The 144179-nt window shown below is 42.9% G+C and overlaps 3 protein-coding genes and 2 long non-coding RNA genes across 10 annotated transcripts; 2 read left to right on the top strand and 3 right to left on the bottom strand.

Annotated features, from left to right (window-relative positions):
• Positions 1–32569: 32569 nt before the first annotated feature.
• LOC146719193 (uncharacterized) lies at positions 32570–34955 on the bottom strand. 4 transcript variants are annotated; one of them, XR_014920233.1, is made up of 4 exons: positions 34639–34955; positions 33769–33923; positions 33266–33355; positions 32570–33177 (listed from the first exon to the last, which is right to left on the bottom strand). It is a non-coding gene; the product is annotated as an uncharacterized LOC146719193 (long non-coding RNA). The 4 variants fall into 4 exon arrangements; XR_014920237.1 differs by having other exon boundaries at positions 33867–33923; XR_014920231.1 differs by having other exon boundaries at positions 33266–33923.
• A 374-nt stretch (positions 34956–35329) lies between these two features.
• Positions 35330–38248, bottom strand: cartl (cocaine- and amphetamine-regulated transcript-like). 2 transcript variants are annotated; one of them, XM_085454870.1, is made up of 3 exons: positions 37606–38233; positions 36219–36296; positions 35330–35637 (listed from the first exon to the last, which is right to left on the bottom strand). In XM_085454870.1, the coding sequence occupies exons 1-3, from the start codon at positions 37861–37863 to the stop codon at positions 35530–35532; spliced, it is 444 nt and encodes a 147-aa protein (XP_085310996.1). In that variant the 5' UTR covers positions 37864–38233; the 3' UTR covers positions 35330–35529. The 2 variants fall into 2 exon arrangements, with proteins under 2 accessions (XP_085310996.1, XP_085311074.1); XM_085454948.1 differs by lacking the exon at positions 36219–36296 and having other exon boundaries at positions 37606–38248.
• A 683-nt stretch (positions 38249–38931) lies between these two features.
• Positions 38932–54780, bottom strand: LOC146719191 (uncharacterized). The gene is made up of 3 exons (XR_014921155.1): positions 54665–54780; positions 53677–53903; positions 38932–39413 (listed from the first exon to the last, which is right to left on the bottom strand). It is a non-coding gene; the product is annotated as an uncharacterized LOC146719191 (long non-coding RNA).
• Positions 44826–88456, top strand: iqgap1 (IQ motif containing GTPase activating protein 1). The gene is made up of 37 exons (XM_085461270.1): positions 44826–45118; positions 46186–46288; positions 65270–65426; positions 65525–65602; positions 68025–68101; positions 69029–69096; positions 69692–69805; positions 70306–70484; positions 70785–70872; positions 70960–71117; positions 71198–71282; positions 71354–71517; positions 72313–72473; positions 72579–72703; positions 73654–73817; positions 77091–77181; positions 77254–77421; positions 78076–78218; positions 78302–78472; positions 78569–78652; positions 78733–78804; positions 79091–79160; positions 79239–79603; positions 79845–80008; positions 80091–80315; positions 80469–80609; positions 80692–80776; positions 81706–81938; positions 82051–82183; positions 82331–82433; positions 84431–84566; positions 84658–84745; positions 85120–85329; positions 85408–85574; positions 86535–86657; positions 86769–86877; positions 86971–88456. Exons 1-37 carry the CDS (start codon positions 45073–45075, stop codon positions 87082–87084), a joined length of 4962 nt encoding a protein of 1653 aa, XP_085317396.1. The 5' UTR covers positions 44826–45072; the 3' UTR covers positions 87085–88456.
• A 2424-nt stretch (positions 88457–90880) lies between these two features.
• Positions 90881–137462, top strand: crtc3 (CREB regulated transcription coactivator 3). Of its 2 annotated transcripts, XM_085461252.1 has the most exons (15): positions 90881–91478; positions 98204–98314; positions 102799–102930; positions 106953–107011; positions 116587–116649; positions 120534–120637; positions 126095–126133; positions 126212–126297; positions 127603–127652; positions 128352–128572; positions 131175–131410; positions 131692–131856; positions 133519–133602; positions 133935–134142; positions 135024–137462. In XM_085461252.1, the coding sequence occupies exons 1-15, from the start codon at positions 91347–91349 to the stop codon at positions 135227–135229; spliced, it is 1896 nt and encodes a 631-aa protein (XP_085317378.1). In that variant the 5' UTR covers positions 90881–91346; the 3' UTR covers positions 135230–137462. The 2 variants fall into 2 exon arrangements, with proteins under 2 accessions (XP_085317378.1, XP_085317384.1); XM_085461258.1 differs by lacking the exon at positions 116587–116649.
• Positions 137463–144179: the final 6717 nt, after the last annotated feature.

The following is a 144179-nucleotide window of genomic DNA, read 5'->3' as shown; positions in this document are numbered from 1 at the left end:
TAAAAGATCTAAAGTCCCCTGAGTATAGAGCTGAAGTTATATTTGAGCAGAGCAGATATACTTTGATTGGACAAAAGTGCTCCTCATTGTTCAGTAATGTCAGGAAACTTGTAAAATGTGCTGACATTCACTTCTGGAGTCACTTAATAAAAACACTTCCTCAGCACAGACTTAGCTAAGCTCAGTTTTCTCCTCATGCTTTCAGCTTGTTCCTCCTCCTGAGTGGTTCAATGGCAGCTGTTTCATTCATCACGTTACGTCAGAGAGGGGAAAGTTGGGCCTGTGCTCACTCAGTCACTGCCATTTAAAGCTGTAACCAACCACACAGTGACATCAATGTGGCAAAGGTCAGTGATTTCTGTCCTTGTGCAGACACTGAAAACATAATTGGTTTAAGGAACTCAGTAATCCTGGAAAGGGTCAAAATGAATATATTATCACCTGCTGGGTGATAATCAGCTACGGGAGGGATGCAGCACACGTTTCTATGGTTTCTATGGTTTATGATACTACTTGCAAGAAACATATAACTTTCACTCATAGTCACTTTGCTGACTTGCAAAATATGGTATCTCCCAGATCTGGACAATGACACAATGATTGAGGTGCAGACCTTCAGAAACAAGAACAAAACAAAAGTATTGCATTAACTGTTTAAGAAAAGCCATTTTTATACATGGTGCTCATTTTTGAAGCTTAAAAGTAACTGGGCGATCGATTGGCCCGGCCTGTTACCTCATTAATCTAGAGTTCATTCCAAATTTGAAACTTGCATTTGGGAGATGTTTAACTCTCAATATGAACTCCAAAGAGATGCTGACGTAACATTAGATTAGATTGAAAACCCAAAAATAAATCATCGGAGAGATGGCACACACTTCTGTTCAGTTTTATTTATACAACAACATTCAGCTCTTTATACTATAACACAGCTAGGGGTGGGTTTGAAAAATTATTATTTCCCAATTCAAATCGATTTTAGTTTGAGTAACGTGATATCAATTCATTATTCCTGAATCGATTTGTTTTGCCAGAAACGCCAGAATATCAGGTAACAGTTCACAAAACTATTTCAACAACCGCCAAACAGCTAAAACAGCAACGATTAAAGAGCAGATCAACGGAAAAAGACGTAAACACCTACACGGACACGCCGTCGTCGCCGACAGCTCACAGATCCTGATGCTGCAGGTTTCGTCACTCTCTGACCAAAATTCACTGAACCAGCAGCAAAACAAGATCCAAACTTCATGCTTGATAAACATTGTCATGAATTTACCAGTTTACCATCTCAAATCTCTGTATTATTCACTTGTTTATTATCTATTATCTATTGTCTATTATAATGTCAATGCAGCATCAGGTAAGGTTCATATGTTGATTCGTGGTTTTATTCAGTTTTTTAATTACTGCAGAATATTTTTAATGTTATCTGCTATACGAAGCCAGGAGAGGAAAATCTGCTTCAAGTTTTTCTGTTTTATATCTTTAGTTACTTTGACACACCTGCTGTGATGCTGAGAGAGAACTGTGACGATACCCTGCCCTAAATACAGAAGAGGAAACCTCAACATTCATATGACCCCCTATGAGCAAGCACTTTGGTGACAGTGGGAAGGAAAAACTCCCTTTTAACTGGCAGTAGATCAGAGGAATAGGGAAGGATGTGTCTGTGTGTTTCAGTTTGGTTTAGCTGTAGGCCTGAGAGTGTGTGATTGTGTAGCAGGAGAGGAATTTATGGACACTGGGGGTCTGCCTGTCATAAAAGGAGACAGGAAGCTACAGTTGGGGATGCTGATGCTGATGCTTGTCCCTGAATGTAATAAAAGCTCATAATTGTCATAACTTAGAAGTAGGTTTGCAGGAGACTCTCCACATGCTTAGCTGTAAGAGTAAGACAACAAGAGGCCAGTGGGTGTAGAGTGGGGGTCTCAGTGCTTGTAATCTGTTAACTATGTTTTGTAGAGGAATTTGGTGTAGCTTGGATGAGGGGAGATTGACTTTTATGACCAACAGGAAGTCACATATACAGACACGCACATTCATTCACGTACACACACACACACACACACACACACACACGCACACACACACACACACACACACACAGGTATGCTGAAACTGTATGCTTAGTAAATGAAATGTTTAATCAAATGCCACTGCGCACACACAGGCACTCACGATGGGGTTGCTTCTATAAAACTGGTGGAAACAAACAAAGAAGTGGAGCTCTGCAGAGGGCCTTGCACGTCTCCCCTTCTAGAAGGTGCATGCGTAACTGAAGATGGTTTTGTGAAATGACTGCTGAGCTTGGTGTCGTCTCTGGAGGCCTGAGGAATAAAAAAGAACCGGGGTGAAACTGCTTTACCTAACACCTCTCTGAGTATACTCTAGGAGGAGAATATTCTAGGACTTTTGAAAACTTTAGGAGAGGGCAAATCAACAGTCTGTTAAATGCTTAAAGAAAATACACTGGCCAGCTCAGAAAGACCCAAAGGCCTGAAAGATCAGAGACAAAGTGGATAATTACAGAATTCTTTCTGTGCTAAAGCATATAGTTACGCCAGGGAGCCAGGTGTATCGCTGTCTACAACCCAGAGACGCCTTCATGTTTTAAACCTTCAGTACACAAGGTTTAAAACAAGGTGCACACCACTGATGATACTGACGAACAAGAAGGAAAGGTCAGACTGCACAAAACATCCAAAATAACACACAGTTCTGGAAAAATTCTCTGCACAGATGAAACTAAGATTGACTTGCACCACAATAATAGGAAGAGAAAAGTTAGCAGTTTTTATTAATGATGTGATCAATTCTGCTATATTCTATGTTCAGATTCAGCCAAGTGCTACAAAATTGCTCAGACAGCACGGCGCAAACGGATAACGACCCAGAGTATACTGCCAAAGCAAAGAGTCTCAAGGCAAAGACATGAGATATTCTTCAGGGAAAGTTACCTGATCTCAACCCCAACAGAGCTTCTCAGTTACTGAGAACAAAACTAAAGGCTGAGAGACGCATAAGCACTCACACTACACCCATTGTACACTCAGTGTTACTTTTTTCATGATGTGCTGGTCCACTGAAGCTGATAATGGTAGCAGTGTGAAAATGGTAGCACTGTGGTGAAAAGCAATATAATCACTATACATGACTGTAATGCATTATACATATAATATATTATATTAAACAAAATTCTATGTAAAGGATAGGACTAAGCTAAATGAAAGGGCTGCAGCCTCTAACTGTGAGAGCATGGTCAGGCTCCAAAATGAGACCAAAGTTAGACAAATGGTAAAACAGAGAGTGTAAGATAAACAGGGATGAGTTAATGTTACAATTAGAAGGGCAACAAGTTCAATTGTGGCAGGTAAGTGTTATGTAATGAGCGAGTATAGATATTAATCTAATACACGTGGGCAGAATTTAAACTGTGCATGCAGCTTAAGTAATGCCACGCAGAAGAGAATGAAAATATTAAAGTGGGATTAAGGTAAATTTAGACTTTGCACAGCCTGTGGTTAAAAAGACAGCAAAGAAAGCTTCTCCTCGTCTCAGTTCTGCCTGCAGAGGCGTTTGCCTGAATGCAGCCAGTAGAAAAGTATATGGCTCGGGTGAAACGTGTCAGCAGTGATCTGTTTCGCCCCAGGCCTGCATCATTGGGTGTAGATGACCTGCAGGTCTGTCTAATGAGCTGTTATATGCAACCCCGACAAGTACAGTAGCATTAAAGAATGTTTAGTGTATGGCATTAAAGAGTGAATTTCCTCAGTTGCTGAGGTGGTTGCTTTCTGCAGTGGAGATGTGAATAGTTCAGGCCAGGGCCTCAAAAATATACACATGAAGATATTTGGAACTGCTGACTCATCCCACAAAAGGCCAGTGGAGCCTGAGTGGGATGGAGTTAGATTCTGAGCTGATTTTGTCTTATCCACAATAATCTCCTTGGATCCACAGAAATGACACCTTCACGTTTTTTCAGGTGGGCAGAGTCATCCTCATTAGAGACCAAGGCTACCACCGCTGAGTCATCGGCAAATTTTACACTGGTACTGGAGCTGTGCAGGAGCAGCACTATTAACGATGCTGCAAGCATCATCACCTGGTGTCCCCACCTGTGGAGTGCAAGTCCATGACACAGTCACAGAGGAAGAGGCACAATTTCAGACCCCTCAGCTTGGTGCACAGGCAAAAGGAACTACAGTAGTGAAGACTTTAATGACAGTATAGCTGCAGAAGGAGAGAGTTGCATAAATGTCCCTACAATGTTCACATCAGAAATAGTAGAATGAAAGACTGTAGCAATGAAACCAAGTGGATTTCAGTTAGCCTTCAGTTTTCTTCCAAACTACAGGTTGCTTATAGTCCCCAGCCTGCTGCAGCAGAGGGCAGCAGAGCTTCCTTCCTGTTAAAAGGGAGTTTTTCCTTCCCACCCTCATCAAGTCCTTGCTTGTACGGGGCTGTGTAATCACTGGATTTTCTCTTGATTCTTTGTCTTTGTTCATGTTGTTTAATATTACAGGGTCACCTTGAGGCAACAGTTTATGTGAATTGGTGCTGTAAATAAAAATTGGTGCGACAGGACAGAAAAACCAGTTAATGCAGTAACTCTGCAGTATTTCAAATGCTAGTACTAAAGTTTTCTATGCTGCTAATTTTTGCTGCATTGCTAATTTCTTCGATCTTCCAATGATAATCAAATTTCTGCTCTCTCTACACTGCCTCGGGCACCAGTATCAACGCCCATATAGATTATGGGAATTATTCTTAACCCTGTCATGCATGAATTATGGCAAAATCCATCAGGATTTTTTTATTCATCTTGAAAAAAAAGATTTTTGAACTTTATTTTTTAAACATGTATTTTTCAAATAGTTTTTACATGTCCACTTAGGTGGACAACATCCCCTTTGGAGTAGGTGGCAGGTATGGAGGGACACATCAGTGTCCAATGTAGTGATTTATGTGCAAGTACACCATCAACACTGACACAAGAACCTTTGAACAGCTGCCCACTGTAGTGACCACGGCGTGTGAAAGGGTTAAAAGACTCAAATTAAATATATTATGTGTACAAACGCAGACATCTACATATACATGCGTGTTGTTGATATGTAAGCGTACGTCATTGTTTATAAATAAGTGTTTTTGGTGCAGTGGCTCTCTGCAGTGGGGTGACTGGAATGTGTGGTCATGCATATCTATAGATATGATGGACAGTGATAGTGCCTGTAACTGATTACTTGGTCTTACACAATAAACGTGTAGCTTGTAAAAAAGAACAACTAGTATACTCATTTCTAATATTAATTTCTTTGGTGTTTATGAACAGGTGTTTTTGCCGTCTATATACAGTGACACAGTGAAGATAAAAAGAACAACACGATGAATTTAAAGTTGTGTCTGTGTTTTAATTCATGCCCAGAAGTTCAAAGACAACCTGAACTTGCAAAGAAATATGAGTGCTGATCTACAATAATCATGTTTGGTGTCACCACATAAACCCATGTAAGTAACATTACCCATACTGTTGGTTTCATCTTTTTCATTTAACACTTAAGTGCAAACACAGCTGTTGAATTCACTCTGCAGGGGGAGAGACGATGCACATATCAGACTGATCACCTGCCTCGTCCCTGAGCTGATAGAGTGGCAGAGCTGAGGTTTTGGTTCAGCAGAACTAGTTTGACCAAAGGGGAAACGAGCAGCCATCCAAAACTGCAGCACGAAGACAGACGGACAAGAGCAAGCACGTCCCTAAAGAGCAAAACCCAAAAATCGCTTCTAGTCAAGTCTGGACTGTTTAGAGATTCTTGCCACTTCCAAGTATGGATTTCAAAACCGACTTATACGTGCTTTTCTGTCACAGCTCGGTTTAATAAATAAAGCCTGGAAGTCTGACCTCAGAACCAGAGCTGTGGTCTCACCCCATCCTGAACAAATGAATGTTAAAACTGAGGTTTGTTTAGGTTAGACGTAGTCACAGTGAAGATGTTACGGAAACGTCTGACATCCCTTCAAATGAAAGGACACCATTCTTCATAGTCACATTTGTGTGTGGACACACCTTCATACCTCAAATCCAAATAAACTTGCTCGGTGTGAAATCGGTGAATGGTTCAAATTAGGTTCAACTCTCAAAAACCTGTCACCTTTTCTGTTTGAATGCTCTTTCAGTGATGATGCAGAAACAACACAGACACTGCAGAGGGAACGTTTGAACACATTTAGTATTAATAGGCATTTCCTGTTCATATTAAATAAATCCAGCTTCACCTGTTATTCAGGCTCCTGGCATCAAAGTCAATGTTCAATAAACCAATCAGTGCAGGGTGGTCAGGTTGTATCTGTTACACATGTGTTGTGAGGAAATAGTCAGCGCTTCTTTATTTACGAGCCAATAAAACATTTCTATTCTCTTCCCATTTCTACACCACTTCATAAAAAAGGAAAAAACTGTCCAACAAGCTCCTAAAACTAATTAGAGTTCCTAAATAATTAATCCTGGAGTGCAAAGTAGCTGTTATTAGAGCTGTTGTAATGACTCACATTAGTCACCCAGGTTTTCTTTGTTTGCTGATGGACCAGTGTAATGTCTTTCTGCTTGACAATCAAACCAGAGTAATGTGCCAGCGGGAAAAATTACTTCAGGATCAAGAGGTCAGAAGTGACCATCTTTAATCTCCTGTTGTCCACTGATAAGGGAGTCGTGCCAGACTCGCTCCCATACGTCAAAATGAAACCTTTATATGAAGAAACGAAAGCACAGTTATTATTCAGCCGGCTGGAAGTGATGATTAATGCTTCATATGAGGAATTATTACAAAAAACACACCAGCTTTACATCACTCCTGATATTAGAAATGCTGAGATTGACATTTCGTAATGTCAAAGCAGCGACTTCTTTACTTTTAAAAACATGCCACTTTTCTTTTTAAGTAGTTTTCATAACTGCCGGGACCTTCACAGGTCATTATAAAAGCTTTGGCACTTCCTTTGGCATATTCACATATATAATTACAGTTCCAGTTACAATTGTGAAAATTGGCTGCATAACGTACAAGATGACCATATAAGGTTTTTCAGAGTTCACACTTTGATTCATTCTTACTTTTTGAGACGCAGCTGAGTGGAGGTGTGAGCATCTGGCTTAAAACAGGACATATTAGCTGCATTTAACCTTCAGTTACTCTTTATATAGTTAGGTAGGAGTCAGGCCATGTTTCTTTTTAGCTGAAAAACATTACACCAGGTAACCTGCAGTGTTGAAAACTTGTTTCCCGACTATGTTTGCTACCCTACAATCCGTCCTGCTCTGTAGTAAAATCAGCTACATTTGACCGTCCTGTTGCTCCCATTGACATTTATACAGACTATTTAAAATCTAAAACTTAACATTGTCCGTAGCCTGCTGCTGTTACCACTGTCCTGTTTGAAATGGAAAGAGAGAAGCTGGTTATTTTGTCATATGTGCCAATATGATACCCAGAAGCAACATTCAGGTAAAAGTGTAAGAACAAATGATCTGTCAACAAAGGATAATGTTGGATCAGTGTTTCAATATTTATATCTTTTATTAGATGTACATGTGGTTGGGTTATTTGCCTTTTGGTTGAAAGTACACTGAGAGAGGACTTTTTTTTTTACTAGTGATCTTAATAATATTTTTTTTCACATTAATGTAATTTTTTCATCTAATTGAATACAATCTATTTGTGTATTATTGTCAGTCCAAAGAGGGAAAGAGGTATGGGGGGGACGTGAGGAGAGAGTACAAGGTCAGGAAGAACCAGGTATGAAAACAGACAGGGACACCTGGCTGAGAAGGACCATGGGTCAAAGCAGACTCCAGCACCTGGCTGTGATGTCAGTTGAGAGAGTTGAGCACCAAAAGTGACAGATTTGCCAACTTCAAGGTGAGGCAACATAGGTTAAAATAAAATGAAAAAATCTGCAGAGTCATAGTAGCATCTGCAGTAAAGATCTTTTCATACATTGTACCATTGGCGACATTGCTTCCATTTTTATACATTTTTTTATCAATATTTTGTACATTTGTACATTTCAAGGACTCTATTTTTGGAGTGTATTTTTATGTATCTGTATTATATTATACATACACTTTAAAAGTGAATCTCTGTCCAAAAAATGCACTCAGTTTACTTTTTGCTCACTGTGAGCATCATTTTCATCATCAGTTTGTTTGTTTTTTTTATTCCAATCCATTCTTCTTCTGCAGCATTTAAATAACCTTTATCAGATTTGATGGTTTTGTTACAGACTTTTAAAAAGTGTTTTGCTTTTCTTTCACAAATGTGGGATTAAATTGTGTTAAAATGTACAAAACAATGATGTCATGTTTTGTGATGAGGACCCAGGCACAGAGAGACTTGATGAATTTAAGAATCTTTTGATTTAATAAAGAAATTTGCAGACTTGCACAGAGACGGTAAAATTATGATGACTGATAATGGAGATGAAGACAACAGACGATGAGGACAGGGAGGAACAGGGGTTTAAATGCACCAAGGAGACAGTCAGAGAGAACTCGGGAGACATTTAAGGATGCAGGGACTGACAGAGACGGGGAAGAAGTCTCATCTTGAAGTTTATCTTGCCTGGCTGGGCAGCTCTCTGGGTGCTCAGCACCCCCAAAGCTCTGATCCTAGAATCGCCCCTGCTTTCAGTTATATCACATGCACTTCATCTGCAGATGACGTCTGTCCAACTATTCTAGATGTTCACATTTTCAATCCTTTAAGATGGCTGAGACATCCTGTGTTCATTGTGAGACAGTGCACCTGCACCACGGGGATAATGACTCTGTACTGTGTTACAAAAGTGACAAATGAATTTTAAAAAGCTGCCCTTTGTTCCATTCTCTGTCAGTGAGCCCACACTGCTTCAGTAATAGAAAGCATGTAAAGCTTTTTTATAGCACTGTGAACGAGTATTTGCCCCCTTCCTGATTTCTTTCTTTTCTTTTCTTTTCTTTTTTTTTTGCAATTTTGTCATATTTTCTGACCATCAAATTAAAAGATTAAAGAAAAAGTGTGGTTAATCAATGCTAATTTATCATTTCAAAGGGGGTATTTTGCATTTATTCAGGTTATCTTTGTCTACTATTACCATTTGTTTGATGATCTGAAAAATGCAAATGTGAAAAAAAGTGTAATCCAACCCTTTCTAAAATAAAGAGCAGTCACAAAGTCCTTTACAAAGGGATCAGTAAGAAGCAGCCTATGTCAGAGACAAAACACAAACACTACAAACACTGTCTGTGTTGAAGCTGCTTTTTAAAAGTGTGAACACGTTTTGGAACTAATGTGCAGAAGGCACAATCCACAACCGACGGTGAACCTTAAGAAAGCCCCTGTTTGAGGACCTGAAACCCAGAGATGGAGCAGTTGAGTAATGCAGGAGGGGCCCTCACCTCGTAAGGCCGTACAAGTAAGAACCCTGATGTGTCAAGATTTATGAGTGAGTTGAAAGACTTACAGCAGCAGTATGAACAGACTGGAGGTGACTAACATGTGCTTTACTCATACAAGAAAACAATAATCCAGTATCTCCAGTTCACTTTTTGAAACAACAGTCTTGTTTAGCAATATTTCATGTGCACAACGGTGTCATTTTAAATACACATCTAAACTAAGAAACAGAACTTTTCAGAAGAAAATGTTTGCTGACAATGAGCCATGATCCCTGATCGACAGGGTGAATGGGAAAACTGACACCCAGTAAAACCAGTGTCTTCTAGCACCAGTAAAACTACTCTTCAGGGCTTTGTTAAATAAATCTGAGAGTTTTTTCATTGTAGTAAAAAGATTCATGTGATGGAGTTGCAGCAGATGGCCCCGCCCCTCCCGGAGCCTGGTTCTGCTGGAGGTTTCTTCCTGTTAAAAGGGAGTTTTTCCTTCACACGGTCGCCAAGTACTTGCTCATGGAGGGTAGTCTGATTTGTGGGGTTTCTCACTAGGGCAGTTACTTTATGATATAAAGCACTTTGATTGCTGTTGTGATTTGATGTAATATAAACCAAACTGAATTCAAGTAAAGTGTCTGGAAACTGAAACACCGAGCCACTGCTGATAACCACTGCAATCCAAATATGCTTCCATCCATACAAAAGCATGTCACGTTCCTGGGTCTGTTGACCCAGCGTTTTGAGTTTTAGTTTATTTTGATGTTTATGGTTTATTTTTTAGTTCATTAGGTTATCTAAGCTCATTTGTTTATTTAGATTCCCCTTGTGTCTTCTACCCCTGTGTTTTAGTCTCCCTTTTCCCCTTAAATGTTCAAGCTGCATGTCTTTCACTTCCCCTAATCACCCTTGTGTGTATTTAGTCTGTGTGTTTCTGTTCATTCTTTGTCAGGTCGTCTGTTGTTCATGCCAAGGTTTTCATGTCATGTTTCATGTCTAGGTTTTTCTTGTTGTTTATTTTGCTCTTCCAGTTTAGGTTGATGTTGACAGTTTACTTCAGTTTGCCTTGCCCTTTCTTTGTACCTTTTTTTTTTTTACCAGCCTTATTAAACGGCTCGCTTTTTGTTAACATTCAAGTTCTGTTCCCTGTTCCTTGGAGTCTGCGTTTTGGGTCCTTTTTTTTCTATTCATACAGTCTGCCTCCCCCAGACTGTGACAAAGCAGGCACTGAGTGCTGAGCCGATGCAGGATTTCTTCTAAACAAACACAGCAACACCAGATTTAAGTGACTGACACATGTTCACACAGAGAGCAGAGCCTAATTAGTGAAATCAGCTGCTGCACTGATGTGACAGTCCTGGAGTGTGGTTTCAAACATTTGTTCAGAGTCCTGCTGGTTCTCTCTCTGCTTTCAGCCACATGACCCAGTCTGATTAGAGGGGAAATGATGGACATTTGTTAAGAAACAGCACCATCTCCTGGTCTCTGGAAAAGCTTTAAAGGACAATTCCTAGTTGTTGTGGCCATTTGTAGCAAGCGGTTGCATCCTTCTAGCAGCTGTTTCATTGACAAAATAAAACTGCGGAGATTTTGATCTTTATAGCTCAAACAGGAGGGTGCATCTACGGCTCTGGTAGAGGAAAGCCATTCACTTTAGAAACAGTCTGCTTATGAAAACAACTGCTCCATGATCAAAACTTGACCTCTCTATAAGATCGTTGTACCAGTATCTTTCTAGTATTGCCATTCCCCATTAAGAGTTTAGGCAAGTTAAATTAGCATCATCGCTTTGGATGCTAAAAAGAGAGACTCATTCAAAATGCTGTAGGCTTACTGTATCCACACATGTGTCCTCACTTCCTGGGTCTGACTCCATCATTTCTCTTTGAAAGTGAAACAACTGTTTGATCTCACTAACTTCTTCAGTACTTTGGTTATCCTACATCACTTGAAGCCAGTGAATGTACTGGTATGTGTCACCACTCATCCTAGACCTGAAGCTAGTAATAAGGAACAGCAAGTGACTGTAGTGATGGAGCCAAACAGACTACAACAGGAGAGAGAGAGATGATCTGTGTTTGTCCCAACTGAAGGTTCTCGTTGCATTTTCTCTCCTCTACCTCCTTCACCTCCACATTTCAACAGGACCAGTGTTCATCATTCCAGAAAACTCCTCAGTGGTCCTGCTCTTTATCATATCCACTCCATCATCATCATTTCAGTATGATGTGTAACAAAGTAACAAAGTGGTCCTATCACCTCAGGCTTCTTAAATGATTCTTATTTTTTTCCTCATTGTTCACTTTGTGTCAAATTAATGATTGAAGTAGCTGTTGATGGCCTGTGCCACACAGTGATCCGTGTTATTTGCCAGATAATTGCAGTAAAACAAAACAAGTCCCCAACAGCTCAAATCCTGTCATGAGGTCCACTTTAGTGGGTCGGATTACCAGAAGCAACGCCTAGCAAAGAGCTCCCAGCTACAGTGGCCTGTGCTGCTACACTTGTTAGTCAAGGTAGTCATTCCCTTATCTTAAAGCATTAACAGAAGGGTGAATTATATAAAAACATCACCCGTAAACTTGTTATGAAGGCAGAAATTAAACTAGGAGACTAAAAGGGTCTTTTTATAAGGCTGTAAACATGTTACGTCCAAGATGGTCTGATACGGAGACCTTTCATTTTTACAGTATTTTGTCATTTTACTTTACTGTGTGTGTGTGTGTGTGTGTGTGTGTGTGTGTGTGTGTGTGTGTGTGTGTGTTCCTGTCTAGCTATCTTTGTGAGGACCGAAATCTGCATTCTACTATACTTGTGAGAACCAACAGTCACTTGTGAGGACAGACGCACCGGTCCTCACAAGTTTGAAGGCCTTTTTGAGGCTCAAAATGTGGTTTTAGTGTCAGGGTTACAATTATGGGGCTAGGGAAACCATTATGTCAATGAAGATAGCTGATAACTAAGATAGCTGAACAGGCGTGTGTGTAAATGGACTGATGGACAGCGCTTTTCTACTCTCCCGGAGTGCTCAAAGCACTCTATACAACATGCCTCATTCACCCAATCACACCCACTCATGCAAGCACTTCTACACGCAAGTGCTAATCTACATTCACACACAGTCACACTCCAATGAACGCATCGGAGGGCAAGTTGGAGTTGCCCAAGGACACTTGACATGCAGACTGGGGAAGCCTAGGATCAAACCACCAACCTTCCGATCAGTAGCTGATCTGCTCTACCACCTGAGCTGTTTTTATGATCCTTCGGCAAAGAGTCAACACAGCCATTTCTCTTGGGCCTGCGACTTTATTCTCTCAGGTAATCAGGTCCAGAAGAATCTCATTAACATCTGGTCTATGCAGTGATGTTGGTGCCAGACACAGATTGTGTTCCATTTCCCTGCAGGTTATTGGTAATCCAATAAAATTATCTGCAATCAGACCAGTGCTCCTGGGAACTGGGGAGTAATTGCATTTTCTTTCTTGTTCACGACTCTGATGTTTTATGTGTCTGTCCATAAAACACACTCAAGCAAAAAGATCGAAAATGAAAATGAAGGTTGGACGCCCAGAGGTATAATTGAATAACATCTCATTCTGATGGATTTCCATTTATGTTACTGTGGTAGCACAACGGAAAGTATGGCGGCCAGTTTTGGGGTTTTGCCCACAGAGCTGCATGATGGATCATTTTCATAAACCTCACAGCAAAACGAATGTGAATAGAAACAGATTAATAACAGAAGAAGTCAAAACTGCTGTGTTTCTCATGTTGAGAGTAATTAAACCGCATTTTATAATCGTGTTTATTAGATTGTTATATAAGTGACATATTTTATTTCATATTTTTAGACTTAAAATCACACACATCGGTGCCAAATAGCCCACAGCTGTCCTGAGGATGAGATGCTTCCCTTTCGTCTGCACTCAGTGTCGGTCAGTTCACATTATATTAAACTGGTAAAAATGGGAATAAACTCTGTGGGATTCATTTGGCATTCACACTTATTAGTGTGCACTTCTAACACTAACAGCTGTGCTGCTGCTCTTCTCTTCAGTGCTTGAGTCCATCCTACGTCTCTTGCACCACATTTGCAAATATTTCTCAAAGAAACCACTCTGCATTATTTTGAGTGACTTTCTATACCAGGTGCAGTCATAAGGTTTGAGAAAACCACCCATAAAGAAAAAAAAAAACCCAAACCCAGTCCTGATTGAACTTCAATTATCCCCTTCAGGGAGGGCATGTCCTTCCATCACTGCTGCCGTTTTCCCTTGAAGACCGTGGAGATCCCATCTAACATCTTTGTGTTATGTTTACACATACCTGTGGGGTGGGCTCTCTGATGGGGTAAGAGATTAGTGGAATCAAAACATCCGTGGACTTAGAGGCTTACCTCAGCTGTGCAAAGCAGCAGTGCAGTACTGCACATAGATGCAAGATGGGACGCATGCAGCTGGCTGAGATAGCGTTCAGGTACCCCTCCATGTGTCATGACTTAGAAAAATAGCATCAGTTAAGGAGCTGTTGAGTGATCAATCGACAAGAAGCAGAACTGTAAAAATGACTCTGCACACATACACATCTTATATTTTCATTTCATACTATTAGTCACTGCAGCCCACACAGTGGGTGCATATATGACAGATAAAACTGTGGGACAGAGGGAGTTTTCACTCTCTGGAAGATATGCAGTCTTTACTAAACTCTGGAGTTTACAAGGTGGCAGCCACTGGAGCTGAAACTAGTAAACATGGAGGTGCTACAGTTCCCCGAGTGGCCAGTGAGTCTGCTTCCAGATGTCAAAAACTTCCTCCGGGATGAAGACTTTTCAGTGACATATTATTGCTTGTAGACTTCTGATTGGCCAGCATTACTGTTTGCTGAGGGATGCATCACCACCTATTGCTATGGTGACCTCTTGACATGATTTTATTTATTTATTTTGCATTTTCATGTGAATTTGCAAAAGATCCTTGTGTGTTAAGCACATTATCAAAATACTGTATGTCTCTCCATTATGTGTAAACATTCACGATCATCCATGTGTGTGAATCAGAGTCCAGACTCCCCATCAGTCATCAGGTAATACTGAACGAGTCTTTTCACTGAGGAGGAACCTCGTACTATTCTATGCTTCTGTCTGGATTTGTGCCTGGCCCACTGTGACATCAGAGCACTGGTGCATCACTAATCCTGTCCAAACACTGAGTGCAGACAGGACCTTATAGCTCAGTGTAATTAAATCACTCCACTAATTGAAAATGAAAGAAACTCTAAAGAGTCGTGAATCAAGTTTTTCACCTGCCTCTACAGTTCCCTTCAATCCTACAGAGCTACTGTCTTTATAAGAAACTTTGTTTTGATGTAATGACCAAAAACTTTTGTATTTTTTTCACTTTTGCTGCTCATTAACCACATTTATTTCCACAACAGGTGTCAGAAAAGCTCCCCTAAGCCCAGTGTGCACTGCCTGCTCAGCATCAGATGGCAGACAAAGTTAGCAGCTAACTGGTGAAGACAGAGGATTAAAAACACAAAGATATTTCCCCGGGGAGTTTGTGTAGAGTGAAGCAGTATTTGCTTTACATGTGTCACATGGCCAAATACACAGCTACAAATGAAGGCTGCTATCCGACTGTTGTTAGTAATCACTTTACAAGCTGGTAACACGTACTTGTCTGGTTCCACTTGTTTCCCTTCTCACATGTGGTCGGAAAAATCCACTATAGCTATGGTAACATATAAAAGTATATCGCCAACGTGCTGGAATTGTCATCCATCCATTTCCATCCATTCGCTTATCCTTTTCAGGGTCGCGGGGGGCGCTGGAGCCTATCCCAGCTGTCATAGGGCGAGAGGCGGGGTACACCCTGGACAGGTCGCCAGTCTGTCGCAGGGCCAACACACAGGGACAGACAACCATTCGCGCTCACATTCACTCACACATTCACACCTAGTGACAATTTGGATTATCCAATTAACCTATCCCCACAAGCTGCATGTCTTTGGACAGTGGGAGAAAGCTGGAGTACCCAGAGGGAACCCACGCAAACACGGGGAGAACATGCAAACTCCACACAGAAAGACCCCGGCCTGATGGTGGAATTGAACGCAGGACCTTCTTGCTGTGCGGCAACAGTGCTAACTACCATGCCGCCGTGCTGCCATAGGCTTACAGCACCAGGTATTCCCAGGCAGTCTCCCATCCAAGTACTAACCAAAAAGCGCTTTACAATGCCACTATTCATTCACTCTCACATTCATACACTGGTGGAGGCAAGCTACAGTTGTAGCTACAGCTGCCCTGGGGTAGACTGACAGAAGCGAGGCTGCCATATCGCACCATCGGCCCCTCTGGCCAACAATAGTAGGCGGTAGGGTAAAGTGTCTTGCCCAAGGACACAACAACCAGGACAGAGAGCCCAGGGATTGAACCAGCAACCTTCCGGTTACAGATGCGCTTCCCAACCCCCTGAGCCACATTCACCCCATATGAAAAGTTTCCGTTTTCAGCATTAACCACAATTTTAGTTTAAAAAAAAAAATGTCTGTATATAAAACAGTAATAATTTTGAATGAGCCTCTACTTTTTCTACATAGAAAAGGACTGAAAAAAATGAGAAAATTAGACTTTTTAAAAATGAATAGCTGTAGGTGTTAATTTAATGATAAAACTGACATGTGGTTTTATGTTACTGTAATAAATACTTGCTAAGCATTACAGATATACCTTCATTTTGTAGAAGGCCTTGACTCGGCTGGTATGCATGAGTTTGCAGATCATTGTTGGATTTATCAAATGTGTAACCAACTGTGAGTGTGAAGACAGCCTGAAAGGCAAAAAAACAAAAAAGTAAAAAAACCCATAATAGGGGGAAATCAGCTGGTGATTTATCTTATAGAAGGGTTATGACTAACAGCTGAGCCCCGTCTGTCTTCTGGACAGTCACTGAATGACACTTAAACTGCTCTCATCTCAGACAGGATCCTGGATTTGAAGCTGTAAACTGAAGGGCTGCTGGCTGTTGAATGTTGTGAGTGCACAGGTTGGAGGTTAAAAGAGAAAAACTAATTCTGAAGTAAGGTGGATAAAGTAGTATGGAGTGTCTCCATCAGGGAGAGACTGGTGAATGGAACAGACTTTGATGGGCATTAAAAAAAATAGGTGAAAAAAAAAAAACATGAGATAATCAAGAAGATGAAGAAAGTAGAAAGTAGAAATGCTGGGAGACATAGGCAGACAGCAGAAAGAGAGGTCACAAAAGCTTAGAGTGAGTCCTGTGTAAGGCTGCACACTAAGGAAGGAGAAAAGGAGGTATCAACAGGCTGGACAGACAGATTGAGCGGGTAAGGAATAGGTGAGGGTGGTAAAGGTCAGCGATGGAAGTCAAGAAGACTTAATCGCTGCCAAAGGTACTTTACCTGTCACAGTGACTGTGTGGCTGGCAGAGGTTGGACCCAAACACAGGACTCAGAAACTCAAGGAATGAACTCATTGGTCTTTTTATTAAACTAAAATAAAATACAAAATAACAAAACCAGGAAAATCAAACCTTTGCATCTACAAGGAAAAGGTACTTTGAGGGAGAACACATGGAATATGTGTGTGTGTGTGTGTGTGTGTGTGTATATATATATATATGTGTGTATATATATATATATATATATATATATATATATATATATATATATATATATATATATATATATTCCAGATACAGACGGACAAAATGGTGGTGGCTAACCAACCGGACATAGTGGTGGTAGACAAACAGAAGAAGACGGCCGTAGTGATCGATGTAGCGGTTCCGAATGACAGCAATATCAGGAAGAAGGAACACGAGAAGCTGGAGAAATACCAAGGGCTCAGAGAAGAGCTCGAGAGGATGTGGAGGGTGAAGGTAACGGTGGTCCCCGTGGTAATCGGAGCACTAGGTGCGGTGACTCCCAAGCTAGGCGAGTGGCTCCAGCAGATCCCGGGAACAACATCGGAGATCTCTGTCCAGAAGAGCGCAGTCCTGGGAACAGCTAAGATACTGCGCAGGACCCTCAAGCTCCCAGGCCTCTGGTAGAGGACCCGAGCTTGAAGGATAAACCGCCCGCAGGGGCGTGCTGGGTGTTTATATATATATATATATATATATATATATATATATATATATATACATATATATACATACATACATACATCCATCTTCATCCGCTTTATCCGAGGCCGGGTCGCGGGGGCAGCAGCCTAAGCAAAGAGGCCCAGACCTCCCTCTCCCCAGCCACCTCCTCCAGCTCATCCGGGGGAATACCAAGGCGTTCCCAGGCCAGCCGAGAGATATAATCTCTCCAGCGTGTCCTGGGTCTGCCCCGGGGCCTCCTCCCGGTGGGACATGCCTGGAACACCGCGCCCAGGGGGCCTCCTTGTCAGATGCCCGAACCACCTCAGCTGGCTCCTTTCGATGTGGAGCAGCAGCGGCTCTACTCTGAGCCCCTCCCGGATGGCCGAACTTCTCACCCTATCTCTAAGGGAGAGGCCAGCCAACCTTCAGAGGAAGCTCATTTCTGCCGCTTATATCCGCGATCTCGTTCTTTCGGTCACTACCCACAGCTCGTGGCCATAGGTGAGGGTAGGGACGTAGATCGACCGGTAAATTGAGAGCTTCGCTTTTACACTCAGCTCCCTCTTCACCACGACGGACCGGTGCAGCGTCCGCATTACTGCAGCTGCAGCCCCAATCCGTCTGTCGATCTCCGGCTCCCTTCTCCCATCACTCGCGAACAAGACCCCGAGATACTTGAACTCCTCCACTTGGGGCAGGAACTCATCCCCGACCCGGAGTGGGCACTCCACCCTTTTCCGGCTGAGAACCATGGCCTCAGATTTGGAGGTGCTGATCCTCATTCCCGCTGCTTCACACTCGGCTGCGAACCGTTCCAGTGCGAGCTGGAGGCCCTCACCCGATGAAGCCAACAGAACCACATCATCCGCAAAAATCAGAGATGAGATTCTGAGGCCACCAAAGCGAAAGCCCTCCGCCACTTGGCTGCGCCTAGAAATCCTGTCCATAAAAATTATGAACAGAACCGGAGACAAAGGGCAGCCCTGGCGGAGCCCATCACCCACCGGGAACGAGTCCGACTCATTGCCGGCAATGCGAACCAAACTCTTGCAACGGTTGTATAGGGATCGAATGGCCCGTAGCAATGGGCCAGACACCCCATACTCCCGCAACACCTCCCACAGGACACCCCGAGGGACACGGTCGAATGCCTTCTCCAAGTCCACAAAACACATGTAGACTGGTTGGGCAAACTCCCATGCACCCTCAAGTATCCTCGAGAGGATAAAGAGCTGGTCCAGTGTTCCGCGACCAGGACGAAAACCGCATTGTTCCTCCTGTATCCGAGGTTCGACTAACGGATGAACTCTCCTTTCCAGCACCCTGGCATAGACTTTCCCAGGGAGGCTGAGGAGTGTGATCCCCCTGTAGTTGGAACACACCCTCCAGTCCCCCTTCTTAAAGATGGGGACCACCACCCCGGTCTGCCAGTCCAAGGGTACTGCCCCTGATCTCCACGCAACATTGCAGAGGCGTGTCAACCAGGACAGCCCTACAACGTCCAGAGCCTTCAGGAACTCGGGGCGGACCTCATCAACACCAGGGGCTCTGCCACCAAGGAGTTGTTTAACTGCCTCAGTGACCTCGCCCCCGGAAATTGGCGGGTCATTCCCCTCATCCCCAGACTCTGCTTCCTCCTCGGAAGACGTGTCAGTGGGATTAAGGAGGTCCTCGAAGTATTCCTTCCACCGCCTGACAATTTTCTCAGTCGACGTCAGCAGCGCTCCGCCAGCACTATACACAGTGCAGGTAGAGCACCGCTTTCCCCTTCTGAGACGCCTGACGGTTTGCCAGAATCTCTTCGAGGCAGTCCGAAAGTCTTTTTCCATGGCCTCTCCGAACTCCTCCCACACCCGAGTTTTTGCTTCAGCCACTGCCCGAGCCGCATTCTGCTTGGCCTGTCGATACTACCTCCGGAGTCCCACAGGCTAACCAAGCCAGATAGGACTCCTTCTTCAGCCTGGTGGCTCCCTTCACCTCTGGTGTCCACCATTTGGTTCGGGGATTACCACCACGGCAGGCACCAACCACCTTGCGGCCGCAGCTCAATGCAGCAGCTTCGGCAATGGAGACGCTGAACATGGTCCATTCGGACTCAATGTCCCCAGTCTCCCTCGGAATGCTGTTGAAGCTCTGCCGGAGGTGTGCATTGAAGATCTCGCGGACTGGGGCCTCTGCTAGACATTCCCAGCACACCCTCACTACACGTTTAGGTGCACCAGGTCTGTCCAGCGTCCTCCCCCGCCACCTGATCCAACTCACCACCAGGTGGTGATCAGTTGACAGCTCAGCCCCTCTCTTTACCCGAGTGTCCAGAACATATGGTCGCAGGTCTGGTGATATGATTACAAAATCGATCAGCCTAGAGCGTCCTGGCGCCACGTGCACTTATGGACACTCTTATGTTCGAACAGGGTGTTCGTTATGGCCAAACTGTGATTAGCACAGAAGTCCAATAACAAAGCACCGCTCGGGTTCAGATCAGGGAGGCCGTTCCTCCCAATCACGCCCCTCCAGGTCTCGCTGTCGTTACCCACGTGAGCATTGAAGTCTCCCAGCAGGACAACAGAGTCTCCAGGTGGAGCACCTTCCAGCACCCCGCCCAGGGACTCTAAGAAGGCTGGGTACTCTGAATTGCCACTCGGCGCATAAGCGCAGATGACAGTCAGGACCCGTTCCCCGACCCTAAGGCGCAGGGAACAAACCCTCTCGTCCACCGGGAAAAACCCCAACGTACCGGCAGCAAGGGGATATTAGAATACCCACCCCAGCCCGCCGCCTCTCACCAGAGGCAACTCCAGACTGAGACAGAGTCCAGCCCCTCTCCAGGAGACTGGTTCCAGAGCCCAAGCCATGCGTAGAGGTGAGCCCGACTATATCTAGCCGGTACCTCTCAACCTCACACACTAACTCAGGCTCCTTCCCCACCAGAGAGGTGACATTCCATGTCCCTATTGCCAGTCTTGGCAGCCGGGGGTCAGTCCGCCAGGGCCTATATATATATATATGTATATATATATATATATATATATATATATATATATATATATATATATATATATATATATATATATATATATATATACACATATATATATGCTGTCTGTGTTGAGCGCTCAGTGAATCTGCGTTCGACTACTCCGCCTAGGCTGCACTGTCGAGCGCAGATCCACTGAGTGCTCCACACAGACAGCATAGTCAGAAGGAAGAGCGCAGGGCACCTCCCCCACCCTCATTCAGATCTGGCGTTTGGAATTATTTTGGTTTTCATGTGACGTATGACCCTGAAGGTAAGCGAGTCATGGACTAAAGTAAAACAGTATGTTGGATGTGCCATGCAATGCTCAATTACATGGGTGGGAACTAGTGTGTTAGCGCAGTTAGCTCGTTAACGTGTTGGCCGTCTAGCCCCATGCACGGGGCGATCGGCGGTAGCTCGTTAACGGAGATTTGCCGTGTTGTGGCGTTAAGGTCATTTCAACGAGATTAACCTGAAAGCACTAGTGGGAACACAACGAATATGACTGCACATTTACGCCGCCATCATCCTAGTGCAAAGACAAGTGGAAGCAGAAAAAAAAACAAGCAAGCATGCTACTAACTTTAGCCGAGTCATTTAGACAGCTGTTAGCACATGATTCTCCTTATGCTGCTGAGAATATAGCCCAGAAGAAGCGGATAGTATAGCTTTTATTTTGGAAAGAGGCATTTCTCTGTAATAAACTCTCTTTTCCAAAGATGAGTGATTCCTCAATCAGATACAGGGCTCGCAATATCGCTAGCCCAACGTCCTGGAGCTAGCGATTTTTTTCAGTCGGGCTACCAAAATCTATCTCTTCCCTGCCCGTCGGGCTATTGTAGGAAGGAAAAATATATGTCAATGCTTTTGCATTCTTTCGGAAATGTAGCTGGGTAATTATGTCATTGGCATCGGTGAGCCACTGTCAATATGTGACATATTGAAATCGCGTTTGAATTTGCGCTTGTTTTTTTGCTTTCACTTTGCAATCGTGCGAACTGTGTATAGAGGGCGACAGCACTGATCTGTGAGTGATGATAATTTGTGCACCAATTCCTCTGACATCGTCTTATCAATCGTTAGCTTACTGTGCAAACATGACAAGTGAAATCTCCCGCAGCAAGCTTAAACATGTGAGAGGTTGATCGCGCAGAGAATCGCTGAGCTTATGTGAGTGTGTGTGTAAAAGCAGCAGGATTTATATTTGACTACGATGACCTGGATGACTGAGAACCTTCACAGACAGATATATATTTTAGTTCTGCTGAGCCAAATAAGACAGGTCAGGGTGAAGAAGTGACAGCCAAAGAAAAGCTTACCACAAAACGGAGAAGTTATGACAAATCAGACTATAAGGCAAAAAGAAAGTGCAGCTTTATGGTTTCATGGACAAAATAATTTCTGTGGCTACAATATGACGAGCTAAATAACCAGGGCTGCACATAAGTGGTCCGCAGGTGCGCATTCGCTGTCAAAATAAAAAACACGCACAAGGGTTAGGGTTAAATTTAAAAACTGTACTTTTGAGTTAAAATATATATTTATAATTTTAATAAATGACAAATTAAAAATGCATGAACATTTTTTTTGTATCAAAAAAATATCGAACTGTGAATTTTGTGTATCGTTGCACCCCTAATATATATATATATATATATATATATAATGTTCTTCCTCTACACCCCCCCCCCCCCCCCCCCCCAATTTTTGCACATGTCGAGGAGCGTGTCAGGCTACATTTCACTGTGTGTTATACTTGTATAACTATGCATGTGACAAATAATAAAGAACCTTGAACCTTGACTCCTTGCCGTAGCATTTATGTTGTACCTCGTCAATCTCTAGCTGTGAGAGCAGTCCCTTCTTTCGAATGTTGGAACACTGAGCTACTAGTTGTTTCGCCGTTATTGTGGATGTTGGGTATCGAAGAATCCATAGAAGAATCATCCTATTCATGTAGCCCCTTCCGCCGGGGTTACTTGCGTAGTAGAATTCCAACAACGCCCTGTTTTCGTCTCTTGCCCACCGATGCCTTCTTGTTCCAGTAGCCCACTTCTCGTCAGGGTGCCCTGGTTCCTCATCACCTGACGCGGACCACACACACACACACACACACACACATATATATATGTATATATTAGGGGTGCAACGATACACAAAATTCACGGTTCGGTTCGGTTCGGTTCGATACTTTGGTGTCACGGTTCGATATTTTTTCGATACAAAAAAAATGTTCATGCATTTTTAATTTGTCATTTATTAAAATTATAAATATATATTTTAACTCAAAAGTAAATTTAACCCTAACCCTTGTGCGTGTTTTTTATTTTGACAGCGAATGCGCACCTGCGGACCACTTATGTGCAGCCCTGGTTATTTAGCTCGTCATATTGCAGCCACAGAAATTATTTTGTCCATGAAACCATAAAGCTGCACTTTCTTTTTGCCTTATAGTCTGATTTGTCATAACTTCTCCGTTTTGTGGTAAGCTTTTCTTTGGCTGTCACTTCTTCACCCTGACCTGTCTTATTTGGCTCAGCAGAACTAAAATATATATCTGTCTGTGAAGGTTCTCAGTCATCCAGGTCATCGTAGTCAAATATAAATCCTGCTGCTTTTACACACGCACTCACATAAGCTCAGCGATTCTCTGCGCGATCAACCTCTCACATGTTTAAGCTTGCTGCGGGAGATTTCACTTGTCATGTTTGCACAGTAAGCTAACGATTGATAAGACGATGTCAGAGGAATTGGTGCACAAATTATCATCACTCACAGATCAGTGCTGTCGCCCTCTATACACAGTTCGCACGATTGCAAAGTGAAAGCAAAAAAACAAGCGCAAATTCAAACGCGATTTCAATATGTCACATATTGACAGTGGCTCACCGATGCCAATGACATAATTACCCAGCTACATTTCCGAAAGAATGCAAAAGCATTGACATATATTTTTCCTTCCTACAATAGCCCGACGGGCAGGGAAGAGATAGATTTTGGTAGCCCGACTGAAAAAAATCGCTAGCTCCAGGACGTTGGGCTAGCGATATTGCGAGCCCTGTATCTGATTGAGGAATCACTCATCTTTGGAAAAGAGAGTTTATTACAGAGAAATGCCTCTTTCCAAAATAAAAGCTATACTATCCGCTTCTTCTGGGCTATATTCTCAGCAGCATATTAAACAGCTGTCTAAATGACTCGGCTAAAGTTAGTAGCATGCTTGCTTGTTTTTTTTTCTGCTTCCACTTGTCTTTGCACTAGGATGATGTCGGCGTAAATGTGCAGTCATATTCGTTGTGTTCCCACTAGTGCTTTCAGGTTAATCTCGTTGAAATGACCTTAACGCCACAACACGGCAAATCTCCGTTAACGAGCTACCGCCGATCGCCCCGTGCATGGGGCTAGACGGCCAACACGTTAACGAGCTAACTGCGCTAACACACTAGTTCCCACCCATGTAATTGAGCATTGCATGGCACATCCAACATACTGTTTTACTTTAGTCCATGACTCGCTTACCTTCAGGGTCATACGTCACATGAAAACCAAAATAATTCCAAACGCCAGATCTGAATGAGGGTGGGGGAGGTGCCCTGCGCTCTTCCTTCTGACGATGCTGTCTGTGTGGAGCACTCAGTGGATCTGCGCTCGACAGTGCAGCCTAGGCGGAGTAGTCGAACGCAGATTCACTGAGCGCTCAACACAGACAGCATCGTCAGAAGGAAAGTTGATAAAATAAATTACAAATGTTGTATTGTTCGATACATATGCGTACCGAACCGAAAGCACTGTATCGAACGGTTCAATATCGAAACGAATATCGTTGCACCCCTAATATATATATATATATATATATATATATATATATATATATATATATATATATATATATACATATATATATATATATATATATTGTTACGACCCAGTGATGTGTGTGTTGTGTTATGCTTCCCACGGGGGGGATGGCTGTGGGTATCTTTCCCCTTTTTCTCTCCTAGGAGGTGGAAACCTGGGCGTGGCTGCTGGGTATCCGGGTGGAGTCTCTGCCTGTCCTGTGTGGATCCTGTGTGGATAATTGATGGACCACCTCCGGTACTTAAGGACTTAACGACAGCCACCTGGAAGCCCTCCCCGAGCCTCCACCACTCGACCAAGAACCTGTGTGATGATCTATGTTAGTGCAGTGTAGAGTTTTGAGTGTATATCTGGTTGGGATGTCTACTTGGTTGTAAATAGTGTAAATAGTATATCTGGGTGGGATGGCTATTATGTTGTAAATAATTGTAAATAGATTGTCAAGTAGTGATCACGGGTTGGTTCACCTGATATATCACTGTCACTGCCGCAGCCTAGTAGGCGTGAGAAGCCGTTTTCTTTTGTTGAGCAAGTTTTCTCCTGTTTTTCGTTAGATAGTTAGGTAAGTGACTTGTCTTTTGTTTTGGCTTCTTTTTATTTTGGTGTAGGGAAGAGTAGGGATTGTTTTATAGGGAGTTTTGTTTATTGTTTTGGCATTGCTCACTGCCGATGAAAATAAATGGCTGCTTAAATACTTGAAAAAGGTGTCGTTGTTGGGGTTTTTGCGTGGGTGGGAAGTGAGTGGGGCAAACTATTTGTTACGTTTATTTACTTGCCGGGACCAGAACGTAACAATATATATATATATATATATATATATATATATATACACATATAGTATATACACTGGGTGAATGTGCAGTAGTAGCAGCAAGCAGGTGAATTCTGTACATTAATATGAATAGATATCTGACTATTTTACAGGATAGACAATATAAACATATTTAAAATTAAAGGAATTGAAATGTACATTGTGCCTTGGTTTAGTGTCTGGAAGAGTCCTGTCTCAGTCAATTATAGATGATGTGATGATGTGAGAGGGCGGGTGTGTGTGTTTAGGGCACGGATGGCTTGGGGATAGAAGCTCCTCTTGAGTCTCTCTGTCCTTGCCCGGAAGATGCGGAACCTTCTACCAGATTACAGAAGTTGGAACAGTTTGTTGCCTGGATGGGACGGGTCCTTCAGTATCTGCGCTGCTCTAGTCCGGCATCTCCTGGTGTAGGTGTCCTGAAGCGGGGGGAGAGCAATCCTGCAGCAGCGTTCTGCTGTACGGATCACTCTCTGGAGAGCTTTTTGGTCCTTCACACAGCTGTTCCCAAACCACGATGTCATGTTCTGTGTGAGGATGCTCTCCACAGCGCCTGTATAGAAAATCCTGAGGATCTTTGGAGAGACCCTGAACTTCCTCAGTTGTCGTAGGTGATACAGGCGCTGCCTAGCCTTTTTGGTCTGGACCTGAATGTGGGCAGCCCATGTCAGGTCTGAGGAGATGTGGACACCAAGATACTTGAAGGACTGCACCCTCTCCACTGGAGCTCCATTGATGATAATGGGCTTGTAGTCTCTGTGCTGACCCCTTCTGAAGTCCACCACCAGCTCCTTGGTCTTGCTGACGTTCAGCTGGAGGTGGTTGTCCTGGCACCACGATGCCAGATTCTTCACTTCATCCATGTAGGCCGCCTCATCGTTGTTGGAGATGGCACCCAACACCACTGTGTCGTCAGCAAACTTCACAATGGTGTTGGAGCCATGGGTGGCCACACAGTCTGAAGTGTAGAGGGAGTAGAGCAGTGGCGAGAGGACACATCCCTGAGGTGCTCCTGTGTTGATGGTGATGCTGTTGGAGAAGCACCTGCCCACCCTCACCAGAGTTCTGCCAGTGAGGAAGTCCAACACCCATGCACACAGACGGCTAGTCAGGACGCCAGGTCAGGGAGGAGATATCATCACCCCCACCCGAGATTGGCTACATAGCCCCAAGTGCGATAGGAGAAGGATCGTTGAGTGCGAGAGGAACTGACCTGAAAAATAGGATCATGGCCAAGCTTGACGCGGACCACACACACACACACACACACACACACACACACACACACACACACACACACACACACACACATATATACATATTTACCCTCAGAAGGTCTGCTAGATGATGTTAATGCAGCACTACGGACAATACCTACAACCACGATTACCGACACTAACAAGCTGATCTACAATACGGCAGCAGTGATCAGTGAGATGCTTGGCTACAAGTTGAACAGCCACAAGGGGCAGTACCCTCCATGGAGAAGGAGGCTAGAGGGCAAGATCAAAGTAGCACGGATATATCTGTATATGTATATATGTAAATATATATATATGTATATATATATATTTACATATATATGTATATATATATGTAAATATATATATATACATATATATGTAAATATATATAGGCGCTCGTGTATAGCGCCTAAATACGTTTATGTATATATATGTTTTCTATATTTTAAATGAAGCTTTTATTGAGTGTTTTTTTGTAAATCCCTTTTCCATTTGAACTATTTATGAATGGATTAATAGCTCATTTAGAAACATTTATACTTCCTAATTTTTGCTGACAATCCAGTGTTTAAATAATAAATTGCTTCATTAGTGTATAAATAAGTATTAGACATCAAAACTTAATTTATGAATGAATATAAAGTGAATAATTGTTTCACAATTAATAATTCATTCTTAAAATACTTTATGTTAATGTGCGTGACTCTCCATATGTACCGCGCACGTCATGCATCAACGTACTTTGTGTGTAACTGGGACACACCAGCCGCTTTAACAAAAGCCCATTATGTTATACAGTGGGCCTGATAATGGCCTGAGGTAACTCTGAGGTAATGTTAGATACTGATAACATTACGTAGGTCAAAAACTTACATCATCACGAGCACTGCTCCATGTGATCCAGTGATCACTGATCCTGATCCTGATCCTGATTCTGATCCTGATCCTGATCCTGATCCTGATGGGCTCAGTGAGCACTGTGGTATTTAAGGCTGCCCTGGATTATTATAGCTAATGCAGGGATGTTGTGTATTTCATCTGACAATCTAATCTACACAAATGTAGCCAGTGATCATTAATCATGTAATTCAGATTAAAGTCAGCATGAACACATTTGCTCATTTCTTGCAGGCAGATGCATCTCTTCTGCTCTGTGGCTGCCATTGCTGTAAATGTATGAATTATAACATGAATAAAACTTTCTAAAAAAAGAAAAGCCAAGTCATCTACATAACATTTTGCAGTTGTTCGTTTGTCCCAGATCTAAAAGCACACGCAGCGATGATGTGTTTCTTACAGACTAAAGACTTTCAACATCACAGACAAAGAATAATAGTGACTTTTATTTCTTTTTATGTTTCATGTGAGTCATTGTAGCAGTTAGTTTATTATCTTTGAATCACGCCATCTAGTCGGGAACGGATCACATTACCTGGGTGGGGAGTGGAAACAACAGCTTTCTGTCTGCTGTAAAACAGCTCTCTCTATTGTGCTTCACAACTGTACAAAAAAAGAGCTTTTTTCATCAAGTTGGCACCACTTTAAGAGAACCCAGGGGAGTCATGAGGCTGGAAGAAACCAGGACAGAGTGAATGTGGTGTAACAGATTTAATGCTGGAAAAAAAACCTTATTTGAAACATCACTGGGGTTGTGACGACAGCAGCCACTGTCCCAGTACAGTCCAGCACACAATAATTTTGGGCAATAGGACACAGATATATAGATTCCTTATCAGGCAGGATGTTGCTTTAATAAGAACTTTAACAATATTTCCAGGTGCTGAAGAGTATAAGGGCACCACAGAGAGCGATGTGAAGTCTGAAAACTACAAACTAAAACAGTGTGTGAAACTGTGAGCTTTCCAGACCTTTTTAGTCCTCCTGCAGGCCAGATTACTACTCCGAGGCTACATTAGGCCCTGCTACTGGTAACGGTGGGCTGTTAGCAGAAGAGAGGGCCTCCTCCGCAGTGATGTCAGAGACATGATACAGTCATACAGAATATCATCACTTCAACTAAACATGGTTCTACAATCTACTGAATCGTGGGGTGTTCTTGGTTTTTCACAGACCCCTGTGAAAACATTTACGTGGCTTACATTTTAAGTCAGTGTGGAAGTACCAAAACATGTGGTTCCTCTAATGAGACTTCAGGCTAATTTTAAAAGGCAGTGCATCTCCCATGTTACATGTTAAAATTCACAGGTAAGGTTGCCTTATTGGGGACACATGGTACACACTGTTTGCAATAATTAAAAACAGAAGCTTTTCATCCACTGTTGATTGACTTGTTTTTTAATGCAGGTTAAATTTCTTCAGCCGTTGGACAGGGGACGCATTACAGGGCTGTTTGTCTGCTATCTCTTCAACAGAAGCAGAGAAAGCCAAAGAACTTTAAATGAGCTCCTCGGTCTTTCATGGCGGATTAGGAGGATGAATGAAAAGCATGTATCTGTTGGCTGCAGGCCACATGTTTGCAGCATTACTGTACATATCTTTGACGCAGCTGGACAGTGTGCTTTTATTTGTCACAGTTTGTGACTAAATACAGCCAAATATTATGAACACACTACATTTGTTCCAAGCTGTGGTTAAATGTGTCACGCAGCAGGGTGCACAGGCTCTGGAAAGAGCAAGAATAAAAGTTTAGGAAAGGGCAGTTATAAATAAGCATTTATAAATGATGAGCCGTCACGCTGATTTGTTTTTCTTTGGTCTGTTTCCACTTTGGGCTTAATAAGCATGTTGCACTTGGCTCCAGCCCAAGCAGCATCAGCCAGCAGAGGGTCTCCATCAACCTTTAAAGCCACAGTCCTGCAGGAGTCCAGTGCAGGAGCTGTTTAATGGCTCCTGCACTGGAGGGTTAAAAACAAAACATGAAGACAACTGCTTGTAGAAGTTATGTGACACACCCTGTAATACACTGCAGAAATATTCCGCTTCAAATTCTGACTTATTTTATAAATGAATATCTACCAAACAGTATATTAACAATATAATAATAACAATGATCCAGATAGACTGTGTGGAAGAGGCTTCCCCTCGTCAGGAACACAAGTTGTCCTTGTGTCTGCAGCACTATGGGGGGTTTAAGCCTTTTAACTCTTAAAAAAGTAATCGTTGTACCCAATCACTGCAGCTCACAGGCGGAGCCAGTGAAGGGTAAAAGGCTGTACACGGTGTGGACGTTGTGTCAGGCCACATCTCTTACTGAGTCCAGACATTTTCAGTCTCATTGCCACAGGTATCAACTCCAGCTTGTAGCCATGCAGCCGTTGCCAACATGTTTCAAAGAATGTGTTTTTGAATTCTGGCATGGTCCTGTAAGACGGTGCCACCAGTTTGTGAAATTTAGATGTTTCACAGTCGTTTAGGAGCAGCTTAGCCAAGAAGTGACTGATCATATAAAATTATAGAGTTTTGTTGCAGAGGTGTATAGTGCATACAAGTTGCCAACGCTCTGCTGACTCACTAACTGCAGATTTCCAAACACAAAAAGTGTGTGCCTCGAACATCATAGCAGGGTTTCCATTGCCAAACAACTCCTGTAGGTGTAATGTGTAGTTATCTACACAGTGTACTTGGGTGGTGATGCTAATAGAGCAAAAACAAGAGTGAATATTGGGTTTAAAGTAATCATCTGCATTGAAATATGATTCCAGATGATTGATGGTGTTGTTGTGATTCTGCTGGAAATAATGAACATCTTCACTATCATTCTCATTGTCATTGTATATTACAGTTTGTGTTTGTGTGTTTATAGACTTTTTTTTTTTTTTACTGATTTAAGTGCTCATTTTCAATTCCCATGAATATTCCCAGAAATATATAAAAACAACAACAAAAGAGCTCTGAGTCAATGGTAACTGCACAGTATGTCGTGCCTGTTATAAGCTGTGGTTACTTAGAAATGGCAGTGTGTGCTACCAACTTTATTCTGGCAACAGTTCGTCTTTTAATCGTCTTCTTTGTTACACGAAGTTAAAACACCTTTAACACACCTGACACTAATGTGAGTCTAAGTTGTATTCTGTTTACATTATACATGCTTCCCTTAGGCAGCATCATTAGAAGACATAGCATAAATTTTCACTGCTATGCAGATGACACCCAGCTCTATCTATCTATGAAGCCAGATAACACACACCAATTAGTTAAACTGCAGGAATGTCTTAAAGACATAAAGACCTGGATGGCCGCTAACTTTCTGCTTCTTAATTCAGATCAAACTGAGGTTATTGTACTCGGCCCCGAAAATCTTAGAAATATGGTATCTAACCAGATTCTTACTCTGGATGGCATTACCTTGGCCTCCAGTAACACTGTGAGGAACCTTGGAGTCATTTTTGACCAGGACATGTCCTTCAATGCACATATTAAACAAATATTCAAAGGAGCTTGCAAAGAAAAGCGTCTGGACTTCTTTAAGTTACTTGAAGACGTTTCACCTCTCATCCGAGAAGTTTCTTCAGTTCTAAGGTCAAATGGTGGAGAGTTCCAGATATAAACCTAGTGGGAGTATCCCCCCACAGAAGGACAAAAGGACCCCCTGATGATCCTCTAATCGCCTGAGCCAACGTGTCGAACTCGGCGTGGGTCCCAATCAGTCAGAGTTTCGGGTGAGTTTATTGTGAAACCTGGCCCCACCTTATCATGCGAATTCCTGAGGTCAGATGGCCCAGGATGTGAGTGGGCGTTAAGGCGTCTGGGAAGGGATCTCAAAACTGGATTATAGATGGCAGAGAGTTGGTGTCGTAAACCCCCGCCTCTGTTCAAAGATGGTCGCTCACAGTGGACATAGATGGCTTCTTTCACTCCTCTTTCAAACCATCTGTCCTCTCTGTCCAAAATGTGAACATTGGCATCCTTGAAAGGGAGAGAGCAGATTTCTCCTGTATTGGCTTCCCTTCATTGGCTCCCTGTTAAATCCAGAATTCAAAATCCTGCTCCTCACATACAAGGTCTTAAATAATCAGGCCCCATCTTATCTTAATGACCTTGTAGTACCATATCACCCTATTAGAGCACTTCGCTCTCGCTCTGCAGGCCTACTTGTTGTTCCTAGAGTATTTAAAAGTAGAATGGGAGGCAGAGCCTTCAGTTTTCAGGCCCCTCTTCTGTGGAACCAGCTTCCAGTTTGGATTCAGGAGACAGACACTATCTCTACTTTCAAGATTAGGCTTCAAACTTTCCTTTTTGCTAAAGCATATAGTTAGGGCTGGACCAGGTGACCCTGAATCCTCCCTTAATTATGCTGCAATAGACGTAGGCTGCCGGGGATTCCCATGATGCATTGAGTTTTTCCTTTCCAGTCACCTTTCTCCCTCACTATGTATTAATATACCTCTCTGCATTGAATCATATCTGTTATTAACCTCTGTCTCTCTTCCACAGCATGTCTTTATCCTGTCTCTACTTCTCTCACCCCAACCGGTCGCAGCAGATGGCCCCGCCCCTCCCTGAGCCTGGTTCTGCTGGAGGTTTCTTCCTGTTAAAAGGGAGTTTTTCCTTCCCACTGTCACCAAAGTGCTTGCTCATATAGGGGGTCATATGATTGTTGGGTTTTTCTCTGTATCTATTATTATAGGATATACTGTACAATATAAAGCGCCTTGGGGCGACTGTTGTTGTGATTTGACGCTATATAAATAAAACTGAATTGAATTGAAGTTTCTACATAAACAAATAAACCAGCGTGTCAGTACATTATACTTTTAAGGCTTTTCCCAAGTTTGAAACCTCCTACACTCTAAAAAATATTTTGTTGCCTCAACTTAAAAAAGTAAGGTAACAATTTCCACTCAGCTTTTTAAGTTACAAATTTTGCATATTATTAAGTAAATTCAGCAAGTAATTTTTAGGTTTGGCTAACTCAACTTGTTTAACAAACCAACATGATTTACCTTGACCTCCACAAGCATAATTAAGTTTATTCAACCTAATATTAATTTAAAATTTCTGGTAAAATTAAGTTGAGAAATTACATTAGTTGAGTTACACCAACGAACTTTTTTACATATATCCTACTCACAATTATCCATGCCAATTAGTTTAGGTTTCTATAGCTTTTCTAAAATCATACAAAGCCATTTCACTTATTCCAATTGATTATTTTATTACAAAACATTTTCAAAGTAATACACTTCTGTGTCAATACAACATAAATGAAACATTACAGCAGCCCTTTAATTATAAATGACTAAGAAAAAAAAAAAGTACTTCATGTACATTAACTTAAATTGGTATCAACTTGTTCAACTTGTCGCAGAATCAAGGAAATGACAAAAGATTTTAATGTTCAACAACGGAACAATCCAAAGCTAAGATTATATGTATTACAAACTTTTCTCAAAACTACACTCATCTAGGACTGCATACAAAAACGTAAGAGGCACATCGGAATACTACAGTCCAATTCACATTCGTTTCATGACAGAAGTTTGCACTTAACAGACATTACCCGTGGACTGGTTTAAGCCCATCAAGTTCCAGAAATACCTCTAGAGTGTTCTTTACTTGTTTTGGTAGCTCAGATTGAGAGTGTATATAAGCCCCATCATTAAGGCACACGCTCTGGGCACATCAAGGTCTTCCAGGACTGCTGTTCCTTCAATCACAATTTTAGCGACAGCTTTGAGAGACACTGCTGCACGTCTGGTGACTACAATCTTTACCACTTCTTCTGGGAACTGTTGTTCACCATCCTGGCAAGTAGGTAGTTTAAATGGAAACATGTCAGCATTTTATGTGCCATTTAAAAATAAAACACAAAAGAATGCGAGATTCACCTACCAGCTGTTCTCTGAAGAGATCCTCTTCCTTCTCTTTCAGATACACCTTCAGGCAACGGATTGCGACCTCTCTCTTCATTTCCACTGAACTCTGGAGAATAAAAAAAGCAAAACAAAACTTAAACTTACAGTTTATTAGGTGAAAAGTCAAAACTATTACATTTATGTGACTTGCATTGTGCCAAATATTGATTTTAAATATGTTTTTAAAAGAAATAAAGTTTTAATCTTTGTAACTTCAATTTAAACTGTTACACACTGGCCTGCTTTAAATGCCCACTTTGCTAGCAATAGGATAAAGTGAGTAAAAGTAAATGTAACCTAAATTTCATCAACAGCACAATTGCGCTTTTGATGAATAGGACCTGAATCAGAGGATGACATGAACTATAACTGTAACTGTAACAACTAATTCATCAATACACCTGCGAGGTACATTACATATACTTTCCAGTTTCAGTAGTAGGTGGGCTAAATGTTTCTCAATTAAATTAGGCAATTCACCAATTTCTTCATCCTCTTCATTTGCTACATCTTCACACAATGGATTTTCATTATGTTCCTCAAGAGGATCATCTCCTGCATTCAAACGACTGACACACCTCTGTATCAGCTCAGGCTTGAAGTCATCCAATGAGTGAGGAGTGTGTTTTCGGTTCCTATGGGAAGCATATGTTCAAATGAGCAGTTACAATCCCAGTACAGGCAAGGCATAAACAGTCCACCATGGCTATATTCTTTTAAACTAGTTAAATACCACTGTGGACATGCCACAATCCCACACTTTACATTATGCTTACAATTACAGAAAGCAAATGCAAGTCGTATGCACGCGCGCACGCGCACACACACACACACAATATTGTTTTTTGGGTTTTTTTTGCTAGGTCAACCAACTTTAACCTCAGGCAGAATTCCCAGTCGAGCTTAGAACATCAACACAATTGATAGAAATACTTTTAGTCAGGGATAAATTCACCACATTTTACTCTGTCAGTAATTAGTTACCTCACCCGAGACCATCATGTGGAAACACGAATTTACTCTGACACCATGATAAAAATGCAGGCAGCTACTGACCGGTTAATTTGAACATATACGGGTTCAAATTGAACATGCTCTGCTGTCGGCATGGTCTATCAGCTAACCAAATGTACCCTGACAAGTGACATGTTTTAATTGTATCTGTACTCTTTTATTTGTGAGGAACGTTTGCTAGCTAAAAGAAACGGCTAGCTAAACTTAAAAAAACAACAACAACTCTACTCTGCTAAATTACGATTAAAACCATCAAATTTCAGTTTTTTTTAAATATGACATTTTAAAGTGTACAAATATAACTTGTAATTCATCTATTTAGAATTCAGTACTTACTTAACTCACCGAACACAGTCGAGGGCAAACACACCTCTTCTCCCACGAAGCCACAAGAATCCAGAAACTGTTGCGCACGATACGAACATATGCTACGGGGTTGCCCTCGTCTGTCTGAATGGTCTCAATTCAAACAGGAAGGATGTTGAAACTCATTTTTACATGTTACACAAACTTAATATTTTCTGTTGTTGATTGATGACAAAAGTATTTTATTCAATATACTCAAACATTTAAGTTAAGGAGCTGTTTTTTAATTTTTGTGTTGCACTGACTTCTAACATTGATTATTCAACTCACTGAAACGTGTACATGTAGACAACTTACTTTTTTTTTAGCAGAAAAATGCTTTTTTGGTAAGTTCTACCGACAAACACAACGAATATTTTTTAGAGTGTATTTACGTATGCATTCTCCACTGGCCCGAAAGGCCTCTGAAACCAGAATAAATGTGTATCGTTACTGGACACACTCCAGCTACATTGAAGAGCTTGAATTTGCACAGTGCTGTCCTTCCAGCTGAGCAAACTTCCTGTGTAGTGTAATGGCTGCAGTGCCAATAAAAACGAATCCAAACAAGCTTTATACAACATGTTCTCATCTCCAATATAAAAACACACAGTAACCTGAATGACAAAGGGCGAGCGACACGGACCAAGAAATAACAAAAAAAAACAAATTATATGTTGACGTGTTTATTGAAGATGAAACATTTACATTAAACACAACATATTCAGTACTGTCAGCAGTACAAAATCCATGCTTATCCTCAGGCGACAACTGTTTAACAACAGCTATGACTATAAATGAAAGGGTTGGTTTATGGGAGCTGTGCTGAAGGATGTGTTTGGCATAGCAGAGGTGACAAATTAAAGGAGAGCCCTGGGCGGTTTAGATGCACTTGAGGAGGTAGGAGTTGCAGTTGGCTCCTCTTCCACAGTCGCAGAGCTTCCCGATGCGAGGCCCGTACTTCATGGCACACCGGTTCCTCAACCCGCACTGAGGGGAGCAGGAAGACACAGACTTGTTACTCTGAGCGAGTTTACTTATTTATCTTTGAATGTGGAAACAGCTGCAAAAAGAACTATGAGCTTTCACATCTGTCAGGGAGGATATTTATTTTTTATTCTGTTATTTGCGCACAAAAACTTCATTACTTTGCGAACAGTTATTCAATTTATTTAACAGAAAGAAGAAGATGAATCATTCTTCAGCGCTGTAATTAAATGCCATCCATTACCTCCAGCTGGGCCTGTAGGAAACAGGCTGACTTATTTTGTGTGAGGAGACAGGAGGATTGAAAGCTGTTTGCAGCTTTCCAGTTTCCCTCTCTCAGCTAATTGGAGTTGGGCAGCAGCCTTGATTAGTCTGTAATTGCACTGAATGAAAGAGTGTTGTTGGCATTCCCTTGTTATCTTTTAATTACTGGCAGGTATATTTTCCATACGCTTTAATTAAGCAGCAGTGGAGTGATGTACGCAGTACATATTAATGACTCGTCTTACAAGCCGAGACTAAATGACGTCCTTAGAGCCACGGTGCATTAATGTTAAAACCGGGGGGGGGGGGAGTGACGTTACCAGTGGGATGCTTCCTCTTTTCTCAGGGGAGGAGACTTGATTATGGTTTCTGCCCAGGAGCACGTCCAGTGCCTCTAGCTGCTCAGCACAGAACAACAGAAAAAGTTTGATTTAAATAACATTCATCCACTTTTTGATACTTTTGCACATTTATTCGTGCTCAAACTTTTTAATGAAGCCAGAAGATACACAATAAAAACAAAAGTGTCAAACTAACTGTGATAGAGTGTTAACGCTACACTATGAGCTGTGTTACCCTTTCAGTCAGTTTCACTCAGGTTAGAGTTAAATGTTAAACGTGTTAGCATTTGTAACACTGCACTGTCAGCGTTATTCATGTTAATAACACAATTATGTTACAGAGTTACTACTAAGACTACAGTGAGATAATTTTTTGATACTGTAACTTTATTCCAGCAAACTAAAACATGTCCAGGTTCATTTGAATCATATGAATCATGAATTTATGAGTTTATATGTTTGCAGTTGGAAAAAAAATTAGACACATGACAAAGGATACAAATGCAATTAAATAGAAAGAACGCAATTTACTAAATTTCAACTGAACTCTCTGAAAAGCTGTTCAGCTTTTATAATAAAGCTTTTGTTTATTATGCTTATCATGCCATATGCTAAATGGCAAAACGTTCATAACTAACCACAGCAACAACTTATGATGATAAACAGGCAAAACAGACAAAAGTGACCATTATAATCACCTCTCAGTTTGACGTTATTTACAGCGTGACTATTAATATAACGAGCCGTTGTGCAGTACATGTGTTGATAATTTAATGTAACTTTTTTTTTCTTTCTATTAAAAAAATACTTCATCATTATTCACGGATCAAAGAAAAACATGGTTCTAATTATTGACAACGTGAGCCATCATTTTGGCCACCAGAAACCACCGAGGGTCAAGTAAATCACACTTAAGTTTCACGAAAAAAAAAACAAAAAAAAAAAAAAAACTGTGACGTGCAGCTGCATCCCCACTGAAACCCAAAGACATACAGCAGACAGAAAAGCAGCTGATGTGACAGTTAACAGTTGCTGTCATAGGAAATCCGGGAATATTGCATAAGTCTGCAAACTTTTACTTCTGTTTATTCTGATTGTGTTTAAGCAGCGTGGAAGTGAGAGAATCGCATGCAAATGAAATGCGCTTTATTTGGATCCTACGTGTTTATGTTGATTTGAGTATTTGTGCCTCACAAACAGTTTATACCTCACATGTAGTTTACAGCATCCGTCCAGAATTCTGAGTTTGTACTCAAAACGATATTTTCTTTTCTTAGTTATTTGGCGTCTCTCAGCTTTATCATTAAACTGCTCCCTCCCTCACTGTGGCCTTCCTCCATAAACTCACAGCTCTGCAGATACTCACCAGGTCTCTGTCTACAGCTGCTTCTTGTTTCTTCTCTCCAAAGTCTTCTGCGGAGACTTCCCGTGATGCCTGGCCGTGGCACAGGACGGACAGCAGGCCGACGAGCAGCAGCCCGCGGAGCATCCCGGAGCTATCCATGGTGCTGGTGGCGGTGAAGCGGGAGGGCGGAGGTCCCAGTGGGAGGCAGCAGATTAGAGGCTGAGGAGCACAGTGTCGCAGCAGGTCTACAGGTGACTCTCCCTCCACCCTCCGGACCATGTCCCCTCTTATACCGGTTCACACAGCCCCGCCCGGGAGGCCGCTGCGAGACTACCATACCGGAAAATACTGAAGGGGAGGGGGGGCAGAAGCACGAGAAGCCCACTCTCCTCCCTCTTTTGGTTAGACCACGAGGAACTCACACATCATGTGTAAACACACACACACGTTTAAATGTCTAGAAACCTCATCCCTCCAGCATCATCCCTGATTACCTGCTTACTTCATTTCCTGTGTGATAAAGGAAGGAGGGATTTTCATTCTGAACGTCTTTGCCCATCAAAATAACTTTTACTGTTGTAGCACCGCCATGTATCACAACGAAGTTATCATTTAGTCACATCAAATTACATCCTGAATAAAATATTCATATTTTAAATATTTATTTTCATATGAATTGTGTTGTAGGGCAGGTACTTATATATAAATATATATTTTAGATTACATCAGAAAACATCACACACAGTTGAGAGAATTACCTTCAACACCACTGTGTGTAAAACTGCCACTTCTGCATTCTTACTTCAAGTCTAACAAACACAAGTAAGAAATTCTTCCTCGGTAAGAAGAGCAGAAGCGTTTTCATGGAGCTGTGGCCTGAAACGGCCCTGGATCAAACTGTTATGGCTGGATTATTTCTCCTTAACTCTTTAGGCAGAGGTGAGCAGTGTTACAGTTTATATCCCTGCTTCCACCCTGCAGAGGCCCTCAGTCTCCTCCCAGTCACCTGTCTGACACACCCACTCCACCTTATCCCAGTTTCTCTACCTGCACCTCACTCATCATTCCTTTGTTTCCTGTAAACTCACCTCTCACCCTTTCAAACATGTTTAGTCGCCTGTCTACCAACCTGACTGCCACCCAGCAAGATCATCTTTTAAATAATAATTTGCGGAGTGCATCAGAGCAGTGACAGTACAAGAAGCAATACAGGCCAAAAGATCCATAACTGTTAGAGGCTGAGAAGCAGAAGCAAAAATGAGAGCCTGTGTGTGTGTGTGTGTGTGTGTGTGTGTGTGTGTGTGTGTGTGTGTGTGTGTGTGTGTGTGTGTGTGTGTGTGTGAGAGAGAGAGAGAGAGAGGTTTGGGGTCAATACTATTGAGCGTTTATTTTACATTACACTGACAAAACAAAGACTGGCTCTCTGTACTGATGATACAAGTCGGTGAGAATTACAACCCCACAAATAGCTGCAAGTCATCCTGCTGCAGATGTGACAGCCTGTTAACTGTGAATACTGTAAATGAAGCCATTACTCAGGCTGTTGGCCCCACAGGAAAGATGTGCCCCTGCAGAGTGTAGAACAACACCGATCAGACCCAAACCTTCAGCCCATTGATTTACATTTCTGCTGAGTGTGTGTGTGAGTAGAGAAACAGCTCATCCAGTGTCAGGGGGGCCTTATTGGAGCTCTGCGTCTTTTAGTAAATAGAGCTGTGTAGGTTACAACCTTAGGGCACGGTGATGCCTTACAGCAACAAGGACCTGGGTTTGAATCCACCATCTGACCCAGCACCACCCGGGACTGGCTCCAGCCGCTTTCCTACACCCTGAATGGGATAAGTGGAAAAGAAGGGATCAATTGGAGGAATATTATTTTTTGAGTGCACCATTATTACTAGTTTATTCATGTCCCACCCCCCTTTTTTTTGGGGGGGGGGGGGGGGGCATAATAAAAGCTTGTTGGAACGTTTGGCTGCCTTTTTAAAAAGTTGCTTCAACTCTAAACAAACAAGCTTTTTTATCCATGCTTTGATTTTTCCAGGCCCCCTTTTCCAAAGAAACTTGTCATTGCTGTCCTGGCTGATTTTGGAGAACGAAGACAAACTTGACAGTGATTTCCACGTGTGTTTAAATAAGTATCAGGAATATTTAAGTGTTTCTACAAGGAGGATGACACAAAAGCTATATTTTTGAAGTGTATTTGGCCACAGTCTTAACAAAAATTGTACCATAATGGTTGTTTTCAAGAGACATTTTGACACGTCACAGCAGGACCTGATAACACTGACAGTGGGTATAATAGTGATATTAATCAGGTGTGGGGAAGCTGTATTTATGAAATTCTTTTTTTTTTTAATTTTTTTTTATTAACATTTTAGAATCACTATACAATACCATCAACTTCAGCTATCTTTCAGTACATATATATTTTTCTTTTTTTCTATATTTAAACAACTAAAATATCCATACAATAAGAAGAAAAGAAAAAGAAGAAAAGAAAAAGAAGCAAAACAGGAAACAACAAACAACATAAATAAAAAATACATAAGGAAAACGAAAAAGAAAAATAAATAAATAAATATAGGGAGTGTTTTTGTTTCCATTAATGTAACTAATATTTCCTCTAGTCTTCTAGTAGTTAACAAAGTCAAAATCTAAAGCAAAAGCAAAAACTGCCCTGCGTTTTCTAATGTAGTCCATCCATTTCTTCCATCGTGATACAAACAGGTCCCTCTTGTAGTTCACATCTGCTGTCATTTTCTCCATTCTGTAAATGTCCAATGTGATGTTCATCCACATGTTCATAGTTGGGCTCTCTGAAGAAAGCCATTTTTTGTGATGGCTTTTTTGCCAGCTGCCAGTAAAATATTAAACAAGTATTTATCGTTCTTTGTCCATCCTTCTGGCATAAGTCCAAAAAATAGAGTTTTACTTTCCAAAGGTAAATATCTTCCAAATGTCTCTTGTATTGCTGCATGTATTCCCTTCCAATAAGTTTTAATAACATGACAGTCCCAGAAAATATGATAGTGATTGCATTTGTATTTCCACAATTTCTCCAGCAAGAGGGAGGGTTACCTTCATAGTGAGATTTTTGGTGAGGTGTAATAAAATATCTTATCAGGCATTTCCACCCAAATTCCCTCCAGCTCTGTGAACTGCTACATTTCCATTGATATGCCCATATTGTTGTCCATTCTTCCTCCTTTATCTCCATTCCTCCCTCCATTTCCCATTTTGTTTTGATATACAAGGTTGAGTGTAATTTCATATTTGTTAATCCTTTATAGAGGTCACCTATAATACCTCTATTTTTATTTGAACTATATGCCCTTTTAAATACGTCTAGCAGCTGTTTACTTAATTCAGCCTTAGCTTTTATCGTTTTATTGACAAAATGCCTCATCTGTAGATATCTATAAAAATCCTGTGTTTCTAATGAATATTTATCTTTCATTTTATCAAAACTAATTAGTCTCCCTTCCTCCATTACCATACATAAAGCTGTTAATCCTTTATATGTCCAATCTTTGAATCTGGTGTCCAATTTATTTGGAGCAAAATGTGTGTCATATGCACACCACTTAAGAACTGCTATATCCTCTTCTAGTTTATATTCTTTTATTACTGTTTCCCAAATTTTAAAAGTCAACTTGATCCATGGATTTTCAATAGTTTTTATTAAATTTTGCAAGCTTCTGTCTGCTATAATAGCTTGTATGGGGATGGAAGTCAGACCCTCCTCAATGGCTTTCCATTGAGCATCGTATGAAGGATTACACCAGCATATCATAGGCCTTAATTGTGCTGCCCAATAATATTCCCTAAGAGAAGGTAAGCCCCACCTCCCTTTTCCTTTGTTAAGTTGTAGGGTTTTAAATCTAATTCGGGGCCTAAAGGCATAAAAGAAAAACAACACAGGACATATTGGAGGAAATTAGGAAAACAAGAAATGAAATAAATGATTTGACCACATATGAAATTTAAAAAAATTAATGTTTCTTAAACAAAGGTATTATGAGGGAGGATCAAAAGCAATGAATGTATTAGCCTGGAAACTAAAAAAGAAAATAGCAGATAATACAGTCGCACAAAATCAAACATCCAGTGACAAAACTAATAAAAAATAAACCAATAGAAGTTCAGAGTGCATTTGAAACATTTTATAAGACTCTTTATGCTAATAACACAGAGAGTAGTATAGTTGAAATTAACAGTTTTTTAGCTTCTCTTGATTTACCAGTACTGAATGAAGAACAGAATAAAACTTTGATTGAAGATATAACAGAAAAGGAACTAAGAATAGCAATAAGTAAAGTTAAAATAAATAAATCTCCAGGATCAGATGGATATACGTCAGAATGGTACAAGGAGCTAAAAGAAGAATTAATACCAGTGATGCTTCTAACAATGAATTGGGTCCTAAAGAAGGCTCAAGTACCTTCTAGCTGGAAAGAAGCGATTATCTCTGCCATCCCAAAAGAAAATAAGGAAAAATTAGAATGTGCGTCATATAGACCAATATCTGTTCTTAATACAGATTACAAGCTGTTTACATCTATCATGACTAGACGACTAGAAAATTTCTTACCTAATCTAATTCATAATGATCAAACAGGTTTTATCCGAGAGCGCCAAATACAAGATAATGTACGACGGACATTACAAAGTATTAATCATATTCAAAAGAATGAAATAGAAGCAATGGTAATCAGTATCGATGCAGAAAAAGCATTCGATTCAGTCAATTGGAACTTTCTTTACCGAGTCTTGCATAGATTTGGCTTTCACGAAAATATAATTAAGACAATACAGGCACTTTATGATAACCCTACGGCAAGGATTAAAATTAATGGCTACCTATGGCTGTGCGTGCTCACCATTATTATTTGCGTTATATCTGGAACCATTGGCTCAATATATAAGACAAAATAAAGAAGTAGAAGGTATTAATATCCATGAAAAGGAGCATAAATTAGCCTGCTATGCAGATGATAGTTTAATATTTTTGGGTCAACCATCAAATTCTTTACCTAAATTAATGCAATCATTTGAATACTTTGGTCGACTATCTGGATATAGGGTTAATATGAGTAAAACACAATTGCTTAAGTACAATTATATTCCATCAGAAGAAATTAAAAATAAGTATCAATTAGCATGGCAAACAGAGTACTTTAAATATCTAGGAGTCATAATACCGAAGGATCTTACAGAACTATTAGAACGAAATTATTTACCAATACAAAAAAAAATTAAGGAAGATATAGCGAGATGGAATCTAATTCCATATTTAAGTTTATATTCGAGAATAGACTCAATTAAAATTAATATTCTTCCTAAATTATTATATTTATTCCAAACATTACCAATAGAAATTAACCAGAAACAGTTTAATGAATTGGATAAAATTTTGTCAAGATACATATGGCAAGGAAAATTTATGAAATTCTTAATTCAGCATGAATATAAATATCTGTTGTTTGTTGTTTGTTATCATTATTATCGTCCACATAACAGAATCTATTCCTAACGGCGTCGACGACATGCTTCAGTGTATCACAATAATACATTTTAAATACAATTTTATGAAATATTTTAGAAAAAAAATGTAAATGGTTTAACGATAAAGCTTTCATCCTTCTAAAGAAGACTGTGTGTTTGCATCGATTCCTACAAGCTGAGTCCAACTTGTGTCTGCTTTTCACCATCGTTTGATTGGAACTGTAACTCAACAAAAGCTCTGAGCTCCAGCGAGTCGTGTGTGTGTGCACCATGGGCCTCGTTTTTCAGTGAATGTATCGGCCACCGAAACTCAAAAGTCTGCTGCTGACAGCGGCCTCTCAGGGGACGCTTACTGCACTGCTGGAAAACCCCTTTAAATTTAGTAACAGAGAAAAATGAGTCAGCAGCTGACCTTGTAGTTATGCACAAAGAAGGAATTATAAGAAGGCTTGTTGTTCTGTGGTTTATTAATAAGAGTTATCGCTCTGCTCTGCACTAACGTAACACTTCTATCATGTCTGCTCACAATGACATTTAACTAAAATTGCTCACATAAGAAGATCTTTACTTTAAGTGCCAGCTTGCGACTGATAAGTGGACTTGAATTTCCATAGAAACAGTATAACTGCAAGTTTGTTTGTTTGTTTGTTTTTTGTTTGTTTTTTAAATCTGATAACTGTTTTAGCCAATTAGCCTGTGAGACTTTATACAAACATGTATTTTATCTTATTATATAGATAGGTAGATATGGTGGTTAGCACTGTTGCCTCACAGTAAAAAGATCCTGGTTTGAACCGTCCAGAGTCTTTTTACGTCTTTGCACATTTTAAAATCCAAACTTATTAAAACGTGACTATTATGGATCAAGCTACCCAGAAGTATTTCAGTCATTAAAATCATCTCCCCTGCAACATTAAAGTAACACACATATATAAATATATTTTAGAGTGCCTCACAATTACCACATGTTTGCACTCAAACCAAGGGTCCAAATACTTTGTGAAACAATGTGAATTCAAAGGAATGTTTAAACTCGTGTGCAGTGCCACAGACGCACTCCTGCAGCCTGATAATAAAGTATTTATAACATTATACATACATAAAAAGAACAAATACATTTGTCACAAACCTAATATTTCACTGTGGTTTTTCCCTTTTGGTGAAAGACAGAAAAAGATTCTAGCGGTTGTGCACATTCGCCAACCATTTTTATCATTGTCATTCTGATTGTATTTGGTATGTTATTCTAGTTTATCTTATTTTATTCTATTGGGGGGGTTTTCTTAATTTTTGCTGCTCTTAACTTTGCACTGTCCACTTTCTGCTGTGAACAAACAAATTTCCCACGTGTGGCACTAATAAAGGTTTATCTTATCTTATTGTGTCTATTACTCCAGCTTTCTACTGTAAATACATCGTTATCCCAGTAACTGAAAGTCACAGCATCCTTTCCCCCCCCCAGTGTTTGTTGCAGATGAACACTTGGGTCAAATCCGCATTAACACATGCTGACTTATATGTACTGCCCATGATTACAGGTTGGACGGGAAGGTTCTTGGAAAATGCAACATTTTGTCATGTCATTGCGATTTCCCCGGTCCCCTGGGGTCCCCGGACCTCCGCTTGGGAACCTCCCTGCACTATCCCGCCTTCGAGTGGACGGCAGGGGGCGCTGCGCCTGCAGCTTGGCCGGCCCCAGGCTGCTAAACCGTGTTTCCTGAAACGCATACTTCAGGATTATGAAGAACACACCCAGTGACATCAGTGAGGTTTGAAGAAGAAGAAGAAAAAAAAGCTCGCAACTCAAACTGTGCAGAGGAGGAACAAGAGGGCCGAAAGGTCCTGTGCGCTTTTCTTTCGGCTCTTTCTCGGCGTGTTGCTCTTTTCAAAGTTCTGTTGAGTTTGGGACTGAAGTTGCGCTTCAACTTTTCTTCGTGACTGCAGTGGAGCGCAGAGAGTCGCGTTTCTCGACAGAGGAGGATGTCAACTTCAGAGGAGGGAGACGGGCCCCGGCCCAGATATGGCTGTAAGTTATGCGCTTTCCCCCCGTGCTCACCTTGAGATGCCAGGCAGGAAGGCTTCCTTTAACCGCACACAGCCCCGGACCACAGTGGCCACTGCGCTCACGCAAGACTCCTCCAAAAGTCCCGAAACAGACGTTGTATGTTAGTAGAAAGCGCTCACGGCGAGCTTGGCTCTTTATTTCTGACGGCATGATACAGCCTAATCATGACTTCCGCGTTTTAATAGCAAGGCATCGTAGAGCGGGGAAGCAGTTTCCCCGACTTTTTCCTTCTTAAATGCCGCTTTACGTCCAAGTTAGTTCGTACGTGGACGTGGGATGGGGACTGGACCTGGTGGAAACGGGACAGACGGCGATAGTCCAAAGTTTTGCGTCCTCGCACACATGAAGCGAACAGCTACCAACTTAACAACCACCGCCCATAAACTCAGACCTTTTGAGGCAACGTGTGGTGATTGCACTGTGACACTTTATCCACGCAGTGTGGAAAATGTGAAGTGGTTTGCTTAGCCGATGGTATGTCATTTATGAGTGGATACCAAACCTGGTTCCAAACAGGAGGCCGTTTCTGAAGTCTTAGCCCCGTATGTTCAGTTTCTGCTGAAAGCTGTTTTACCTGCTGAGGTGGTCCCTCCCCTCCTCTCGTCCCCATCCCCCTCCCATCATTATGTGGGAAAAACCCCACGGCTGTAGGGACTCATGCTTTGTGCAGGCCTCTGTGTAATCTCACGGGGAATCGCCCTGTGACTTCCTCTGCATTGTGTGGGTTACTGTTTGCCATCTCCACACACATGCATTCCCTAAAGTTACACGCACCTGTGTTCATGTGTGAAGCACAGATGACTTACAAACACGCTGGCTTTATGGAGAAAGTTAGAGGCCACACTGCTGGTTGGAAAGATTTCCATAGTTATGCAAGCAAAACAAAAATTGATGAGGTGAACATTGTGTAAACGCTGTTTGTGAATAGCCACACTGTGAGGCTCTTTGTGCAGCAACACAGCCATAGTTTCTTATTTCCCATGTATTCCTGCTGTTTCAAAAGCATTCCTTGTGTTTCCTGCCTCCAGCTGTACTGGATGGCGTGGAGCGGCTCACAGCCGAGGAGATGGATGAGCGGCGCCAGCAGAACATGGCCTATGAGTACCTGTGCCACCTGGAGGAAGCCAAAAGGTAAGAAAGTCACTTCATCTGCAAGTCAGCTGAGCCTGCAGAGGCAGCAGGGTTCATGAGTAAGAGCTGTGAGTCAGCTCGCAATGAGCCCCTGCACCTAGTGTCAGATTATATACACAGAGAATTATGTAGAAAACTACCAGTTTCCAAAAAGCTACAGAAAACAGACCAGAGACGACTCATAAGAAGGTCAAAGTGATCGGCCTTGTTGCCTTTTTTTTTCTTTTTAAAGAATGTATGTCCAGTCTGAACTTGTTGCCAGTAAAGCTGGGCTGAAGCAACAAAAACACCCGGGACAGCATCCCAGCATCCCAGACTGGATTCAAAATCAGCGTCCAGAGTCTTTCAGGGCAGGGAGCTCGTCACCTCTCTGGGAAATGCTGTGATAGTGAAGGTCAAATGATCTGTGACACATGACATCACGGCTGTAAGCATTGCTGCACGGCTGTGATGTTCAGGCCTTCAGACAATTCTACATGTAAAAAAAGAAAAGGTGTTAATCATTTGTTGGGCTGAAGACCACTTGTGAAAGCCACTTTCGCTGAACACAGTTCATCACTGTGTTCAACGAGCTCAAACCATGAAAACCATCCAGAAACAGTCTGTGGGTCCCATCCCCATTTAAATGGACTGAGGCAGAATATCAGACTGTCCTGTAATCTAACAACAAATATCAGAGAGGCTCAAACACTTTGTGTCAGTCACAGACTGAGGGGGACGGCCCGGGTTGTTATAGTTTAAATGCCAGCGTCCACGATAGTATCAGGGTACATTAGTGCATGTGGCACGGGTGAAGTGCTTATCTGTGAAGCCACTGATGACACATTAGGATACATACGAGGGTTATGTGTGTCTTTTAGGAAAGGCCATGATTGTTTCAGTGACACTGTGTCAACCCACAGTCTGTACATATTAAAGCAAGCCCGGCTCTGAAGTGAAAGAGTCTGGGTCGCCCACTGAAAACATTCAGCTCAATTTAAAACGAAGAATATTAGAACCAAACTGAGTTTAGTCGCTCTCGGTCCCCAAAACCCAGAGAATGTGGTTAAATGTTGCAACACAGTGAGAAAAATCCCGCCTGTCGTCCAAATGACTGAAAAGTGTTTCTGGCTTTAAAGAAAGGGAGAAAATGTCTTATCTGCGGCAGAACTCGTTCATGGCTTGTACGGCGGTGTCATCGTTTTCATTTCTGGCTAATCTGCCATCTGTTAACGCTTTATCGCTCACGACAGGCAGGCTGCACTTATTTAGTAATTTTGGCTCAAGATGTTTGAGGAGTTATGGTAATGTGAAGCATGCACGGGAAAATCTGAATAGCCAGAGCAAGTCACTGATTTGGTTCCTAATTCAACTGTATGTCTGCCCTCATGTAACCTGTGAGTATGAGATGTAACATTTGCTAGAAAGAAAGCAGGAGTCTATTTATTGACTGAAGCGTATCACAGCTTGACTGTTGCGTGCAGCGGAGACGTGTCATCGTTTAATCTCAACCTGTGCTGAAGTTACAGTTTGGAGAGAACAAGCAGCTTGGAAGTGACGTCTCTGAATGGCGGTGGTTTTGGTGACAGCGCGTCGCAATCCAATGTGATCCTTTCAGTGACTCTTTGATCTGACGGGTAAAACGTTTAGCTTTGGAGAACACTTGCTTTTTCTTAGGTGGATGTCATGTGTGGTGCTCCACTCAGTGACCAGCGTTGAAATGTTGGAAGAAGTTCTAATGATCTGTATGCTAACAAGCCCTACTTTCAAACATGTAGTGATGCTGGAGGTCTGTGGTTTCACTGGAGTAAAAGCCACAGGCGTACTCTGTTTACTTCTTTTCTTTGCTGTGTTGTCTGAGCAACACCCTGTGACCCCAACAGAAAGTCTCTATGAGGACCCTTGCAGTATGACTGGATACCTCAGTCGTCAGGGTGAGCGTACTTGAACATTAATTGCTAAATGCAGATCATCACACTTGAAAAGGTTCAAGCAGCCACACCTCATAACTTTATGTTGAGCCGACTTCTTGTTTTGGGGGTGATTTCGTTAGTACATTCATGACGAAATAGGTGAGGTCTGTTCTTTCTCTTAGACATGTGTGTGTGTGTGTGTGTGTGTGTGTGTGTGTGTGTGTGTGTGTGAGAGAGAAAGGTGGCGGTTGCCCGAGCTTGTCAGCAGCCACGTATGTTTGCTTTCAGTGTGTGTGGAGTCAGCGCGGGCTCATGGGTTCAAAAGAGGAAGGATTGTGTTAGACAGGAAGTGACTCAGTCCCTGTTGATTTTAATATCTCCCACTGTTGCCACAGAAACCCACAGTTGTCATAGCAACAGGTTCCGGTGTGAGTGGAGCCGGGTTGCTGCGAGGCTGCGTGCGCTCTGATTCTGTGTGATTGTACTTCTGCAGTGAAGGTGTGTGTTGCCCCTCGTCCCTCACCGGCTCACACGGGCGGGCATCAGGAAATCCTTGGAATGATTTCGGAGTATCTGACATTTGTGCTTCAGTTGGGCGGCTTTTTTTTTACCCCTGAAATGCTTTCTAGGATTTGTAAATTTGGTAAATCAGGACACTTGAGAGGAAAAGAGCACATTTTAGGTGAGCAAAGCACTAAGTATGAAATGTGGGGTCACATGAGTTTCCTGTGTTTTTCACACTGCGTTGCTGGAGGAAAGCATATGTGAGACCATATTGGTAAATTCGATATTTAGCTAAGTTCTTGCCTTAGTTTGGGAACCTAAACTACTTCAAGTTGTCAGCATTAATATGCTAATAATATAAGATCACACCATTCAACATGTGACACTTGTTCATTTTTCTTACACATTTGCTGTGAACTACAAGACTTCACTCTGATGGCACAGCCTGCTGATCGCACAGATTGTCACAGAGCTGTCATTACACAGTTCAGAATGAACCCGATTATATAAATATAAAAATATGCCACAGCGTGCTGCTTTTTGGTTGGGATTGTCAGTCTGAAGGAATCAAGGGACGTTACATCAGTCTTTGAGAGGGGGGGCTTTTGGACGAGGACGAGCCCTGAAAGCCCTGCAGCTGTGTTCTCTGCGCTTCCATCCACATGCACTTCATCAATGTAGTTGGCTGAAAGAGTTCACAAATGCTGCTGGTGGTAAGTGAAGACTAAAACCAGATGCTGCTACTACAACTTTCTCCCACGAGGACTCAAAACTCCCTCAGGAAAATGAGTGAAAATCACTGTCGGATTGTAAAAGAAGGAAAATATTAGACACTGTTCAGCTGGATGCTAAACGATGTGCTCACTGCCCCGATCCCGGAGGAAGCAGACAGTCTTCCTGGTCAGGCAGCTCAGCAATTCCCAAGAGCTCAGTGTGATGCAGGCATGTCTGATACACACAGTGGCCTGGAGAAGCGTTTGGGCCTGTAATTATGGGCCACGTTTCTGTGCATCAACATGAAACTTACTCTGATATAAAACTGGAGAAGGACTGTATGACGGCAGTCATTACTAATCTTTGAAATTACCATTAGTAATAGACTTTTTATCATAAAATGAAAGTTACAAACTGACCTCTACCAGCTGAATGAAAGTGGAGCTTTTAACCAGCACAGCCTCCCATTTGGCATCGAGGAGCAGGTGCTGCAAAGACACGCCTGCCTGTGTCTGTTTGAATAGCGGTTACGTTACGTTGGCTTCGACTCATTAACACAGGACTTTTTGTCTCACTGTGAGCTCCAAGATCATTCCAACTGTTTCACTACCCATCCTGCATTGCAACAATGGCCTATGAGTGTGAAAATATATTTCAATATTTTGAAATCTTTGATATTATTTTGAAATCAGATTTCAATTTCTGATGTTGATGTTACTGTAATAGTGAGGTAGCAATCATCAAATGTAAAAGCCTCATCAATTATAGTGATAGTGACCACAGTGATCCTGACTGATGCTCATTTCTGCTGTAAGCTCCTTTTACTTGGGAGCGTTTGGGAATTGACTCGTTTCTAGAACAGCCTCAAGTGGCCATTGCAGGTACTGCAGCTGTTAGCACTTGTGTCTTGGCTTCATATCTCAGGCCTGAAGGTGGCGTTGGGCAGGACGCCCTGTTTTCTTAAAATTAACAAACATGATTTTTCAACATTTCTCTGGTTTGTGAATATCAGACAAACCTGGAGGAAAGGATTCAGTAACGCGTGTGTGTGTGTGTCTGTGTGTGCGTGCGGTCCTGGATAAACCAGTCTGGGTTATTTCCCGTCTTCACATTCGTTTCTACCAGACTTAATCCAACTGCCCCACTAGCTGATCACAGCTTTGTTTCAAGGGAAGTCTACGATGTTTGATGAAGACACAATTCCTCTGTTGATTTAAATAGTCTGTTGCCAGTAGCAGCACAGTATTTGCTCTTGACCTCTACAAGAACGACTCCTCTGAGTGACGGTGTCCCGGGCCGTTGGTGGCAGGAATCTGTTACAGTTGTTACATCAGAGTTTCAGGCAGTGAAGCGACTCCATGTAGGGAACACCTGCAGAGAAAGGCCGGGGCACAGGAATGCTGGGAGTGTGTGTGGTATGATATGAATGTATGTGACAGATGCACAGCAGGGCGTGAGCCTGTACCTGGCTGTGGGAATGCACTGCCACCGCTCCAACACTACTACTGTCAGATGTGCATTCAAGTGTCGATACAGACACAAGTGCCCGTTTCATACCTGCCAGCCCGGCAGACGGATGCAAACGACAGCAGGTTTTATCGCTCTTATCTTCATGTTCCCATTAAATGCACAGAAGCAAGCAGTGAGGCTCAGGCAACCTGCTCTTTATCACACCATATTTGAATGGTAAGTGAGTCGCGCACCTCTGCTGAGCTCCGTTCACTGGAGAGGCCATGATTATTATGATTATTTTCATTGTCTAGTAATCAAGCAGCTGCCCCCCCCCCCCAAATGTTTCATGAAAAAGAAAAAATCCAAAGTAGAAATCCAGTCGTCCTGTTTGAGAAGTTGAAAGCAGCGTGTTTGGGTAACATTTACATAAGAAGAAACTTATCTTGTATCTAATGTTTCTGAAGTTTCGCTTCAATTTTCTTTCACTTTCTGCTCCTTTCGTGCAGTGTGCAGTGGGAATGCAGTCAGACATGTTTTCAGTGTGATACTATTTTTATTGATCCAGGCTACACATTCAGACATTTCATACATTGCCACAAGCAGAAAACAATTTCAAGTAGTCTCAGTGCACAGATGGCACATAGTGTCATGTGGGCTACAATTTTTTTTTCTTTTTCTCATGATCATTTCCTGTCTGTATGTTCTGCAGTGTAGTGAAGCTGGGTACGAGTCACACACTCAGCATATGTTTTCTGCAGATCACGATGTTGTGTTTGGGGTGTAGGAGCGGGTCGTGACAGGTTACCCCCCCCAAAGCTGATGGCACCATGCGCAGCATACTGTAGGCAGCAGAGGAGCATGTGTTTGTTTTGGCTGAAGAAGAGGGGCAGAGGTTACCTGTTTGATTTTACAGTATGGGCTGGTAAACAGATAGTATAGCTGGGTTTTTCCAGTTCAAAATTGGCCTTTAGCAGAGTGACTATACAAAAGGCATGTGTTACCTAATTGGACAAAAATGTGTGTGTTCCGATGTTATTTCTGTCCATTTGTTACAAAAAAATCAGTACTAGGGCTGCTCAATTAATCGAATTTTAATCACGATTACGATCTGGGCTTTCAACGATCATTAAAAATGACTGAGCCGATTATTAGCCCCTCCCTCATTTATCCGCGACACCTTAAAGGCCGGTCCGTGAAAATATTGTCGGGCATAAACCGTCCGTGGCGCAAAAAAGGTTGGAGACCGCTGATTAAGAGGACCCGAGGGAAGCTCGGAAAGCTAAGCAGAAGTTATTTGGAGAGTGACTGCCGTTGGTTGAAAAGAGAGGTAAAAAAAACTTCAGTGGTGTTGCACACTATTTTATATTATTTTTTAAAGTCATTGTTAACCCTTTAAAGCCGGTCAGAGCTGCACCTCCGTGTTGTGTAACTATTTCTAAATCCCTGTAGAACCTGAACCGTGTAAACTAGCGCAATAATTTGTTTTGCATATGAAACCGGAGGAGTTGTACTTACATCTGATGCCATCAGCTTTTCCTCGGCCACGGTTTCGTTCCACATAAAGCTTTGCAAAAATTGCATTAAAAGCACTTGCAGGAACAAAAACACAATATTCCAGAAACACGCTTTGCCGATCTGATCAGCTGTTCGTAACACTTCCCACATTGAAACAGACGTCAGCACGAACTATCACATGTCCGCCATTTCCTGGCCGAAACCGGAAGTGACATCATTTTCGCGGAAATGTAGTTTTTTACTTGTAGGCCTTAAAAGCCTATACTGGTCATGTTTGACTTTTCTGAATAGTTGCTGGGAGCTTAGAACTCAAACATCACTGCTGGAAATAGTTTATTTTGATGCACCTGCTGTTTTCTTTGCAAATTTGCATCATAGGATTGTTTTTTTTGTTTTTCCTGCAGTGTATAAAAATTGGTGTATCTCCAAAATAAAACTATGAAGACGCTCAAAATAAATTTCCTGTTGTTGTAAACTATTTTGTGCAACTTTTTTGTTTTTAAAGTTTTGAGGGATAAACCTCTTAAATTTCTCCAAGTAGAAATATATGTAAAAAAAACAAAAACGATTTTCAATTTTTTTGTAGTTTATTGTACTTTTTTGCAATTAATGTAATTACTATGGACTTAATGCATACATATTATTAAAATATGGGCTATAACAGTTGTATAGCAACTTGAAATGCTCCCACAAATGGCACTACCACATATAAAAAAAATAATATAATCTCTGGCGGACTTGGTTCTATAGTAGGTCTTAAAGGGTTAAATAAATATCGTCAAATAATCGAGATCTCAATTTCAGTAAAAATAATCGTGATTATCATTTTTGCCATAATCGAGCAGCCCTAATCAGTACCTTTATATGATATAGTTTATTTATTCCAGATTTGGAAAATAATCTTGTTACAACAATAACAAAAAAATTTAAAATGTTTTGGGGGGAAAAAAGGAATTTAAAAGAAAACATTGAGTGGCAGTTATTTTAGGAAGGAAAAACTTTGTCATCTTCCAACTTGAGTTTCTTCTAATTTGTCCATTGGACATGAATTCTTGTTTTGTTTTGTTTTTATTAAAACTCACAGCCTGTTCAAAAGAACAAGGAGGAAGTGATAAAACTATTGTCCAGGCGTAGGTGGAATCCTGACTGACTTTTATGGTCAGATCAGAGATCAGACTCACCTGTCAGGTTAAAGAAGTAAAACGACAACAAACAATTCTTTTACCCGCAGACACCACGTGCATCACTCACCATGAAAATGTTATAATTGATAACAGAGGTGTGGGTACGTAGTCAGTTTGTGCTTCGTACCTTCTCAGAAGCACTTCAGTCACCAGGTCAGTGTGTACCACCGATGTCGTCCAGCTGCCATCTGTGGTATTAGTCCTGCCGCTGACAGCGCGCTGAGATGGCGAGATTAAGAACAGGAAGGTGTCTGGCTTTGTTTTCTTTTGTGAGAGTGTGGTTCATTTTCAGGTCTATTAACAGCTCACAGAAGTCAGAGAGGATGTCTCGTACGTATTTACATGACAGTTTTCCTGCAAAATGTTAGAAAGGATTTGGATTTGAAAACTGAAAAGAAATGGCAGTGCAGTTATGTAAATGACTGAAACAGGTTGCAATGACTCGTTGCTGGAACTTTCCGTTATAAAGCTTAGATTAAACCAGTTTTGAGTCCCTCTTTGATTTGGAGCTCAAGAGGCGGTCGTGCTTTGGTTGTTGGACAGACGAACAAATGAAATGTGAGAATTCGTGGCACTGATTAGGTGCTATGCTAACGGTTTCCCCGCTGGTCTCAGTACTAAGCTAACCTCGCTGGCTGCTGGTTATGTTCAGCACACACAAACGAGAGTGAACTCTGCAAGAAACCGAACATGTGAATCTAAAAAAAATACGCCAACGATTTAAGCATTTTTAGGAAAGTTACATCGAATCTAACTTAGCGCTGTAGCTTACTTTCCATAACAGCCACTCGTCATGTGTAGCCCACATAACTGCTCTAAGATCATTTATTGTATCCATTATGTTTAAGGTCACTGCAAATGATGAACCCAGTCATTGTTCTTTATTGATTCCCCTTCTCTGATCTTTTTCCTCCCACACACACTTCGCAAACAGAATTTGGGTATGCTTTGCACGAGAGTTGAACCTTTACTCTGAATAAGACAGCACAAAGGTCAAATGATGCTGTGAAGCTCTTAGTGTAATGCTACCAGGTCTCGTACACAACGACAAACAAGTTTCTTTCTACTATTCAACCTCAAAGCCAGCCATACTGCTGTGATGTAACTGTAGATACCTGTGTGCAGGTGTTGTGCTCCAAAATACTGCACAGTTGTAGTTGATTAGTTTGGGATTTTTTCATGGACTTTGGTAATAAATTTGAAGGTGAACTAACAAAAAAAACCTAACTTGTTGCCATGACGACAGCAGAGTTTACCTGTGATTTCACCCTCGCTGACACTGACTGACATGCTGCACTCAGGCTGTTTTTGCTCAGATGAAATCCATCCTTCAGGTCATAGTAAATGCTGTTTGACAGCAAAGGTGTGTCACCTCTTAAAATGGGGAAAACATTTCGCCCATCACTTAAGAGCGATGAGAATTTCTTCACAGACGAGGTGGTCGACAGTGGGGAGAGATATCACAAGTGGCACAGTGAGGTGGTTGTTGGGTTACATCATTGGCAGCTGACGGCCACTAAGCTCTTGTTATACGAGTGGAAATCTTTGGGATTTTTGTGTAATCTGTTTAAATCCTTGTACTTTATTCAGCATAAATTCTATAGCAATAACTCTATATTGAAAATCAAACTGCTCTGCTCCCTTTCAATTAGAGAAGTAACTAGTTCAGTCAACCTCACGGCAGATATGAGCTGACGGTGCAGTCAACGAATGCGACTGCCGCTAACAACATCCATTTTTCCTTCTTTCTTTTTGTGGCTGCTGCTACTTCTCTCCCACACTAAGAAACTCTCTTCCCGCAACACAAAATCCACTCACACAGGCGCATTAAGCTGTATCTACCTTCATTTGCTTAATGAATTAAAATGCTCTTGGTGCAGATTGTGTGTTTCTCTCTGCTTTCACAATGCTCTAAGCTAATGCTAGCCTTTCTGCTAACCAGAGGTGTGGCTGAGTCACTGCAACAACAATTCACTGACGCTTTTCTTCATGAAGGTTTAGCCAAGTATGTTTATTATTATTTGTCTTGTTAAAGAAAGCAATAAAATTAATAATTGTGTTGTCCTGTTAATGCTATGCAGTGAGTGTTAATTTTATCAGTAGCTCAATAGCCACATTAGATTTTACAGCTAATTAGCTTTGACAGCTAATGTGGCTATTGGGTAACTGACAATAGCTAAAAGGCTAATATTAATGTGTGCGCTGGATACATTAATATTTATGACAGCCAGAGCTTCACTGACATCTCAAAGTTCCTCATGTTGTTAAGTCTTGTGAACGTCTATTCTTCAAGGGTTCGAGGTGTTGGGTGAAAGTGAAAGAGGCCAAAGATGTATTTATCAATTAACATATATCTTCTTTTTTTCAGGCGAACTTGCATAAAAGGTTATAAGCTTTATTCTTGGCCACGGCAAGAGACTAGGAATCATTCTTTTATATGTAAGGCAACAACAGATGTCAGGTTGATATAGTGGATTGTCATTTATGCTTAGAAATATCTACTCATATATGCTTAGAGTTTTATAATCACTGTCATGTTGGTAGAGGTTTGATCCTTAGTAGTCTGTGGAGACTCTGTGTGCCTCCCAGAGCACTCTGGCATGCACACAACTTAAGGTCTGGAGAGAGGTTATATCTGCTCTTACTGATATATGGTATAGCAAACACACGTACATCTGTTTAAGTCTAAGTGCCTTTTGTTTAGATGAACGGCTGGACTTCCAGACCAGCAGGTTTAGGGAAGTCGTTTATGGGGTCACACACTGACAACCCCCCCCCCACAAGGTATTCTTTGTGTGTATGTAGATGTCATATGTTAATGAACCTATGTAAATTCATGTAACCTCAATAAAAGAGCAGTGTTACGGGGGAGCGGACGAGAGCGACTGGGGTCAAGCGAAGGGACGGCGTTTGTCCAGTTCTCTCCCGTGCACGAGAGACATAAAGAACTTTGCCTACTCGTGTCTTGCTTTTGCTGTGTAATTAAATTGTCTTCAACATTCCAGCGAATAGGTTCAAGCTACAAACCTATCAACAGACAAGACTGTTTTCCTAACTTTATAAAATAAAATTTAAGACATGAATAAATCCGCGAACATAATTTTACTGAAGTGATATTTGATTAGTAAAATAAAAAAATGACATGTTGGTGTTGTTTATTTGGACTACATTTATTTTAGCTCTGTGTGAGTCTTTCACTGCACGCTGCTCACATTTACACTCACACTAGTTTTCTGTTCCCTGCTCTCGGTATCACTGAGTGCACCCCTCACAGCTGTGCTGAAGAGAAATTAATCTAAATTAAGGTTGACACAACACATTATGTTACATGGAGTTATCACATTATGTGACCTGTAAACTCTTGACCCTTTGCTATTAGCTTGCCTCATGCTGTGTTAGCATAGTGTTGAATATATGATATGAGAGAGAGATCTGTGGAGTGCAGAATATCTCATCACACATTAACCCGTGACGCGATAAAGTTTCTTTCTTATTGTCCTCTTAATACGTGGGAATGGTGCGACGCCACTGTCTTTTAATCTTAGCTCAAGAGAAGCCAGTCGAATAAACCACCTATCATGCTAAACACAAGGATCCTCTGTGTTTTATCTTTTATCTGAGCTTATCTGACACCCACAGTACTGAAAAGAAGATTTTAGGAAGTTTATGCTTAAAAAAGGAAAACGAATATCGATTGCATGGACGAGGAGAATTGAAGCAACAGCAATGAAAGGCTTTAAACTGTAAATCTGTATTTTGGTGTTGAAGTTAAGATTAGGACTGTCCCCATGCCGAGCGTCATGTTGCAGTGTAAAACAGAAGCCCGGTGTTCTCACCCTTCAAGAGCAGCACAGTTCCTCCTAAAGCTCCGGCCAACTGCCTGCAGTTTCCTGTTTTCAAAAGTTTCCCAACGCTGTTGTGTACAGCTGCTGCTGCTGCTGCAATACCTGTTACGTAATGTCACAGCCAGCGTAGGAGGTGAAAAATGGCCTCTTCGATGCCATTACAGTCGTCAGGTGACTAAACCTGAAGGCTCAGCTGATGTGCTGATTCCATATAAATGAAAAGCTTCCAAGGATGACATTTTTGTTTTATTCATTCTGAGCAAAGTTTTATTTTTGTTGATGAAATTTCAGTTAAAAACACTTGTTTACTAGTTTCTTCTCTTTTTCTTTGCTTGGTTGTTTTAACAGGAAACTCAGCTTTCCTCTGCTCTTTGTGCCTTTTGAGACATGAGTCTTCATCGTAGTATTCAGTGTAGTATTTTGGGTATTTGTGTAAATACTACCTGCTGCCTGTTTCCTGGGAGACAGCGAGGCGTCCCAGAAAACAGGCCTGAGTCACTCGGCTGGCAGTAAACAGTTGAGAATGAGGGAATGAGATGGGAATGAAAGGGAGAGGGATTAGTGCTCCATAAAGGCCCTGCGGGAAAGGTCCCGCCCTACCTCCACCTGTGAAACCTGAGACTGCAAGTTACACTCTGGACTTCACAATAGTTTCGTCCCTGCTCACCAACCCCCTGCTGTACTGTACATCAGCTGTTATTTGACCTCAGGTGACCTCGTCTGGGACTCGAGTAAAAGCAGGTCGGACGTGCTGGGACTCTTGGGCTCTACGAGAGCTGCTTTGCATACTTCACAGTTCCAAGTCGTCCTTATTTTTCGGATAAGTTTGTTCATCTTCTGTCTTAAAAAGGCTTTTTGAGTCCTGATAACGATAAGGTTTCAGCAGCAGCTGTTTGGGGACCGCTGCCTTAGATAACTGCATTATCTACATCAGCTCTCTCTAACATCATACAGAGTCAAGGACAGGAAAAAGTGTCTGAAACAAAGCAGCTGGTGTAGCCTGAATCTTGAGCTTTTGTTGCACATACCTGCATATGTGCTGAGCTCACGTTTATCACGAGAATGCAGCAGAATGTCCAAGGTGGCAAATAATAAATCCATCAAAGCCTTCTGTAGCATAAAGGACAGCAGAGGGTTGTGTGGAGCAGGCGTGGGTGAGTGCAGGGTAACGTGGTTGGCTTTGCTGTCACAGACAGGACAGGCTGTTTGACTGTGAGTGGGGAAAGTGCAAGGTCACTTGGTGCACAGATTCCAGTGTTGCAGCAAAGCATGTAATGGACAACTTGGCTTTGACTCATCTTTCTTTGTATTCCCTCCTGTCATTTCTCTCCTCGTCTCCCTCCATCACTCACAGCCTCGTTTTCCATGAAACGCAGTCAGATTCCCGCTGGGCTGGATTGGCCTGTGGTGTTAGAGTTGTGGCTGAGCATACACACCTTCCTTTAGCTTCACAGAGCAGGACATAGAGGCCACGTGTGCTTTGACATTGTGCTGCTGCTAGATAAGGCTCACCACACATCATTTGCCTTTCCAGCTATTATGTAAACACCACTTCCTACCCTTCTCTTTTCAGGCACACACAGAAATAGGTCTGTAATGCTGGGGAACAATGCGAGACTGAGAGCACGTCGATAAGTGCCGAAGCTTGGCGCTGTCGCCACTCAGCCTTTTCCTGCTTTTCTCCACAGCTCGGTCCATCCACGGGCTAAAAGTGGCCCAATGTTAGGCCTGGTGATGCATGTGTTTCTGCTCATCGCACCAATGAATACGTGTGTCGCAGGATCGTTCTCCACAGGGGCATTCCCATTTTAACCAGGATGGTAATCCTGCAAACTGCCAATGATTTGATGAGGTCCCAGATATTTCTCCTGTTGGATTGGGTGTCACAGTAAAATAGCATAGAAATCAAACCTGCTGCACAGCACGGTTATTGCATGTATTACATGACGGAACTAAATGTCCAACCACGCCGGGCTCGTCTGGTTTGGGAGGTTTCAGTCAAATGCTGCATTCATGACACGAAGAAGATTTCAGGTGGAGCGAGCATCGTTGGACAAACAGCGGCTGCTGTGGTTTGGTAAAAACGTGGTCACGTTTTCTGTGATTGTTATTCAACAGCCACTCCTTTCTTGTTTGGCTTTCATCACAGAGCCCTCAAACAGAAGCTCTCATCGAGCTGTAGCTATGCAGACTCCTGTCACAGCATTCATCTATACGTTTCCCCTACACTGTGACCACAACACTGTGCAATCAGTTCAAGTGATTCATGGCTACTCAGCTAATTCAGTTCACTTGCATTAGAACCAAATAAACCGTATCAGCATTCCCAGGTTTAGCCAATCCAGGATTATCCAGTTAATCCTGGATCTTTTAAGCGATGTAAAAAGAACAAGCTCCATAGGTGTGGATGTGAGGCTTTACTGGTGCTTGGCTCACTAAACCAAAACTTATTCTTACAGTTCTGTCACAATATAACATATAAACTACAATTTGATCAAAGGTTTCTTTTGTAATCAGCAGGAAATGTATTTAACATAAATGAACTAGTTAGACTAACCATAAAAGCTTTGAGCGGCTGTCTCGCTGTCTCTGACCTCAGTTGCTGAATTTTCTAGTGTTACTAGCACTCAGGATTTAGTTGGACTCCCATGTGAAATAATCTGGTTATAAGTGGTAAAAAATTAAAAGCATGAAATGAAGAAAGATCCTCAACCAGGTGTGAGATCATAATAAAACAGCACTGAGTGTGGTTCATGCTATCATAAGCAAACATATAGACTTCTTTTGATCATGTGACTAAAATGCTGAATTGTCATTTCCTGTGGCAGTGCTTGACTTCCCCTTTTTAGTAGGATTGTCCTCATAAAGGACTTTTTATTTTCCCCTCAAACATCCAATTTCTAAATGCTGGTTTCTTAATTACGGTTCATCAGTGTAATTACCTGCCTCACATTAGACACATGTCTATCATGCTAAACCAATATAATTTCACTAATGTGCACACTCGACTCACTGAAGCACATTATCGTTCTTTATAGCCCTGACCTAACTGTTCCAAACAATGAGGCATTGAAACCTATGAGGCCGCTCCCTGAGAGGCATCGGGCAGCAGTGACTCAGCTGTACAGTAACCAGGCGTGTGGCCTGCACAGCCTATATTTCTGAGCTGTTATCAAACGTTAACGGTGTGTCTGTGTCCAAAAGTGAAACCTGGGGAAAAGGGAAGCGGCTGAAGTTAGCTTATGTTATTAACGCTCCGCCTCAATCTCAAACCCACCATCCTAGCAAAGAGAGTGCAGGGCAAGTATAGGCCGTTTGATTTAAGTCATGCAGGAAAACAAGAGGAAGCTCCTCGATAGCAGGCAGAGGCGTGGTCGGTGTGTCTTCCTGGAGTGACAGCGGTCAGTAGCAGACCTCTTCCTATGAGACTGACCTCTGAACTCAGCACTGACATCGGCTTCCTGAAAGCGTGCAGGATCTGAGGAGGAATGAGACAATAATTCCTGCAGTTTCCCTCTGTGTCCTGTGCTGTTAGAGTAGAATAGTCTTTGTCTTTATACAAGGACAACAACATAACTGCTGTGATCAGCAAAATAACATTAAGTATAAATATTAAAAATGATAAATAGATTATTTAACCTGAGACAGTGCTTATATAGGGGTACATGAGTGTCCTGACAGTTATCAGTGCACCTCGTTGTATGTGGAGGGGTGGGGCTGATGGAGGCCACAGCCCGAGGAAGAAGCTGCTCTTGGTCTGTTTGTGTGGGATTGTATTAGTCTGTGGTGTGGGCTCTCCAGCCGTACGGCCCTGCCACAGTCCAGCAGCAGCTGTGCAGCTTCTGCACCGCACTGTGATGCAGTCTGTGAGGATGCTCTCTATGGTGGTCCTGGAGAAGTTGAGCAGCAGTTTCTGGGGCTGGAGCTGTGCTTCCTAAGGAAGGACAGCTGTCTGCTTTTTCAAAAGAAAAGGTTCCTTTCAAAACAAAGATCTACGGGTCCAGCAGCAGATGTTCAGCTCGAGGCTGATTATTTGCAGTGCTGGGGACTAACAGAGTACATGTACTGCCGTTACTATTTAAAATACAAAATATGAGTAACTGTATTCTGTTACAGTTACCGTTTAAAAAGGTGGTATTCAGAATACAGTTACTTTGCTGAAATAAATGGATTACACGGCGGTCTTTTCCTGTTTCATATGTTGGGCTATGCCCTCTCTGTTTTTGGGGCTCTAGAGGCTCTGATGTCTGTGTCTCAGTCTCGTGGCCCATGTCACCTCTACTTGCAGCAGCATAATGATGTGAAGAAATATTTAAAAAAATTATTCACAAAAATGATTTAATATGAAGGCAACAGGCAGAGTGTTACAGGCATCGCCCTAAAGCATGTAGCCTGATGGGCAGTGTAGTCCGTGCTGCAGCGAAAATGGACTGTCATACCCGTGATGTGTCTGTGAGCGAGGGAGGGAGAAAAAGGAAAAGTACGAGCTGTCACCGAGCAGAAACGGGAGCTGGAAGCATGTAAATATAATAATAACCACTGCAGCCAAGAAGAGAGCCCGACGAGCCCAGCTGTAAGTAAGCTATTAAGACTCGACTGTACACTGTGTTCGTGTTTTCCTCTGAAACAATAAGTTCAGTTGGAGCAGCCTTTCAGCCTCTCTCTGTCTCTCGCTAGCAAAGTTGACCCAGACAACAAAGTAAAGCTAGTTTTCAGCTACGAGCCTGACACGAACCCGACGTATTAGCCAGAGGTCCCTTTACTACGGTTCGGAGCCGCGGACCTATTTTATATTCGCGACGAATCGTTTTCTATACGAGATCGCTGCAGAAAGTGCAGCTTTACCTAATGTCCACTTACTGTTACTCATTTATATTAAGATTTAAACATCAAGTTGGTATGACGAGTAACCTTCAGTAATAGTAATAAATCACACAACAATAGTACATCCATGTAGTTGTAAACAGCATGATAATATATTAAGTGATCCAAAGTATTCAGAATACGTTACTGTCATTGAGTAACGTAACGGAATAAGTTACAAAATACATTTTGGGGCATGTAATCTGTAGTGGAATACACTTTAAAAGTAACCTCCCAACACTGGTTATTTGGCCTTGTAGTTTATTCTGCATATTACTGTTACATTCACAAACTTCTACAGCTCCACAGATGAGATTTATTATCAGAATGTAACAACTTTAGAATTCCTGTCTTTAAAAAATCGTCCATGTCTGAATCACAGCAGTGTAACGTTATTGTCATCATTATGAAACCACACTCATGTAGATTGATTTAGTTTGATGTCTTCTTACCATTTTAAAAAAGTAACCTGAGCTTGAGCCTGGTTTTCACACACTGCATTACATCATGTTAGCTGTCTGTGCCATTAGCCATTAGCCACTCCTTTGGTTTTACAGAAGTGATTAAACTGAAACTTAAGTAAAAGCAGGACGATGAGCATCAAACATCTGCAGTTCTTTGTGAATACGTATATTCAGTGTGAGTGTCAGCGCTGAATGTTAGTGCTTTTCAACAGAAATCATTAAACTGGTACTTCCAGTGTAAACTGTTGCTAGCTAGTATACATACTGAAAGCTGTCTCCTAAATAAGGACCTTGTTGGAAAAAGTATTAAAAATAATCTTAATTGTCACTAATTTGCTTTGTCTCATGCTTTTAGTATCGGTCCAATATTATCATTGAAGTGTGACGTGTGAACATTTGATTTGGTTTCGTTTCACAAACATGAATCCTGACTTAATGTCCGTGTGAAAGCGTGCAGCTCTTAAACTGTTTTGTCGAGTGGGACAAAAAAACTTGATATCAGAAGTTTTCTAAAGGTGATCTTTTTGGTATGACATGAATGTAGCTTTAGCCTTCGATGAGCTTGTCCCAGAGGACGTTCTTGAACCGTCACGTCTTTGATAAGACTGTTTACAGCCACTTTAGAGACTTCAGATAACATTTTCATATTTGTGGTTATTTTTTGAATTGTAGACGCCTGTAAATGTCACACGGATCATTTTTGGCAGCTCTTTGCCATAATTGACGACAAACAATTCAGAGATCCCATTCATGGCCGCCGTCCTTCCCAGTTAAGTGGAGGGTGTGTCTGTGTTTGGGGGAAAAGGGGAATGTGTATAGCCTTGATAAAAGAGCCATTACTGAGCAGCCTTTGTGGAGCCTTTCACTGCTCCCATGTGCAGTGAAAGGGGGGGCTTGTTCCTGCCTGGCAGGCCCGAGCCCTGCGCTGTGGGTCCATCACCTCAGCCTCAATAGCAGGCCTGTCTGGAGACCCTGTGTCACGACTTCCTGAGAGGGAAGTTGTTTCAGCTGGTGGTTCGCTGGCTTCTCACGTTGGAAAATGTTGCTGTGAATGTTTCGTCACACAAGTGTTTTAACAAGAGCTTAGACGTGGATATTGCCTAAAAATGAGCCTCTGTACTTTGTATTTGATTGAATAAAGTCAGAGACAGTTTTCACAAGTGTGTGTGTGTGTGCGTGTGTGCGTGTGCGTGCGTGTGCGTGCGTGCGTGTGTGTGTGTGTGTTAAGGACAGTCTGTCTGTAGGAAGAAAGGAATCTTGTAATCAGCGTAGAGTTAACCTTGTGCTGTTTCTGAAGAGTGGGAGTGTTTCCTTAGCGAATGCAAACACAGGCTGTCTGTTCACAAGAACACATTTCATTTCACTGCCTTCACACTGTGACGTTACACAGATAAAACTCAGAGTAGTTTCATAACCAGTGTTAGAGCAGAAAAGTTCACCATGCTGTTACACGCCGCCATGATGCTTTGCTGCAGGGATCATTCCTCCTTTAATGAGTGTAAACTGACCCGTATTTAAGAGAATGAAAGGAGATGACAGGGTGATTTAAATTACATACTAACATTGGCTGGCTTCATATGTTGTTACTGGTAAGTGACATTTGCTGGTGGAATCTAGTCCACCAGTTGCGTCCCAGTGAGAGAGCTCAGCGTGTCTGCTCTGTGGCCCGGGGCTGACACTGTCACTCAGCGGGAATGCGCCTCCACAGTGTGACCTGGAAGAAATGAAATGTCACGCGTGAGGAATGCTGAGGGGTTAGCAGCACTAACCAGGTTAGGGGGGTTTGTTGTCTTGGAGCTGCAGAGAATTAATACTGATGTGTGAAACGGATCAACACAGGAAGGAAAGCTGTGCTCTTTCCCCCTGAGATCAAGTCAAGACACTAGTTGGATCCTTTTTAACTGTGAGGTTGGACCTTTTGACCTGCGGCATTAATATTAAACCCGAGCAGGGCTTACTCCTTATTCATAATAACCAATGAATCAGGCTATGGTAGGAAAATGTTTCTGTGGAAACTTCTGATGGCCGATGTGTTTATATTTTAATGGCATTTATCCTGAAATAAAACTTGCTATACAAAAAGAACCGTTTTAGATGAAAGTGTTTTGCTCTTATTCTAATAGCAGGGGTGGCAGTCATGGAGGTGCAGTGTTGCTATCTGCACGTGCTAACACTAGCGTGCATTACATACAAAAAGTTGTTTGTGCTTTGGGTTAAAAACCAAAACTTCTCAGCTGTACTTCAGAGCAGGTTTCTGAGTATTTGCCAGAAAATGATCTCGAGAGCGGTCTTGCTAAGTGTGTTGAATTAGCTTATAGCTATCGGCTATGGTTAGCTTTGTCGCCTTTAAACCTATTGGGGGAAATCTAAACATCAAGACCAAATGTTCTTTGCATGCATCTGTGATATTTGCTTTTAAATGCTGTGAGCAATGACTCACTTTGTTTCATGGCCTTTAAGAGGCACTGCAGTGTTTCCATCTTCACTTGAAGTTGTGCTTTTTGTTGACTGTAATGCATGATACGTGTTTGTGCTGCCCTCCTTGCAGATGGATGGAGGCCTGCCTGGATGAGGACTTGCCTCCAACAACAGAGCTGGAGGAGGGGCTGAGAAACGGCGTTTATCTGGCCAAACTGGGCAACTTCTTTGCGCCGCAGACAGTTTCCCTCAAGAAGATTTATGACCGTGAGCAGACACGTTACAAGGTGAAAACATGCAGATGTTTATGCATTTGTCATTTATTTACTGTAATTTGTTACTGTGAGCCTTTGTTCTCCTCTGATGTAATACGTCTCTCTTACAGGCGACTGGTCTTCATTTTAGACACACAGACAATGTCATCCAGTGGCTCAACGCCATGGCAGAGAAGGGACTGCCAAAGGTAAGGCCGGCTCAAAGCCCACAGGGGACACAAATGTGCACAAACTGTCAGTTAAGCATTTACAACAGAGACTTACTGGATTGTGTTGGTTTTGCATATTGTCAGCCAGTTACGTGATGCCAGTGCTCACATTCAAAGCACATGCTTTGTTTGACATTTCAATTTCTCACCCTCAAGACATCAAATGATCCCAGGTAGCCTGAGCTAAGCTTGCAAAGAAGTGTGCTAGAGATGACGTTACAGTAAATTAGGGCTGCCACGATTTGTCGACTAGTCACGATTACGTCGACTATCAAAATCGTCGACGACTGATTTAATAGTCGACGTGTCATTTGAAGCTTTGTAAGATCGCAAAAGACGCAGGAATAATAGCAGGATTTAAGAGTGTAATAACGGACTGAAACAGAAGATGGCAGCACAGCATGTACAAGGATGCCAGCTGCCGTTAAACCCCGAAGAAGAAGAAGCAGCTGTGTCCCAGAATTCATAGCGCGGCCCAGCTTAGTTTCCAACAATGGCGGCAGCTAGTTAGTTTTAATATTACTCTTATTATTCTTTCTGGGTCACAAAATAAACGTTTAACATATTTTCAGGCGAGAATGTAGCTGTGTAAACCTCAAATATCTGCTCAGTTTATCAGGACACCACATATTTTCAAAAGCGCTCTGACGTTTTCGGAGACGTCTGTTACCCACCAGCTCGATAGCTAGCCGGGGGCTAGGTCACTAGCGCCGTGAGAACACCGGACTCCCGGCAAATTATTTTCAAACCCACCGCCGTCTTTCGTGACTCAGGTTAAATATATATGAGTCACTTAGATAAATTAAAAATGTTGTTGTTTGGCTTTTTTTTTTTTCAGTATTTTATTTGTTCCTGAGTAAATCGGTTTGTCTGAGATTAAAGTTATAGTTTTTACACAGCTGAATAAACGTCAAGCAGACAGCTGATCATCAGAAGTGTGAGATGCTGGAGAATATACTCTGGTGTCCTGTTATATTTTAGATAGCAAGGAGTTTATTAAACTTTACCGAAACAATCTGCAAATTTCATTAAAATTGAATAAACTATCATCTTGTCTTTATTTTTAGTTAGCACCTTAAACACTTAAAGCTGTAAGCTAATGATAGTTATATAAGAGCAGATGCTGCTGGTGCAATAAGCTGTAGTTTTATGTCCAGTGGATGATGATCTGATTAGTCGACTAATCGCATAAATAATCGGTGACTAGTCGACTATCAAAATAATCGTTTGTGGCAGCCCTACAGTAAATATATGACAGGGTGTCGGTCCTGCAGCCAGTGACTGTTAAGAGTAGTTCTTTGTCAGATTTAAATAAGCGGCTTAAGTCCTACAGTATTAATGCTGCCGTGTCAGTGTTGGGGGGGTGGGGGGCCATTCCTCCGACCTTGTTGTTTTCATGCGTTTGTCAGAATGGGAAACTGCTGGGACATTAAAAGTCACACAGTTTTAGTTTATTGCTCAGAATGTTTGGAGACACTTACTTTACCTGATGAGCTTTTTTTTATCAACCAAGGTCATGATAGCAGCTACAGGTAATATCAGATTACAAATAAGATGCCAACCCCACAAAAAAGCAGTTCTTTATTTTTACTTTGTTCTTGTATTTGAGTGGGATGTCAGAAACTCTGTAATTTAAATTTCCTCAGGCATTGAGCTGTTTGTCTGACCTGAGTGGGTGTGGGGTTTTTTTCCTGATAATTCAAACCAAACGAATGAACAATCGGATGGAAAAAGAGCTCGATGGCCACGGCTGCCAGACGACAGAGAAGGATCCTCAGAGCAGCGCTGAAGTGCAGCTCACCAATACTCAGTTTAAAGAGCACTGCCGTCCCTGTGCATCGTGACAGAACGGTGCTTTACCCTCGTGTCAAATGTTTAAAATGAATCACTAAATGTAGCTTTTATATGAAAAGAATGAGTTTTAGGTTGATTCCCATTTTTGATGACAGCAGCGTTTTTCAGAGTGACTGATTGCTTCAAACAAGCTTTCCCTTCAGTGGACGTTGACTTTGATACTGCGGTCTGAACTCCTCGGACGCTCGGAGTGCTTTGGAGAAGTTGGCAGGTTTGTAAACTGTCCATTCAGGACAGTAAAGGAGCACTCAGCCTAAAATGAGGAAACACTGGCCTGTTGTAGTAACGAGGCTCCTTTGTGAGAAATTTCCACATGAGCAAACTGGCAGCGGGTCATTTAGTTGGACGTGAATAAAATCGACTATCAGACATGAAAATGACCCGCTGGTAGCTGTGTTAAATGTTTCATTCCAGTTGTGCCACAGAGGCAGCGCCAGGGCGTGTGAATAGAAGAGCTGCATTGAGTAATCCCACCATTGAGCTAATATACTGAGTCACTCCTGCACACATGCTGCGACATGATGAAGCCGTTGTCTCTGTGTTTCAGATCTTCTACCCTGAGACCACAGACATATATGACCGGAAGAACATGCCACGCTGCATCTACTGCATACATGCACTCAGGTTTGTGTCTCGTCCTTTGAGTTTGATTTGACAGTAAGGACCCAGCTTTAGCTGCCCTGCAGTTCAGACTGCTGCTGAGGCTCTTTTTTTAAAAGCATTAAAGCCTGGAGCGCTCAGCATATGGCGTGACTTTTGAAAAAGGCTCCAACAATGGGTCTGTGACACTGAGGTATCCAGCGGCACAGAGTATGTGCTCATTTGTTTTGATTGCACGCTCAGGTGTAAAGGATGTTGATGCCTTCAAAGCCAGCAGAGCAGATGTTGTCATTGCTCTGAGCTCTGTAATTACCCTCCTAAAGAAAACGCACACATGCACTGCCACAGAAATGTGCTCTACTGTAAACACTGAAGTGTGTGGTTTGTCCAACTGGTGCTGTGAGCAGCTGTACAGCAGCTTGTAAACCTTCACGGTTACTGTGGTGGTCGGTGTGTTACATCTTCTCAGATTAAGACATGGTGCCTCTGAAAACTGCCATCCCAAATCCTTCTTCTTCATCCTCTTGTGCTGCTGCTCTACTTCACAGCAAAACTAACTTTCCTACCTGTAACCTTCAGAGTTCACTTTTACACATCGCTGTTGTTCAGTCTAAATATCCTTTTAGCCCCAGGTCAGCTGAGATCATTTATAGGCACATGCTGAATAATCACGTCTCCTTGGTTTGAACCTCTTCACAGTGATAATTAAAAGTAGTATTTCCAGCCTTTAGCAAAGGCACATACAGTACTTTTCATATATTTCATACATATTGGCTGTTCACTATTTGTCGATTGCGTAACCAAAAATAAAACGAGTAGTAAAATCCTGGAGTTGTTGGAGGTGTCAGCCAAGCGCTGGTGTTTATATGCGTTCCTGTGGTGACGCTCATCTCTTCTTCTGCACATCTTCACTCATGTTTATACTCACTTCTTTTCTCCCCTGTGTTGCAGTCTGTACTTGTTCAAGTTGGGTCTGGCACCTCAGATCCAGGACCTGTATGGAAAAGTCGATTTCACTGGTAAGAGTGCGAGCCTGAACGTGCGCATCTGTTTTCCTCGTTTGCTTCTTATTAACGTCCTTATGTCGTCTTAAATCCAGACCACTGCCAAAGTTAGCGTGCCGCTTACAGGTAACCTGTGGTGCTCATTCTGTATTGTTATGGTTAAACATCACGCTGCTGGGTTTCTTCTGATTGGCTTCCACTTGTAAACAAAAGCTTGGAGCCGCTATGCAGGGAATACTTGTACACTTCCCCTGACCTCATCACGTGATGCTAAATGTCATGTCATTGCTATGAGCCTCCACCACTGTAACAACATACAGTAATATGTAAATCATGGTGAAACTGCCGTCAGCCTGAGAGCAGCACTGGCAGCGCTGTGAGTAAAGAGCGGAGGAGCTCCTGGAAATGTGAAAGTCATTAGTAACTGTCAGAGGGTTTCCTGTCAGCCCAGCTCAGCTCGCTGTCCCTGAGCCAGTCTCCAAAATCAGATTATCACACATGAGCCAGGAACAGTCTGTCTCTGCCCCCCCAACCCTACTCCTTTCTCTCTTTTTCCCTCTCCGCTGCGATCCGTGGATCTGTTCCATCTGCTCTGTCTTCTCTCTCCCAGAGGAGGAGATCAACAACATGAAGAGCGAGCTGGAAAAGTATGGAATCCAGATGCCCGCCTTCAGCAAGATTGGTGGGATCCTGGCCAATGAGCTCTCAGTGGATGAAGCGGCATGTAAGCAGGGGCTCGGGTGTCGCTGGGAGGGGGCGGGCTCTCAGAGCTTCTAATAAATGCTTTAATGAAACGGGTGCATTTCTTCCCATCCGTCTCAGGATTATTCCAACTCAGGAATTTAGGACGTTTGATTGTTGATTAAGTAAGAAACCGTCGGCCTGCCTTTGTTTACTTCAGTCCAGTCCAAAGCCAACCTGACATCACTGCGTCAGACGGCATCTCTACAGCCACAGACAATCAGAAACAAACACGTCACGTTTGTGAATTCTTCCAATAAATGATTTCTTAAATGGAGACGTGATCGATAAAGATCTGTTGATGAGTGACGTCTTTACTGTGTCGTATATAACACCAGTTGAAAAGTGACTTCATTTAGTCAGCTGTGGCTCAAAGGACACAATTTTAACAGCCTGGTAAGGCAGCGATGTTACAATCCCACGTTTCAAAGTTTTTCCACAAAAACTAACAAAGTAAACGGTGTGACTGCTTCTCCTCCTCAGTGCACGCTGCTGTGATTGCCATAAATGAGGCCATTGACCAGGGCGTACCAGAGGGCACGCTGGCCGCTATGCAAAACCCCAACGCCATGCTGGTCAAACTGGATCCCAGCTGTGCTCAGCAGTACCACGACACGTTGTACCAGGCCAAAGGGAAGAAGGTGGCCAACTCACGCAAGCGGGTAACTGGATTTACCGTCCACTGCTTTCATAGCAGCCTGAGGCACATTATTTTATAATTAAAGATGAAGGGAGCTCATAGCAGTCGCGTCTGCTTTTTGATTAGAAAATAATTGAAGGTTCAGCCTGAAGATGGAAGAAAATGTTGGCATTAGTCTGCGATGTGCTGAGAATGGCTAAAACGAAGCACTGCCATACTGATGCACTTTGAATGCATGGCCCAAACATCCCTTTAAGCGCACAAACATCTTATTCTAGTATCATGCAGTGCAAACGTGTAACGTGCTGCTCTGCTCTCACAGCAAATGGAGAACGCCGAGGCAGAGAGGGACATCTACGATGAGCTTCTTACCCAGGCAGAAATCCAAGGCAATGTCAATAAGGTCAACGGTAAGCTACATCAGCACACACACACACTCTGTGGTATTTACTGGATTCTGTGGTGCACTCGTGGAAATGCCGACCTCTCTCCAACAGTGAACAATGCTTTGAGTGAAGCTGAACAGGCCTTGCTGAGTGGAGATGAGGATAAGTTGTATGAGGCGCTGAAGGCCATGGGCATTCAGAACCTGCAGCCCCAGAACAAAGCCTGGTACCTGAAACAGCTGCAGGGTGACCGAGAGAACAAAGAGCAGGTGGGGTCAACAGTCTAACAGCCACCACTGTAGCAAGCCTGCGTCCCTCTTTCCACATTAACCTGGTTTCTCCTTCTTAGACGTCTCCAGGAGAAGCCCTGACTAAGGACGAGCTGCAGAGCGGCGTGGACGTGGCCAACGGGATAGCAGAGAGCTACCTAAAGAGTACGACTGTAACAACTGTGTTATAAAAAAGTTATCTATGCGTTTGTAACTCGGTTCCTGTCTCTGTGCAGTGCTGAAAGCAGTGGAACGGATCAATAATGCAATCAGAGAAGGTGTGCCAGAAAAGACGGTGGAGGAGCTCATGAACCCTGACGCACAGCTGCCTGAGGTCTACCCGAGCGCTGCAGACCTCTACCAGAGAGAGCTAGCCAGCCTGCAGCAGCAGAGCCAAGAGGTACCCGGACCCAAAGCTCAGTGCATAATGTGAACGCTCACTGACACAGTTCTCAGCAGAGAAACGTGTTCGTGTGGCTTTAATGCCAATTACAGCAGCAGCTGACAGTCTTCCAGTTTATATCACAACAGGTGCTCTATTGGGATCCAGCCTGCTCTGATGATAGCACAGTTTATTTTATTTTTCACTGAGACGTACACAAAACAGAAAGGACACTAAAGTCTGCACAGACCGAGGTAGGAAGTACTCCTAACCCAAGTTCTCATCTATGTGAGAATATACTTTTTTTTTTTCCCCAAAAAAGTTTTTTCGTGTGTTTTCCACGACAGACATCAGAATCCGTCTTTTGTAGCACAGCATGTGCTCACCGTGATGGCAGCCATTGGGTTGTGAACTTGTCGTTGCCGTGTCTCCTTTGGCGCCAATCGTGACCTCATTGTGTGAGAGCGTCAACCACTAACCTATTAGCTAATGCTAGCAAGCCTGGTTAGCAAGCATAAAATGTGCAGGTGCAGTGTTGTCGTATCAAACTCACCGTACCAGTTTCTGTAACTAAGAAAGATTTTATTTATTTCCACATGGAATACTTTGGTCCTGTTTTCCATGCTCCATGTTTGAATTCCCATTTCCTACCCGAGCATGGAGCCATGCTTGGTGTATATTTATTATATACTGGACTGGAAGCGGTGTGTATCTTACGACCTCCTTCATGACCGAGTAAACAGTGTAGTTGATTATTTTAGTAGCAATAATGGTAGTTTTACATATGAAGCGCTTTATGTTTCTGTCCCGCAGGGTAACCTTACCCACCCCGAGCTGCTCGTTGCCGTGGAGATGCTGTCATCGGTGGTGCTAATGAACGAGGCGCTGGACGTCGGAGACCGAGGGGCTCTCTGGAAACAACTGTCCAGCACCGTAACTGGACTCAGCAATGTTGAGGATGAGTACGCTCAGAGGTGAGCGCCTACGCCTGGCGTCATCAACACGTCCTTTGTCAAGTCTTGAGTGTTTCTGCGTGAACAAAAGCAGACGTGCAAACTCTTTACCCCTGTGCTCCTCAGATACATGGATGAACTGATGCGTCTCAAAGCAGCAGCCAGAGAGGAAGGGTCCGACTATCTGACCTGGAACGACATTCAGGCCTGCATCGACCAGGTCAACCTGGCTGTGCAGGAGGAGCATGAACGTAAGAGGCCACACGATCGCATCCATTCACGTCTTTGTCAGAAACTTGTGGCTGCTCGCTTGTTCACAGGTGTCTCACCTGGTAGATCGGTGTGTTTGCTGATCTCGTGTGTCCTCCCAGGATCAAACCACCACACCATGGAGCCACGATATTTCAGCAAAGTTTGAGATGATGTTCCTGATGCCATCCAAAAAATGCTGAACATCCTTCTGTTTTAAGGAGTTTCTGTCATTGATGACAGTCTTCCTAATTAAAAGTGTGATTTAGTGCCACGGTCTCAGACGTGCTCGTGCAGCAAACATAAACGCGTGGCGCTGCTAGATCATCGGTTTGACACTTTGATATAAAGTTTTTAAACCAACATCACCGTGGATGGCTCCACTGAACTGCCAATTATTGTACTTCCTCAAATGGCAGTCTAACAAACGCAGCCACGCCCCATAAACTCGCTGGTTAAAATGCTGCAGCTACATAAATGCTACATAAACATGAAAAGCTTTGTTCCAATTTCCCATCCATGGTAACAATACAACATATAGAGCCAGGTCAGGTAGAGCGAGCTGGAAACTTGGCGCTCGCGTCTCTCACCCCGTGTCATCACTATGGACTCGAGACACCAGTCCACAAACAAATGAACAGAGTTTCTGGGTAAAACACAAACATACCCATGAATAGAACAGAATGATCTAAGCTCTGATCCATAAAATGTTTTCTTATTTGTTGTATGATATGTTCAAGTTTAAGAACATTTCAGCACCTTTATTAGTTATATTCCTTAGCTTTAGTTTAGTTATAGTGCACCTTTTTGTTAAATACTGCCACATCTTGAATTATCATTCAAGATGTGGCAGTATTTAACAAAAAGGTGCTTTTCCGTTGTCGTCCTATGAGAATCACACGTTTACAGACAGCCCAACACTTTCTGTGTGTGTCTGCTTCTGCATTTGTAGGAATTGCTGCCATTGGGTTGATCAATGAAGCCCTGGATGAGGGAGATCCTACGAAGACGCTGTCCATGCTGCAGAGCCCGTCAGCCAAGCTCACAGACGTGGACCCGTCGATTGCTCAGCACTACCATGACAAACTGCTGGAGGCCCGCAGGGAGAAGGCTCATGTAAGGACCTCATGTTCCTGATTTCTGCTGCGCAAAACTGAATAACGTGTTCGGCTGCATCTGCTAAGCATGGGCTGTGGATGGCAATTACTGCGTCACTCAGCCTCTATTTGCTTTTTGTGTGTATTCCTGTGAACATTATGCAAACAGGCTACAGTTTTAACTGCAGCTTAGACAGTTACAGCTTGGTTTTGGTTTTCTTTGACGTGACATGCGACGCATGTAGAAGACTTTAATCAACTTACTGACTTGTTTATATGAACTTAGTGCAATGTTGAGTCTTATTCAGATGGGATGGACTTGCTACTCTTGGGTCGACTAATGATCCTGGGCTATGCGAGGAGTGTTTGATTGTTCACACATCGTACTGTGTCACTAAAACACAGCTGTTGCAAATATTGCATGATTTAGTGTGTGTGTGTGGGGGGGGGTGCACAAGGTGTCGTTCATGTGACTCTGTCCTCGGAGCGGTGCTTGATTCGAGTGGACGCTGATGTCATGTGTACCATCCCCCCTTACTTCCTGTCACACGTCTGTGTGGGACGTGTGCGCTTGTCTCCTTGCTCTCACTCTTTCCTGAGGCCTGACACGTCGTTTCTGTTGCTCCTCTTTGGTTGATCATTGATGGAGAGGCACCCGTGCTCTCTTTGACTCATTTGCCTGTGTTATCGTTACTGGATGGATGATGAGTCTGTGGAGGTTCTTGTGTGTTTGTGCGCGCTTGTGGTGAGGCAGTCAGTTTGCATATGATGTCACAGAACACTTGTGCTGTTTTCCTGTTGAAGCTGAAGCTCAGCTGCAGGGGCTGGTTAGAGCTTTACTGCCGTGCACAAAGGAAGTCCGCACTGACCAAAGGTCCCCTCCAGATTTCTCGAGCGTGGACTCGGTGCATTGCTTTTAGAAAGTAGTCTGTTTTTGCTCCAACATAAACACTGATAAGGGAAATGTTCTTATCAAGTCACTGCCCACATTGTTTTCAAAGTCAACATCATCAGGTTCATCTAAAATCTGTAAAAACATCATATGGGAACTCACTTTGAGTACAGTCACCAGAAAAAGAGAAGCTGGGGAGGAAAAAAACCTGGATGGGAAAAGCAGCCAGCTATTTTCCTGCTGATTTCACAGGCATAGGAAATAACAAGCCAGTCTCAGTCGTTTGCTTCCATAAAAGGGCAGAAAGTTGACCGCTGCATTACAGACCCGCGGGCACTCTGACCGTGCTCGTCGTGTCAGCGGGCGAGTGCGGCTGATTGAAGTAACGAGCTGAAGACAGGAAGCGGTTAAAGCTTCCTGTTGGGTTTCAAAGGGTCGAAGTCAATGAGGTATTTCCCCGCCGCTGATGTCTCCAAGGGGCAGGGAATAGTGGGAATGTAAGGTGGCTGTTTCCAAGTAACGTGAGGTCAGGGCTTGCTTTGTTTTTTGCTGGATGTTGAGTTTGCGACTAGCTTCTTAGTGTCGCTCCTTTAACTCTGCAGAACAGTTAGTGAGAAGATATTTGGGCAGAAGCTGGCGTCTGTTGTGGGCAGAGGGCTGTGCCTAGATAAACAGCAGGAAGTCCTGCCCAGACTCCACTGACTAACAAGCTAAATATTCTCTCCTCATCCTCTTCATGTGATTGTAGCTGCAGTGTTTACAGTGTGCAGACTGTACTGTAGTTCTGCATGTGTGTGTTTCTCACGAGAGAGATTCATGTTTTCTAAGTATAGAAGAAAAGTCTAGATGGATGAATTATGGCCTCCCCCCCACCACCCCCCAGCTTTCACTTCCTCCCTTTCCACAGTGGGCTTGTATTGTGTGACAAACTTCATAAAGCTTTCACCCAAGTCCTCCTCCTCCACCCGCTGCCCACTCTGCCACCACACCCTGTCTAGCACCTCCTGCTAACTGCAGTGACTCATCGCCTGCAATCACCAGTTACAGCGCCAAAATGCAAACACACAAACAGTCATCGGCACCATCCCAGCTACGACTTTATTTACTATAACGACGGGGCTGGTTCGACTCCACACATGTGCGTGCTGCACAAGATGCGGGACCAGATTTTATCCGCCCTCTTCTTTCACACCTCCTGTTAATGCGTGGCACTAAATGTGAAGAGGCGGGGCGCACCAAGGAGGTGGGGGTGTTGTTGCCAAATGAGCTGCCTGCTCTCACCAGGCTCTGAAAAGCAGCGGGAACAAGCAGCAGCCAGCTCCTGCACTCTTTATACAGAGGCAGAGAGCGCCATCTGGATGCTGCTGTTTGCCACTGCATCTCATAACATTGTAGAAGTCGAGGTCTTGGAGTGGTTTGTATGGTGAACAAATGGCATGCTGGGCTACAGCTGTGAATGATTGCACTATGCAAATGTTCCATAAAGTAAAAATATGCACGGCAGGAGTTACATAAGATAAAAATATCACAGATAAATGACAGCGGCTTTCTGGGATTAACAAAGCATCTCTACAAAATCTGCTGTTCAGCTGTTGTGAAAATAATCTGTTTTTCTGAAAATGTATCTTTTAAATGCAATATTTAACCATTTTTGTGTCTCATTTAACTCTCAACATGCTGATATATGAAGGCAATTCTTTTCTGGTTGAGCAAAACCTACAAAGGGGCCGTAGTGTACTTTATTTTTTGTCATGTATGCTGGATTAGAATATTTCATATAATCAGGTCAGCATATAATAATAATAATAATAATAATAATAATAATACATTTTATTTAAATAGCGCCTTTCAAAGCACCCAAGGACACTGTACAACAGATAAAGACTGGAAATATACACAATGATAAAAATAGAAGATAAAAGTTAAAACATACAGAAATTTAAGAATAGGCAATTTTAAACAGATGAGTTTTAAGGGTGGACTTAAAAAGAGAGAATGAACTAATATTTCTGAGGTCCGGGGGTAGGGAATTCCAAAGTCGAGGGGCAGAGCAGCTAAAGGCCCTCCCTCCCATTGTGATCAGACGAGCAGAGAGAGAAAGAGAAGATGAAGATCTGAGGCAGCGGGATGGGAGCTTCATCTGTAATAATATGTAGAATAAATCCCTGTGAGCCAAAAGCTCAGGCTTTTTTTGTATTCTTGGCTCTTTGTCATGTCATAGATCGGGGATGTCCCTAATATGGTCATCATCTCAGATCCAAGCATGCACTTCCTGCTGTTAGCACTCTTCATCCTTATGTTGTGAGCAGCTCAGAGAGAGGTGACGGGAGCTCAAAGTGGCGTGTTTATGATTGGATTTGCTGTGTTTGTCTCAAAACATATTTTCATGTGTTCATCCAGGAGACACAGGATCCTTCTGCTGTGCTGTGGCTGGATGAGATCCAGGATGCCATTCTGAAAGCCAACCAGGACACAAAAGAGGCTTTGCAGTGTAAGAATACGTACATTTATGCCACACTTGTCTTCAGTAGTCTAGAGAGAACTAAAGCCTATCTATCTGCAGTCTCTCAGGCCATCCAGGCTGTTAACGAGGCGGTGGACAGCGGAGATGCAGCTCAGACGTTGGCCGCTCTGCGTGGTCCTGGAGCAGGACTGTATGGCGTCACGTCCGAGTGTGCGCAGACCTATCAGGACGACCTGGCCAAGATCAAACAGGAGAAAAAGAAGGAAGGTGAGGAGCCTGAGACGGATTAGTGATGTGGCGTTTTGATGAAACTCGCAACACTTGAAATAAGTAACACAGACTGTATATAAACGATGGAGACACCGCGATGTGCATAGTGAGGTCTTAGCGTTAGGAGGGTGGAGTACAAAGCCATCAGCTGCACAGGTGCACAGACTTACCTGCTGATTATTTCTAAGACACAAATATAGTGATAGAATTACTGATGGGGAGGTGGGTATTACTTTATCAGTGCCCTTAATATCTATTAAATATCTATTAAAAGGGGAACATCGACTTCGGGCTCAAGTGACTGTTAGAGGACCTGCAGCTTTCTGCACGAGCATTTCGTGTGGCTTTTCATGAACTCACGACTCTTTCTGTCTGTGTCAGAACCATGTAGAAATGGTTTGTTCCAGTCAGGCAATTGAATTTTTGCAAGGAAACACAAAAACCAAAAGAAGTGACTTTAGTGTCTGCTTTATGCTCGCAAAAAACACAAACCTGTTGGCCTTCATGTAAAATGCATACAGTTGAAGGCTCAGGCTGCCATAAGAAATGTGTTAGGGCTAATAAATAAAGTGCTAGCACATTACTACACTTCACAGCACAACTACGAGAGGAAACTTGCTTTTATCTTGCTTCCGTCCATCCTGTGTCTAGGTGATAATGGCAGTGAGTGGGTGAAACACTGGGTCAAGGGAGGACACAACTACTACTACAACCTGCAAACCAAGGAGGGCACCTGGGTGGAGCCAGAGAACTTCATTCAGAACAACACTCAGCTCAACAAGGAGGACATCCAGGTCGGCGTCTCTCCCAGGGAAGCTCTGCGGGTTCCCGGCTGTTTAACACACCTTTTAACTCTTTATTTTCTTCTGCCTGTCAGGGCGTGGTCTCTGGGGTAACCACGGCCTACAATCGAGAGCAGCTGTGGCTGGCCAATGAAACTCTAATAACCAAGTTACAAGCCCGCTGCCGTGGCTATCTGGTCCGAAAAGGCCAAAAGGAGAGGATGGAGTTCCTGAAATCCCAAGACCCTGCTGTTACCTGTATACAGGTGATATAGCCATGTTTACTGCCATCACGTTTGTGTGTAGATGGAAAGATGAGCCTGATGGAAGAAGTCATCATTTTTGGTCTCACTCGTTCTCAGGCTCACTGGAAAGGCTGCAAACAGAGGAAGGCGTTCAAAGACCGTAAGGAGTACCTGAAAGACCACACTGCTGAGGCCGTCAAGGTAAGCTTAGTGTGCGGCTCCATTCGTCTGCGTGTGATTAAATACGTGTGAAACTAACACATTCCTTTTATCTCTCTCAGATCCAGTCCATGGTTCGGATGCATCAAGCTCGTAAGAAGTATAAGGATCGTCTGAAGTACTTTGAAGATCACGTTAGTATTATTTGTTTCAGCCTCTGTCGTTTCAAATGAGCTGCCGCGGGACGCTCGAGAGAAGTCATTGTTCATCCTCTGCCACAATTTACATTGACGTAACCAAATTACTTGTTATTTAATGAAAGCTTTTTTACCGGGATATAAATCTCCTCTGACATTTCCTCTGGCTCCTGTGGCGTTCCAGGCGGTGGCTCATTTAGCACTTTGACACATGTGACCCTCTGCGGGTCCCTTTGGAGCTGTTTGTAATGAGCACCTTTGATCAAGCGGTTGTCACTTACAGATCAATGATGTGGTGAAGATTCAGGCTTTCATCAGAGCCAACAAGGCCAGGGACGACTACAAGACTTTGAGTAAGCAGGACCTGGGCTGTCAAACCAACTTTTCACGATTTAGGGGGGCCACCTGACATGTTCCTTATTTGTCTCCAGTCAGCGCTGACAATCCTCCGATGGGGGTGGTGAGGAAGTTCGTCCACCTGCTGGACCACAGCGACCAGGACTTCCAGGAGGAGTTGGAACTGATGCGGCTCCGTGAGGAGGTGGTCACCAACATCCGTTCCAACCAGCAGCTGGAGAACGACCTGAACCTGATGGACATCAAGATCGGCCTGCTGGTGAAGAACAAGATCACGTTGCAGGAGGTGGTGTCCCACAGTAAAAAGCTGACCAAGAAGAACAAGGGCCAGCTGTCGGACATGATGATGATGACCAAGCAGAAGGGAGGCCTGAAGGCTCTAAGCAAGGAAAAGCGGCTTAAACTGGAAGCCTACCAGTACCTCTTCTACCTGTTACAGGTAAGAACCCAGGACATCGCTGCACTTTGTTGTCTTTGCTACAGGACACTGATGCACAGAGGGAGGAGAAGTTTCCACCAGTTTGACTTCTCAGAGTCGCTTCTTTAGATGAATGAGAGTAATGTAAACAGATCTGACATTTTTCCTGTAAAGATACAAAGCACTGAGCATCACAGTATCCTCACAGCGTGTTACCGTGGATACATACTGTAAGGTTGTTAAATTTTCTGCGTCCTTTCAGACCAACCCCACGTATCTCGCCAAGCTGATCTTCCAGATGCCACAGAATAAATCCACCAAGTTCATGGACTCTGTAATCTTCACTCTGTATAACTATGCATCAAACCAGAGAGAGGAGTACCTGCTACTCAAGCTCTTCAAGACCGCCCTGCAGGAGGAGATCAAGTGAGAAGCCCGATGACCTTTCTAATTCACAAAGAAATGTCTTAAATTCAATAAAAGACTTGTCATCAACAACTGTGTGCAGGTCAAAAGTGGACCAGATGAAGGAGATCGTCACTGGAAATCCTACCGTAATCAAGATGGTAGTGAGCTTCCACAGAGGTGCACGGGGGCAGAATGCACTGCGGCAGATCCTGGCGCCAGTTGTCAAGGAGATCATGGATGACAAAACGCTAAACATCAAGACCGACCCAGTGGACATCTACAAGGGCTGGGTGAACCAGATGGAGTCTCAGACTGGAGAGGCCAGGTGAGGTGGAGGTGTCCTCCAGCATCTTGTTCTCCGAAAACTCAGAGACACCACCTGGAGCGGCACAATAACAAGATTTTAAAGAACACTACCTTGCACATATAGGTACATTAACCTTATTCTATGTATCCTCCCTCATACTGTTGTTTACAGTAAGCTGCCTTATGACGTCACTCCGGAGCAGGCCATGAGCCACGAGGAGGTGAGGACCAGACTGGAAGCCTCCATCAAGAACATGAAGACAATCACTGACAAATTCCTGTCTGCCATAATCGTCTCTGTGGAAAAGATTCCGTACGTTGCTCCCAACATCGCTTTTTTTTTCTTCAGTGCCCACCTCTGGCTTGTGTCACAGCATCTGTGTGTTTTATTTCAGATACGGGATGCGGTTCATCTCCAAAGTGCTGAAGGACACTCTGCATGAGAAGTTCCCAGATGCTACGGAGGATGAGCTGCTCAAGGTTTGCATCAGTCATTTGCAAGCTTAATGCTCTTGTTTATCCATGAGGGGCAGCCAATCAGGAGAAGGTTATCTCACACGGTGGGAGGAGCAGCTTAAATGTTGTGTTTCAGACAGGACGAAGCATGTTAGCACTATGCTAACACCCAGCAGGTGTTATTTTGAAGTGTGAATCATGCAGACTACTTTAGTCGTGTTCAAGAACATCGGCATGTCTGTGCCTGTGCCGACTGTGCCTGTGTAAAACTGACAGTGCTACTGACACAGAGATGTGTGGCCCTAAGAGCATTACATGTTCAACCATGCTACACAGAAAGCACTCTGCATACAGCTCACTCTTTCACACTCTGACCTTTGACCTGGATCTTTCATAAGCCTCTCTTCTCCAGCCTTCTTCATCAATCATTTGCTTCGCTCTACTTTCACTGTTTGTTTCACACTCTTTCCTTTTTTTCCCCTCCGTACTCTGCTGTTGCTCTTCTCTCCCCGCCTCACCAACCAGCTCCATCCTTCCTTTCCATGTTACGGCCGACTGCTGACGCAAAGGTGAGCCATGCCACTCTTCTGGCTCTCCTTCTCTTACTGCTCCACTTGTTCCTTACACTTTTAAGCGCTCTTCTGCATGACACACTAGCACTTATCCTGGGAGTCTGTTCATTACCCTCATGACTAATGATCCTAAAGTAGAGGGGTTCCAACCATAACAGCATATACAGTCTTGGGTTAAGGCCTCCTTTCTATATAATTAACATTAAATCCGATGAAGTCATACCTGTTGATACCTGTTGTTGCTCAGTTAGTGTTTTCCAGTCTGAGGTTTTAGATCCCAAACTTTCTTTGTCTAATAGTTTTCTTCATAATAGAGACAAAGCTTTGAAATGCTGCTGATTTTTCTGGTGGTGATCATTAAGTTTACTTTGAAACTTTCAGATTGTGGGCAACCTTTTGTATTACCGCTACATGAACCCGGCCATCGTGGCTCCCGATGCCTTTGACATCATCGAGATGTCTGCTGGTGGTCAGCTGACCACCGAGCAGCGACGGAACCTGGGCTCTGTGGCCAAGATGCTGCAGCACGCTGCGTCCAACAAGATGTTCCTGGGAGATAACGCCCACCTCAATCCCATCAACGAATACCTTAGCACCTCCTACCAGAAGTTCAGGTCTGATACGATTATGAATGTGTGCACGTAGAACAGCTAAATAACAACCAAAACTGTTACTTTGTTACCGTTTCTGTTCCCCGTGACATTCTCCTCCTGTCTTCTGTCACAGGCGCTTCTTTCTGGCAGCGTGCGACGTCCCATCGCTCGAAGACAAGTTCAACGTGGATCAATACTCAGACTTGGTCACAGTCACCAAACCTGTCATCTACATCTCCATCGGAGAGATTATTAACACTCACACAGTGAGTTTGACTCACCTCATTCATCCATTTATCTCTCACTGACTGAGACTGAGGTGCCAAAGCGCTCGCTTTAAGGTGGTCTTGAAAAGTTTTGCCTGTACAGTACGAACACTGATCGGGTACTTGTACTTGAACTTGTATCCTTAGCTGCTGCTGGACCATCAGGATGCCATCGCCCCAGAGCACAATGACCCCATCCATGAGCTGCTTGAGGACCTAGGCGAGGTTCCCACTGTGGAGTCCCTCATTGGTGAGCTTTGTCGTTTTTTTTGTAATATTTAGGAATTAACAGTAATAAGACAAAACAAAATGAACAAAACCACTGGAAGTGGCAAACTGCTATATATGTATATTAGGGGTGCAACTATACTCGTATCGATATTGAACCGTTCGATACAGTGCTTTCGGTTCGGTACGCATATGTATCGAACAATACAACATTTGTAATTTATTTGATCAACTTTTCTTCTGACGATGCTGTGTTGAGCGCTCAGTGGATCTGCATTCGACTACTCCACCTAGGCTGCACTCTCGAGTGCAGATCCACTGAGCGCAGCGCAAGCTAGCAAGACAGAAGTTAAGCTCTCCTTGCAACATGGCAAATTGAACCTGCCCCACCCTCATTCAGATCTGGCGTTTGGAACTATTTTGGTTTTCATGTGACGTATGACCCTGAAGGTAAGCGAGTCATGGACAAAAGTAAAACAGTATGTTGGATGTGCCACGCAATGCTCAATTACATGGGTGGGAACTACTGCGTTAGCGCAGTTTGCTTGTTAACGTGTTGACGCCGTCCAGCCCCACGCACAGGGCAATCCGCGGTAGCTCGTTAACGGAGATTTGCCACGTTATGGCGTTAACGTCATTTCAACGAGATTAACGCTGACAGCACTAGTGGGAACACAACGAATATGACTGCACATTTACGCCGACATCATCCTAGTGCAAAGACAAAAACAACAAGCACGCATGCTACAAACTTTACCCGAGTCATTTAGACAGCCGTTAGCACATGATTCTCCTTATGGGGACCTGATATGTTTAATATGCTGCTGAGAATATAGCCCAGAAGAAGCGTATAGTATAGCTTTTATATTGGAAAGAGCCATTTCTCTGTAATAAACTCTCTTTTCCAAAGATGAGTGATTTCTCGATCAGATTTATTATTTTATCCCTTTGTTGTTTCAGCAACATTAAATTTAAAAACTGTACGTTTGAGTTAAAATATATATTTATAATTTTAATAAATGACAAATTAAAAAGGCATGAACATTTTTTTTGTATCAAAAAAATATCGAACCGTGACACCAAAGTATCGAACCGAACCGTGAATTTTGTGTATCGTTGCACCCCTAATATATATATATAATATAATATAATATAACATAATATAATGTATATAACTGGTGAATAGCAAATATTTAAATGAACAACAAAAAAACTTGTTTTTACAGACTAAGGTTCATTAATGTTTGCTCATTCTTATCGTGGGCTGTAAGCTTGATGCCAAACACACCACATGCATGTACACATGTACAATAGGTACACCTATGGTATGTTTTTATTATTTAACATGAATTGCATATGCTCACATTAACTAGCTATAGTGTGTTAGTGTGAGGTGTGCATTCACACTCTGGGTGGCAAAGCAGACAGGCTGATTGATCTTCAAAGGACGATCACAGGGAGGGTGCAATCACAAGAACGAGTATGTGAGGTTAGCTATAAGGTTGTAGCACTTAGGTTTAGAGAGTGCTTCATGGAAAGAAATTTAAAGACATTTGTAGAAATATAAAACATCCAAGAAACGGCTGAAAACTTCCAAATCATTTCAAATCTATAAGAAACCCCTGGGTTGCAAAACCCTGTGAAACATATTTGTGACTAAGAGGAAGCGTCTGTCTGGGTCAAGCTTTCAAGGCCAACTAAATGTTTCAGTTTACAGGACCTTAAATGTTGGTAGAGTGGAATCGATCCCTAAATGACTTCAAATGTGTTGCTGAGCGTGGCTGCACCGTAAAACGTAACCACAGAACATTTTCCTCCAATGTTCTGTGGTTTTCATTTTGGTTTTCATATCCTGGCTTTTGGACTTCCTCTGGCCTAAAATATGCTGGCAGGGAACGTTTGTGTGAAAACAACAGGTCTGTCTGAAACGGTGGCTGTCTAAACCCTGCCTCCACTCTGCAGGTCACGGGTCAGGAACTCGTCAGTAGTTTACGATGCCTTGTTTTCTGTTGCACTCAGGTGAAAATCCTCTCCCCGCTGACGACCCCAACAAAGAGCTGATGGGCAAAACCGAAGTGTCGCTCACTCTCACGAATAAATTCGATGTCCCCGGTGAGGCCAACGCTGAGATGGACGCAAAGACGCTCCTGCTAAAGTGAGTTCAGACCGCAGAGTCCAAGTCAGCAGCTTGCTGTTTGTCGGCTCTCTTTGACTTCTCACATCTGTCTTTGTGTTTCTCTCTCCAGCACCAAGAGGCTCATTGTGGATGTGATCCGGTTCCAGCCTGGGGAGACTCTGACCGAGATCCTGGACTCAACAGCCAGCCCAGAGCAGGTGGGGAGTGCATGACGTTGTGTGTTTCTGCACCAGGTCTCAGTAATCTGGATGGGTGATGACTGTAACCAAGTCAACATCTCAGCAGATGGTCCTGAGACATGTCTACTCAGCATGTTGTATCTGAGCGGAAAACTACTGAGCTGCCTTACGACCCAAAACAGGAACTGACTTTTACACATGACTCTTTGTCCTGTAGTTGGTGAATTACTAACACAAAACTGCAATAGCCACATATTTGGTAACATCCTCTTTCAATCAAAAGGAGTGAAGTTTATGGGAAATTAAAAACTCACTACAACTACTAGTGTAACAGTATTACTGCTGCCACTTCTGTTAATGACAGTTTTAAAGACTCTGAACATAATGTGCAGGAGGCAGAGTACCAGCGGGCCATGCAGAGGAGAGCAATCAGAGATGCCAACACGCCTGAGAAGATGAAGCAGGTCAAACCGGTGGTGGACGACAGCCTGACGCTGCAGGGCAAGAAGGACAAGATCAAGAGTAACCTGCAGAGGCTGGCAGAGCTGGGGAAGGTCCACCCAGAGAACCGCTATCAGGACCTCATCAATGACATCGCCAAGGTAAAATAAACTGCTCGTCCCTTCAATGGACAAATAAGAGAGAGGCTGCCTCACGGGTTGTCGTTTCAATGTCTGCAGGACATCAGGAATCAGAGACGGTATCGGCAGCGGAGGAAAGCCGAGCTGGTGAAGCTTCAGCAGACCAACGCCGCCCTGAATTCAAAGAGCAACTTTTACAACGTGCAGATCGACTCCTACAATCAGTACATCAAGACCTGCATGGACAACCTGGCCAGCAAGGGCAAGTGAGTGACCTCCACTGTCTGCTGGTTGTTACTGCTGTCATGAGCTGCACTGCTGCTGGGGATACGGCGAAGTTTGTCACCTACATGTTGGTAAAGTTGTGCGTTTGTCAGTGCAAACCTCAGTACCACATCTGAAACATACCGCACTCAAACGTGCAGCGTAAATGGGCTTCAGACGTGACCTGAAAATGTCACATCCTGTATCCTTTCCCTCCGCAGACGAGCTTACAGCTCACGTCTGATTTGTGTCAAAACCAAAAATAGGAGCCAGTCTCTCACACTGGTCCTTGGACTCCTTGTTTTTGGGTTTTAATCTCTAATCACTGAGTGTTTTATAGCTGCCAGATTTTTTTAATGGACCATCGTTGCCTCTGAAGGTTCGAGGCAGGTTGAGCTTCATAATCTTTTCCTGGGGGATCAAAGATGTTCTTGGCCTGCCCGGCATCTTCTCTCACTGTTGGTGTGGCAGAAAGACCTCTTGATTGTGCCACATGTCTTCCCTCGGCAGACCTGGGGGGGACAAAGAAACAGAAACTGAACATGCACTTGACCTGATGGGCAACCTTCGGGCTTGTTCTCATCCTCAGCTCAGTGTGAGCGTTCGTTAGCACAAGCTGATGTTTGAGGCTCGTATCCGCCCATAACAGAAACACAGGCAGTGGCGTGGGCTGCTCGGTCAAATTTAAATCACGAAGCTGTCTTTTTGTTCGTCTTTTGGCTGTTTGAACTCTGTGAATGTGATGAAATTGCTGTTGTTACATACAGCATAAATCTTTGTTCTTTTCCTCCATTTAAATGCACGTTGGCGACTTGCGATGCGTCGTCTGCTGCATGGTGACCGTGCAGCATTGGCTTCAGTGTTTTTAAAGTCTGCATGTCACAGCCTAGAATACAATAGTGAGCCTTGAAGTCTGTGCTGAGAGCTGCTTTTATTGTACACTTGTGTGTCTTTCTTCTCAGGTTGTCAAAGAAACCAGGCGACAACAAGGCTAAGAAGAGCAAACAGGTTTCTCAGAAATATACAGCCGCCCGCCTGCACGAAAAGGGCGTGCTGATCTCCATAGAGGACCTGCAGCCCAACCAGTGAGTTGTGCAGCTGATCACGTATACAGTTAGCTTCATGAACAGCCCAAGGTTAGAAGTCTGCCGTTCCTCTGCTTTAAACAGCCGTCTTCTGCTCTTTTCTCATCGCAGGTTCAAGAATGCCATTTTTGAGATTTCCCCATCGGAGACGGTCGGAGTGTTTGACGTGAAGGCCAAGTTCATGGGCGTCCACTTGGAGACGTTACAGTTAGAATATCAGGTAGCGTTGCCTTTCTCAGCTTCGTTGGCTCTTCTCGTAGTAGCTTGACCAGCGACGTATTTTGTTTGAGCTCTTTGGGTTTTTGTTTCACAGGATCTGCTCCAGCTGCAGTATGAAGGCGTGGCAGTGATGAAGCTCTTCGACCGGGCCACCATTAACGTCAACCTGCTCATTTTCCTGCTCAACAAGAAATTTTATGGGAAATAGAAGAAAAAAAAGAGGAGAAAAAAGGGCTAGAGACACTGAAACCACAACCCCCCCTCTGAGGGTTGCTTTAAAGCCCTGACCAGAACCATGCTGTCTTACCTACACATTTCCTCCAGCACGTCTCCACTGTGCCTATACAAGTTTATGCATTATGTTTTATTACATGGATATGTAGTATCCTTTATTCTTAATGCAAAACCTCCATTACCCAAGTTTTTTCCTAGTGCCTCATCTCTCATTGAGGCTCGGTCAGAGGTTTAAGATTTGTAATTTCTGTTTTTGCTCTAAATACTCTGAATATGTTGTGCATGGGCTTAGATCTAAAAAGAAAAAAGTGTATTTTTTTTTATGTAAAGAGAGTTTTACGTCTTTTTCAGCTGTTAGTTCATCCGCTCACCTGACTGAGAAAAGCCCGATGAACATCATCGATGTGCGTGCGCACTTTTCAGCAGGGTTGTAGTACACGGCACTTTGTCCAGGAAAAACTGAGAGAAAAGAAAACGATGGGCTCCTTATCTTTGATCGTGTGTTTATGGTGAAAGCGCTGCAGCCGTCTCTCTCTCTGATCATCTTCTCCTGGCTTTACTGTGACATCAGTCACCAAAATGTCCAATTCTAACACTGAGCTGCAGGAGTGTGATGTTACCTCTGAAGTCCAGGCTGCACTGGTGCTGATCTGGCTCTGAGGCCTTTCCTGTCTACAGACGGGTCAGTGGTTTTGAGTGGACTGAGCTGGCCGTGACTGCAGCCCTGCTGCTTCTCAGAACTGACCTGCCGTGCATTTGTGCTTCTGGCTCCCGCAAGAGAAGCAAGCGAAACGTGGAATCACACGAAACTGGGCAGACGTGCCGCTTTGCTGGCTTTCTCAGATAACTTACTGGAAATCATTATTTTTCTTTTTATCTTGTAGAACGATTTGTTACGTTATAAAATGGGTAAGCACAACATGATGCCTGATGAATTGTAAAACAAGATGGGATTTGGACTTGTAAGCTGAGCAGATGTTAAATACTGAGAATGCTTCTAGCGTTGAAAATACCTGGTCGCCATTATTTATATTTTATATGTTTTCAGTCTGCTGGAGCTGATGGTTGCACCATCACCCAACGAGCTCCAGTGTGCGTGCAGTGTTACAGCACCTTGTGGGCCCACTAGATGTCACTCTGCGCTGTCACGTCGTGGCGTTTGAGTGGTCCTTGAAGCGATTGTTTCAGCCAGGCTGAAAATCTGTGCAGACTTGGTGAAATCGATTTTGCTTCTCACGCAGACTCACTTTGATCGGAGGTGGCCACCTTGTGCTCGCTTCATTATTTGTTCTTCATTTGATGAAATGTGCTTGTTCCAGTTTCAGAATAAAGCTCTACCAATGCGCTGCCTTTTTCCTAATCTTACAGTTTTCGTGCAGGAAGAGAAGGCGTTTTCCCAAATGAGCATTTCCATTTTATGTTACAACCACCTGTAAACCCACCTCCACTACACACACAACCAGAAGGAATGTGTAGTGAAATTACAACCCGCTTCCCATAAAGTTTGGATGTTGCGCAAAATGTTAATAAAATGGTGATTTTCAAATCTAGATTTGATTGACAATTAAAAAGAAAACATTAAACAGAAAATGTAACACTTTCAGAAAACGTTCAGTCCATTCTGACTACGGCAGCAGCGACATGCCTCAACAAAGCCCTGGAAAAGTAACAGACTGAGTATAAAAGGAGCATCTTGGAGAGGCAGAGGTTCAGCACTGCAGATCGCTCTTCCTCACTGTAGAATTGCAAAGACTTTGATGATCTCATCATCTGTGCTATGTAATAATATCTACATATTCTAGGAAGCTGAAGAATTCTCTGTGCAAGGATTTCTGAGCCCTCAGGCGGCACTTCAGTAAAAACCGATGTGATTCTGTCAGGGACACTTCCAGACATCACGGTGTCGTCTATTGATGCAGGTTCTATTGATGCAGGTTCAAGCCCTGCGATGCGCAGACAAAGCCAGAAACACTGCTGTCTTAACATGGACCGAGGAAAAGTGGAAAACTGTTCTGTGGCCAGACAAATAGAAAATGTGAAATTTGTTTTGGAATACAAGGATGCTGCATCCTCTGGGATAAAGAGGAGAGGGACCTTCTGCTTCTCTGCACTACATTAGTGTTTCCACACGAGTGCTGAAAGGTAAAGGCAGGATTTGGAGCTCACATACTGCATCTATTACAACAGCGTGGCGTCACAATGGCAAAGTCCAGGTGCTAAACTTGCTCGCCTGCATTCCAAAGCTTCCATCAGCAGAAAACATTTGACGCATCGTGAAACGAAAGACATGACAAAGACGAACCAGGACTGCTGTGTCCTTTCCCAACATTTCAGCAGCTGGTCTCTCTGCCCAGAAGTCTATGGAGTAATGCTATTGTGCACAAGATATGCACAACATGCATTCTGTTTTTATTTACCTGTTATACACAGTATTCCAACTTTTTTGGAAATGGATTTGTAAATGTGTCATACTACTGTGTCATACCCGCAGTTTTCAGTAATTTGATGTATTGTAGCTAAATGCTGAGTATTCTCAGTGTCTGCAGGCTCGACAGCAGTGTGGAGTTTTCCTGCACAGATGTTTCTGTGTGTTTGAAAACTGGGTGCCCTGCATAAACCTGAGACACACACCAAACTTTGTTTCCTGTTTGACTGATTGGATTGTTCACATATCATTAAGATTCTGATTTACACAACCTTTTGTTCCAACAGAACAACAGGACAGTCCAGCTCCTGAATTCTTTTACTTTCCATCATGATATGTGCAAAATCTGGATTTCTAATAGGTGAATTGTAGAGCACAGTGTACTCATGTTTATGGTACATTCATGCACGATGTACATTTTAAGGGTGTTTTTCATGTGTATTTCAGAGCACGATTTGTACATAGCTTATTCCAAGAAACACAGCGTTTTATTATTCTATTTCATAGAAACATGAAAATTAATTTGATAAATGCAATACTTGCATATCTAAATAGCGCATTTAAGAAAATCTTGTAAGCACAGAAGTAGTTTTCTTGATCTATAGCTATAGCCAGTGATGTTCCATGTTTTGTTTTTACTTTTTCTTGCGGCTGCGTAAGGTAAGGGCGTGGTGACTTTGTCGCCCCCTTGTGGATACCACAGGTACACACCGCCTTTGACGAGGTAATGTTTTTCTCGCAGTAGTATGAGGATAACAAGCCAGCCGATCTGAGTTGCTGTTACTCGCTCCCTCAACCAAGGACGAATAAGCGAAAAACATTTTTTCCGAGAGACATTTTTTCGGCGACGGGGAAACCACCGTTTTTTTTCTTCCCTGTCGGCGCTGTTTGTTTTATCTTCACGGAGTCGCTCGGCTGGAGTTTGTCTGCGGTCTCTATGCTGTCCATGGATTAACACTAGAGTCGACTCCGAAGCGCTGTCATATCAGCTAAAGTGTCAAACTGTGGATTGTGATCCTTACGTCACTTGCCAATATTCAGCGGCTGCTTTCCCCGGTTTGGTTGGAAACAAAGTGGAACTACAGCTAAGTCTATGCAAAACGAGCGGAAACTTGTTGAAATACAATTCGGCGAGTAAACCTTTGGCCAACTGCGGGTCAGCTTTACTAGCGGGAGTGGAGAGATTTAGCTAACGAGGCTATCAACTTTCTCTGACCGCAGCTGTAAATATTTAGGTGGAAGTTTCCTCTAAAAGATACCGACAGCGGGTAGATGTCGACAAGCAGATAAAGTGCATTTGTCGGAATTAAAATGGCACTGACAGTAGCTTAGCCGACTAGCTGTCGCTCTCCGTTCACTTCCAACGCTATGTTAGCAGTGACAGCTAACGCCATGTTAACGTTAGATTCAAACAAGTGGTTCGCTGGAAGAGTGTCAGCGTGAAGTTACAGCTTAACTTTAACCCATTGTCGCCTCGCAGTTTGCCTAGAAAGTCAGAGTAAATATATACTTTGCAAAGTTTTTATTTTGTCCGCTTTTTAGTCACACTTAAACAACTTTTATTAAAGGGAGCTTTGAGTGTTAGCCTAGCCGCGTTAGCTTGCCTGTTGCCTTGTAAAAGCATTGAGACAGTGCAGCCAGCCGAGCTACGTCTGAAGTGACTTTAGTTTAACCGATAACGCGAGGTGTGCTCTTAAAATTCTCATGGGTTTGCTACAACGCTTGCTGAGAGACTTTGCAAAATAAGACCCCACCAGCACAGTCTTCCACTCAAAACAAGTAGCTGAAGTTGTTGAACTGCGGCCCGCACCATGTCCAGCTCCCCAGGCACAGGTGGCTCGAACCCCAGGAAGTTCAGCGAAAAGATAGCGCTGCACAACCAGAAGCAAGCAGAGGAGACGCGGGCCTTTGAACAGCTGATGACGGACCTCAATGTCTCAAGGGTAAATGCGCTTCACTTTCAGCTTGTTGACATTTATTGCTCTCTTGTCTTCTACGCGGATGTGGTCATATACCTCATTCACACCGGAGCTGTCAGGCTTCATCTGCCGGCGGAGATTTCTGGTATTCAACCAGTACTTCTCGTTTCTCTTGAGCAGCCGTAAATCACACCCGTCGATACTCGGCTTATGTAATTCTACTCAAGAGCCAAATATTAAGCAACTTGCGACTTTGGGTGCAGCGATTGACGTACAGCCTTTTTAAACTGCAGTCGGCGGTGAGACAGGAATGGAGAAATTGGCTCCTTAATATTTGCACCAACCGCTTAAAAGCCGTCCTGTTTGTCATGGGCGTGTACAGGATTTTTCTTGAATGGGATAGCACGGGGAGGGGGCACAGGAAGTTTTTGGTTTTTTTTTTAGCACAAATAAATAAAGTGTACACATTAGGCACAGAAAACATGGGCACAGTTTTCCAGCTTCTGTGTAACCCCGTGATGCCGTTATATGAAACATTCTCTTTTTAGACTTACTTTTTACTAAAGTCATAAACCTACTTTATTTTCTTATATATTGTTAATTTTAATATAATATTTTATTAAAAACATATCTAACACAACCGTATAAAAGTTTGAGCACAAGAATAAAGTAACTAAAGTAAAAGCACTCATTATGCAGAATCATATACATAATGATTTTGTCTCATAAGTATTTATGCATTTGTGTATCAGATGAGTTTGACTCCTTACTTAATGACTTTTATCTGTATTTATATAGCATCATTCATTAGAGTTATATTTTTAAACATGCAAAATAAGACATAACTAAGCTTTACAATATAAGTACAATATATTAATCTATATTATAGTGGAGCAGAAGTAGAGACATAGAAGTACTTAAAGTACCAGTGAAGTAAAAGTACACGAGTACTTTTTTCCCCCAGACTGTGCTCTCGCTCGTTGGCACTGGCGTTGTAAGAGTAACACTACCATATGCTGATGGCGTTGGCAGCCGGCCTTCCAGGCCCCCTTCTGGACATGCTCCAGCTTCATAAACACTGAAGGAGTTTCCTGTTCAGAAATGCAGAGTTTACACGTTGTCAGTGTATTTCTTGAAAATGCTTTCACAGGTTCAACCTGATGCTTACTGTCTCATGTAATACGAATTTGAAAAGAGAAATCCGACTAGGGCGAACTAAAGAGGCTCGTGATGTCGGCACATTAGTTACATAGTCTCAGTCTTTGTGTCAGTCAGTGCTTCGCTTCACTTTCTTCACTTGTCACATTTGTATACTTGTAAACATGTGATGACCAGTGTTGGGTTACAATGTAACAATTAGAGTAACGCATTGCTGTAGTCACATTACATTTTTCAGTAACTCGGTAACACATTACTGTACTTAGTTCAGTAAGTACACGGCTGTAACCATTATGTTGTTACTTGCATTAGTGTTTTTTCAGTGTGCCGCCTTTTCCAGTGAACTGTTACTGATGACAGTACCTAATTCAACGTGTGACTCTAGTTTAACAAGTTGCGAGCAGCAGCAGGTTTGTAGTGCAATAGTAGTGACAAAGCAAAGTATCCAAAACATCCAGTGACATGGCACAAGTCAAAATATAAGCAGTCTGGGTCGTGTTTTCTCAGGAAATTTAAAGTAAAAGTATCAAATAACTGTGTAACACGTTAGTATAACAATAACTAAAGTAACCTTGTAACTCTTCAGCAGCCTGCACAGTATTTGCCACATAGTAACATTGAAAGTGAAACAATTTTCTGCCTGGCACGTTGAACATTTGAGTGTTTTAACCTGTTGCTTACAGCTCCACTATGCAACTACGTCAGTAATTTCCATCTGTCGTTGGCGCTTCCTGTCATATGGACTGCAACCATGGCTCCATATGACAACCGATGCTCCAGCCATGCTCGGTTGATTCATTTGTTTACATTTGGGTTGCACATTACCTGCTGGTAGCATCTTTTCCTCCTTCGTAGTCTGGTGGGGTTTTTTTGTTTTGTTTTTGTTGCAAATGGTGAAACATGTTTGTTATTTTGGCCTTTATTTTCCAAAGTGCTGTGCTTTGTTGGAGGTTGCTAAGTAGGGCTGGGTATCGTCACTGATTTCTAGAATCGATTCAATTCCGATTCACAAGGTCCCGAATCGATTCGATCCACGATTCGATTTAATTCGATTCGATTCGATTTAAATCTGGGAAATTTTGACAGTCAGAGATATAATTCAGATCAGGACATTTACATATTTTTGTATCTATAAAAAGGAAGCTGACACACGCAAGACTTTATCACAGGTGTGAGCGTCACAGCAGATGCTTTTGTGTCAAAGTAGCTGAAGATAAAACACAGAAAAACATGTAGGTGATTTTCCTGGCCTGGGATTTTATAAAAATATTCTGCAGTACATCAAAAACGAAAGAAAACCATTAATTAATCAACATTACCTCTGACGTTACAGCGGTTTTATTAGAGACATGGCTAAGCATTTTGCATTTTGAATAATTTTAAAAAGTTTCAATTTGTTCAGTATTGAACAGCAGAAATGAGGTTTTCTTTTCGGAAGAATGTAAAAGGGGAAAAAACAGCGGCCGACAGCGCTGTAAGCAACGGCAGACTTGTGTAACAAGCAAGCGAATAATGAAGAAAGCGAAACTGTTCGAGAGAGAGGGGGGGGGAGAGAGGGAGAGAGAGAGAGCTGCGCATCGCAATGGAAGCAAAACAGTAAAAGAGTGAATTCATGACGATGTTTATGTGAAGCGTTTGGATCTTCTTTTGCTGCTGATTCGGTCAATATTGTTTGGAGAGAGATCAAACTAACAGCTTTAGAATCAGCGCATAAAGGGCGTGAACACAAAGCGCGGACCCGGATCAGCGAGCTGTCGGCTTTCAGCCCCGACTGTGAGAAAGGCGACATCTAACTGATTCTGATCCGCGGTTCGCGCTGTGTGTTTAAGTCTATGTGCAGAATCCCTGTACCTGCTCTCATTTACTGTTTGGTGGTTCTTGAAATTTTGTGAGATGTCACCAGAGATTCTGGCATTTCGGACAAAATAAATTTATATTAAAAAATCGATTCAGGATTTTAATGAATCGATTTTACGTTATCCAAGCCAGAATCGATTTTAATCGATGAATCGATTATAAAAACCCACCCCTAGTTGCTAAGTAGTGCTCTTTTAAGTTGTTGTCAGAGTCTGGCAAGCAGCTCTTGCTCTCAGACATTCCAGGACTTGCCTTGTTATGCACACTAGGGAAGTCATGGTGTTGCTATAACTAGGGCTGAACGATTATGGAAAATAATCTAATTGCGATTTTTTGCCCCAATATTGCGATTGCGATGCGATATGCGATTATTTTTTAAGGTCTTTGTCTTCTGTATTATTAAACAAAGACAAGCAATACATCATATAGTATGGCCAATACTATATTACATTAATTTTAAACTGTTCTTTCCTGGAAGACAGACCTCTGTTATGATGACATGAGGTGATGCATGAATTGATGACTGACATTTTTATTTAACTTCTTCAATCACAACAGTATATTTGAACATACACAATAGTTTATTTTTAGCTTACAAACATCTGAGCATAAAGTGCTGACAAGGAACCCTGGTGTAAACATTAAAATGAAAGTCAGTACAATGTGCAGATTGCAGAAATATATATAAAAAAAATCAGTGGCTTTACCACACTCAGTTTTTCGACATCTGTGAACTACTAGACAGTCATTCAATTGAAAAATAATATTAAATAAATAAAACTAATAAATAAAAAATACACACATCTTACTGATCTCTGCAGTCAGTAACATTACACATAAAGTGCAAACATAATAGCAATTGTATAAACACACACACAAACACGCCTTTAAAATTTAAAGGCGTGAAATTGGACGGTCTAGTTCTGATTAGCGTCACCGCTGTCTCGGTGGAGTTTAATAAACTCGGCCGTCTGCTTCTTGCTATCTAAAATATAACCAGACACTGGTGTAAATTCTCGACTGTCTCATACTTCTGTTTAATAAGTTTTCTGTTTGACGTTTAGTCAGCTGTGTGAAAACCAAGGAGGAACCCACCCGGGGGATTAATAAAGTTTTATTTTATCTAATCTAATAACTTTAATCTCAGCCAAACCGATTTACTCACGAACAAACAAAACACTGAAAAAAGCCCAACAATAACATTTTTAGGTTGTCTAAGTGACTTATATATTACGTTTAACCCGAGCAGCGAAACTCCGCGGTGATCTGAAAATGATGTGCCGGGAGTTGTGCCGTTCTCGGCCGCATCAGTAATCCTCGAGCTCCCGGCTAGCTGTCGAGCTGGTGGGTAGCAGACGCCTCTGAAAACGTCGAAGCACTTTTGCAAATATGGGATATCTTGATAAACCGAGCAGATATTTGATGTTTACACAACTACTTTCTCGCCTGAAAATATGTTAAAAGTTTATTTTGTGACCCAGAAAGATTAGTATGAGTAATTTTAAAACTTAGTAGCGGCCGCCATTGCTGGAAACTGGAGTTTGGCTGGGCCGCGCTATGAATTCTGGGATATGGTAGTAATTTGGACAGCCTTATAATCGCAGTATAATCGCAGCCTTTGCGGTTAGAAAATTGCACTTGATCATGTCGCGATATTATCGCAAATGCGATATATCGTTCAGCCCTAGCTATAACAATGATGTTCTGATATTACACTATTTCAATGTCACAACATTTGTCTTTAGGCCAACCGAAGTCAATAAGGCTGCTGTTGGCAGATGTTGTTGCACGTCCCTGACATGACCACCTCATGTACTCTAGGAACTGTGCTCAGTGACTGAAAAGATGATCAGAACGTAATTCTGAATTGTAACTCAAACAAAGACAGATTGATTCTCATGCGATGCTACAAAAAATAAAGAGAAAATGATTAAAAAATAGATGAAAACGTTTCTGTTATTTCCGGACTGATGCCAAACGTTAACATTAGGAGCTGGTAATGGCTCCTGTTGTAGCTGCTCTGTCTGAGAAAAGACACGCTTGTTGTTTAGTGGTTAAACAGCTCTCCACACCAACACTAAAGCCCCATCCCAGCTGTGAAGCATTAGGGTTTGGAGGTGCTTTGCTACCTTAGACCTGCATGCGTTGCAGGTGCAATTACGTCAGAATTGAGATGGGAAGTTTTCTTAGTTACTGAAGACATTAAATGTACAGTGTTTGTGTATTATTTGCTAGATTGTTTAGATTTGTGACTAGGATGATATCAGACCACACATAAACCTGGAAAATTCATTTTCCTGTGACTGTAAACCTTATGCATTCCAAGTCATAAAAACTCCTTGGATGATATAAAGGCCTTTTCACATTATTCTCATTCCATCCACTGACAGTGGGCTCTTTCTGTGCGAGCGAGAGTCCTGAATGGCTAGTCAAAGAGGATGTGGTTTTGAGGCGACACTGAGTTAAGTTTGCCATAAGATGTGAACTGTAAGTGACCTCTGAGACAGAAAAGCCCAGTCAGTGGCCAGGCCACAGGGCACACTTGAAGCAAACAGCTGAAATTAGAAATAGCTGCTTCAGCATTTACACCAACCATAAAGTCTTACTATCAACCCCTGAGAAGCTCTGCAGAACTCTGCATTGTAGCGAGTACACCAAGAGGCTTAAGTCTGCACCCTTCACATACATAAATATATGTAGATGTTACATAAAGGCTGACCCAGACACTCTAAGAGAGGCAATATTTTTTTCATGTGTCCTACATTAATAATCAATGTTACTGAAATTTGAGGCTAGAAACCCTCTGACATTAAATACCAGTTGTTGGCAGTAAAAATTTCTGAGTTGGCTTGAGGAAGCCTGTGTTTACCAACTTTTCTGTTGTGTATATCACAGACCCATTGGTTACTGACCACCAGCACCTCTAAACACCGTACCACTGTCTGCTGTGCTGTGTGTGCTGAATCAGAACAGTCTTTCGCCCACACTGCACAGAAACTGATACATTTTGTGCCAAAAGATAAGGTTTTTAGTCCAGTGGTCCTAGCTCGCCCCGAATTTCTTGCCAACTTCAGTCTCTTTGTAAACTCTTATACAACACGATACAATCAAACAAGGCCAGTCTTTGAAATTTAAATTTTGTCCTTTCGGCACTCTAAGGGAAGTTGGCCCTCTGATTTGCCTATCCCCGATCACAGCTAAGGGCCGGCCCTGTTTACCTTGGCAGAACAAGCTGCCTTCTGTTTTCTGCGAGGTAATCATTGTGGCGTCTTTGCAGTAGGCTGCTAATGTGGACGCCAAGCTGCCCATTTCCTAGAATGTGTCCCCAGTGTCCAGTGGATATGGCTGCTTTTTAATCAGACAGACAGTTTTTAATGCATTTATACATTACGCCTGTCTCTCTGTTCACTTCCAAAATGTAGATGGTAAAATCAGATTAAATAATAAGAGCACAGCTGTGCTAAAGCATCTGGAGTGGCTGCTTGCACTACGATATTGCTTCAAACTGATTGAAAACCATAAATCCATTTGATGAGACATGCAAAGAAAAAAAATGCAATTTGAGGAGCAGTGACAGTATAACAGGAGTGGGCCCCAAGTGACATTTTAGACATCCGCAGGATATTGCAGAATTTGAAGTATGATATAAGGTCGGTTGCTCAAATTCATTTCTCATTCAGAACTTGTTCTCTACGTGCCCAGACGATCAACACGTGACTCTGTTTTTGTCGTAGGTCCAGTTTCAGAAGATCCAGCAGCTTCGCTTGTCTCAGTCAAGGGCACAGTACTACGGAGGCTCTCTGCCCAACGTCAATCAAATCGGCAACACCAGCACTGAATTTCAGGTGGGAACTCGTCACCATCAAAATATACAGCACCCACACAGACTGCATTCAAAATGTAATAACACCTCTCTAAGACTTTAAGCAAAATGAAATATCATGGACTTGATAAGGTCTGTATGAAATCTGTGTGGAAAAAAAGCCCAGAGGTTTAACAGAAATACTCATTGTGCACTTGGGCCAATTCTTGTGCAGTTATGCTGCAGTGAAGTTGAGCCAAATTCAACTCTTTCACTAGACGAGCCTTATTTCTGTCTTTCTTTATATATGTATGTTTGGTCTTGGTGGAGCTCTGCATTAGCGCTGCAGCTGCATCAGTGCAGCATTGTTGTTCAAACCTATTAAGGAGGCCTCACAGGGCTAATGTCAGTTTGAACATGGCCTCAGGACATACTGGTGCAGAAACACGGGAGGTTTTAGTCGGTTTGAAGTTTTGAAGTTAAGCTAAAAAAGATTTCTTATTAAAAGAAAAGAAAAAGATGTGTGCTTTCCTTGAAATTGCAGTCCATCATGTGTAAGCTCTCGTTTTCATTGAGGGGTTGTTCAAGGTCAGCTGTGTTTGATGCCCACTTTTGATGTGCGGCTCAACTGCAAAAGCAGCAAAACTGTGTGCTGGATCTTTAGAAGTGCAAACAAGCCGCTCTCGAGAGCATTAAATAATTCACTCGAGTTTCTGCAGACTGGAAGAAAAACCAGGATAAAACATCAATGCTGCAGTTCTAACAGAGCTTTTCTGTCACACTGGGACGTGTATCAGTTCTCTGAGGAGTATCTGTCCTAAGATACACAAAGTCCAGGTAAAGGTGTCCCTGTTAGCTGAAAGAATGGCCTTTTGAGGTGGAGCTTTCCCCTCACTGACGGATAAAGCCTCCCTCACTGATCGAGTGCATTCGTCTCTACTGGGACTCAAACTAAATGGCTTCTAGCTCTTACTCGATTGTGATCATTTGTTAGCCCTAATTCAATTAAATGAGTGCAGAGTGCTTAATGTAATACTTGCCAAGGCTTTCTTAATCAGACAGAATTAACCCATTTAATCCCAACTTTTCCCAAACACCACAATACTACCATCACGTGTTAAGCCTTAACGAGAGGTAGAGCAGGGCGATATGGCCAAAAATATTTATCACGATATATATTTGAAAATTTGCGATAACGATATAACTGACGATATAATTGACGCAAGACAAAACAGAACTCCATACTAGCGAAAAAAAACCCCATCCATTTCTTTTCACTTAAACAAGCAGCTGTTTTTTATGTGCATTAAAGCTATATAAACATTTAACAGTGTAAAAGTAAATTCCTTGCTGAAAGTTTAACCAAAAGGCATTTCCAGTAGAAATGCGCTGACATATCCTGAGCATAACCATGTATAATATCCACTGAAGTTAAAAAGAGGTGCTTTGCTACATTAAACTGCATAAAAAAGTCAAATATGTATTTTTCGGACCATAAGGTGCACGGGATTATTAGGCACATTAAGCGAAACAAAGCAGTCAGATAAATCAAACTTTATTCAACTCACACTTCTTGCTTCCTCCACTTCTGTACTATTGATTCCTTAATGCTGTATTCTCTCACAGCTGCTCTATTCCCATGTTGTTGCAGTATATTAATGACTAACCTCGTATTGTGGATGGATTATCTCAGTTGTTCTCCTGACTGAAGTTTGGTCCGTTTACAGCATCCTGCCATGCGATTGCATTTGTCTCTAACCATGAAGAACCTTCACGTTAACTTTTATCGAGTGGAAAAAAGTTAGCGTTCATCCTCCAGCTTCACTGTTTATATTATGCTAACATAGCTGTGTCGCTAGCGATCACGTAGCACATCATTATATACCAGCTAGCCCAACTTCAGTAACCCTACAAACGTCACTGCTGTTTAGTTTCCTGTCTTCATTTATGTTGGAAGTGATAGCAGAGCTGTACGTTTGAATTTTTTCAGAAATCTCCCTGCCAGAACATGCTATATCATGCTTAGGTAACTAGCGAAACTAGCGAGCTAACTTCCGCTAACTTCCTGCTAGCTTCTAACTCCGTTAAATGTAATAAATTCTGTTTTCATGGATGCCTGGATGTTAAACTTCATAGTTACACCTGGTAAAGCAGCAACGCTGATCGTTTTATTAAAGATGAAAGAATTTAGACAGTTTTTAACTCTCAGTAATGCTGCAGTGTTCGTTTGACTTTGGGACCTGGAATGGGCGGAGTTTAGGACCCAGATTGCTCCCAGAATTACAAGCACCTTAGTCCAACAAATACGGCAATAACGACAGCCCGCTTGCATGTTCTACAAAAAAAGTGCTTTGTTGTGTATCTGATGGACAAACACCAAACCAGTTCCGCATCACTGAAGTGGCAGCATTTTTACAAACTAATTCTAGTTCATCTGTTTCACTCAACGATCCGCTTTTTCCCTTCTCATTCTCTGTTGCCACCATGCTTTTTCGGCCATGTGCGTATGAAAACAAAGGCACTGCGCATGCGCGTTTCACCCATATTATGTTGCGATATTTCATTTTCTTATCGTTGCCTAACATTGTACCGGTATTACTGTGAACGGTATAATATGGCCCAGCCCTAACGAGAGGTGGAAACGTCCTCTGCTTGATCTCAGCTGACTGGGGTGATAATCTGTATACTGAACTGATTTATTTCTCCACTAAAGTGCGACCTCTTAAACTCCAAAATTCCTTTCATAAGACCTGAATACTGCAAGCATACAAAACCTAACCAGTGCAATAATGCAACACTACTATCGGTAGCGTGGAGAGGATGTCACACAGGCTTAGTACAGCTGAGCATATAGCAAAGGTCCGTTGGGAGCATCTGGCTGAGGCCTCGGGCAGTGAGGTCTTTAAATCCCACCCTCAGTCAGAATCTCAACAATATTCCAAGGAGATCCTGAGTGCAGTAAGGTCTATGTCAGGGTGCTGGAGAGGGGAGTCTATCCGTTAGTTGAAGCTTGGATTCTGGAAGAACGATTTGGTTTTCGTTCAGCTCTTTCTCAAGGATATTCAAGCATTTGTGGGAGTTTTCCCAACTTATCTCCATATGTACACACAAAACACAACTAGTAAACTTGGAGATGGGATCCAGTTGCATTTCGGGATGTTTTGGGAAGTTGGGGTATGTGGTATTCCTATCATGTCCCTGTACAGTGGGAGCTTGGTTCATATTGTTAGCTACAAGTCAGACTTGTTCTCGGCGGGTTTGACTTTGCCAGGACTGCCCTTCATCACGGACTCTGATGTAATTTTATAGACTCTCTAGGTGCTCTCTTTCTAGTGCAGGCATGGGATGGAAGGTGTTGAGTTCAGCTATTTCAGGATCTCATCTCTGCTTTGGGTAAATAATGTGGTCTTGTTGACTTCATCGAGCAATGACTGCTAATTTGCACTGAGGCGGTTTGCTTTATGCTCTATATCTGACCCATTGCTCTCACAAATCACTGAGGATAGTGGTTGTGGTTCTCTAGGTGCTCTATGTCAGTGGTCCCCAACCCCCGGGCCTCGGACCGGTATCGGTCCGTGAGTTGTTTGGTACCGGGCCGCGAGAGTTGAGGCTCAGGTGTGAAATGTATGGTTTTCAGGGTTTTTAATCGGTTTCAGCGTTATTTTGTGCTCTGTTACCTGCCGCTCACTGTTAATGTCTGTAAGATGTTTAGTCTTAGTGTTTTAATTCTATGACCACATACCTGTGGTCAGAGCTGCATATATAGACATAACTACCAGACACTTTAAAGATGACTTGTATGAAAACAGATGGTTCGATCTTTATGTTAACATAGTTGAGTAACATGTCTGGGTTTCAGCCAGGGAATAAACAGCTCTAAACTGTTAAACATGTGACATTACATGTATTTCACTGTGGCACTTTATGTGATGAAAATGCATGGGTACATATTGGTCTCTGACAGTGTTTGTAGACTTTTAAAGGGGACCTATTGTGTGTATCTGTCACATTTTTCAATGTTGACTTTTAAATTACACACATGGCTAAAGTTTCAGATAATCTGGCTGCAGACTGCTCCATATGCTCGCTGTCAGGTAGTTGTTTTTTATGCACAGCAGCATGAGATGTCATAGAGAAGGGATATCTCTGCGTTGGTCATCTAAGGCCCACAAACCCCATCGACCTGCTGTTTAAACCGCTGGTTTGGGAGGAGCTTCCAATCAGAAGAAAGTCATCTTAACCAGAGGGGAAAGGGGAGGAGCTACTACTGAGGGCCAGTGACTGTGGCATAACTGCTCTAATAGTGTACAAGAGTGAAAATATGGAGCACAGTGAGGTGTAAAAGGTGTTAGTGATCACATTAAGTCTGTTCTGTTTAGGTGTACAACCTTAATTAACATGATTACTAAACGGCTCATTTCAGTTCTGCAGCACCTTTCACCAAGTGTCAGCAGCTCTAACTACATTTCAGGAAACAGCTTTTTGATGTGTGTGATGTGAACAGTTCCTTTGCTCTGTCCTTTACAGGGTGGCTTCCCTTCAGGTTTGGACTCTGTGAGAGGGACTCGCCACCACGGGCTGGTCGAGAGGGTCCACAGGGACCGCAACCGTATCAACTCTCCCCATCGCCGACCCCTCGACAAGCACGGCCGGCAGATATCCTTTAAAGCCTGAACGAACGATAGTTTCTGTGCAATACGGATGTTGTCATCATCATGAAAGGTTAATCGACGATGAGAAAGTGGGTGCTGTGGCTTCCAGGTGGTTTTTGTTTTGTTTGTTAATGGTTTGTGTTCATAGTGAGCTTTAATGTGACGACACTTACTGGTGTAGGCAGATGTTCTCTAGCCTCAGGAGCAGAATTAGTCATTATGCTAATTTCAAGTGTGACGCAGAGACAATGTGCTTGCTTTTTCCTAATAGACACTGGCAGCAGGAGATTCTCAGCATCGTCTGAGAGCACACTGAAGGTGTGGGTACATATGTGTGTGTTTTGCATGCACGTGTCGCAGTAAGTGAGACTTTCATGGTGAAGATGCAGGAGCAGAGCGGTGATTGTTTGACTCGTAGCTGCGACCTTCATCTCATCATGGAGTCTCATCACAGCTGAAATGAGCAAGAGAAGAGAAATCATTTCGTTTTATACGTCCTTGTAGATTTCACGGTCGGCAGTGAAATAATTCAGGATTTGTACGATTTTACGATGCACAGTTAATTATTGTGATTGTTTTTAGCAGTCAGCAATTACATGCGCGGTGTTTGTCAGGATGCATAACAGCTGCGTAGGCAGTTCACGTATAATAATTTAACTCATGAATGATGAGCAACCATTATAAGAGATGAGAGAAGTAACTTGGACAGACTGTTCTAAAAATGAATTTGCAGTGCAGGAGAGACGGCCCGATTCCTTTTTAGACTGAGCCTGTTGTGTGCTGTTATCATTATCCAACATGCAATCGCACAAAAACAGTAGCTGCTTCTAACCGATGACTGAAACATGAGTTTCTTGATGTGGATTCATTCACACCCAGTTTTTTATATTTAAATTAAGCATTTGTTCACACTTCTAGCAGCCCTACTTGTTTCTTCTTTCCCTGCCTCTGCACAGATGTTGAAGAGAAGCTCTTTATATATAAAAGTTTATATATCTATACTAACTGACTTTAGTAAGATTGCCAAAATAAAATCAATACTCTGGTTTGAATCAATACCAAAGTTGTTGTGCATCTGTTACACTATAATGAAACAAGTGGTAACTTGTGGGGTGGCTGCATGCCAAATATCCTTGGGCAAGATACCAACCTAGAGTTGCTCTGTGATGTGTCCACTGGAGTGTGAATGCTGGATAGAAAAGCACCTGCGTAGAAAAAAAACAACAACCTAGAAAAACGTGCTCGTACAGATGGGTGTGAAAAGCTAAATGAGCCCAGTGTAGAAAAGTGCGATATAAGGACCAGTCCATTTACTTTGTTTGTTAAGTTCTAACTTGGCCCTGTGACAGACTGGTGAAGACATTGTATGGATGGACACGTAGATGTGTCCACTGTTTCCCAGGCATCGTTTTCACTTGGACCCATTTATATCAACAGCAGCTCAACATATTTGGTGATTTCTTTGTATCTGAGCAAACAATGCTATCCGTAATCGATTTGCTAGTAGATGCCCTCATTCTTCTTTGAACCTTTTAGTCACTGCTAACCAGCTAGCTGCAGTCCTTCACACCCTGTGCTTCTCTATTGGCTGACCAAGTTGCTGTTGTGGTGGTGCTTGACATCATTTAGTGGCTTTTTCTAGAAGCTCCACAGTTATCTTCCTGCTGCTCTGGAGCGAGCTGGGCCCTCTAACCACAACCTGCAGGTAGACTGGTTCCTGTGGGCCTAAGTAAATATAACTCCGCACCAGTAGGCGGCAGGGTAAAGTGTCTTGCCCAAGGACACAACAACCAGGACAGAGAGCCCGGGGATTGAACCGGCAACCTTCCGGTTACAGATGCGCTTCCCAACCCGTGTTGCTAAAGACTGAAACACACCACACCTCTTCCAAAGCTTACGACAGCTTCATTAACTGCTGTATGAACACTGCCTTCAAAATATACACATTACATATACTCTCTATTTCAGTTAAGTTTTGCAGCTGTACATTTCCAGATAGGAGCATAAGCTGCACTTCCTTTTGATCACTTTTGTTTGACATAAAACAATAAAGTTGAGCCCAGTTTGCAGACCTTTGTTCTGCTTAACAGTTAAAGAGCTGTGATTGTGGTTCACATCAGCGAGCAGTAGAACAGGATGAGAGATTAGGATGGATAGCTTTGTTTGTTTTCTAATTTTAATGAAAGTTGTATACTGTAATGTAACATGTAACCTGGGTGGGGCCCCCGTGTTGATGTTTGATCTCGTAGTATCAAAACAAAAGCGGTGGTGTCAGTTCTGTGCATTGGTGTCTGCAAAGGTCAATAATGAGGTGTTTGTTGCTCAGAATGGGCCCTGTGGGACAGGAGGCCATCTAAGCACCTGTGCTTCATGGTCACATGGTGTCATAGCCTTCCTGTTTAATATCTGATTATTTCAATAGTAAAAATGTACATCGCAGTAGCGGAAATGAAACTTTAGTCAACAACACTGGTTAGAACTGCTGAGAGCCAAATCTGCCACTGTGCAGATAAAAAGCTGGGGGGAGGAGACATGTCATCGTTGCCCTATTAGGATTGAACAGTAATCTTTCTGTCAGCTAGGCTACTGATGATTGGTTGAACTTGAGCTGGAAAGTCGACCTTCTACTTACTCTTTACTTGTTACGTGGTGATTACAGGGGGCAGCACATCACCTTCAAAATAAAAATGACAAATTTGATGTCAGTCTGATCCTGACTATGAAAGTTGGAGATGCTGTCATCGTGACAATGGGACAAACTATGAGCCTGATCTGTTTGATTCAGTCATCAGCAGTGTAGCTCAGGTTGAAGGTATTCCAGTTGCTTTTGTCTTAGGCACAGTCAGGTCGTGTGTGTTGATACTGCTGGAAAGATCCGAGGACGACCTGTGCTGCACACTCTCTTTTTCTGTTTGTTACGTTAAGCAGCTTTCTCACCTTCATCGATACGCACATATATACACTCCACCTTTCATGTCAGCTCTACTGTTCACATTGCATGCATATGTTTGAGGAGGTGCACTCACACTGAGACTTGGAGCAGTGAAAGGAGAAACTAGCGTGACTGTAAATGACAGCTTAATGAATGCAGACTCACGCTGAGACTGGACCATTAGTTAAAATCACAAAAACATGTAATGAAGTGTGTCTGTATCAAACGACACCTGAAGCCGAGACACTTGTAGTGGATTGTTCTTCTGTTTTTAACAGTGGCAAATCTTTAAAATGTGATGGTGGCTCCAATAGGCCAGAGAAATGCAGGGTGGGCTGATTTTGAATGATTTTCCCATTTCAGGCTCACTGCTCATATAGAAGAAGGTTGTTCATTCATTTTTCCTCTTTGTGCGCTCCGGGCTGGACTCCTCCATTGTAGCTGTTGAAAGGTGTTAATCCAGTTTGACTGGATCATGGCCTCTCTGCTCTGTATCTGGGCCTGTCCGATGTTTTGTGTGAGAACTGATGAATGACACCAAGTATCTAGATTGTAAATCTGCCCCATGTCAATAATAATCCATGTGATACAGATTCTCCTGGAACAGCCGTCAGTCTCGCGTGGCTTTGCTTGAATTAAGCAGCTACCCCGTATTTCCAAAACAAAAGACCTCAACTCGCTGAAAGAGTAACTGTTGGCAAGACGAAGCGCCACCCTGCCCTCTCGCAGACAAAGCCAGGAACTCTGCATCAGCATTCAGGAGTAAATCAAATAATGCTGCCATTGTTTCATGTTGTTCAGCAGTCAGGTTGTTGGACAGCATGTTAGAGCATCCAGGATGGCGTGCCCTCTCTACTGTGCACCACAGCGTGTGTATAAAGGCAAACATGTCTTTCTTAAATGTTGTTTCACTGAGTGTTTTGGGACGGTCGGTTCTGTTGTTCACACCTTTTCTCTGCTGTACATCACTTCAGCAGGGCTTTGACCTGCTTCTTATAGACAGAACACATCTGCATATCTTTTATAATGAGGTTTAATTCTGACTGTTGTGTTATGGTGTTGATGTGTCACTCGTTTCCTTGACAAAAGCCTACATAGAGAGCTCTCCGTATGGAGCGGTGTACCTGTCGCCACCTCCGGACAACAACTGGAGAAGGTGAGTAGAGCCTCTGAGCTCCTGACAGAATGCTTATCGTCTTTTCTTCTTCCTCTAACTGGATCATTTTACAACAGGAACCATTTGCTCCTGCCAGTGTATTTCCCATATCAAGTCTGTCTGTGTGCTAGCTGTTATTTTCTTTTAAAGTCCAGACCCTAGCTATCTCGATTGAACACAGATCAGTGAGTAATGGCTGAGTGAGGTGCTGGAGCAGGCTGTTGGGTGGAGTTGTTGGCCTCGACTGTTTCTGCACAAATGTTTCAAGTGTGAAAATGCTGCGTTGGCCCTGAGAAGCCTGCGCCTCACTGAAGGTGTCTGACAGATAGCCTTTTGTTTTAAAGGTCATGCCCAGCAGCAGTCATCCTACTGCTAAGGGATTTGTGTTGTCGCTGCCCCGTGGTGCAGAATCACCAACTTAGCTGAAACTCTGTCTCGGCATCTGCTGGAAGACTGAGCTCTGATCGTGGCTGCGTAGAGCAGTTAGTGTGCTGGTAGACAGCTTTTTCTCTGTGTTTACAAGGGAGTGAATTATGGGCCTGTAATAGAAGAGCTGAGCCAAGCTCCTCCCTTCTCACTCTTTCAGTCTTGCTGTGTTTCCACACTTTGTGTTTTGTATGCCGTCTTGGCCGGCTGCCGATCAGCCTGCCTCGTTTTCTTCCACAGCAGCGACGCAGACATTGGCTCTGCGTTGCAGTGTACTATAACAGCTTGCGCCGAAGAACTGAATAAGGCCCACGCCCTTGCGTCATTGTTGATAGCACAAAACAGGTTGGCTGACAAACGTCCTCGCGGAGCAGCCAGACGTCAGCGCACTCGGAGTGGGCGTGTTTCTTACTGAGCCATGTGGCACAAAGAACTAAAAGCAGATTCGTGCATATAATTTCGGCACCGCTGCTTTTGTCTCAGACCTGTTCGTGGTGAATGGTTGAGCTTGTGAATTTAGAGTATGAGCAAACGTGACGATCATTTTGACGTGATTCAGTCACTGGACCTTCTGGCATGAAGGCGCACACAAGTCTATGAACGATAATGTGAACTCGTCAATCGATTGAATGAATCTTCAATGGGTTGTGACTCAGTTGTGCTAGAGGATTTTTTTCATAGTTTCTCTGTTTATAGGTGCAAAGTACTCAATCTAAAATCCAAATACTCTTATGTAAACTGCCAAAAAACCCTTTGTTATGCTTGTGGTCATTTTTCCTTTCGTTTTCTTTTCCTGTTCCCTCTTCGTGCCCCTCTGCAGCTCCATCAAGTCTCTGCAGGCCAAATCGAGCCTCCTGCTCCAACCTGCAGCAGATTGCTGTCACAGTGTGTAACAGGGATAAGCTTCCCCCTCAGCAGTGGATTTTGGCCTACTTTACTGTCACAGGCAGAGGAACTACGAGTACCATAATGCTGGTTATAAGGCGTACCATAAGTGGAAGCACATTAGGCAAACTCTGCTGCCCAGTTTGTCTCAGTAGAGCTTGAAAGCTCAGAGAGCATCCCTGTCCCCCTGCTTAATGTTCGCATGTTCACCTGACATCCGAGGGCTTTACATGTGTTTTCATTTGCTTTTTAGTTCTAATGATGTAGTTCATCATTCTGAGATTTGTATATCTGGCTGAGCCAAGACAAACAACAACAAAATGCTAAGTAGCCTTCCTGAATTTTACTTATCACAGTTTCCAGATTGTGGGTTTTGAAAAGCTGATAAGAAGTTTAAATGTTGACTTAATCCATCAGTTTATTCAGAATATTGAATCTGGCATCGTAATAATACTCGGAAGATGCTTATAACCGTCCATGAATGAGGTTAATCAAGGTTCAAGGTTCTTTAATACAAGAGCATTTAAGATTTAAGCTACAAAGATCCAATTTCAAATCCCTTTGAGGATCAGGGGCACGCTGTGGTCTCATGCCAGTGCCACTGCTGAAAATGAAAAACTGTAACGTAATCAGATCTTTGCAATCAGAATAAGTTGCTCTCAATGTTTCATATGATTTAAGACTGAAATCGATGAAGTAAAGCTGTTTCTGCTGCTCTTCTCTTTGATCAATATATGATGTTAGATCAGAGTAAAGTGCTTGGGAGCCATAAATAAGGACCCATATTAGCCTGTCCCCTCTTAGTTTTCGTTTTTCTTAAACATACCGGTATGCATATTTGTACTTAAACAATGGAGAAGTACTTCTCTTTTTTGACTCTGCACACAACCACGTTTTCATAGTCACTTGTTGTCATTTGCACGTGTCTGCGTTTGAGACGCCTCGAGAAGCGACAGCGGTCATCTCTTGATGATAATGCAGCCATAGCTATTTTACAAATCAGGTCACGGTCCTTGGACCACCTGCGTTTGGCAAGTGTCCTCTTTCTGTAAGCTGTCTGTGTGGACCAAATAAGTGAACACAACACAAGCTCCCCTCTGCACTGTCACTGTTATGCTTTTCCTCTCAGCCTGCTGACGGATATGTAGCTTGGATAAAGACATAACACATGATTGGAGGGGAAACAGGAAGTGTGTTTGGCCTGAACTTGTGTCACATTTGGGAAGCTCTTCTTCAACTGGTTGGCCAGGAAGTCCCATTGAAGAAATTTTGTGTGTTGCAATCCTTTGCAAGAGGCTAATGTTCATTTGTTTTCCATATTTAAACCCACTCAGTCTCATCCAAAGACCCCATCTGTGGCTAAGGTTAATAAGCATTCATGGAAATAGTCTCAGGCCCTTGTGTTGTTACAGTCAGAAGCAGATCCTCCAGCTAGACTGTCTCAGGGGAGAGTGGGGTGGTAAGTGTTTACAGCGCCAGCTACATCTGCACTACATTACTGTTAGTCAGTTGTGGAGAAGAGCCACAAAACACTTTAACCGTTTCGTTGCATTAGCTCAGCAGTGTGTTCGGTTTCACTGCTTAAAATCAGCCGCTCAGAAAGGACACACAGCAACCAGGAGAAATCTCATCATATTTTGCTGAGTTTTTGGTTTGATGTCATGTGCTGCACTGAGTAAAAGTTTGACAACAAGCCCAAACATGTTGGCAGAGTAATAAAGAGCAATGGTGAGGGCCAAGAAGAGCAACATGATTCAGTCCTGAGCATGTGATGGTAGAACACGGTCTACATGTAATGTATCTACATACAACCTTGAGTTGGTATACGCTGTGGAGAGACCTGTGTTCGATTGTAACCCAGCTTCTATAAACGTTCAAACCAAAAAGCAAAGCAACAATAAGAGGTAAGGTGCTATTACAGGGGAAAAGATCACTGTTAAGTCAAATATCCACATGTCAGTTTGGGCCACTGTGTTTTTGTGGTGGTATAAAACTAACAGCTATAAAGCTGTGAATACGTTAATGTTTGAAAGTGTCAGAGCTAGCTACAGTAGCTTTCTGACAGCTAACATATAGGGCGCTAAAATAATCCTTAAGGTGTTTCGGAGCTTAGTTGCAAAGAATGGATCCAAATTAGGGAAACTTGATTTCCCGGGAATTGTGTGTGCGGCGCTGTCGGCCTCCGCAGAGCCCGATCTTAGAGTACTTGAAGAGAAAATCTCCAGATGAACTGTGGCAGGTCTGGATAAAGTGTGTACACAGCACAGAGTACACACTTTACCAGCCGCTGTTAGAAATAAGATGGTGTTTTAATAAAAGCTGCTTTTCATGAAAATGATTGAAAAATATATATTTGCATTCATTAGCACATCTGTCCTCTTGTAAACAGATGACTGATGTTGAGGTTTACAGACTCTGTTACATAAGCTGAGGGATTGATTGCCAGGCATGAGAGAAATGCAGGGGAACAGAGCTGTTCACATAGCCTTTAACCGCCCAGTGACCAGCAGTCTGGCCAAAGGAATATTTTATCATCTCTCTGGATTTTCTTTTTCTCTGAGGGGAAAAAGAGTTGTATCCTAATGCGTCCATCTGTAGTGAGTTGAGCCAGGGTTTTTGATATCCACCATCTGTCCTTCCTACACACCGACACCTTTCTGAACAGTCCAGTGTTAAAAAGGTGCGTTGTTTTTTTTGTGTGTGGGAAGACTGCTCTTAAAGGGGGTTAGTTCCTACAGATGCTTCAGGCATAAAACCTGAGTACAGCTCTGGGTCCCTTTGGAGACCATCTGCTTCAGGGTCAGAGCATCAATGCAGTCCCACGCTCTGCTTCTCTTCCATGCACCCATCTTTGGCCTGCTGTTCCTGTACCAGCCTCTCTCGGGATGAAATCTCAGCCCAGGCTCCCAGGAGGCTGCAGTGCAGAGAAGAGGACTTAAATTCCACCGCAGTCTCTGTCGGAGATGTTTTGTGACGATTGCTAAGGGATTGTGCCCTCGGTCTGATGGCCCTGGTGGCTGCTGCTTTTTCTATGCATTTATTGAATGAGCTGTGGGTTTTTTGTGTATTTGTTTCAACTAAACAACTGCTGTCTCACCTGAAAACTGCGTCATGCTGCTGCTGTTTAACACAAACGCCGGTTGGCATTCACATGTACAACATGGCATTAACATAACCCGTCTTGGATGAATTTAGACCGGTCTGCCCTTTTTAACAATCACACGTATTTGTGCAAGTTAAATATTTGTTGTGGGATGGGTGGGATGCCACAGCTCATCTCCATTCCTTTGCCTACGTCATATCTAAATATAGCTACAGGTTGTACACCCTGCAGTAACAGCCAGGTAATGTCGCACACGTAGTGTTGTTTGTTGTTTTTACAGTTGCATGAATGCAGTAAGTTGTCAGGTAAGTCTGGAGGTTTGCAGACCTTTATACTCACAAAGCTTAATAGTAACACTAATCGTGTTTCCAGCACGGCACTCTGGGTGTTGGTTTCCTGAGACGCTTCTGTCACAGACTGTTGGAGGTCAGAGGTTTGTCTTAAACTGTCAGCGTTGCTAACATGAGTAAGTGTTGCGTGAACATTTGTGCTGATTTGAGAAAACATGATTCCAGCCTACATCATTGTAGAGACATCCTATGATACGATATTGTCACAATACTTCACTCACAATGTGATGTTATTGCGATTTTTAATGTTTTGCAATATACCAAGAATTGTAGTAACCACAAAATTATGGAGTCAGTCTGCTATAAGTCTATTAGATGGGGTCAAGTCGGCAATTACATGCAATCTATGTGTGATACATGATTGACAATCACACGTGTGTTGCTGTCTACACAGACGGAAATTCTCATTTTACTGTTAAATTTGTGCTCAGTTACCTTCCTGCTCAACCGCAGCCTGTTGAAACTCACTCAGCCTGATGGCAACATGCTGGCAATCTGTGTGCGTTTATAAATGAGAAGTTATTTGCATCAACAAGCTCTGAGTGAGCGTAGTCAGTCAGACTGCAACTGTTTGCCTCGTGTCAGGCGTGATGAGCCTCTTCAGGGCTTGCAAAATCGCTAGCCCGACGTCCTGGGGCTAGTGATTTTTCCAGTCGGGCTACCAAAATCTACCAAAATCTGCCTTGCCTGTCGGGCTATCATAGGAAGGAAAAATATATGTCAATGCTTTTGCATTCTTTCAGAAATGTAGCTGGGTAATTATGTCATTGGCATCGGTGAGCCACTGTCAATATGTGACATATTGAAGTCGCGTTTGAATTTGCGCTTGTTTTTTGCTTTCACTTTGCAATCGTGCGAACTGTGTATAGAGAGCGACAGCACTGATTGGTGAGTGACGATAATTTGCGCACCAATTCCTCTGACATCGTCTTATCAATCGTTAGCTTACTATGCAAACATGACAAGTGAAATCTCCCGCAGCAAGCTTAAACATGTGAGAGGTTGATCGCGCAGAGAATCGCTGAGCGTTATGTGAGTGAGTGTGTAAAAGCAGGAGGATATATATTTTAGTTCTGCTGAGCCAAATAAGACAGGTCAGGGTGAAGAAGTGACAGTCAAAGAAAAGCTTACCACAAAACGGAAAAGTTATGACAAATCAGACTATAAGGCAAAAAGAAAATGCAGCTTTATGGTTTCATGGACAAAATAATTTCTGTGGCTGCAATATGACGAGCTAAATAACCAGGGCTGCACATAAGTGGTCCGCAGGTGCTCATTCGCTGTCAAAATAAAAAACGCGCACAAGATAAGAAGTTGCAACGCGTGTTTGCGTACATAGGATTTTCTGGAGGAGGACAGACATTTGTTTAGAACTCTTAAAGATGTCGAAGAAGCTCCTTTAAGCAATTACTTTGGTTTTCCTCCACCTCCAAACAAATGTCAGAAAGAGTCCGAACCACAAAAGAAGCATGTATTCTCGGAAAAGTGGTTGCAGGAGGTGAGCTGGCTTCAAACAAATGATGAACGCACAGAGATGTGGTGCAGAATGTGCCGTGAAAATCCCACTCTAGCGGACAACAACAGTGCTTTTTATATGGACGCAAACGCGCGTTGCAACTTCTTATCTGGTGCGCGTCTTTTATTTTGACAGCGAATGCGCACATGCAGACCACTTATGTGCACCCGTGTAAATAACATAATGTTCTGCCGGGTGTGTTGTTGGTTTTATTCGATTTCTGAGTCGACAAGCGCCTTTGTTACTGGGACCAGTCATTTTAAGAAAGGCCCCCATTAGAACCCATGAGAAATGCAAGTAATGCATTATTGCTCAGTTTGCAATATCTTTCCCAGAACAAACACCAATTGCAAATAACATACTAAAAATAAACCTGAAAAATCTGTTTAGAACAGCATACTATGTTGCAAAGAGTGAACTACCACTGGCAAAATTTAGCAGTCTTTGCAAACTTCAAAAAACAAATGGCCTAGATCTTGGTTCCACTTGTCTCTTACCCGTGACTTCAGTGGAAATTTCAAATTCAGGATCTGACACAGACTGATTCATGTCCTACACAGTTCTTACAAGTTCATAGAAATTTCTGTTCAATTAGAACCAAGTATTTGAGTTGATGATTGTAATTTTTATATAATGTTGTAATTTGTGTTTCAACAATTTTTTGATTAATGTTTTGTTTCCGTTACAATATTATACATTAAAGTATAATATTGTAACGGAAACAAAACATTAATCAAAAAATTGCTCTCTTTTTTTTATTCGGGCTACTTAAATGTATTTTGGGCTACCAAAAACTGAAGAGTCCCTGCCCGAAGGGCTACCAGGGATTTTGAAATTTTGCGAGCCCTGCTCTTGTTTGTAGTGCTCCCAAAGTATTTTCATGTATTTAATAAAATCGATATTTGATGTCCCTGCATTGACATAGTATTGCCACCAAAAAGTCTCACTGAACATATTGTAATGTTCACTTTGAAGTTATTGCCCACATTAAAGTTGGAAAGAGGATGGGCAGCTTGCTAGCTTTGGAGCAATGCTAGCTTTGCAGTGTGCTCCACTGGTTTCCAGTCAGATCCACCCTGGATTTTTTTTAATATCCACTTTTAAAACACCAAGACAGTCGGCTTGAGACGTCACGTAGGGAACCCAGTCAGTGTTGTCACAGGTCTGCACTGGTGCCCTTTGAGAACCAGCCCACATTATGTCAGTTCTGAGAACTGATTGTTATGTAGCCACAGTAGCAGAGGTCGAATTCCTCAGAGAAAAAAGTCACAGCGGGCTCTCAGCTATATCTTAAGCCTAACTTGGACAGTGAGAGGAAACGTTAGCCTTCACACAGACAAAGTCCACTCAGAGATTCACTGCCCAGCAGGTTCGAACCCAGGCTCACACGTCGGGCAGTTAAATTCTGTCTCCCTGTACTGAAAGTGAAGATGTGGCTAAACAGCTTGTTAACAAAGTGCCTGACGTCATTGTGTTTCTGGTTGCTTTGATTTTTGGTTTTCCAACTATTTCTTTGATGGCAGCTGAAAAACAGGAGCATGTTGTTAATATATAACGCTAGTGGTGCAACAGATCAAATATCTCACGGATCAGATCAATTTTCGGATCAGCAAAAATGAGAAAAAAAAAAAGACAAAAATTTGACTCGCCATTTACTCATTTAAGTATTTTTTGCCTATTAAAAAACATTAAATTCAAGACTCATTCCACGCACTTATATAAAAATAAATTAAGGTGCAATATGGACATTATGGACCATGCTGGGCATCCTCTGCACACGGTCATAAACAACCAGAGGAGTCTGTTCAGTGACAGGTTGCTTCTCCCAAAGTCAAGAACCAGCAGACTTAAAAACTCCTTTGTCCCACACGCCATCAAACTGGGAGGGGAAACGGGGACAGAGGAGGGGGGAACAAGTAAGCTGTAGTGCCTTTTCACTGTGCAATAGTTTTTGTTAATATCCAACGGTGTAATAGACTCACAATACTTGAAATGTGCCGATCCCTTGTATTCTTATTCTTATTCCTGTTTATACTATTTATCCCCTTTGTATTCTCTGTATTTATATATGTGTAAATATGGTATATTTCTGCTCACATTCTGCAACTTCTGTTGCAGAATTTCCTGGAGGAACCCACCCGAGGGATAAATAAAGTTTCATCTAATCTTATGTAATCTATAGGGCAGGGCTTTGTATCTACCACTCCGCTGTGATATAACAACGATATAATAAAGGTCACGTAGCTTTCCGTTGCCCTGGAGGTCCACCCATTTGTAGTTAGGGCAGCAGAAGATGTCTGTGACAGTTCAGCCATAACTTTAAACTTTTCCTGCTCACACATGCTTGGAGCGATCTTGTCACTGAAGTGGACGCACAACAGGATATCATAGCATGGCTCAAGCACGTTCATCACAGTTTAAACCCCTTGTTTTGCACAACAGAATACGGCCTCCCGTCTGCAGCTAAACACCCCAATAGCTTCTGTAATAGCTTTAGCCCGGTCGGACTGGGCAGCAAAGGGCTGCTTAAATACCGCAAACTCCTCTGCTCCTCCACTCTACCGCTTGACAGACTGACCACCATACACATTTTTTTCTTTCTTCTTTTTCGAATCTTCGGATCACGTGCATGCCGAACCGTGGAGTGGGATCGGTTCGGATTACGGATCAACCGTGATCCGTTGCACCACTATATAACGCTAAGAAAGCATTCCACAAACATCCCAGCCAGCATGACTGGAGAGAGGGTGGTCTAGTTTATTATTTATTTATTTTTAGTTTTTAGTTCTTTCCATCACAGTTTAGTATTTTTAGAAGAGTAGCTGTGCCAGTTGGAGAAAAACAAACTGTTACTACTTCCTTTTACGTAGAAGTCAGGACCCTTTTTGATGAGCGCTTTAGGACAAAATCTACTCAGTCAGCGTTCCCACTCCATCGTTTCAGGCTTTGACGACTCTGTTTCTCGTCGTTTCCTCAGAGTGCTGGTTGCACGTGTGAGAGGTTTATAAACCTAGCTTGCTTCTTGTCTTTGTCTTCATTTTTCCTTCCCATCAGTCTTCAGCCTGTTTTGAATTTATCCCCTCTTTCCATTTTCCTCCGAAATAAAGGACTTTTGTGCTGGGTCTTGAGTGTTTTCCGAGGTCTTTCTTCTTTCCATGTGTATGCCAATGCAAATATGTCACATTTTTTACAGGGATATTTTCTCCTCTTGCAGAACTTTAAGGCTGGAGCCAGGGGTCTCTGCTTTTACCCATTAAATGTGTCTGTCATGCTTTTCCTCTGTCTGTCTTCGAAGGGAACAGCAGCCATGGACTGAGGAAAAACGGCCGGGGTTTAGATTAATATCACAACTCAACAGGTGACCCCTTGACCCCATCCCTCTCTTTCTCAGTCTTTTTCCCCTCTTTCACTCGGCCTGCCTTATCCCTCGCTTACAGTGGCAAACAATTCTGTTCTTTGTCTTTTTGCAATCCGTCTTGTCTACATCGTGTCCTGGTTTCTATCTGTTGTAAATCTCTGCCTGATTTGTAACATCTCAATAATCCCCTTCTTCTTTCTTCCTTTGAAGCACTGGAATAGAGGACCCGAGTCTCAGCTCCAGAGTCTTATCACTCATTTCTTTGTAGCTTTCCACTCCTGTTTTCAGTCTGTAACATTAGGTACTCACTAACCAGCTTTAGGACTCTTTGCAGTCTAACATCAAGGTCCCTTACTCACATTTTCTGACTCTCAGCCTTTTTACATCATCTCTGAAATGTTGTATTGTCTTTGGGTTCTCTGATTTTTCTGGAGTCAGTTTGTGTTGGCGGCAGTTGCAGGAAAAGGTTGAGAACATGTTGGAATTAAAGCGAGTTCTGCATTGATTACTCATAAAATGTGGTCTGATCTTAATCTCTTTCACAGCTCTGGACCAACACAATGTGACCAAAGCAATAACAAACCAACAGCTGCACTGTACTCGATTGTTGCGGGGAGCAGCGGCTTCCTTAGCACCATTCTTCTTTACTGTTTGTCTGATTGGATTTCTTATTATAAGAGAACAGGATTAAAAACACACAAGTGGAATATGTAGAAAAGAATAAAATGGCACACATTGCAAAGTGCTTGAGTGCTTTCTACAAGTATTACCTCGCTGTGACCGTTGGCTTCTGTGAAACACCGAATTGCAGCTCTCGAGGTACAGACTGGATGGGATATATGAAATATCTGCGCACATACACTCGTAAAATGGCACCAGATCAATTTTATACCATCTCCAATGTGGCGTTCTCATCTTCATTCAGCATGATATTTTTCCATAACCAACTTTGAGTATCAGCCTCCAGGTCATCACCACGGAGAATAGTTTGTCTAAAATACACATTTTTAGGTTTGCACCAGCGGATTATCAGAAAACGGTGTTTCTGTTACTATGACAACAACATTAAATTGGATCAATCAGTCAATCAACTTGTTTTTCTTTGGGGTTTTTTGGCAGATTGATCACGACGTGTTGGCAATCCGTCTGCATTTGTAAATGAGATGGCAGTTTTTTTGCACACCTTCACCAGTCTGAGAATAACTGTAACCAGCTGAAGCTGGATCACGATTGTTTGGAGACAGGTTGCCTCCCATTATGAGATTTGTGCGATTGCCTTGTGAATAAAAATGGTTGTCCAGACTGTGACACACTCTCAGTCTATGAATGAACACTTGGTTGCTGCAGTTGACCGCCAAATATGGAAATAAATTGCAAATATCACAGTAGCAAGGACGTTGAAGTTTGTTTTTTAACGTATAAAAATGAGGACACTTACTCAATACTTTGATTTTATTTTAATTTTGTAAGTAAAAGGCAGCTTCAATGAGTCAGTTAACTGTAATAACGTCAGCTGTGAAAGGGTTTAAATCTGACTTAAAGACTGAACACACGACCACATTTGATGAGTACTGAGTGCAGAAGTCTGGATCTCCTACAACAGGGGAAAAATGAAAATGACATGTCTGAATTTTAAATGCTTTGAAGATAATTCAATGTTTTGTTTTATTTTTTTCTAAATTTGCAATCAAAATGTTTGTAAATGCACCTGTTTGCTATGAATTGGGGCAGATCACAGAGTCTCCACCCTGTGCTTGTTTAACTGTTGTTTAAAGGCTATTTCCTAACTTAGAATGTATTACTGTGTGTAATGTGAATGTGTGTGTGAATGGGTGGATGACTGGATGTGTAAAGCACTTTGGGGTCCTTAGGGACTAGTAAAGTGCTATACAAATACAGGCCATTTACCATAAAGTCAGTGATCATTAGGACTGGGCGATATGACCCAAAATTCATATCTCGATGGTGATATACGATATATATCTCTCCATATTTCTTAAAGCCATAAAGTAAGAACAAAGAGAGAGCTCTTAGTCAAAGCTGTGTCCCAGATCTCACACAGACACTTTTATTAACATACAGCGCAGATGTACGTGCAAAAATTACTCAGAAATAAATTATCAGCATTTAATAATAATGCTCCATAAATAAAATAAACCAATGTTGTTTTTGTGCATAACAAAAAGCTCACAATTGTGCAGTCAAAATGTAAACTAACAGACGCTGAGCATAATAACAAAGACAGATTTCACAGCTGCTCTGTTCCCAACTTCTACTGCGTGACTGACAGCCTGGAGTTTGAAATCCTCTTTGTAACCGTGTCTCTGAACAGGTGCCATTTATGGTCCTTATACACACACAGTACGGTAATATTACGTTGAAGCACAGTACTATCACTCCGCGAGGCTCCTGCCTACGATAGCCGTAATGCTCCGACAATCCATCAAGCGGTGCGGCCTTGTAGCTTAGCAAAGTCGTACTAAAACATTTTTCACAGAATTTTGAGCGCCATGTACCACAGAAAATCGGTTCAATATCAGTGAGCACAACCAGAATTCATACATAAGGCGCGCTGTCAATTTTTGAGAAAATTAAAGGACTTTAGGGCATGCAGCCCCTGTGCGTGGGGCTGCATGGCGTTAGCGCGTTAAAGCATTGCCGCCGTGCAGCCCCACGCACGGGGCGATCCGCGGTAACTCGTTAACGGAGATTTGCCACGTTAACGTCATTTTAATGAGATTAACGCTGCCAGGACTAAAGCAGTAATTTCCAAATGTTTTGTTTTTACCGACCAGCTCCTCTTTGATAGCTGCGTGTCCATCTAGTCGTTGCCTGCAGGTGAAGCGATGGGGGAGGCGGAGTAACGCAGCATAGAGACAAAAGTGGACAAGAAGCAAACTTATAATCATAACGTGACATAGACGCTATCGATATAAACGATATTGTCACATCTCTTATCTCGTATAAAAATATATCGATGTATTGAAAAACTCGATGTATCGCCCAGCCCTAGTCATCATTGTAATTGGCACAGTGAAGAAAATGGTCATTTTGATGTGTCTCTGTTATTTTATTTCAAACCACAGCACAGATTTATATTTACAGCCAAAGTGTGTAGATGCATTAGCTTCATTTCGATGTGCTCAATAATCAAACGTACTCGCCTGCCTCAGCCTACAGTAATGGATGGTACAAAGCAGACTTGGAATAAAATCTGGCAGCTTTAAAAGCTTAAACTGGATCAAGTATAAATGGTAAATGGCCTGTATTTGTATAACGCTTTACTAGTCCCTAATGACCCCAAAGCGCTCTACACATCCAGTCACCCACCCATTCACACACACATTCACAGTATAAGTGTGATTACAACACTTTTCTACATTGTGGTGCACAAAAGCAGCTATTTAGGCTTAATGGAGCGCACTAAAGAAAGCTCTCAGCTGAAGCGCTGCAAGACAAAGATGCTGTGTGTGGGCTGGCTCGTGTGTGTATGTTCAGAGATTGCTTCAAGTGAAAGGTGAACATATGTGTGTGAAATGTTGGATTGGGCATCTACCGCCAAGAAAAGCGCAGCTTCAAATCAAATAATCAGATGAAATTGGATTGTTATAACATTCATATTAATCTTAACCATTGCATGGAGTTCCCTGTGTCTCGTTCAGGGTTTAAGGTGATTATGTTACGATGTCCTGCTAAAGATTGAGCTGAGTGCTGTGAGGGTGCTTATGTGTAAGGTCAGCGGGAGCCTGCAGATGAATGTGGCCCATGTGCAGCCAGAGCAGGAATGATTCACTGACCTTACAGCCCTCAGAAACCTTCTGCCTCTGTCCAGGGTGCTGGAATACACACCATAATTTCTTCCTCCTCCTCTTCCTCCTACACAGAACCAACTCAGACTCTGCTCTTCATACAAGTGCTATGAACCCAAACCCTCAGGACCCATTTGGCATGCACCAGCAGATGGGTAGAGGACCCCCACAGCGCAATGGTGAGAGTATCATACGCACACTCATTCAGAGAGCACTTTCTATGCGTCCCTTTTGACAGTGTTTAGTGTTGTAAGTTAGAATTTGACTTAAGAAGACCTGCAATTCATCTCCATCATTAAGACATGCCTTTAAGTTGCAAAATTAAAAAGACATTTGGAGTTTAAAGTGGTCTTATTCCTGTAAATATTACCTATGTTCACAGCAGTTACTTTGCTCTTATTGGCCATCAAAGAACCTGACATCATCAGGCCTCAGTTTGCCTGAAGAGAGACGCAAACAAACCAGAAAATGTCGCCTCTTCACTCCGTGGGTTTTGTGCGTCTGTGCTTCACCGTGAGTTTGTAACTTCTGTGCAGAGTGAGTCACCCGATTCACTTTAAGCTACAAGCAAACAAGATGGTGTTGCATTTGGTTGCACAGGTGTGATATGGAAGTACAGTGCTTAACAAATTTATGAGACCGTCTGTTGTAAAAATAGGAAAACACGCTTTTGGAAAATATGTTTAAAACAAAATAATTTCCTTAACTCAATACACATGTTTAACAACATTATATTCTAGTATTAAAATATCATTTTGATTAAAGAACTTGCACATGCAGATGGTTTAACCATGACACAAACATAAAAATGGTTTTGTTGATTAGCAGTACTGTTATGTTACGGTACCTGTGGTGTAAACCTGGACTAATACATTTGTTAAACTCTCTGTTTGAACATCTTTAAACTTCCCAGCTTTGTGTCTTAAAACACATACTCAGGCTCATTTGAAGCCACGGTCTGCCCCACCAGCTAATTTTAGTTCAAGCAGAATTTGTGAATTAACGTCTAACACAGCGCTGCTAAGCAGGCCGGATTAGCATAATCCCACAACAGCTGAAAAGTGCCACAGGAAGTGGAAGGTTTTGCAGGTGATCTAAGAGTAAATCACCAATTTATGAGAAAAGACGTGACCGAGTCATTTCAGTAATGAGCAACACGAGCTACCATGAGCTGTGCATAACAGGGGGACAAAACTAACGACTGAGGAGAGGGGGCAGAAGGAGAATCGCTGTGTTTTTGGGTAAAATCTTCTGTCAGCCACTGAGAAATGCTGTTCTCCAAATCCCGACAGCTGAGATGGAGTGCAGGATTCATCCAGAGTGAGGCTGCTTTATATTCCCAACCAGAGGGCGGGATGTAAACCTGGAATCTGTCTTTAACAGCTGACCTGTCGGATGTGTAGAAAAACACAGAGCATTAGTCAGATTCTGACCGACTGTGTTTAAATGACTTGAGAAGTACACACTGTTGCCTATATGCGTCCCCTCTCTCTGACCTTTCAAATCAGCTCGGATGCATTAAAACAGCAGTGTTGAGGAGCAGAAATATGCAGGGCTTGGTTCAGAGGGAGCAGTCGTTAAAGACTGAAGGAATGGATCTTACAGCCTTGTGCTTGTTCTAACAATGATTGCTGCAATGACGGACACGGGGCTAAATGATGCCACAAACAGCAGCAGTGACCTCGTCCTCCTGCAAATCTGAGCAAGTCAGAAAGTCCAAGCTGAATTAATCAGCAGGTTCCATCGCTAACCTGTTTGTGTGCCTGCTTTTTGGTGCCAACAGAGGTTTTTATTCTGCCCTGAGCCACTTAATCAGGTCCTAAATCTAACAGGAACCATCACATGAAAGAATCTGAGGAATAACAGTGTGAAACGCTCCACCAAAAGGCCAGGAAACAGTCCAGCGAGACTAATTACAACCCACTCGTGGATTTAGCCTCAAAAACTTCGCCAATGTGTTACACTTCAGAGTAGAAAGCTGGATCACTGCAATACAGAGCTGATGTGTTTTAGTCATATAGAGTAAGCAGACCGCTCCTATACTGGGCTCATTTCATTGTAATCATGCTAGTTTATGATGTTTGTGTTTCTGTTCCCCTGGTCATTTATTAACAGAGAACACAGTCCAACCAGCTGCATTTCAGGCCAGTAAGCCACTCTAGGCTCAGTTACACAACTCACCATCAGCCCTTTGTGGTTTAAAACAGTCTGTTTATACGTCTGTAGCTGAGCCAAAGAGAGAGAGTCGACTCAGAGTCAAAGAGCTGATCGTCCTCTTCTCTGCACTCGTTAGTCCTTCACTTTGTGCTTCTTTGTTATCTCAGTGCTGATGAAGTGTGGAACAGAAGTGCTCCTGCAGTGGATTCCTACTCCTTCTGTTTAGACAACACATTCAAACAGGATATTGCCTCAAGATCTAACCCAAGAAAGAGCTTCATTTATGCACACAGGGTTGCTTTTGCCTGTATGTTAGTTCCAGCTCGCATGCACTGATGGGAGAGGCTACCCGTGGATCCTAGATGGACGTAGCCACTGTGACCCATTAGTTTTTGTGTTTATAGCATATTGGCCGTTGATCAGTGGGTGGAGTACTGAGTTACCAACTGTTGTTAGCAAACTCCATCCATGAAGTGGACACACAGCACACTGAGTAAAATATTACAGCCTTACGCACCAAACCTGAAGCACAGACTTCTTGGATGGTCTGTGCTGCATTTCAGCTGTAACATTTGCTCGTCTGTTAACGTGCTCCAAAATGCACAAACGGCACCCCAGAGGTCCAGTTCAGCGACTCCAGTTAATGGAGGTGAGGCCCAGCATGCAGCTATGGGACTACAGCTGTCAGCACACCCCGTACTTAAACAAAATCCAAACAGGTGTGCTATGAAGGGAGAAATTACCCAAGAAGACCAAAATAACTAAGCGCTAATTTATTTATTTTTTTAAATAATGAAAAAAAAAAGAGGTATTTTAAAATGAAACCTTAACATTAAAGCCTCATTTGGCCATTAGAGGAGCTGCAGCTCGAGACTCCATCAGTCAGAATCCATAAGGTTTCTTTAGTCTCCCATTATTGGAATTGTTAAGAGGCTCAAACCACTGAAGGATTTATGTCTATAAATGAATGTGTAATTATGATAATGTCCGTTGACAATAGTTTAAGTAGTTAAACTTTATTCGGTGCATTTATGTCAAACTGATAAATCATTAACTGTATCTGCAAAGAGCTAATTCTGTTTCTCCAACATGAACTAAGAAGTCTGCGGGGGACTATGCACAGTGCAGTCTGCGCTCACAGCCTGTTGTAAATGTAAAATACATGTTGCACATGACCCACAGGCTCTGTGTCGTTTCCTCTGAAAGAGGCCTTGAGATGGAGCAGCCTGGTGTCACGGCCTCCTGCACAAGCGCACAGAGCTGTGAGGCTCCAGGGACTCGTTGACACCTCTCAAGGCTTCGGCGGACTTAGAGTGGTGTTAAGCCCTGGCTGATTAAAGAAGCATCTAACTAGAAATTACAGCTATGAGTCACACTGGAGGAATAGGTGGAAACACTTTGGACAGATCAGTTCAGCTGCAGTCTCTAATCGTGAGATTTCGTTTCTGTTGTTGTCAGTAGAAAAGGAGCAGTCTGTGCAGCTGACAGGGCTCTGATTGCTGCTATGCTGTGGCAGTAGACACTAGTGTTTTTTCTTAATCCTGAGCATTTACAACACCCATACTGAGAGCATTGCACGGCCTGATCCGAGCCAGGGACACCAGCCCAACCATTTTCCATGCCAGTTGTCCTGTTTCCGTCCTAGTTGCAGCATTGAGCTACGAGGACTCGACAACCTTTAAAGGGGAAATGTAGCGATGCCAGACGCTTGTCTTGTCTCATTGCTCCATCTGAATGCTGTCTCTGAATTTGAATGGGCCTCAGAGAGAATGAGAGCACGGAAGGAGTCGGGCTGTGGAGATCCTGAAAAGTCTTTGGAAACATCTGTCCTCAAAGCAAATTACAATTATACTTTAAAGGTTTTATTGGATTTATGCTTCACACTACATGCACTGATATGGTCTAAATCCAATGAAACCAAAACACTTCTGACTTGTTCCAAAGGTTGATTCTGGACGCTTTCAGTGGGAGAAACGTTTCGTCATCATCAGGTGACTTCTTCAGTCTCAGCTGACTGCAGGTTTCCCCAACATGATAAACACTACATTTGCACAATGACTGAAAGTAGCACCACTGAGGGAACGATGGAGGTCAGTTCCTTGATCATTAATATGCAGATTATTATAGCCATTGATCAACAACCACCGATCAACGTCCATGAGTACCATTCACAGAGAGCTGGGCTGCAATCACAGCATTATAAGACGGTGAAAGATGAGTGACAAACACTTCTCCCACTCCCACTATGTCCAGATGAACAGAATCAACGTTTAGGGATTTACTTCAATCAATCAATCAAAATTTATTTATATAGCACATTTTTAAGACCGAAGTACACCAAAGTGCTTTCCATTAAAATCGCAGTACAAATAAAATCACAATAAAATATAAATTACAAATATATAAAATAAGATAATTACATAATCTAAATACAGAGCCAGATGTAAATTACCCTAATTCGCCTTAAATGCCAGATCAAACAAATACGTTTTTAAACGTGATTTAAAAGACTGAATGGAATCTGATGCGCGAATATGAAGAGGGAGAGTATTCCATAGCCTGGGTGCAGCAACGGCAAAGGCACGGTCTCCTCTGGTCTTCAGCCGAGACCTAGGTTGCACCAAGAGCAGTTGGCCCGATGATCTTAGTACTTACCTGGATGATTGAGCACTTCTAACCTGTGGTCACAGGTTTGTGGAGCCTTTGTGTTCTGTGGATTTCAGATGCTGCCTCCATGTATTAGACCAGTGCATCCCATTGGAAGCTGGTGCAGTTTGGAGGCAAAGTCAGTGCCTTGGGCTTTTGATTGTGTTGCTTGAGCTCTGCCTGAGCAGTTGCTCTGGTGTAGTGGGGGGCATAAGCCTGCCGGGGCGAGCCGGCTTCAATTTGGGAAGTGTCTGTGCCAAAGTAGCATTGACATGAATTCCAGATTTTCAGCCCTTAAACTTCTATAATAGCAGTCGTAAAAAAATGACCTAAACTCAAGTTTGATGCATGATGAGCTCTGAAGGAGAAAACGAGAGAAACAAAAACTATTTTCCTAATAAGCAACAGAAGTGTTTCACAGGAAGTGGTGTTGCCCACACGATGACTTGGGCAGAGAAAAGAGAAACGCTGGGTGGACGAGACACAGGCATGTGGATCTGCTGTTAAGTCTGGAGGAGTAGAAAGCATCTTTGAGGCATGAGAAAACAACAGTCGTCTCCCAACTTTTCTTCGCCCTCTCTGATTAATAACACGATGCCAGATGCCCAGCTGTTGTTGTTGAAACTGCACAGTAATTGCAGAATGCCAGAGGGCCTGTTACTGTCAGAGAGGCTAATGAGAGCATCAGGCGTGCTGGGATTATTCAAACAGCTGGTTAATATAGAATATCCTCTAACGTTCCTCCGCCTTTGTTTTCTGTGTCTTTCTTCGTCGATCACGCCACTCGCACTCTGCTTCCTGGTTGTTTGCTTCTGATGGAGGCTGGTGTGCAGCGAGTGTAAATGAGGCCGAGGTGGACGGCTCAGGAGACGGTGAGTTGCACCACATTGCACCATATTATACTTGACATTAGGAAACGTGTGAATGAACGTGCGCCTTTCTCTCTGCAGTCTTCTCCTTCCCCACCATCCCTAACGAGGAGAACCTCATAGGTGTCAGTAAGCCTCTACCCAAGCAGCTGTGGCAGGCCAAGAAGGTGAGAAGTTTGCTCTCTTTTTACATCACTGACCACAGGCTGGCTTCATCCCTGCACATCTGGTTGCATTCTTTCTATGCTGATAGAAACAAACTTGAAAATGGGACCAACAGCATTTGTCTGTGGCAGCGTAGGTGATCGTGACACCGTGGATTCCTGTCGTGGCTCAGGAGAGACTGCAGGTCAAACCAGTCCTTCCTGTCTGATCGTTAGCAGCCAGAAATGTGAGAGGCAAATATACGGAATCGGGAATGTTGAAATTCACAAAGGAACAAGAAATGATTTAAATACACAGAGAGTATGGTGGTCTTTCTAACCCCTCGAGTCACCAGCTGCACATTTGCACATAACACAGTTGCATGCGTGACATTTACTTTTGCACACTGTGTGTGTTTTAAACGTGGACCTTCAGTCAGAACACTGTCTGTCTGATCACAGCATTCTCAAATGTTATGACCACCCATTGCTCAGTGATTAATGTCCCCATTCTTTTTGCTCAATTCTTGGTATTCAGGGGGATTTCTGCTCATTATTGGATGAATACGCTGTGCTGATGCAAAGAGCCGCTCTCAGCACAGATGCTCTGGTTTTGATGCCTGAGCGATCCTTATTTTACTGCTTTTATTCTCTAAGTGTTTGTTGAAATCATTTCTCTGGAATAGCAACATGTGCACGAGCAATAAGCGGTAGTAGAAAAGTGAAATAATGGCGAGCTTTTTCTGCTGCCTGGCGGTAGTGTTCATGTTTTTAACTTGTGCACATGGATGCGTGTTTAAGTGTTCATCATTTCCAAGATGCAGTTTCTAAACAAAGTTCTTCATCGCTGCTCGTCAAGTGCAGCCTATAAATGGTTTGATGCTCCCTTTGAGTGGCTGGGAAGTAAAGAAGCCACAGTTTAGCACATCTTGACACCGCTGCAGGACTTTTTCTCCTCTTCCTCTCTCTCATGGCAGTTCTGTTTCAACCTCTAATTGAAGCTGTAAATGCTGTGAACATGCTCTGACATGAACGGGAGGCTCCAACATCTCCATGTTGTTAACATTTTAAATGTTGCCTAATTGCTGATCTTTCATGCTCAGTCAAACGCACCGCATGGCCTAGCCCTGACTGCAGTCACTGGCTGCTGTTGCGTTGCCTTTTTTTAGCACACTAGGTTGTCTTTGATGCAACCTTGAAATAATTTTAGCATAAAATCAAAATGCAGAATTGTTGTTTCAAGAAGTGTAAATGCATGTTCAGGGTTTTCGTTGCTTTATGTCTCAGTTATGTTTTGCGTGTATCATAGTTTTCCTGTTTCTGTTTCAGGTCCAGTCTCTGGCCTCAAGGCCTAAATCCTGTGAAGTGCCTGGAATCAAGTGAGTCTGAGCAGGGTCACTGTGTGTGTTTTCTGCTGTTTCCCTGTGGTCATAACTGACCTGCTGTGGGTGTTTTCCATGGGCAGTAACAACTGCAGCTGATCTAAGGAAACAAAGGAATGCTAGAAATGAAATGCCACGCATTCCCACTGCTTCAAACAGGACGTCCTTTACACCTTTAACCTTTAGAAGTAAGAGGAAGAGTGTTGTTACGACAATCACATGCCGTTGGCATTGTTTAACCATGTTTTGTTGACACTATTTTCCTTCCACCACAAACGACCTCCGGTGTCGTGAATCTCCATTTTTGCCAGGAATGTATTAGCAGCAGCCTTGTGGTACCGTGTGAGACAGCTCTGACCTATATCTTCTCTTTTCATGATACAGAATGCAGTAACAGCTTCTGCAGAGCGTTCATAGACTTGCCCCAGTTGAACATGGAAATAAGAAAGGGAGAACACTGAGTACCAGGTGCCGAGCTGCTCTGTTTATGGAGGCGATCATTTGCTTTATAGTCTGGGGACAGACGAGGCACAGTTGCTGCCCATATGCTATTATTTGGAAATAATTGAAGAAGCAGAGAGTGGGTGGGGAACAGAAGAGAGTGCTTTTCAATTAGTCGCGTTCGTTACTTTAATCCGAATGGTTTGTGGTCAGCGGCGCAGTGTTGAATCAGTGTTCTGTCTGCCTTTCCTACAGCATATTCCCGTCTCCAGAGCAGAACCCCGGGCTGTCCCACTACCAGGGCTCGTTGAGTACCGGGGGCTCCCTGCCAGACCTCAGCAACCTGCAGTTTCCCTCCCCGCTCTCCACGCCGCTGGACCCTGACGACAACATCGGGTACCCCAACATCAGCGGGGGCAGCAGCACCGGAAACCTGCCAGCTGCAATGATGCACCTGGGCATCGGCAACTCACAAGGTTGTGTGTGTGTGTGTGTGTGTGTGTGTGTGTGTGTGTGTGTGTGTGTGTGTGTGTGCAGGGGCGGATCTAGAGAAATTTTCTTAGGGTGGCATGAGGGTGACAAAGAAATCAAATGGGGTGGCAAAATCAAAGCCCTTTTTTCCCCCCAAACACATATGCAGGTGGTTAAATATGGTTAAAATGATTCAAATACAGTAAGAATACATGTTTTTCATATAAATATAGTCTACAACTTAATTATTGTATGTAGCCCACATAATTACACACTTTAGTTACATAAAACATGTGAGTTTTGATGTTATGTACCGTATAACCTGTATAATAAATAAATATGCAGCCCAATAAATATAAAAAGCTACACAACATGGGGCGGTTCATTTACAAACACAAGTCTGACTTAAGTTTCACACTGTTTTTTGTCAGAAAACAGTCACATTGTTACATGTTAAATTACACAAAATGTCAGAAATCTGCACTGTCGTGAACAAAAATTTAAACCTAATTTTTCATGATTTGTTGGATGAACCCTCTGAGGTCTGAAATACAACCGGCCATTTTTGACTCCTTTTGAGTTTACATTTGTATTTCACCCTCAGATTGTTTCATTTTATTGTTCCCCTTTGCCTGGTTTGGTTTCATTCTTTCAGCTCAACAGCATGTTGTTGTTTTTTTACTGACATACTGCATTAGTATTACTATTACTATTAATAGTTCTATTACTGATCTGAAATCACACAAAGAACTTAAAATCTTAGTAGTATTTTTTACTGTAAAAAAACACAGACATGCTGGGTAAATATAAATTGTATATTTTGTAAACATATACAACTATTTATCTAAAAATGCAGCCAATACACCTGCTGGTTTTTCATTTTCTACAACCATTTAAAAGTATTACTAAAACTAAAGTGAGAGAACAATCAGGTGTCACAATAAGATGCCCCACAAATGATGTGTGTCAGTAAAAAAAAAAAAAAAGTTTGTCCACCAAAAGACAGAACAGCACAGGGATGAACCTGCAGGCCTGACGACAGGAGGTGTATCACTCCGCTGGTTTTCTACTTAGTGACAGTGTTTACATTGCAAATGTGCCTTTGTGACATTCATTAGTGCCCTCACTGACACACAAAACAAAACGACTACACAACAGAACAACTACACAAGACATGTTATAATTTGACGGTGACTTGCGACTAAACCTAACCCTACCCCCACCCATAACCCTAACCATAACCTTAAGAAGTATTCCGGATGGGTGAGAGAAAAAGAAGTTAATTCAGCGTTGGTGTTGTGCGCATGCGCCGCTTCTGCGCAGAAACATTGGGTAGGATGTTTTTTCAGGTAGGATGGATTCCCAGAACACCGTTACCGTCACTCCCCAATAAAAAACAAAAAAAAAACAAAGTTTTTTTTAATATGCAAGTCATTATGGGAGTTTATTTAAAAAAATACAAAGCTTTATTTCTGTAAAAAAAACAAAAATAATCACAAATTAGCAGCTGTTTGTGCAGTTGTGGTCACTGTGGAGCACCTGTGCCTCTCTTGCGCCTGTCGTAGCCATGGTGCTGAATCAACAGTCCACATGTGATAAAGACTCATTTTGACCACGTGGAAATGAGTAAATTACAAACAAATACTTGTTTACACACAAACACAGGACACACACACCAGGGGAAACCTCACAGATACATGGGTGCCTGCCTCCCCTTCTGTTGCTCCTCTTGCCTGATAGCGCAAACTCAAAGTGCCCCCCCTTTCATCACATGACATCACCGCGGACAATCTCTGGCCCGCACACCTCAAACATGTCTGGGACGTTCCAATAATATTGAGCTGTGACTGATCCAAGACCAAAGATGTGAGTCTGCCTGAATTATTCATAAAACACATCACAGCAGTGATTCTGTGGGAGCTCAGTTTAACACAACACTGCTGCTTCCACTTGTCCTTGCAACATTTAGTTGTGGCATACTTGGAGTGAGTAACACGTGCTTTTGATAGATTTTTCTTTGACTTTTAGGACTTTACGCTGAAACAGTCTGGACAGGTGAATAACAGTGCTGATGGGGAAAATACATGAATTTGGGGCTCGAACTGTCCCTTTAACTTAGGAAGCCGAGCTCCGGCACTTTGAGCGAGCTCCAGCTCCATGTCTCTGCCAGCCATACGTTGTTAGTAACTCATTAAAGGCTCTCTCTGTCTCAGAGCTCCCACTGTGAACTCTGCTGCCTGGTCACGCCCATAAATGTCTGTGTATGTTGCGTGTGCGCGTGTGTGTTTGGGCTCCCATGTCGGATACAGTTCAGCTTGGCCGAACACCAAAGTGACAGAGAAACTTTGACCCTCTTTCGGTTCGCTACAAACAGCCCTTTTCTTTCCCCTCAGTTTCCCTCTGTCCTCTCATTTTCCTTTCCTCTGCTCGCCATCTTTCTCTCCCTTCCCAGTCACACAATAAAGTCTAGTGTTGTGAGTCGGGGCCTGGAGAGTATTCTGGAAAAAAGTACATCAGCAGTACCACATACTCTCCTCGTTTACACCGTGCTGGGTCTGAAGCTCGTGTGATTGAGTCCCTGTGTTGCTGTGCTTTCTCTCCCTGCAGGTCTCTCCTCCTCTTTGAGCAACCCTTCAATCCAGGCTTCCCTCAACAACTGTCAGCTGCAGTCTTCGCTCAGCAATCCCTCCATCAACTCGTCCCTGCGCCTGTCCAGCAACTCCCCCCGGCGAAGGCCAGCTCCCATCAGCCCCCTCACCCTGTCTCCTGGGGCCGAGCAGCGCAGGGGTCTGGCCAAGCAGCTGTCTCCGACCATGTCGCCCTCGCTGTCCCCCATCACGCAGGTACACTCACCTCACACACAGGTTTCCCCTGACTAGAGGGAAACACCAGAAAAAGGAGTTATTTCACTGTGTGAACGACTGCTGTCACAAAGAAGGATCCAAAATTCAACGTACGCATAACAAAGCAAAGCATTTCCTCCAAGTTACTCATTTACATTGCAGAAAACACGCTGGTGTCATTGTTCAGAGTAATGAAGTAATGACACTACAGTCAGACTGAATTAGCTTCAGGTCTTTATTGGACTTTAGTGACTCCTGCTGGGTTTCTCTGTTGTGGATAGGGAGTTGCTTTGGATACCAGCAATATGCCAAGGGAGCCTCCGCCACCCTATCCGCTCTACCAACAACCCCAGCATGTAGTGGACCAGGGCCGCCAACGCCAGCAGCAGCAGCAGCAGCCCGTCTCTCCGCTTCAGAGCATTCCACTAGACTTCAACATGAGCCAAGTGAGTGAAGAGCGTCTTTGTCTGTCTGTGTGTGTCTGTGTGTGTGCAGAATGGTTAGCATGCACACGCGGGGACACACAGTCATGTCACTAAACAACAGTGTTTGCAGCGTATTATTGATTTTCATACATTTTTGCTTCAGCATTTGAACTGTAACAGACAAGGCTGAGCCTTTATATCTTATTATGGAGTCTGAACAACAAACAAGCCAGTGCAACACTGAGGCTGTAGTTGGATTTGTCAGTCAGCACTTCATATGCGATCATTTTTATGCAGATGTGTTCAGAAGCAGACACACAAAGCCTCCTTTAGTTTCATTCTGTTTTAGCTTTTTGTCCTTTCCTGTGGTTACGGTTAAAGTGACTGAAGCAACATTATATGTACCGTATTTTCACGACCATAAGACGCACTGTGCTAAAAGGCGCAGTCTCAGTTATGTGTGCCATTACTGTATTTAACACACACATAAGGCGCACTGGATCATAGGGCGCATACAAGTACCGTATGCGTATTTAAAAATAAAGCGGGAGCAAACCTGAGTTCGGTACCTTACTCACATTTTTATTACCAGTAATCGTCATCATCAACAACACACAAGCATACAAGTGTGCGTATTTAAAAATAAAGCAGGAGCAAAACAAAGTTTGGTACTCACATTTTTATCATCAATCAAACCCATCGAAGTCCTCATCCTCTGTGTCTGAATTGAACAGCTGCGCTAAATCTCCATCAAACATGCCAGGTTCACTTTCTTCACTGTCAGAGTCACTTTCTGTGCCGTGCGGCTCCTCGGAAATGATGCCGGCTTTTGCGAAAGCTCGAACAACAGTGCCAGCAGACATGTTAGCCCAAGCATCTACAATCCATTGGCAAATTGTGGCGTAACTCGCCCGGCGCTGGTTTCCACTCTTGGTTAAACTGTGGTCTCCATCGGTCATCCATCGCTGGATGTGTTTGTCGCCGATGTGTTTGCTGCAGTAGGAGCGGAAGATGGCCAGCTTTTCCTTATAATCCGCTGGAAGTTGCTGCGCTACCGTAGTCCTGGTCCGGAGGGAAAAATGGCACCGTTTCATAAAAAGTGAAAGTGAAACTGCTTTTAGCCGAATGGTGACCGTCGAAACGCTTCTCCCGCTCGTTCTTTGCTCGATGATCGCCTTATGTCCGCGGAAACTCAGCTGCGTTTTCTTGACCTGCCGGAGCTTGTTTTCCAGCTTCCTCCACTTGCGAACCATCGATTCATTAATCTTAAATTCTCTCGCCGCTGCTCGATTTCCATGTTCCTCCGCGTAGCTGATGGCCTTCAGTTTAAACTGTGCTTCGTAAGCGTGTCTCTTTGCCATTTTCAGGGTTGTTAAAACAACGATGTCCTGCATAACGCACATACCTGTTCTTTTATACAGGTATGTGCAATAAAGTCAACGCACACACTTCACCCTTTAGCGTTCTCATGGTGTTCTCTACTACGTCCTCCTTACAACACACAGGGCGCACTGCGCTATAGGGCGCGCTGCACTTTTTGAAGAAAATCTAAGACTTTTAAGTGCGCCTTATGGTTGTGAAAATACGGTAATAATAATAAAGTCTGATATGTTTTGGCAGCACACGTCATCACGAATGAAATGAACTGATTTCCTTCTCATTGTAATGTTTTCTCCCTGATAGCCCAACAATTTGGCAGCTCTCTTCAGCGACCCGTTCATGGAGCCGCAGTTCTGTAATCGCCAGAACAAGATGGTCCCCTATCAGGTGACCACTGTTAAACCTGCAGATGTGCTATGAGAACCTCGAGTGTTTGGTTATTGACACACAGATTCCAGTGTCTGTAATTGTTAAAAGATTGAAATATCTTCTGGGAACATTTTTCCTAAACAAAATCCTGCAGACTGTATGTGTGAAACCTCAAACAAAGATCAAACCAACAGTAAAGTGAGTGCAGTGTTGACAGGACAGATCAGGAGGATGTGACGTTTTTCTTGTGCTGAGAAAACGTGCTACATGGTACAGTCTGCCAGGGTGAATGTGACACCATCTCAGCTCCTTGATTCTTTCTGTTTTTCTCTCCACCTTCTGCCTGCTAGTTGGATCAGTTTGGTCTGTTGGAAAACACAATGAGCTCCACAGCAGGGGGGTCTTGCTTCGATCCGTCGTCCGCCTCCCTCTATTACTCGCAGGCTGCTCAGTCAGGGATGGGTGGCAGCCACAGCAGCCTGCAGGACCAGATGCACATGAGGTCCAATATGTTGTACTCAAACTGCAGCGGAGGACTGCCCAACATCATACTGACTGGTGAGTCTGACGGGGAGAGAGCCGCTGTCATGTCTGGATTAAAAAAAATAAACATGCGAGTATGTAAAACAAACCGAACAGTCGGTGTTTTCCTGACACGCTGGACTGTTTGGATATCCTGGTGCAGGAATCTGAGCCAGTTACACAGCCCTGTTTTTGTCACCCTTACTGTTTGCTATGATGTCACATTGTTATTAGTCTTACTTTTGTTGCTGTTGCTGTTAGTTTGAGTTAACAGCAGTCAGTGACTTTGGCACAGGGAGTCCTCACCAGGCTGCCTGCTGTTCGATTGGATGCGGTGCCACATTTTGGTGCTACTGTTTTCAAACAAAGTCAACATCTGGCTCATTCACGTTAGCAGAGCTAGCTTCGTCTGTCAGGACGGTCCAGCTGAGAGCTCCTCTGCTGGTCACAAGTTGTTTTACTGCACCTCCCGTTTTCCATCTGTCTTTACTGCTTTCGGTGGATCACGGAGCCCCTCCCATCTGTTAACCTGTCTCTGGCTTGCTAACATGAGCCACTGGCCTGTGCAGTTATGGGTGTTAGAAATCACCTGTTTCACAGGATGTTGTGTATTATGATGTTTGCCGTGTTGCAGAGAGCTGGTGGATGTTGAGCTAATGCGGCGCAGCCTCAGACAGCTGCAGTGATTGTGCTGAACTGCAGTGACATTAGTAAATGTCACGCAGCTGCGACCTCGAATTTTCAGTGTTCATTGAAAGCAAAGAATAGGAGAGCGCCGTGCTGACGTTTCTCACTGAAGGGAGATGAACTCACTTTCATGTACGTGACTTTTACCTGTGCTGCTCTTGTGCTTTTTTTTAATTTCTTTTTGGTCTAAGCAAAAAGATCATTGGGCGTTACCTGCTTCTCTCTCTCAGATGACTCCAACCCCAGTCTGTCCAAGGACATCAGCAGTGCGCTCTCCACGGTGCCCGAATGTTTTGACTCAGAGGTAGGCTTCCCGTTGGAGGACGAGCTGCGCATCGAGCCCCTCAGCCTGGACGGACTGAGCATGCTCAGTGATCCCGACATGGTGCTGCCGGACCCGTCTGTGGAGGATACTTTCCGCAGTGACAGACTCTGAATGTGAAGAGCACCACATGTCTAAAGAAACACACTCACACACACACACACAGATTTGCAGTGTATAGTGTACAAATCTGAATCTGCATGCAAACAATCCATGTAGGGCCACTGTGCATGCATCCACTGCCACTAAGATTCATGAAATGTGAAACACGCCCACACGGTCATGCCCACTTCGGAAGAAGGAGACTTGTGAACAGACACTGTTTATGCCTGCTCTGAGCAACGTTCCCCTCATGCACGCTTGAGCCCCCCCGCCCTAACACACACACTCACACACACAGCCCCTCCCGTCTCCACACTCAAAACCTCGAGGACGTCCGACAGGAGCTCGAGTGCTCCCGTCCTTTCACTCATCACCAGCTCACAACACCCTACCCCCACCCCACTCTGCGCCAATCACCATGGTTACGCACCATAGCAACCCCGCCGCTGCTCCAAAAGGCGACGCGAACGCCAGCACGCAATTTACGTTTCTTCAAACGTACGAGTGGAGCTGCGATGAAGTCGAACACCTGCACGACTTTGTTCTGCAGTGAAGTCAGCCGTGGCTGCTTGAACAACAGAAGTGCAGCTCACAGGGATTTGAGCATCAGATGATTTTGAGATGTTTGCCACAGATTTGTGAATACACGCTTACACACTCGTATACAAGCCTCAGCATCAGTGTGACTAGAATGTATTTACCCACTCGACAAAAAGGGCAAACTGTTTACAAAGAGGACATTTTGATATTGCTACTAAAAAGTTTAGATTTGTGAATTTTCTATCGGAGAAGTCAGATTCTGAGACGTTTTGTTTATTTGCATTTTTGATGGATCTTTCCTGCGTCACACGTGAGCGGCCTGGCACTTCTGTCTGGCACAGCTCGCACAGCTCTGGGCCGAATCCGCTTCAAAGGAACCTGACACATTTTTGCTCATGTGTACGTTCACTGCATATGATTTTATTTTACATTTTGTACCGACTTGTAATGGCGCTTTTTTTAAAAAAAAGACAAGAAAAAAGGGGGCGGGGCATGCGCTGTGCTACTGGGTTAATTACGTGTTTGTCTTCTGTAGCAGTACATAGCTCCCCTCCCTCCACCAGCACTCTGTGGCTGAAGCTGCTGAGTCGTTCAGGGGGCTCTCGATCACGTGGACTCCGGACATGGTGTAACGTTGCATTTAACCTCTTTTGCACTAATTGATTCTCATTGTGTAGATTCTTTGTTTAAACCTGCAAACCCAAAGAAACAGAATGAAGCCATCACTGAAGACTTTCTATAGCACACATGCAGTTGTTGCAGAAAAGCACCACGAGTTTAATTTTGATGCGAGATGAGTTTTTGTTTCCTGGGTGAAAAGTTTTTCAGATTTGCAGATGATTATGTAATGAATCAAAGTCATTCGGTGCCCTCTAGTGTTTGTTGTAGTCAAATCGAAGGCTGTCGTTTGCTGCCTGCTCGTTTACCTATGCAACTTTTCAAAGAGTTTCAGAAACCTGTAGAACAGGTGCAACTTGGACTTTATGCAGTGTAACAAGGCTCGCCGGTTGAGTCGATGGGCGGGCTCGAGTTTCCTACAAATTGCGATATTACATCCGTCCGGCGTCCACGGTGCGTGCCGACTCTCGTGAGAGTTTACAGTGATTGATGCAAAGGAACCTGGAGGTGTCCTGCACTGTGTGGACTGTGGCTTCTGTCTGTGTGTCAAAGAGATTCAGTGTCATTATATTTGTCAAAATGAAAATGAAGGGGGGGTGCTGGGGTTACACTGAGGTTGTTTTCTAAAGAGTTTATATTCAGCTACTTGCTCTCTCTTGTTAACTCTGTAAAGACGGTGAGTGAAGGAACCACACAGCAGTTTCTCCTCTCTTCGCTCTAATCCTCCCCGCGTCCCAGCCTGTTTCCTGCTGCCTTACGTCCTTCCTCCCGCGTCAGCTGACTTTAGCTTTAGCTCTGTTTGGTACTGACTGCCTGTGGTTCTTTTCCATCACTATTTAATTCGTTTCTTTTTGGTGTCTTACTTTTTTCTGTTTTTTTGTTTTTTGTTTTTTAGTTGCGTATGAAAATGTACAGTTCTGTTATTTAAAGAATGTTTTTTGTCCACTAGTGTTACTATTTTTTGTAATGTCATTTGAGTTTTTGTTTTTCCCTAAGATATAAAATTTTATTGGTTTGTATCATACGTTATAGTGCTTTTCTTTCTGATTTAATATAAACAATAAAACTCTATACTGTGCATTAAGTATTAATGTTGTCCTGGCGTTTCTGCTCCTGCCACCAGATGGCAGCAGTGTGGTGTACCTCACACTTACAGTCGAACACACGCTCGCTTGAAACCAATATAACTGTACTCTGTAAAGAGACAAGTCCCTTAAAGGGACGTCTGATTTGATTGGTTCCGATGTTTGTAAGCGCTGCACAAACTAACAGCATCACTGCAGGAAGCCTCTTTAAACCACAGCTAGTTCAGCTGATGAGCTCAACACGTGCAGTTTCCTTTGCCCTCATGTTTTCTGTAAGTGGTCTACAAACAACATTTGTTAGTGTCTGTCAGGATTCAAATGCAGATTATTTATTTACAAGTTTCCTCTATGCATTAATGTACACATCCCCACACACCATGATGTCAGAGGTCAGTGGAAAACTGTTTCACACTGATGGAAAGGGTAGCTCTGAATGTACATGTCAGCCCTTAGAGCAGATGTGCTGTTAGAAACAGTCCCCGGTGTGGTTGTTTCCTATCAGAACAGGGAGCTGAGGCTGCAATTTACATGGCATCGCCAAACATCGGAAGATAAATGGTTGGAAAAATGATCATCCACCTGATGTGTCTCAATTTGTGCTGCAACATCTGGATGATGAGGTCAGAATTTGATGTAAACAAATGAAAACACGACTCCTTCTTGTATCAGTGGATCAGGTGCTGTAACGGTGTGGAGGACATTGTCTTTACACACTTCGGGCTCCTTTTTACCAATTAAATCAATCAAACACCACAGCCTACATAAATACTATTCTCCTTTCATATCCATCCCTTCTGATAGCTGCTTCCTGCAGGATATTGTGCCATGCCACAAAAATTGAAATGCATCAAACTAGTTTCTTGTCCTTTTAGTTACATCTTAATCCAGTCGAACACACATCATGGATGTGCAAAAATCTGCAGCAACTGTGTGATGCTGTCGTGTCAGTAGTGATCCAAATCTCTGATGAATGTTTCCAGCAACTTGCTGAAACTGTGCCACAAAGACTTGAGGCAGTTCTGAATGCAAAAGGTGATCCAACCTAGTACTGGTGTAGCTAATGATGTGGATGCTGGCATCAAATAAAACATGACCAAAGTTGCATATAATCTGTCATCTAAGTTTCTGAGGGTTTTTTTCTTTTAGCTCCACATGACATCAAGGATATCCTCACATTGAAAACACGCTCAGTTGTCTTTATGTTATGACGGTCAGCCACTGGAAAGAGCTTTAGGTTAAAGGAAGGACTGCTTGTTTCAAATGATGGCTAATTGCGCGACTGCACAAAGTCCTGGTATAAGATTTTTTTTTAAAAGATGATTTTGAACCGTGAATCATGCAAAGCTCCTCCTAGCAGAGCCCAAGAATAAAAACATGAAGCTGTGAATGAGCACAATAGCGTCACGTTACTCTCGAGTGTCTGATGACTACAGTACTCGATCGAGTGCCGGCACATAGACCTGTTCGTGTGTATTTATTAGCACTGCTGCTCTGTGTTTATACGTTCAAGCTGAAGTCAGATGGTAACAATTTGATAATGTTTGTTCCTCTGTACCTGCCAGCAAAGGCAATAAACTGTGGGATTAAGTCGAAATCTAGTCTTCTCTCTGTCTAAGAACTCTAAATTTCAGCTGAAGCTATGAGAGAAAAAGCGTTTCCCAGAGTTTTAGTCATCTCAGTGTGTTCGCCTGCTTCGTGCTCATCCTCACAGCTGCCGTAAGAAGATGGTAATACTAATTGTTGACTCTGCAGTAAACACTATTTCAGATAAAATGTGACATTTGTTGCCCCGCGGGGGATAATTACAGTCCCTGGAACCACACATGCAAACAGTATAGACTTTACATAGCAGTGTGAGAGGACAGTGTGGGCCATGGAAATCAGCCAGGCTTCATATATCAAATGCAGTCTGGGAGTGAGTTCCCAAAACAACTACGCACCCCCCCCCCCCCCCCCCCCACACACACACACACACACACACACACAGTAAGGGAGCTGAACAGATAATCAGTCCTCAGTCAGAGAGCTGGAGTAGCTCCACAGAGTGAGTCTGGGCAGGTCAGGATGCCAGCCTGACATTCCTCTGAGGATGATGTGTGTGTGTGTGTGTACTGTCCAGCTGGTGGGAACCTGGAGGAGTACTGAACTGAGCTGCTGCCGAAAAGTAATTAATGAACTGGTTTAAGCTGCCGGCAGTCCTGCAGTGCACCAGCTGATTTCTGTTTAAACCAGTTAAGAACAAAGTTGGTCGTGGAGTCGTTAGCTGGTCACAAAAAGCCATCTATTTATTATTTAATGTTACTTTGAGCTTTGGTGTGAGATAAAAATATCAATCAGGGCTTTCTGGGTCTTTCAACTGCATCTTTGTCTAAGGATGAGGTTTGTTGTGTACACAGAGAATAATCCTTAAAGCATTCATGTTCTCAGATGCAGTCAAAAGTTTGCAGCAGTTTGTTTTATATAACTTTGTGAGTTTGGGTGAGATTTTTACAGGCAAGCTAAAACGAGGAGACGGGGGACCCATGGCCTACATCAGGATGTCATTACTCTGAAATGCATAGAGTCACAACTAAAAGGTGATCTTAGAATAGGATGCAATCGTGGAAGTCAGGACTCTCCATTTCCAGTTTGTGTCACACTTTTCACAGTTGTACCGCCCCATGGCAAGTCGTTTTTGTGTCTGCAGACAAATCAGCTTCTTCCATTACAACTACTGGCAACCTGCTAGTGATTAAAGCACTGTGTATAGCAGTGTTTGGCAATCAGCTGCATCCAGGAACCACTAAATGGTTGGCGGATACACACCTTCCCCTCATTGCTGGTGGCTGACCAGTCTGTGTGTGGCTGCAGTGTAAGCTGATTTACTATCAGGTAATATTATAGCTTGACTCTCACGATGCTCGTCATTCATCTCAAACATTTGCTGAACTATTTAAGTCCTTTTTTGCCTTGAGGTTCTGATAAGGTCAGACAGATTTAATGCTGTTGCAGGTTTGTCTTTTCTAGGTTTGTGCACACGATGATGTTAATTTGCATGATGATTGTCGACAACAATGATCTCTGTCTACGGCTCTGGTGTCACCTGCTTTTTCTCAGAAACACACAAAAGCAGCTGTGCTTCTTCTCCATCATTCATTTCCACCCAGAGCATGATGGGAAATTCATTAAAATCAATCTAGTTCTATCTTTCCCCCATCTTTGAAAAACTACACATTGACTTTGACCTTCTTCGGTGCATGTTCAGAATTTCATGTTTGCAGTGGATTATTTCAAAAGAGCTCAAAAGAGCTCAAAATCTGTGAGATACAGAAAATCTTGGTGTACTTTGTATCAGGACATCATAAAAATCTCTGGCAGGTCTTAATTGGAGATAATATATAAGACTGGAGATTACCTGTGACTCTCAGGATTGGGACACCTCCATACATGTTATTGTCTATTAGAGTTGGATGTCTCGAGGCCACTTTTACGTGGTCTCGTCTCGACTCTGTCTTGGTCTCGATACCCTCTGGTCTTGGTATTGTCTTGGTTTAGGCGGTCTTGACTTCAAGTCTATTGTCTATGTCTTGTCCATATATGTGACCTCTGAGGCCTTCAGCAAACAGCAGCCTGGATGACTCACGCTATCTGCTGCTATGTGTCAGACACGTGGTCAAACCCACGGGCAAATGAAAAATAAGGCAAATTCAACCTGAGATTAGCTGCATGTGACACACTCCACTCTCTGTTTAACAACACTGCAGCAGCAGTGTTTCTTCTCAGTCCCTCATCACAGTGTAGCTTCAGTATCAGGGCTCTAGAGTGCGACCAATTTGGTCGCAAATGCGACCAAATTTTTCAGTGGTGCGACTAAAAATAAATATTGTTCCGGTAACAACAACAAAAATCTCTGTAACTCTCCGTGTGGTCAACAACACTATCGTGGACTAAACCAATCAGAGATAGTCAGGGGCGGGACCTCTCTGTTTGGCCGTGGTCCAGTTGAAAGTGCAGGTGGAAGAGAGAGGTGAGTAGCTTGAATAAAGCGATATCAATTCATTAACGGATTCCACACAAAGACCTAAACACGGAGCGGACCCAACACATCAGAATCAGCTTCGTCTTTCTCGGCTTTCTCACCCGAAGGCCCGAACACGGACACGCTGTCGGAGCTTAGCGATTCTTCGGGTCCGCGCTGTGTTTACGTCTTTTTGCGCTGATTCTGAGCTGCAGGTTTTGCCTCTCTCCAACCAAAATTCACCGAGCCTGCAGCAAAAGAAGCAGCAAACTGCGCTTCACATTTGATCAATGTCGTCATGAATTCCCTCTGACTTTTGCTGTTTTGCTTCCACCACGATAAAAATCACACTTCCTGCACAGCTCTCTCTCTCTGTACTTCAGGAACAGTTTCCCGTCTCAAATCTGTTTTCTGCATTATTCATTCGCTTATTACCCACCAGTCTAGCGTTGTTTACAGCGCTTTTTCTTTTTTCACTTAAATGACCTCGGACAAGAAAGCCTAATTTCTGCTGTTCAATACTGAAGAAATGTAAATTTCTTAAAATTATGCAAAATTGCAGAATATTTTTAAGGTTATCTGCTATAAAAAGCCAGACCAGGAAAATCTCCTTCATGTTTTCCTGTGTTTTATTCTGTTACTTTCACACAAAGGCATCTGCTGTGATTTTCACAATTCTGATGAAGTCTCATGTGTATCAGTACTGATAAATGATCAGAATTATAATATTTCTGACTGTCTGAGGCTAAATTGAATCAAATCAGGACTTTGAGAACCGGAATTGAATGGATTATAGAAATCAGTGATGATACTCAGCCCTAGTGAGCAGCCTAGGCCTGAGAGAAGTGGATGTAGCTGTGGGTAATAAGAAAAGATGAAAAGAACTATTGATAACTTTTTTGTTAAGTTAAGGCCTGATCTGTCTGAAATTCATAGCCAGTGCTCTGACACGGTGCCATCAATATTTGAATGCTGAAAAAGCACAGTGTATCCAGAAAACACATTATATGCTGCAGTAAATGCACTGCCCAAGTGTCCCCTCTCCCCACGGCCTTTCAGCAGCAGACAGCAGCAAACAGGTCGTCAGAGGAGGCCAAGATGATGATTAAGTTTAACATTTTCTACAATATTGACAAAGCACTTTAAGCACAAGTTTGTTAGTTAATAATTTAGAAATTAATATTGTCTGTATGGACTCCCCCCCCCCCCCCCCCCCCCCCAAAGAAAGTGCACATGTAAAACTGCGGTGTTAAGCGATGCGGTTGAAAAATTTGAGTGCGCCTAACTTTTGTGCCGGTACACCTAAATTTTTAAAGTTAGGCGTACCGGTGCGCCCATGTCAAAAAGTTAGTCTAGAGCCCTGAGTATATTTGCTTCTACCATAGCTCTGTTTCACCACTCAATGTGGGCCAAGCTTTAGCTGTCAGGCAGACGTCCTCACATTTGACCGATATTTTGGTTCATAGTTCACCAACTGCACGATGCAAAGAAGCCCGGCCCATCGTAGCTTCTGCTGTTCGGTGTATTTGGTTTTCGCGTGGCTGATTCTCTCCTTCCTAATTCCTGTGGAGACAGTGAGGGTGAACTTCATTCTTCAGACACTTCTTCTGTATTTTGAAAAAATAGTGGCACAATTCGTCATGTGTTGTAGTTCATTCGAGACCATTTTTACCTTATTTTAGGACCTAATAAAGACCAGGAGATCTGCATGTAAAGCTTCTTTTTTAAATGGGTGTGTACTACAGTTGGCGTGATTTGGGTTCTTTTCATATTTAATTGGTTTCATGATGCAGCTGTTGTTAGATGCCTGTATAGCAGTGTTTCCTTTGCTTTCTAATGCCTCGCTCATTGCACCCACTAACAAACTCTTTCGTTCTCATCCGGCCTGAATGCTTGTGATCTGTATTTTTAGGTTTCTTGTGGCCGGGGTGGCAGGGCAGCCACACCTCTGGCATTGCATGTTGTGGGTGACTGAAATAGACTAATCCACACAACAGCAGCAGGATCCTGGCTGAACGGGCTCAAATAAACCTGGTTCCCAGAAGAGTACGAGGAGCGTCAACATCATCCCGATCTGCGACCTGCCTTTGTGCTTTGGATGTTTACATGCTTTTGTGTGTTATTCTCAGCCAACAAGTACAAAGCACATTTGGGCTGTGTGGGAACATTTGCCAGCAGTGAGCCAACCGAGGATGACTTTGTTGACTGTGTGTTTGTGAAGTTATTCTACGTGCGCGTACGAGTGGATTCCCCCTGCAGCTGTGTTTGAGGGCATGTGGATGTTTGTTTTGAGACACTGAGACGTGTTTCTTAGACTACCGTGTTGCTGGCATAAACACAGCTTCTCCGCTGCATCTGTGCAACCTCAACTAAGACGAGCTGTGTTTATCTACGTGTTTATGACTGAGCAAAGGAGAGACTCCATGAGAACGTCAGTGAGACGGCAGATGTTTCCCATCCAGACACCTTGTTTATACTGACAGGTTACTGACCCGTGTGACTTTACAGCGGAAATACAGTGTTTACTATCTCACTTAGCATGCATCCCCAAATATCCATCATGCCTCAGGTGGGTCCATTTCTTCTGAGATATAGCTCCTGGGTTTTATCCAGTTTCTCAGAGAGATGCATGGTCTGACCTTGGGCCGGATTTGCTGGGACGCCCATTGCTGGGAACGATGTGGCATCCTGATGTGTTAGTACACATCTGGATGCCCAAACT

Source organism: Copadichromis virginalis, linkage group LG1, assembly GCF_057382275.1.
Source record: "Copadichromis virginalis isolate Kocher_CV1m ecotype Utaka linkage group LG1, C_Virginalis_male_GT1.1, whole genome shotgun sequence".
Lineage (NCBI taxonomy): Eukaryota > Metazoa > Chordata > Actinopteri > Cichliformes > Cichlidae > Copadichromis > Copadichromis virginalis.
The sequence above is the reverse complement of the archived record's forward strand: the minus strand, read 5'-3'. Positions and strand labels throughout refer to the sequence as shown.

Bases quoted from the DNA above. Each gene is read 5' to 3' on its own strand.
- cartl (XM_085454870.1), bottom strand. From the start codon at position 37,863: ATGGTCCGGAGGGTGGAGGGAGAGTCACCTGTAGACCTGCTGCGACAC. The intron at 36,297-37,605 runs GTGAGTATCTGC...TGTGCTGAGCAG, and splicing joins CAGCTGTAGACAGAGACCTG to CTAGAGGCACTGGACGTGCT. The intron at 35,638-36,218 runs GTAACGTCACTC...TGCTCCCCTCAG, and splicing joins AAAGAGGAAGCATCCCACTG to TGCGGGTTGAGGAACCGGTG.
- iqgap1 (XM_085461270.1), top strand. From the start codon at position 45,073: ATGTCAACTTCAGAGGAGGGAGACGGGCCCCGGCCCAGATATGGCT. The intron at 82,184-82,330 runs GTGAGTTTGACT...TTGTATCCTTAG, and splicing joins AGATTATTAACACTCACACA to CTGCTGCTGGACCATCAGGA. The intron at 85,330-85,407 runs GTAAAATAAACT...CAATGTCTGCAG, and splicing joins TCATCAATGACATCGCCAAG to GACATCAGGAATCAGAGACG.
- crtc3 (XM_085461252.1), top strand. From the start codon at position 91,347: ATGTCCAGCTCCCCAGGCACAGGTGGCTCGAACCCCAGGAAGTTCAGC. The intron at 102,931-106,952 runs TCCTTTAAAGCC...AAAGCCTACATA, and splicing joins ACAAGCACGGCCGGCAGATA to GAGAGCTCTCCGTATGGAGC. The intron at 133,603-133,934 runs GTGACCACTGTT...TCTGCCTGCTAG, and splicing joins ACAAGATGGTCCCCTATCAG to TTGGATCAGTTTGGTCTGTT.